A 124,883-nucleotide genomic window follows, 5' to 3' on the forward strand; every position below is an offset into this window, starting at 1 on the left:
AACCCTTGAGCCCTGTTCCAGCACCTTAGTACTCCCTGTGCCTCTAGCCCATGAGCCTTGTTCCAGTACCTTAGTACTCCCTAAGTGCCTCTAGCCCATGAGCCTTTCTTCCAGAACCTTAGTACTCCCTGAGTGCCTCTAACCCTTGAGCCCTGTTCCAGTACCTTAGTACTCCCTGAGTGCCTCTAGCCCTTGAGCCCTGTTCCAGTACCTTAGTACTCCCTAAGTGCCTCTAGCCCATGAGCCTTGTTCCAGTACCTTAGTACTCCCTAAGTGCCTCTAGCCCATGAGCCTTTCTTCCAGAACCTTAGTACTCCCTGAGTGCCTCTAACCCTTGAGCCCTGTTCCAGTACCTTAGTACTCCCTGAGTGCCTCTAGCCCTTGAGCCCTGTTCCAGTACCTTAGTACTCCCTAAGTGCCTCTAGCCCATGAGCCTTGTTCCAGTACCTTAGTACTCCCTAAGTGCCTCTAGCCCATGAGCCTTTATTCCAGAACCTTAGTACTCCCTAAGTGCCTCTAGCCCATGAGCCTTTCTTCCAGAACCTTAGTACTCCCTAAGTGCCTCTAACCCTTGAGTCTTGTTCCAGTACCTTAGTACTCCCTGAGTGCCTCTAACCCTTGAGCCTTTCTTCCAGAACCTTAGTACTGCCTAAGTGCCTCTAACCCTTGAGCCTTGTTCCAGTACCTTAGTACTCCCTAAGTTCCTCTAACCCTTGAGCCCTGTTCCAGTACCTTAGTACTCCCTAAGTTCCTCTAACCCTTGAGCCCTGTTCCAGTACCTTAGTACTCCCTAAGTGCCTCTAAGCCTTGCGCCTTGTTCCAGTACCTTAGTACTCCCTGAGTGCCTCTAACCCTTGTTCCAGTACCTTAGTACTCCCTAAATTCCTCTAACCCTTGAGCCTTGTTCCAGTACCTTAGTACTCCCTGAGTGCCTCTAACCCTTGTTCCAGTACCTTAGTACTCCCTGAGTGCCTCTAACCCTTGAGCCTTGTTCCAGTACCTTAGTACTCCCTGAGTGCCTCTAGCCCTTGTTCCAGTACCTTAGTACTCCCTAAATTCCTCTAACCCTTGAGCCTTCTTCCAGAACCTTAGTACTCCCTGAGTGCCTCTAACCCTTGAACCTTGTTCCAGTACCTTAGTACTCCCTGAGTGCCTCTAACCCTTGAGCCTTGTACCAGTACCTTAGTACTCCCTGAGTGCCTCTAACCCTTGAGCCTTGTTCCAGTACCTTAGTACTCCCTAAATTCCTCTAACCCTTGAGCCCTGTTCCAGAACCTTAGTACTCCCTGAGTGCCTCTAACCCTTGAGCCCTGTTCCAGTACCTTAGTACTCCCTGAGTGCCTCTAACCCTTGAACCTTGTTCCAGTACCTTAGTACTCCCTGAGTGCCTCTAACCCTTGAGCCTTTTTTCCAGAACCTTAGTACTCCCTGAGTGCCTCTAACCCTTGAGCCTTGTTCCAGAACCTTAGTACTCCCTGAGTGCCTCTAACCCTTGAGCCCTGTTCCAGAACCTTAGTACTCCCTGAGTGCCTCTAACTCTTGAGCCCTGTTCCAGTACCTTAGTACTCCCTGAGTGCCTCTAACCCTTGAACCTTGTTCCAGTACCTTAGTACTCCCTGAGTGCCTCTAACCCTTGAGCCTTGTTCCAGTACCTTAGTACTCCCTGAGTGCCTCTAACCCTTGAACCTTGTTCCAGTACCTTAGTACTCCCTGAGTGCCTCTAACCCTTGAACCTTGTTCCAGTACCTTAGTACTCCTTGAGTGCCTCTAACCCTTGAGCCTTTTTTTCCAGAACTTCCTCTCTACTGAGCAATGTTTTCCCGATAGAGCTGTGGATACCTAGGGGGCATGCTATGTATCACATCCTCTCCCATCCATTAAGGGGAGCAGCTGGCTTTTTTTTCAGGTCAGGCCCATCCAGTTCTGGAAAGCCACGCTGCATGCAAGGATTATATTTTGTAGTTCTGTTTTTCCTAATTTGTTTAAATTATTTTTTTTTATTTATAATCTGACTTTCGGGACACATCAAAGCAGATTATGTTCAGCTACTGTAGGCATTTCCCTGTCCCCAGAGGGCTTACAATCTAACCCCTAGATTTGTCAAAAAGTGTTACTAATGTATTGATAACAAAAAGGGGCGTGTTTATGGAAATTTTCAGTTACCGCATGGTGTGGTAAGTTACCGGTTCACATCAGTATTATCGCACAGCGAATGAAAATCAAGCTAGGGTGAGATAACATAGTACAAAATTTCATCTTTCTGAGACTTTCCTCACTCCAAATGACATCAAATCTTCACCAAGGTGTACTGTGCTGTTCGTATGTCTCACTCTACATGAGAAAACTGGCCCCTAAACCCTAAACTACCACTAACACCTCACCTATTAGATGGCCCTCCTATAGAGATATAAATAGGTGCACACAGTGAGGCCCTCCCCAGAGGCTCTCTCTCTCTCTACTCCACTCCCTCTCCCTCCCCAAGCCCAGAAATGGCCAAAAATACAATTCCAAAAATTTATCGCGAATTGCGTTATGGCCATTTTGGGCATATCGCACAGCCTAATGCCAGGAAAAAAGGGCGTAGTTATTTCCAGCTTTAAAACTGTGCGATAGCATGCGTTATTGCCCTAATTTAACTATATCCTGCCCAAAACTCCTTCCTGATCCCGCCCCACTCCACCCGCACCATGCTTTACCTTACTTTTTGCATGCGATATGGCATTAACGCACACATTAACACGTTATCGCGTGCATTAACGCCATAATGCATTTTGATGAACGATGGGGTAAGTTAATAAAAGCAGGACTGCCGTCCATGCATGTAATAGGATGCAGGCAGGACTAAATCTGCAGGATCTGAGCAACAGAGGCAACTGGCCTCTCTACCGAGGGAGCACATGCTCACGTTCTTACTTCTTACCCTGCAGGGCTTGGGTATTTCAAACTATAGTAATCGGAGTGCATGCCTGCATTTGCAAAGATTGTGGAAATGGTAAAACAAGAAACTGACACCAAAACAGAATTACGGATCAAGTTTATTTAAATAGAACTTGACAAAAAAAAAAAAATCTGTACAACAGAGAACAATAGATATTCACAGAAGGACATTATGGGGCGGATTTTCAGAGCCCTGCTCGCGTAAATCCGCCCAAAACCGGGCGGATTTACGCGAGCAGGGCCCTGTGCGCCGGGAAGCCTATTTTACATAGGCCTCCCGGCGCGCGCAGAGCCCCGGGACTCGCGTAAGTCCCGGGGTTCTCCGAGGGGGGCGTGTCGGGGGCGGGCCCGGTCGTCGCGGCGTTTCGGGGGCGTGTCGGCAGCGTTTTGGGGGCGGGTACGGGGGCGTGGCTACGGCCCGGGGCGGTCCGGGGGCGTGGCCGCGCCCTCCGTACCCGCCCCCAGGTCGCGGCCCAGCGCGCAGGAGGCCCGCTGGCGCGCGGGGATTTACGCCTCCCTCCGGGAGGCGTAAATCCCCCGACAAAGGTAAGGGGGGGGTTTAGACAGGGCCAGGCGGGTGGGTTAGGTAGGGGAAGGGAGGGGAAGGTGAGGGGAGGGCAAAGGAAAGTTCCCTCCGAGGCCGCTCCGATTTCGGAGCGGCCTTGGAGGGAACGGGGGTAGGCTGCGCGGCTCGGCGCGCGCCGGCTATACAAAATCCATAGCCTTGCGCGCGCCGATCCAGGTTTTTAGCAGATACGCGCGGCTCCGCCCATATCTACTAAAATCCAGCGTACTTTTGTTTGCGCCTGGATGTGTTTATGCTTTGTAATAAGCCTTGGTAGTTTTGGTGGCTATATGGGGGCCTGGGTGTTGGTTTAAGCATGGATCTTGCAAGAACACAACAGGAAGAGGCCAGCAATGTAATAGAACTTAAGCACGTCTGGGGCAGATACAGAGGGCAGATTTAGGAACAGGGTTGTGAGGGTGAGCACAAGACTTGGAGAGGGGAGAGCTAGCATTACTTTTAGTATGGGAGACTGTATGCTCACCTACCCTAAGTGGTAGAGAATCACAGAAAAAATGGTTAAAAAAAAAAACAAAACAAAACAAAAGCAGAGAAGACGACAACTGGACAGAATGGGTGGCCAATTGGGTCTTATTCCTCTACCATCTGCTAAGTTAGTATGTTAAGCAGAGAACAAGAAGATCTGGCCCCTGCTCCGTTCTACTTTCATCGCCCTTTATTAACGAGTATTTTTCTGACAGCTTTCCTCAAAACTTTGACGACAAACTAAACAGAGCACTGAAAAAAGAAAATCAAAGTAGAGACAGGACTGCTGAGCAAATTCTACTTCTTCCAGAACATCTAACTTAGTACGAAGATTAAACCCAGAGGGTGCAGGACATTTATTTATTTATTTAGCATATTTTATATACCGAGGTATAGCAGAGTTGCCTTCACTCCGGTTTACAGTTACAACAACCTGATACATTTAAAATAATTTAACAGCAAAACTGTAAACACTGGTATAGAACGATAGCATATAACTGATCAAAGGTTCCCGAGAACCTTTCCCCACTCCATCACGTGGGCCCGATACACGGACAAATTATGAATGAACCATAACTGGAGGTGGGCAGGAGAGCGGGTGGGATTTTCCTTTCAGGCGACGCCCGTCTCCAAAGAGGTCGTCTATAATTCGGTTACTGATCTGGAGGGGGAAAGCCCTGCAGATACACGGGAACAACCCTGACAAGGATCACACACAAAAGGGTTCTGCCTGTGGGGAGGACAAATGTTTGAAGTCCTTCACCCGTGGAAAAGCGGCTGCCTGAGAATTTCCTTCACTCGGTCTGTCTAGAAATATGTGCGGGGGGAGGGGGGGGGGGCCATGAGGCAAGAGCTTCTAGCCAGAGCGAGGGAAGGCACTGCAAGGGGTGCGTTTATTTTATTTTTTATTTATTTAAAGTTTTTATATACAGACATTCATCAATGATATCACATCGGTTCACAGTGTAACACAAACAGACGCCTGGGGTGGCGCTTTACATCGAACAAATATAACGTCGAACAAATATAACATGTTTAGGGCAGGGTTGGAAAACGAGTGCGTGTGGATTGGAGAATGCAACTAAGCTGTGTTGTTTTCCAGCAAAATCTGCCACAGACAAAGCAGGAGCCAGGTTTGCACACCCTTTGTGCCATGCATCGTCTCACTTCCGAAATTAGGCGCTCGGCACTCAGGCGGGCTCTTGGAAAGCTTGGCCCCTTTTTGCATCTGTGGGAAAAAACTGCGTGGTACATCTGGCCCAAAATATACAGTCAGAAACTGCTGCAAACGTTCTGCACATAAGGAGGGGGCCCCCTCTATAGTGTGTGCTTCCTTCTAGTTCAGTTAGTGGGGCATCTGGAGAGGTGCCAGACTGCAAGCCACATGCTCTGCCAATGCTGATCGGTGCAAGTCCACGACGTAGCAAACTCCTAACGGCCGACGTCCTCACTCTACCTCCTGCAGTGGCATTCGACTGTCCTTCCCTTCTTCCTGAAGCACTGGCTGCTGCCCGCTCAGTGTCTCTTGGACAGGCGCCTGGTGAGCATCCATTTCAGGGTCTTCTTGTTCTGTCTCCACAGGTATCTGTAAAATCGCTTGGCCTTGCCCTGCTTCTTCCTCATGAAGGTTCACCTTCTGCTGCGGAGAGAGAGAGAGAAAAAAAAAAAAAAAAAAGAGTTCACAGTCGATGCTGAGAAGAAAAGTACAGAGGGTCACCCGAAGCACCATCCCCAGCAACCCCCATCACGTCAAACACCGATCCAGAATGCATCGCCCTTGATTCTTGGGCACGCGTTAGCGGCTACTAGGAAGCGGGCTCTGGGTTTTGACCTAGAAAAGGTCACACGTCATCAAATCAGTCAGCCCCCTGCCGTTTTTGCTGCTGGCTTCCCTCGTGCACCCTTTTGTTACCATTAGCTGGAGATCGCTTCACTGCCTCATATAAACTTGCCGTCCTCTCCTTCCCAAGAAAGCAGGGAAAACTGTATGAAGACAAATGGCATCAAAGATCAGCGAGACTGATTTTAGCCCTCTTTCCAAAAAGGAAGAAGGCTTATGAGGGGTGTGGGTCTGTGTCCTTAAATAACTTTCAGGATATCAGGGGGTGCAACGGGATCCCGACAGGAGTACCTTTTTTTGGATGCACCTATGTACACGGGTGGATGCACGCACCTAGATCCACACGTGCGTTCTCTTAATCAGCTCAGGTTCCCTGTTTATGGAACCATAAAACAATACCCTTAATTTCTTTTGTTTTTCGTTCTGAACAGAAGATCACTTGGCTTGCTATGATCTGAAACCAAGGGATATGTTTCAAAATCGGAGGACTATCAATAATTAAATTGTAGAGCAGAAGTCTTCTCTGAGCAGGGAAGATTAGTGCAAAGAAATGCAAAAGCATTTCCTCTAGGAACACAAGCCTTAAGCATCGCACCTTTTAATTAAACTGGAAGGATGTCGCAAAGTTACTACAAATACTTGGAGCTAAGATGCTATCACGCAAAGAGAAATAAAAAACATATTCAAGGTATGTATCCCTGTGATCAGAGAGAGACAGGCCAATCTAGCTGAAGCAGGCTCCTGGTCTACGGGGTAGTCCAATGATTTGACTGGCCAAATATCTTCAAAGGCTGTCTAGTTCTGAGTATAAGACTGTGCAAAATTAAAATGGCCCTTCAACCTTAGCCAACAAAAGTAGGTCAAGCTGAAATGCTCCCCGAGGCTGTACAGTGCTATACACCCTCAGCAGGAAACAATTACCTTTTTAATAGTTATATTTATTGATTTTACCTTATCGAGCCCTGTGCAACCATGCCAAAATAGTTATGACCGCAATTACAGTAAATGGTTTGGGACTGGAGTTCACGGCACATCTCCGTTAGCAAAATAACGCACGCTTGGACATTTGGGACAAGAACAGGAAAACAGCTCAGAGGAGCACTTAACCTTAGCACATTATAAGCCAGGCAATACCAGCAGGATTTTCCCCATTTTGTCTAGGGGAAAAAAGTACTTAGGCCCTAGCATCAGAAGCATCGGTCAAATAAAAAATACTTCAAGCACAGCAACTACTCTGTCATACTTTTTTTTTTTTTTTTTTCTGAATTCATAAATATTGAACAAACGCTAATGTGGTATTACTTTCCATTTTTCTCCCCCTACACTGGTGTGGAAAGATCTTGCTGCTTTTTTTTGGCATACTGCTTCCCGCTGACCAACCCAAGCGAGCCTGTTTTATATGCCACAAGCACTTCCTTCCTCATCAAGTCAAAGTTTGGACGACCTTCAGCCAAAATCCCTGCAGCACCTGGATATTCCCAGATTACAAGAACAAATGATCCCTTCAACTGTTGTGCATTTACCACACACCGGCGCCTGTGTTCAGCCCATCTTTCATGGTCTTTTTTTCCAGACAATAACTTTTTAATGAAAAGCTATTTCCTCTGTAAGGCAGACCTTTGTTCTGGGTGTTGGCACCCAGCTGTTCTCTAACCCCCCCCTACTCACCAAACCTTTCAGAGAGCGGCTGTGGGGGGCCACTTCTACCTGACCAGCTCAACGGGGCCTGAACAATTGCCAGAGAGGGAATAAGAGTTCCCCTGGGGTGCACCAAGCCCCGAATCACAGAAAAGAACCATTAAAAAGCTATTTTCTCCTTATAACAGCACAGAGAGCTACACTTCAGCTGCATTCACCTCAGGGAGCTCTACAATTTAGTCCACTTTTCTCTGCCTAACGAGCTGAGGGGCTTCTTTACAATAAATGCACATTTGGCTCTCCATAGCAAAGTCTGAGACCCATGAAGAGTTGCATGGATGTGCAGTGAAGAAAAAAAAAAGAGGGTGGATGGGAGACAGGCAGCCTGCCGAGAATCTACAGCACATTAGTAAAACTGGGGGAAGGAGAGAGTTCAGAGCCTGCAGAAGAGTTAGATTAAATATTTGAGACAAAAGGAGGAGCCATCGTTTGTTTGTTTTTTTAATTTTAAAAATTGCTATTATATGCTTGTGTGAACTGATGTATCTTCACAACGCCGCTGGTAAATGATCCCACAGCAAACAGTGGAAGATATTCAGAGACTGCATGCATGCAGCACTCCTCAAACTATCATTCTCGGGGCCGGTTAAATCATTCAATATAGGGCTGCAACACTAGGGGACGTTCAAGAATAAAAGCAGGTGAATATTCAGGAAGCTGGCAAGCAGAGAGGTTTTCGGGACGAGGCTATCCAGATAACTTTAGCTGAATATTCAGGGGCGCTCATCCCGGTAAAAGTGCCGTGGTCTATGCAGTACTTGGGCTAAACTTACCAGACAGACAAAGTTATCCGGATAACTTCGCTGCTCACCAGACTTTTGAACATTGAAAAAGAAAAAAAAAGTATTGGGTCCCCTCCCTCCCACCCAAAGGATTAAAAAAAAAATCAGGGGGCCCAGCAGCACCTGTGCTCCTCCTTCCTGTCCCCATTAAAAAAAAAAAAAAAAAAAAAAAAGGTAGCAGGAAGCCGCCTGCTCATCCCAGCAGATATTTTATAAAAGGGTAGCCCAAATTCTGTCTCTCTCCCTACCTTAATAACCAGTGTTGCCACAAATTCCTAACCCCCCCCCCCCCCCCCCCCCCATCAAAACACACACCAGAAACCCTGCAAGAGGTTTCCTGGTCTGGACACTACTAAGTGCTGGTAAAGTTTGGGGAGGTGCAGATCAGGGTCTGCCTTGGTTATCTGGATATCTCTATCCGGCACTGATATTCTGAATATCCGTGCTGAGTGGATAAACTTTAGCCGTGCCCTGGGAATGCCTTCAGAATCACCTTTTTTTTTTATCCAGCTAACTTTTGTGCGGGTGATTAACTGCCCAGACAAATTGTAGCCAGGTAGCTGGGGAAAATATTCAAATATCAGCTTCTATCTGGTTAACTCCAAAACTACAGCTGGACAAACCTTCTGAAAAACCGATTTCAGTTTCTACAGAATTACTATTAGAATATATTATACAGCACGGGAGGCAGGAATCCTGTGGTAATAATAATGTTGCTGGTTACCTCAGTATAGGGCAAAATGAGGCAAGCCACCGTGGCACTTTATGTGAGGGATGGTATAAATTCAAACAGGATAAAGATCCTGCAGGAATTTAAATGCCCTTTGGTATCTGTATGGATAGAACTTCCATGTGCGACGGGGAAGTCTACAGTGCTGGGGGGGATACCACCATCCACCTAGCCAGAATGAACAGATGCACAGTGAAATGTTAACAGGTATTAGGGAACCTAACAAATTTGACAGCACAGTAATAATGGGAGATTTCAATTACCCCCAATATTGACTTGGTAAATGTCACATCAGGACATGCTAGGGAGGTAAAGTTTCTAGATGAAACAAACAACTAACTCATGGAGCAGCTGGTCCAGGAGCAGACAAGAGGGAGGAGCAATTTTGGACCTAATTCTTAGTGGAATGCAGGATTTGGTGCAAGAGGCTATGGTAGTGGGGCCACCTGGTAACAGTGCTCTTAACGCATTCAATTCTGACTTAATAAGTAAAGGGAGGACATTAAGAAAAACTACAGCGCTAGCATTTAACTTTCAAAAGGGAGACAGATAAAATAAGGAAAATAGAAAAAAAAAACGAAAACATGCAGCAGCAAAGTTACATCAGGTGCCGACATTGGTTAAAAGAACATTGTTGGAAGACCAGACCAGATGTATTCCACATAAAAGAGGCGGAAGGAAGGCCAAATAACTGTCAGCGTGGTTAAAAGGTGAGATGAAAGACTATTATAGCCAAAAGAACTGCTTTCAAAAAATGGAAATAGAATCCAAATGAAGAAAATAGGAAAAAGCATAAGCACTGGCAAATTAGATGCAAAAGGATGATAAATCAAGCAAAAAGAGAATTTGAAAAGATGCTTGCCATAGAAGAAAAAACTCATAATACAAACTTTTTCAAATACTTTTTCAATACACAACCTGTGGCAGAGTCAGTGACTGTTAGATGATCAAAGGTTAAAAGGTGCATTGAAGGAAAATAACACCTTAGCAGAAAAACTAAATGAATTATTTGCCTCACTGTTTACAGAGGAGGATGTTGGGGAGATGCTTGTGCTGGAAACAGTATTTAATGGTGATGATTCGGAGGACCTGAAACAGTGAACCTGGAAGATGTAACAGGGCAAACTGACTACCTAAAGAGTACCAAATCATCTGGACCAGATGGTATACACCCCAGAGTTCTGAAAGAACTAAAAAATGCAATTGCAGACCTATTACCAGCAATTTGTAATCTATCATTAAAATTGTCTATTGTACCTGAAGATTGGAGGCCAATGTAACCCAAATCTTTAAAAAGAGCTCCAGGGGTGATCCATGAAACTATAAACTGGTGAACCTGATATCAGTGCTGAGAAAAATCAGAGAAACTATTCTAAAGAACAAAATTACAGAACATATAGACAGACATGGTTTAATGGGAGACAGCCAACATGGATTTATCTAATGTAAGGCTTGCCTCATCAATCTGCTACATTTTGTTTGGAAGGGGTTAAACATGTGAATAAATGGTGAGCCAGGGGGTATAGTGTATTTGGATTTTCAGAAGGTGTTTGATAACGCTGTGCAGGATCGCTGTGCTGCGCGATCCCTATGTACGCTTCCAGCATTATTACCCAAGTAACTCTGGAAGCATATGTTGGGATCGTGTAGCACAGCAATCCCGGCAGACAAGAGGGGCGAGTTTCAAGGAAACCGGGTGGGTGGAGGCCCGAGCCGGAAGTACTCATCTTTTGGAAATTTTCTGTTAGGGATGTGGATCCCTGTGCAGGGTTGGATTTGACACATCCTAAATGGGCAAACCTGTGCAGCCTACACCAACCACTGGCTGAAATGCCCAAGTGGGACTAACAGGATCTTCACCTATACCAACTGTTGTTGTCGCAGGTTGATCCCTTGGTTCGGACAGCCAGCAGGACATAGGAGGGTCCGGGCCAGGCAAAAAGAGAGTGTCCAGGTCCAAGTGAAGGTCGAGGCAAGTGGCAGACAGGGAAGTACCAGAGAGCAGGCCTAGGTCGGGGCTGGCAGCAGTCAAGCGAGGGTCAGGGTCAGGTCCAAGGCAGAGGTCAAATCCAGGAGGCAGTCAGGGTAGACCAGGAATAAGTTGAGGACAAACCAGGAAGACAATCCAGAGGAGAAGAAGAAGCAAGGGAAGGACGAAGACAAGAACAAGACACACCACAGAGATAAGGACCAGGACACTGGACGACCAGGGGAGCAGAAGAACAGAAACACAAGCAAGGAGCACACAGGCAGGAGTACAAGGAAGAGCAACACACACTGAGGAGCAGATCACTCAGGAGACCTGAGGCGTGTGACATCACCTAGGGTAGCCACCGTGCTTTCCAACCTATACGCATATATATTGTATGTCCAAGCACGTGCGTGAGCCTTAAGCATCCGTCCATCATGTCCTTGTTGTGAGTGCATCTGGGCGTGTAATGGTGGCGTCCTGCCTAGAGAAGTCTGAGAAGGCAGTTAGGGGGTCTAACATTTACATTGGGTTTTTTTTTTTTAAGATTGGGGCACATTTTTGTGGTGAGTGGGGTTGAGACTAAATGACCTACTGAATACAGACCCCAAAAAGACAAGGGGACACTCCATGAAGTTACTAAGTAGCATATTTAAAACAAATCAAAGAATATACTTTTTCACTCAATGAACAATTAAGATCTGGAATTCATTGCCAGAGGACATGGTAAAGGCAGTTAATATGGCTGGCTTTAAAATAGGTTTGGACATGTTCCGGAGATAAACTCCATAAACTTATTTATTCAATTATATTTATTAATAGTCTCTATGAACCTATTGATGTGATTTGCAAAATACTATTACAGTATACAAATACAAACATCATGATCCCCATACATTCGCTTAAACTTCATACAACAAAAGCCTAGCCACAAATGACAAATAAAATACCCCCAACTCTCCTCACCCAATAAAAAAGTAAGGCATTCCCTAACCTTAGTCCAAAGGTTAGAGAATGGCCCTCCAAATCTTCCCAGTAAATATAAACTTTCCTATCTCATCTAAAGCCTTTGCTGACACAACCACATTATAACTGACATACAATGCAAAACAGCCAGGCTTTCACCAGCTTATGAAACTTCAAATCTTTTTGCAGTCAACATTCCCTTTGAAGATTGTTCCACAACTAAGAAGTAATGGCTGAAAATGCTCTAGATCTAAATTTTTGCAAATGTATATTCCTAACAACTTGCAAAGCATGCAAGCTCCTGTAGGGATAATTCAGACCAATATTTTCTGCATATATTTTAAAGTAGCAGCTCATTCTCTCTGAACTTAAAGAAAATGGAAGACAGCAAAGCATTCTCCTATATGTGCTGAAACTGAGAAATGCAGGCACTGAAGAACGCACGCAAAGGTTGTAAAACCCATCCTGGCATAGGTGCCAATTAATCTACTATTAGCTCTGCTGAAACTAAGGGCTTTGATACTGTTTGGAGGACACTTATCTCTAATGGCATTTTGAAACTATGCAGCTCTCTATGCTAAAATGAACTCTTTTGTAAAAAAGAAAAAAAAAAAGTGAAAAGTGTGAAACTCCTAATCAGAGAGTTGTGCTTGGGCCTCATCCATATGCATAGATGGTGCATGCATTATGCAAATTCACTGCTCTAAAAAATAAGTGAAATAAAGAAGGCCCGCCAAGATTTTTGCCTTTAAGAAGTCCATCAAGGATTCGACCAACAAAGGGCTCCTACCAAGACCAACGAATGACACTCTTGGGACCAGATACCGAAGCCTGCCTGCAGCTTTGCAGATACTTTGCAAACAAATGCTGACCACAGATGCCTGCACCCGGATGAACTTTCCTGACCTGTACACAGAGGTACACAAATGCAGAGGTCTTCACTCAGACAGATCTGAAGTTACCTTTACTTTAGGATAGATAGTTGCGATTGCTTTGAAATCTGTGCAAACTTGTGGACAATAAGTTGTGGTGCCATTGTGGAAATTGCAAAAAGGCCTTTAACTTACTAAATAACCTAAAAGCTCCTAACTCTAAGACGATTAAAACCTCGTCTAAGTCATCATGACTTTAGAACAGTACTGCAATCATTAATATTCTCCAGCACGGACTATTGTAATTCTTTCTTACAAGGCCTTCCATTATCTACAATTCGCCCATTACAGGTTTTACAAAATGCCGCAGCTAGGATTTTAACAGGCACTAAAAAATATGACCATATAACAGCCATATTAATATCTTTACACTGGCTAGCAATAAAATATCACATAGAATTTAAATCTTTATGCATCCTACATAAAATCATTTATGGGGAGCAAACTGATTGGCTTAATGCTGCTTTAGACTTCACATAACGAAACCTGAGATCCGCAAACAAAGGCCTATTATCTATGCCCACATTACATTCAGCACATTTACGCAAGTTAGAGACAGAGCCATATCTCTTGCAGGTCCAAAAATCTGGAATTCCTTACCATCAGAATTAAGGTTTCAACAGAACCTAAAGGCATTTTTAAAATAGACCTAAAACCTGGCTATTCACCAAAGCCTACCAAGACCAAGATCAATCTAAGATTTAGTAATCCTTTCCTACTCTTGCTTTATGCCCTCCAGTTAGTTATATTTAGAATATTATCCTGTAATGATGTTAATTTATTTTATTCTTTTTAAGTACATTGTATTTTTATTCTATTTTGCTTACATATTTTACTTAAAACTACCGTAGAAGAAAATCAAGCTTATCATATGCCTTAAAACTATGTCATATTTTATTATCAATCTTTTTAAACTTTTATACTACTAATTTATTCATGTTGTGATGTTTTCCCCAAACGATGGTATATAAAACCAATAAATAAATAAATAAAATAAAAGATCATTGTATCAATCTATTTTTCAGTTGATAAAACGCTCAATAAAATCTCTAACATCAGGCAAATTGAATGAGTCCTTGTTCTGATTAAAATGAATTCTGATTGAACCCAGTCTGAGTAATTAATAAATTCATAAACATTGTGCATTGTACAGTCGGAGATTCCAATAAGAATTACTCTATATTTGTGGTGCTACATTACCTACACTCTGACTTGGCTTTAACAGCATTTGCAAATATTTAGGATCCAATTCATTCAGTGCCTAGTAGTCAAGGACAAAATTTTGAATCTAATCTGAAACTCAATCGACAACTAATGCAATCTAACAAACACAGGGGTCGCATGCTCTCTGTGCTTTAAACCCTCCAAGATCCTTGCTGCCGTGTTTTGAATCAACTGCAATCTAAGGGTTCCTTGATGTAGCCCTGTCAGTACAGTATTACAGTAATCTAAACGAGCAATCACTAGTGCATGGGTAATAATTGTCAAATTCTGTAACAACATTAAATTATCTCAACTGCTGAATCATCCGCAACGATGAAAATGATACTGGTACTGGCCAATGAAATATGCTCCCGGAATGAAAAGTCTTGTTCCAGCAACACCTCTAAATTCTGCACTACAGGAGTAAAAGGTAACTTTTGGCCATCCACAAAAAGTTGATCATCATCCAGAACCTATCCATAGTGCTGTCAATTTTGAAAGGTTCAATTTTAGGTTATGATTCAAGAGCTAATTCGTTACTGCTCAAAACCCCACATTTAATCTTTCAAAATCAGCGATTTTATTCTGTGCAACTGGACAGAATATTTAAATGTTATCTGTAAAAAAAAAAAAGAAAAAAAAAAAAAAGAAAAATTCAAATTCAATGAATATAACATAAAGAAGCAATACAGCTACTAAAAGGTGGAGAGAACAGAACCCTGTGGTACCCTATGTTCTACAGAGCAGACCGAAGACCTCTCTTGATCAAACCCACTTGATAAGAACAATCCTTCAAGAATGAAACAAACCATTGGTAAACGTTTCCCAATACCCTTCAGTTTGAAGGTGATCTAATAAAAGGGGATGATTTGCTGTGCTGAACGCAGCAATGAGGTCTAAAAAGACTATCACCACATTCTCACCCTTATCTAGTGCTCTATAAACATCATCTAGTACAGAAACCAATAAAGTCTCTGTACTCTTAAAAACTTACGGAAACCAGATTTGTAGTTCATCTAAGATCATTTTCCCATCAAGAAAACTCAGTTATGATGTGACCACTTTCTCGGTAACTCTTCCCATAAACAAAAAAAAAAGTTAGAGTCTGAGCGAAAATTATCTTTAACTTTTAACATCTAGAGCTGAATAATTCAAAAGAGGTTTCACCGAGAGGTAAAAATTCCTTCAATCAGGAAGCATTCACAAGCCATTCCAATAATGCCCCGTTTGCATGCTTAAGAGTCTAAGGCACGACTAGTGATTCTCTTCGATTTCAAAACCTCTACCAATGGCTGGGTGATGATTTAAGTAAAAACACTATCTTGCTACCTCTCTATTCCACTTCTACCCAATTGATAATCATGGTTACCCAACTTTAAGGCCAAAAAATTTATTTTTATTTATTAATTAAAATATTTGTATTTAGCAAATATCAAATATATTTTGCTAAGCGGATTACAAAGTAGAAATTTAAAACAAACTTTTTACAAACTATAAAACTACGAGAGAAGGAGCTATACTCGACTTAGTGCTCACTAATGGAGATAATGTCTCAGACGTCCAGGTGGGTGCCCACCTCAGCACCAGTGATCATCAAACGGTATGGTTTAATATCATAAAAAGGACACGGAAAAAAAGCACAAAAACCCAAGTTTTGATGCTCAAAAACACAGACTTTGATGAAATGGGGAAGTACCTGGAGGAAGAACTAAAAGACTGGGAAAACGAGAGAGATGTGGATCAACAGTGGACCAATCTAAAAGGAGCAATTACCAAGGCAACTAATCTATATGTTAGAAAAGTAAAGAAAAGCAAAAGAAAAATGAAACCTATCTGGTTCTCAAAGGAGGTGGCTGACAAAATAAAGGCTAAAAGAACAGCGTTCAAGAAATATAAAAGATCCCAAAAGGAGGAGCACAAAGAAGAATATCTGGTAGAACTGAGGGAGACGAAGAAATTAATCAAGATGGCAAAAAGTCAAACGGAAGAGAGGATTGCCAAAGAGGTAAAGAGTGGTAACAAAACATTTTTCAGATACATCAGTGAAAAGAGAAAAGTTCAAAGTGGTATAGTGAAATTGAAAGGTGGAAAGGATCAATGTGTGGAGAGAGACGAAGAAATGGCAGAAATATTAAATGAATACTTCAGTTCTGTGTTCACTAAAGAGGACCCTGGAGAAGGACCGTCACTAGTTAACAAGAAACTGGAGGGGAATGGAGTAGATGTAACTCCATTTACAGCAGAAAATGTATGGGAAGAGCTGGTGAAACTGAAAGTGGACAAAGCCATGGGGCCTGATGAAGTTCATCCCAGAATACTGAGGGAGCTCAGAGATGTGCTGGCGGGTCCGCTGTGTGACCTGTTCAATAGATCCCTAGATACGGGAGTGGTGCCGAATGATTGGAGGAGAGCGGTGGTGGTCCCGCTTCACAAGAGTGGGAACAGAGAAGAGGCTGGTAACTACAGACCGGTTAGCCTCACTTCGGTGGTGGGAAAAGTAATGGAGTCACTGTTGAAAGAGAGTATAGTGAACTATCTACAGTCGGGAGAATTGCTGGACCAGAGGCAGCATGGATTCACCATTGGAAGATCCTGTCAGACAAATCTGATTGACTTTTTTGACTGGGTAACTAAGGAATTTGATCAAGGAAGAGCACTCGATGTCATCTACTTGGACTTCAGCAAAGCTTTTGACACTGTCCCGCACAGGAGACTGGTGAATAAAATGAGAAGCTTAGGAGTGAGTGCCGAGGTGGTGGCCTGGATTACAAACTGGTTGACGGACAGAAGACAATGTGTGATGGTAAATGGAACTCTCTCTGAAGAGAGAGCGGTTTTAAGCGGTGTACCGCAGGGATCGGTGTTGGGACCGGTCCTTTTCAATATCTTTGTGAGCGACATTGCGGAAGGGATAGAAGGTAAGGTATGTCTTTTTGCGGATGACACTAAGATCTGCAACAGAGTGGACACACCGGAAGGAGTGGAGAGAATGAGACGGGATTTAAGGAAGATGGAAGAGTGGTCGAAGATATGGCAGCTGAGATTCAATGCCAAGAAGTGCAGAGTCATGCATATGGGGAGTGGAAATCTACACGCATATCCAGCATAGCTCCCTGCTTCAACGGCAGGGGAGAAGAAAAACAACCAATAAGGGCTGAATAACATATTCTGGGTAAAACAAATAAGCATGGGTGTAGCTTGCTTATTGTGGCGGTTACTACCCCTACTACCCCTAACTAATCAAGCTAGATATTTCACTTGGATGCAGCTCCATCACTGCTCTCTACATTAATGGTGGGGGTCGAAGGGAAATAGAACCAACGAGCTAAGAGAAACAGATAAGTATGAGAAAAAATGTGTGAAGCTTGCTGGGCATTCTGGATGGGCCGTTTGGTCTTCTTCTGCCGTCATTTCTATGTTTCTATGTTACATAAAACAAAACGATATAGTAATTCATTCTCTTAGGCAGGAGCACTTTAAAACGGTTAAGAACAGTTATAGGCAGACTGGAACAGATGGGTTTTAAGCTGTTTCCGAATTATTTTCATATCATCAATAAAACGTAGATGTTCCATAAAACTGGCGCTATAACAAAGAAGGGCTGGGAACGTGTACCTTGCAAATGTGCACGTTTTAATGGAGGAACTTTTAAAAGCAATTTGTTCTGTGATCGTAAGGTACGAGGAGGATTATAGACTTCTAATAAAGCAGCCAAGTAAGTAGGATCAACACTTTATATATTAAGACTAAAATTTTTAATTCTAAATCGCTGCTGCACTGGTAACCAGTGCTGGGTTTGCAATAAAGGAGGAATATGATCCCTGCAATGACCCCCCCCCTCCCAGTAGAAGACGAGCAGAGTAATTTTGTAAGGCTTATAAGGCCTTTAAAGAAACAAAAAGGTAAGCCAAAATACAGGAAATTACAGTAATCAATTACCATTACGAGGAAGGCTTGAACAATAACAATCATCCCATTCATCTTCATCCCAACCAACCACTCCTAAACCCTCTCTTCCATTTATTCAACAGAATAACAGGGCCAGTCAACCCTTCCACCCTATTCAATTCTTGCAAATTAGCATCTGTACCTCCCATAGCCTCAGACAGAGGAATGAGGATTAAATTAACCAGGTAGACTAGAGCTGCGCTTCTCAACCAGTGTGTCGCCAAGCACCGGCAGCAGGTGTGTCGCATGCTCCTGGTCTCTCCCGATGCTCTTCCTTCCCTGCTGCCATTGCGGCGGGGCTAACAGCATGTTCAAGCCCAATGGGAATGGTAGCGTTGTGAGAGGAAACTGTGGCACACGCTGTTGGCCTTTTCTTCTTCCCTCGCCTGCCCCAGAACAGGAAGTGATACACAGTGCAGTGCGCGGGAAGGAGAAAGCCGTGCTGCGTGGAAAAGTAGCGGCAGCAGTAGCAGCCCCCGAGCAGTAGCGTAGCCCGGAGCAATCGAAGCAGCCAGCAATCGGCAAAGGAGACACCAGTATAAACTTTCCGCGGCCAATGGGATTCTGCTTTCTTGGCCTGCAGGGGCTGGAGGAGGCTGCTGCAGCTACCATTTGTGCTCGGGGGAGGGAGTGGGAGGAGGAAGTGAATGAAAGAGAGAGAGAGAAGACAGCCAGCCTGTAAGTGAGAGAATGTGTGTGTGATTGAGGGCATGTGTGTAATTGAGAGTATGTGTGTAAGTGTGTGAGAGAGAGCATGTGTGTGATTGAGAGAAACTGGTCAGAGAGATGTGTGTATATTTGAGAGACCATAAAAGTGACTGGTCAGGGAGGTGACTGGTGTGTGTGTGTTTGTGTGTGAGTGTGAGAGAGAGAAAAATCATGGAAGTGAGAAAGAATGGGAGTAAAAAGTCTGGTGTTGTTGGGGTGTGTGTGAAAGAAAGCATGGGACTGAGAAGCCTGTATATGTGAGAGAGCGCATGGGAGTGGGAAGCCTGTGTGTATGTGCATGCATGAGAGACAGACTGGTTGGTAAGGTGATGGTATGTGTGAGAGAGAGAGAGAGAGACTGGGGTGTGTGTATGTGAAAGAAAGTGATTAAGGGAATGAGCAGCCTGTGTATGTGGAGAGAGCGAGCATGGGAATGAGAGAGAGACTAGTGCATGTGTGTGTAAGCGAGAGAAAGTGATTATGGGAATGAAAAGCCTGTGTATGTGGAGAGAGTGAGCATGGGCGTGAGAACCCTGGGTGTGTGTGAGATACAGTATGGGAGTTAGAAGCTCCTATATGTAAGATAGAACACGGAAGTGGGAAGCCTGTGTGTGTGTGTGTGTGTGTGTGTGTGTGTGTGTGTGTGTGTGTGTGTGTGTGTGTGGCATGAGAGAAACTGTTCAAGAAGATGACTGGTGTGTGTGTGTCAAAGACTGGTTGGGAGATGATTGGTGTGCGAGAGACAGAAACTGGTCATGGGGGTGTGACTGGTATGGTGTGTGTATGTGTGTGTGAGAGACAGAGAGACTGGTCATGGGCCCTAAGGAAGAGGACCATGAGTATAGAGCTTAGCCACTACTGCTTCTGGTATGTGCTACGGCCTGCATGGAAGAGGACAGGAGTAGGAGAGCTGCTGGAGGGGGTAAGTAAAGGTGGCTTTTTAAGTTTATCTTTCTTGATTGACTGCCATTTTAATTATTTAATATTATGTGATGTGTCTGCTTTTTTAAAATATTTTATTGGTGTTTGGAGAATTAATAGTTTTTATGAGTTTTTAATTGTTGGATGTTATTCTGTTCATAGCTGTTTTGAAACAGTTATTCTGCTTATTAGTATAGTTTTACAATTATTTCTGTGTGGGGATCTATAGCAGCTTGCTAGTTCTGTTTTCCTAAATAGGAGGTGTATTGGTGTTTAGGGCCTGATTTAATATTTGTAGTGTTGCCTTTTCATAGATAGGGTTGTTACTGATTGAGTGCATTCCATAATACAGGTGTAACTGTGTGTGGATTAGTTTATGTACATAACTGCAGATCCTGGGAATATGTTAGGTCGGTTCTGTGTGTTACTGAGGTGAGATATTTTACTAGCATGTAAGAGTTTTATCAGTCTTATTTGTTGTGTTTTCTCAAGAGGACACGCATTGGTGGTAAACTGCTGTCTTTTCATAAGTAGGGCTATTGAGCCTGGTAGTAGAAGGAGTTTGAGTTGCTGTTACTGAGATGACACCAGAACCAGAATATCTTTTTTGTAGGGTGAGGTGTATGGGGAATGTCATAATTCTGCTTTACATCCATTTTTGTGGGTCAGGGGGGTTCCCGTGGATGCAAACTGTACTTTTACAACTAGCCCCGTGACGATCATGGGTCAGTGTGTCATGCATGTGAGAACCATCTGTCAGGTGTTACCCGACAGAAAAAAGGTTGAGAACCACTGGACTAAAGGAAAGCCACTGCTTATCCCCGAGTGCAAGCAACATGGAATCTATTAGTTGGGATCCTGCCAGGGTCCTGTGAATTGGACTGGCCGCTGCTGAATAGAGGATGCTAGGCTTGATGGACCCTTGGTCTGTCCCCAGTATGTGATAGGAATTCATGGACCACAGTTGCCAAGAGCGACACCTTCAGGTACCTACCCGTTCCTGCATCTTCTTCAAACACTTTAGGTAACCTGCAATAACAAAGAATGGCAGTATGAGGCCAGATGTTAAGGAAACATGAACCGGAAAAAAAAAAAAAAAAAAGGACAGACTGTAACTGTCAATCTAGAGATATAAAAACACACACAAATATCATAGGCACACTACGAAAATAATTATATATGCAAAAGTCTTATAGCTGCACCTGAAAAATTGTGGCACTGTTCATAAATACTACCCAGAACAGAGTGGAAATGCAAGCATCCACGAATACTTCAAACAGAAATCCTGCCTGGAGTTTACAGAACGCCCCAGACAGACATATGCTAAACTAGAAAACAAATAAATAAAAAAAACAGAGAGAGGCATAGGAAAGAATCAGTACAAAAACAACAGAGAAGTATTACATAAATTCAAATATACACAGTGAGTGACCGCCCATACAGATTATTGTAACTTCCTGCTTTTAGGACTACCTCAATCTACAATTCGACCTCTGCAAATATTGCAAAATTCCGCTGCCAGAGTTTTGACAGGCAAAAAATAAGAGTGACCATATTACAGGAACACTTGCTGAACTCCACTGGCTTCCAATTGAACAAAGAATACAATATAAAGCACTTTGTATAATCCATGAACTAATCCACGAAGATAAAGCCGACTGGCTTAACACGGCACTGCGTGTGCACATACCACAAAGAAACCTGAGATCTGCAAATAAAGCTCTACTAACTGTCCCCTCTGTCAAATCAGCACATCTCACGCAAGTAAGGGAAAGAGCACTGTCACTGGCTGGTCCTGTACTCTGGAATACCATGCCACTTGAAATAAGACTACAGACAAATCTGAAATTATTCAAAACTAATCTGAAAACCTGGCTTTTTAAACAAGCATTTTATACAGATAAAGAAAAGGAAAAAAAATAGTTGAGCGATAAGGATGCACCAAGCTAGAAGTTTTTAGTAACCTACATAAGCGCATTAATGTTAAAATCAAACTGCCTAATTTGTTCCTAACAATCAGGTTTAACTTACACACCTAGTTTATTATTTTAAATTGTTACCGTACTATGATGGCACACGAGTAATTTGTAATCTATACCACCCATATTTCTCTTTATCGTGCCTTTCTGTAAACCATTGTGATGGTATTTAACTTAACGACGGTATAGAAAAATGTTTAAATAAATAAATAAAATATACATACTACAAACTCAATACATACGCTCATCCGATATTAATGACTGCATTTCACTTGTTAGAAACGCAGAAACTTGGGAATGGAAAGAGACCATGGGGCCTGTCTAATCTGCCCATCCATACCAACTAATTCAGTTTTATAATGCCTACCATTCCCTCAGAGACCCCCTGAGTTTATCCCATTCTTTCTTGAATTCAGATACCATTCTTGTCTCTACTACCTCCACGAGGAGGCTCTTCCATACATCCACTAACCTGTTTGCAAAGAAATATTTCCTAAGATTACTCCTGAGTCTACCCCCTTTCACCCTCATCTCATGACCCCTAGTTCTGGAGTCTCCTTTCCACTGAAAGAGGCTCACCTCCTGAGCATGGAAACCTTGGAGGGATTTAAATGTCTATCATATGTCCCCTGTCTCACCTTTCCTCTTGAGTATACATGGAAACAGAGAAATGAGAGGGCAGAAAAATACTTATATGGCCTATGTAGTCTGCTCAAACAGTCTATCTGTTCATGCCCAGAAATATAAATCTATAGATTTATCTTTATCTTAAAGAGGCTAATATTCAGTAGGCCATTTAGAGGACAAGTTATCCGGCTACAGTTAGCCAGAAACATGTCCAGTATATTCAGCTGGATATACTTAATATACTTGTTTATAGTTATTCGGCTTCATGCAGCCAGATAACTTTAACCCTAGCTAGCCAATGATTGGCTGAATAATCTTCTTCATAGATATCTGAGTAAGTAGCGCATCTTAGGAAAAAAAAAACCCCAAGACTCAGGAAAGATGAGACAGGGGACATATGTACCACAGAATTATAATTAAAATAAAAAATAGGAGAAACCCAACTCCATGGGGTGGCGGGCGGGTTTCGTGAGAACTGACATCCTGCTGTCCTTGGAGAACACCTGTTACAGGTAAGCAACACTGCTTTCTCTAAGGACAAGCAGGATGGTAGTCCTCACACATGGGCGAATACCTAGTAACAGGCTGCTCCCCATCACAAAAGGGGACCAACAGACACCTAACCAGCTGCCAACAGGCACAACAACCACCGTGCTGCTGGTAACAGAGGGGGAGACAGCCTGAACCCAAACAATGGGCTCTAGGCAGGAGAGTTTGGAACCTGTTTGAAGTGTGGAACTCAAGGACAGACTGGCCGAACCTACTGACACGTTGGCCATTCCTATCCAGACAGAAATGAGATGTGAATGTGTGGAGAGAACTCCACGTTGCAGCCTTGCAGATCTCCTCCACGGAAACTGCTCACAAGTGGGCAACCAACGTTGCCATGGCTCTAACATTCAGGCCGATACAGTAAACTGCGCGCGATGCAGTATTTAAATGAGGCCCGGCGGTAGATCCAGGCAAAAGGAGGCGCTAGGGACACGCTCCTTTTTGACAGGAGTGGCGGCTGTCAGCGGGTTTGACAGCCGACGCTCAATTTTGCTGGTGTCGGTTCTCGAGCCCGCTGACAGCCACGGGCTCAGAAACCGGACACTGGCAAAATTGAGCATCCGGTTTTCGGCCCGACAGCCGCGGACCGAATTCAAAATTTATTTTTTTTTTTACCTCTTTGGGACCTCCGACTTAATATCGCCATGATATTAAGTCGGAGGGTGCACAGAAAAGCAGTTTTTACTGCTTTTCTGTGCACTTTCCCGGTGCTGGAAGAAATTAGCGCCGACCTTTGGGTCGGCGCTAATTTCTGAAAGTAAAATGTGTGGCTTGGCTGCACATTTTACTTTCTGTATCCCGCGCGCATACCTAATAGGGCCATCAACGTGCATGTTGAGGGCGCTATTAGGTGCCGCGGGTTAGACGCGCGTTTTCCTCCCCTTACTGAATAAGAGGTAAGGGAAAACGCGTGTCCAAGACCAGGCTAAGAGTGCGCTCCGTCGGAGCGCACTGTACTGTATCGGCCTGAGAATTAGCCTTGACATGACCCCCAAGATGCAAGCCCTCCTGGGCATAATAGAAGGAGATGCAATCTGCTAGCCCACTGGATAGTGTATGTTTGGCAACGGCAACACTCAACCTATTCTTGTCAAAAGAAATAAAAAGTTGGGTGGACAGTCTATGGGCTTCTGTCCACTCCAGATAGAAGGCTAAGGCTCGCTTGCAGATCAAACTGTGCAGTGTTCGTTCACCTTGGTGCGAATGGGGCCTGGGAAAGAATATTGGCAGGATGACTGACTGGTTAAGATGGAAACCCGGCACCACCTTAGGAAGGAACCTAAGATGCATACGCAAGACCACTCTGTCATGAAAACTTAGAATAAGGTGGATAAGTCACCAAGGCCTGGAGCTCGCTGACCCTACGTGCTGAGGTGACCGCCACAAAAAATATGACCTTCCAGGTCAAGTACTTCAAGTCATGGGAGCACAGCAGCTCAAAAGGAGCTTTCATCAGCGACTCATAGTGCCTGAGCTTGAGATAGAGAATTACTGGGATACGTACAAACACATGAACTGATATATAATAAAGACTCACCTTTCTTATACAAAATAAAAGCAGAGAATACGGCAATCATAACTAGGACAATCAGAATGATGGGGATTATCACAGCCTCATGGCTCCTTGGCTCTGTGGGTCCTGTAGAAAAAGAACAAGAAATTACAGGTCGGACTGACACTAGCCCACTACCCCTCCAGGTAACCTTGGGCAAGTCACCTTAGCTGTGTTCTAGTGAAAGTGGTTCCCATCCCAGTCCTGGAGGCACACCAAACCCGGCTGGTTTTTGCATACATCTAGTAGCGCTATGAAAATGATTAATAGCAATAGTAGTAATGAGAAACAATTGAATATACGGGAGGCCCGGTATATGCAAATCTCTCTAGGCTTGGGAATAATTGCCCGATGGAGGCCAGCCACAGGCTCTTCTCCCACTGGTTTTCTGCGTGACCTTGGACTAGCTGCTTCCATTTTCTACCAGCCTAACTTTACCCAACTGTAACTGGGCAATAACAAAAATAATCTTCTTCCTCACCTCTTTGGAAGCTTTCAGGCCATCCACTCTAGAAACGGCGATAAATGTGTTCTTAAAAAGGAAAGCATTTTAAAATTCTTTGGGATCCGGTCTGAGTGCAAGGTGATGATGACCTGAATTTATAAATGCAAATACTACCAGTGTCCATTAGCCAAAATTATGAAATATCCAAACGGAATATCTATCAAAAATAAGGGACATGCATGACAACTACCAATAGCTTAAAAAAAAAAAAAAAAAAAAGTAAAGGGGGCCTCAGTATTGTCATGATACTTTTATTACTCAAAATCAAGATGGATTGTTGTACAGGTAGTCCTGGGGAGGGCAAACTATAAACCAAAGGTGCACGTTCTGGTAAAAGATTAAATGGCTGCACCCTCATAATATGCAAGTCACCAACCACGTTGTACTGTAGTGGCACCCACACTATCCTGTAGGAAAAGAATTCTTTCCTGGAATACTTCCGGTTTCAATCACAGCTATATAAACCCAGTTAACAGAAAAAAAAAAAACCAACAGGGTAGACCACTGTATGTTGAACCATAACATCTGCGAATAATGGTGCCTTTTTAATCACCGGCCCATAAAGATTATTTGAAATCATATGACAGTCCATAGTCAATTCGAGATTTGGTTTTATGTGCACAGAAAGAAAAAAAAAAAAAAGGGCACTTATCTTGGCTTGTCAACTGTTTATCTTATTTGCACATAAAATCCTCTCAGGGTTTTATCTTCACTCTTAGAATGTCTGGATTTAGGGCTAAGGGGCCTATTTCTCTTACTTATCTATAGGACCTCTGTTTTATCTGGGTTCAAGTGTCTTTGATCCAACCAGTGGGCAACTTCATTTAAACAAGCATTAACCCTTCCTATATCCTCCACTTGATTCACACTACCCCAGGTAAGAACCTGTTTATCATCCACGAATAATTGGATTATTTCCATACTGCAGCACTTGGGCTGTATTAAGAGTTTTCAGATCACCTTGCCCAAACATGAGATATTCGATACAGAGACAGAGGAATCTGCCTCCTTTTTACAATACAGGCCGAACTACTGCTTACTTTAGTTGTTGGCAGAATTTAATATACTGTGCATCCAGCTACCGAGCTAAATTTGAATTCTTTGGTAAATACTGCAATTTCCGGTTTTCCCCATATCTGAACAATACCAGATTCAGCCTTTGTAAAGGCGCAACCAATCCTTATTAGCGACACGTTGTATCCGGGGGCCCCTTAATCCCCCTGCATGCTCAGGAAATGGTCCGGCTCCTCTTTAGGAATGTTCTAGGATGTGCTCACACAAAAAACTAAAAAAACTTTCCAAGGCAGAAGTTTCCATAACTCAATCGCCCCAACAGTCTGACATTTCTTCCCTAAAATGATATCAAACAGCCCCAATATTTTTTTTTTTTTTTTTTTTAGTGCTAGGTTGTAATTTCTTCAGAGCTCTCAGCACCAAAAATACTAACACATCCGCTGTACGCATATAATGGGATAAACTACGGGTAGCAGGAGGCATTTCCCCGACCCTCATTCAGAGGGAAGACATTCTGCAAGGACCACTCCCCTAGGAATTTCCTTAAACTCATAGCAGGGGCAGAACACAAGTCAACTTACCACACAGCACATCAGAGTGCGCTGTACCGTCCTTCTTCACCACCAGCCCCTGGGCCTCACAGCTGCAAGGGAAGAAAGGTTCTGCTTTTAGAAAGATCGCATGATGATAGAAAAGAAAAGGAATAAGAACTGTGCAGAGTGATGAAAGTGTCAACTACTAGGGACTGCCAACGGAGGGCAGCATTTGCAGAGATACAAGTCACTCTTTAAAGTTATATCTAGTCTATAAAATATCTATCTACACATTGCACATACATACACACACATGCACATTTGTTTGAAAAGAAATAGGAAATGAAACATTTTCTATTTTGTTTTATAATGTTTTCAAAACAAAAAGAAAGGAAAAAAACCAATGAGATTTCATTGGTTTTTCTTTAGTTTCGTTTAGGGAAGAAAAAGGAAAATGGCTCAGGGCAACCCCCAAAAATTGCTGGGATCAGGAACCTCCTTGGGCCCCACTTACCCCATCCATAGGGGGGTCCTGTCGATGCAGCCAACCCAAGGCCTAGGCCTAGACCAATGCCTGGGATGTTGTCTAGGCCTAGGCTTATGACTGGCATTAGGGCCGGCCTAGATGCCTCGGCCTAGACCCAGGCACAGGCCCGATGGCAGGGCCCAGCCCAGAGCCTAGGTCCTGTCTCTGAGGCCTCAGCCTAAGCTCAAGACTGATGCCAGGGCCCAGCCCAAAAGCTGGGTCCCATAGAGGACTCAGCCCACCCCGGAGACTGGTCCTATCATTAAGACCAAGGCATAAGCCTGATGCCAGAGGCCAGCTCCTGTCACAAAGGCCTCAGCCCAGGCCTGAGTCTGAGTCCTATCACCTTATCCTCAGCCCAAGCCCAGGCCAAAGCCTGACACCCCATTGCCAGAGCCTTAGCCTAGGCCTGGAGGTAGGGGGACCAGGCCTCCAGACATCCTTTCCTACCAATGTCCTCTTGAAATGAAGTCCTTGGTTTCGAGGATGCACCAGTCTGACATCACATCAGCACCTACCTCCTGAGCAGAGGCACCATTTTGATGTACGGCCATATATTTTAATAGCCTTACATCAAAATGGCATCCTCTACTCAGGAGGAAAGCACCAGAAAGACATCACTCTGGTGCTACCTCCAAGCGGAAGGTGTCAATTCAAGATGTTGTCAGACGGAAGAGAGTATCTGAAGGCGTGGTCCCCATCCTCTGCTCCAGGCCCTGGCATCGTGCCTGAGCCTGGACTGAGGTGTCAGCAACGGGACACGGCCTGAGATGGGCAGAGACCTCGGCAATGGGATCTAGCATCCAAGCTGGTCTTTGCCTCAGTGATAGGACCCAGATTCCGGGCCAGGCCCCAGCATCTGACCTGGGCCTAGGCTGAAGCTTTGGTTTGGGCCCTGGCACCATTCTTAGGCTTCGAGCTGGCTGCATCGATGGGATAAGAGCGGGCCAGAGAGTTTTCTGATGCTAGCAATATTTGGGAGGTGGGTGCAGGGGGTCCTGGGGAGGCACCATTTAATTTTTTTTGTTTTGTTTTTGGGGTTGTTGTTTTTTTTTTTTTTTTTTTAAATGTTCATTTCATTTCTGTAAACTACAGAAACAAAATAAATATTAAACGAAACACCCTGGGGAAAGCCCCCGCCCAATATAAAAAAAAATGAAATTTTTTTCCTGCATATGCCTAAGATATGGATAACTACACATACACATTTAGCCTGTCTTTCCAAAGAATGCTCAAGACAGTTTACTGCCTTATTAGAATTAAAGCACAAGAAATTCCTGATTTAAAAAGCTTACAACTTAAGGAATTTAAAAAAAAAGTGTATTTTTGGTTTCACGTGCACATTTACCTGCACAACACAGGTGGTCTAGGGATATTCCAGGGTGGGGCCAAAAGGTATGCACGTAAGTTGCTATTTTATGAGATTTATGTGAATACATTAGGAAATTTATTCACACAATTTTAACATCTGCTAATTGTCTAGTGCAACTGATATCAGATTCATCTGTTGTCTACTATTGGTTAGGTGGAAAATCTGGGTGAACAGGGTGGAGTGCAGGGTGAAGAACTGGGAGGGTCTCGATGACCTGGAGAAGGACTGGGTGAACTGGTGGAGGTATCGGCAAGCTGGTGCTTTCAATTACGCACGCATGTTGCAAAATATACTGACTTCCACATATAAATCTTATCGACCGATGGTTACGCCACAACAGGTTAGTTTTGAATTTAACTAGGACTGAGCTTCTCTATTAATAAGATTTCCAGTTCCTGATGCACCTGCTACTTTTGCCTATGAGGGACATACATAAACACCAGCCAAGCAAGGGTGCAATCTAAAGGTGGTCTTAGCTCATCAACTTTCTTTTTGTACTCATATTAAAGCAATTGTGACCTCCTCTTATGCTAAACTTAGGATGTTGCGCCATTTGAAACCGTTGTTGTCTTCTGAGAATTTCTGGATTGCACTTCAGATGCCAGTTTTCCATCACTAGACTCTTGCAGCTCTTTATATGTAGGCTTACTGGCCAATGCCCTGAGAGCACTCCAAATAATACAAAATGCGCTGGCATGACTGTTAACTGGGACAGATATCTCCAGTTCTCCTAACCCTTCACTGGAGAATTGACTTTACAATGGTTACTCTCGTTCATAGATTGTTGAACCACTAGACCACTCCTCCTCCAATCCAGGAATGGATGAATTTCCCAGCAAGCTAGCCTAACATTTTTTCTCTTTTAAAATGATAGCAATACCTAGAGAAATATTGGAAAAATTACTTACCTGACAATTTTGTTTTCCTTAGTGTAGACAGATGGACTCAGGACCAGTGGGTTATGCTCCCCTGCCAACAGATGGAGACGGAGCAAGCTGATGTTACAGTATATATACTAATACTCCTGCAGTGATTCCAGCCTGCCAGTCTTCTCTTCAAAGCAATTGTGGACAGGCTAGCAAAAAACTTGATTAAAAACAGTTAACCATAACTGTTCTCAACCATCAATAAACAGTGAACTCAAGTAAGAACATAGATACCCCAATCTAGGGACTAGATGAGCACTTTCCAGTAAACCCTGGGAACCCGTAGCCCCACAGGAGGATTATTGACACAATCATTTGGCAGCCGAGGGCAGGAAGCAGAGTCCATCTGTCTACACTAAGGAAAATGAAATTATCAGGTAAGACATTTCTCCATTTCCTAGCGTGTAGCCAGATGGACTCAGGACCAGTGGGATGTACCAGAGTTATTCCCTTCACTGCATGTATAAACGCTGCATCCTCCCGGGCCTGCACATCCAGACAATAAAACCTGGAAAAAGTATGTGAGGAGGATCACAGCTTGGCAGACATCGACGGGAGACAATAATCTAACTTCTGCCCATGACACCGCCTGAGCCCTAAGCAGAGTAGGCAACGACTTATCAGCATTCACATACGCAGCTGTGACCCCCCCTCCTTAATCCACCGAGCTATAGTAGCCCACAAAGCTAGTTCACCCTGCTTCCTTCCGCCATGAAGGACAAACAGGCGATCTGTCTTTCGGAAAGGTTCAGAAACTTCCAGATACCGCACAACATGTCTCTTGACATCCAAGGACGCAAGAGTCAATACTCCTTCGCATCCCTGCTCTTATCTCTTATCCATTGTTACTGAAGTGGTTTACAGGCCTCCGACTCAAATGGAAGAACTAGACAAAGATCTGGTCGAAGACATCCAAAAGTTGAAAAAGAAGGGAGAAGTGTTGATCGTTGGAGATTTTAATCTGCCGGACGTAGACTGGAGAATCCCTTCTGTGGAATCTACAGAGCGTAGGATTAAATGGTCAATTTTCTCAGTGGAAAAGGGTAAACAGTGGAGTGCCTCAGGGATCTGTACTTGGACAAGTGCTTTTCAATATATTTATGAATGATCTGGAAAGGAATACGATGAGTGAGGTTATCAAATTTGCAGATGATACAAAATTATTCAGAGTAGTTAAATCACAAGCGGATTGTGATAATTGCAGGAGGACCTTGCAAGACTGGAAGATTGGGCATCCAAATGGCAGATGAAATTTAATGTGGACAAGTGCAAGGTGTTGCATATAGGGAAAAATAACCTTTGCTGTAGTTATACGATATTAGGTTCCATATTAGGAGCTACCACCCAGGAAAAGATCTAGGCATCATAGTGGATAATACTTTAAAATTGTCGGCTCAGTGTGCTGCAAAAAAGTCAAACAGAATGTTAGGAATTAACAGTCAAAAAAGTAAACAGAATGTTAGGAATTAAGAAGGGAATACTTAATAAAACAGAAAAATGTCATAATGCCTTTGTATCACTCCATGGTGAAATCTCACCTTGAATACTGTGTACAATTCTGGTTGCCTCATCTCATAAAAGATATAGTTGCGATGGAGAAGGTACAGAGAAAGGCGACCAAAATGATAAAGGGAATAGAGCAGCTCCCCTATGAGGAAAGACTGAAGAGGTTAGGGCTGTTCAGCTTGGAGAAGAGACGGCTGAGGGGGGATATGATAGAGGTCTTTAAAGAGAAGATGTGAATCGGTTATTTGCACTTTCGGATAATAGAAGGACTAGGAGACACTCCATGAAGTTAGCAAGTAGCACATTTAAGACTAATTGGAGAACATGTTTTTTCACTCAACACACAATTAAGCTCTGGAATTTGTTGCCATAGGATGTGGTTAGTGCAGTTTGGGCCAGATTTTAAAACTTATGTGCGCACAAATCTGCGCCCGATTTTATAACATGCACATGGGCCTCTGAAACAGGCAAGAGCTGCAACCTGTACCTTCAAGGAATTAGGGGCCAATCCTTTATTCAACCCATCCTGCAAAAAGTCCAGAATGAGAGGGATCTTAACGTAACGAGGAAAAATACCGCGTTCCTCGCACCAGGCCTCACACACTTTCCAAACCCGCACATAAGGATTCGCACTCACAAAGCGGGGAGTAGCTGGCTTGTTACGGCAGTTACTACCCCAAACCAAATAAGCCTGATACTTCACTTTCAATGCATATCCTGCTTCAACCGCAGGGGAGAAGAAAAACTGATACTTCACGCATATCCAGCATAGCTCCCTGCTTCAACGGCAGGGGAGAAGAAAAACAACCAATAAGGGCTGAATAACACAGTCTGGGTAAAACAAATAAACATGGGTGTAGCTTGCTTATTGCGGCGGCTACTACCCCTAACGAATCAAGCTAGATATTTCACTTGGTTGCAGCTCCATCACTGCTCTCTACATTAAAGGTGGGGGTGGAAGAGAAATAGAACCAAAGAGCTAAGAGAAACAGATAAGTATGAGAAAAAAATGTGAAGCTTGCTGGGCAGACTGGATGGGCCGTTTGGTCTTCTTCTGCCGTCATTTCTATGTTTCTATGTTTCTATAAGTTAAGGAAGTGGAGAACTTTCGAATGCGGAGTAAGGTGGCAACCACCACAGAAGAATATCCACCACTTTGACAGGCGAGCCTTCTCAAGGGCTAGACCATAAGACAGAACCGATTCAGATCCTCATGGAGACCCAGTCCCTGCTGCAACAGTTACATGTGCGATGGAAGACGAAGAGGGGATTCCACCAGGAGCATTCGCATATCTGCATACCATGGATGCCTGGGCCAGTCCAGTGCCACCAGGAGTACCAGCCCCCTGTGGCCTTCGATCTTGTAAATGATCCTGCCCAACAAGGGCCATGGAGGAAAAGCATAAAGCAACCTGTCTTCCGGCCAGAACCATACAAGAGCATCTAAGCCCTGGGACCACAGATCTCTCCTGCAACTGAAGAATCGAGGAACCTTCACACTGCAAGAAGTCGCCAGCAGGTCTAGGAACGGAAGGCCCCAGGAAGCCACTATCAGCTGAAATGCCTCGGTGGACAATACCCATTCTCCTGGGTCCAGACTCTCCCTGCTGAGAAAGTCTGCTCTTACGTTGTTTTCTCCTGCAATGTGAGAGGCCAAGATCATCTGTAGATGTCCTTCTGCCCAGTCCATCTCCTGCGACACTTGCTGGCTCTTGGTTCCTCCCTGGCGACTGATGTAGGCCACCATTGTCATGTTGTCTGACATCATGCAAACTGCTTGACCCAGCAGCCTGTGGTTGAACTGCAAGCAGGCCAACCGGATCACCTGAGCTCCCAGGCGATTAAATGTTCCAAAAGGGACATTTCGGCACTCTAACGTCTCTAAGCCAACAGCTCCTGACAGCGAGCTCCCCAGCCCTGGAGAGTCACATTTGTCGTGAGCACAAACCAATGTGGGGAAGACAAGGAAAATCTCTTGCAATGATGAGCCTCCTGCAACCACCAATGGAGGCAAGAACAGATTTCCATTGGCAAGAAGAGCCAAACTGAATAGTCCTGAGACTGTGGGTTCCAACAGACAGCAGTGAGCACTTTAGAGGACACATATGCTCCCTCGCCCATGGCACCACTTCCAGGGTTGCTGCCATCAAGCCAAGTACCTACAGACAGCACCACACTGATGGGCGTATAGTGTTCCTCAACTGATGCACTTGTGACATCAATTTCCGGCAGGAAAACATTGCCTTGCCTCATGTCGAACTGGATCCCCAGATACTCCGACAATTGGGATGGCTGAAGATTGCTCTTGGCAAGGATCACCACCCAATCCAGTTCCTGCAACAAGGAGATTACCTTGTTGATCACCAGGCAGCTCTCTTTCTGAGACTGGCTCGAATCAGCAAAATATGGATGCACCAGGATCCCATCTCTTCGCAATGCTGCCGCTACTACCACCATGACCTTGGAAAATGTTCTGGGGGGGGGGGAGGCATTGGCTAGACCAAAGCGCAGCACCTAAAACTGATAATGGCGCCCCAACACCGCAAAATACAGAAAACACTGGTGTTCCAAATGGAAGGGAATTTGAAGGTATGCCTCAGACAGATTTAGAAATATCAGAAAGTCCCCCGACTGCACGGCCATTATCACAGAGAACATAAGAAGAACATAAGAAACTGCCATACTAGGTCAGACCAAGCGTCCAACAAGCCCAGCATCCTGATTCCAACAGTGGCCAATCCAGGCTACAAGTACCTGAAAACTAAGTATATCCCACGCTACTGATGTTAGTAATAGCAGTGGCTATTTTCTAAGTCAACTTGATTAATAGCAGGTAATGGACTTCTCCAAAAACTTCTCCAAACCTTTTTTAGACCCAGCTGCACTAACTGCTCTAATCACATCCCCTGGCAACAAATTCCAGAGTTTAATTGTGTGTTGAGTGAAAAAGAATTTTCTCCAATTAGTTTTAAATGTGCTACATGCTAACTTCATGGAGTTTCCCCTAGTCCTTCTATTAACCGAAAGAGTAAATAACGGATTCACATTTATCTATTCTAGAACTCTCGTGATTTTAAAGACCTCTATCATATCTCCCCCCCAGCAGTCTCCTCTCCAAGCTGAACAGCCCTAACCTCTTCAGCCTATCCTCATAGGGAAGCTGTTCCATCCCCTTTATCATTTTGGTCGCCCTTCTCTGTACCTTCTCCATCGCAACTATATCTTCCTTGAGATGCGGCGACCAGAATTGTATACACTATTCAAGGTGTGGTCTCACCATGGAACGATACAGAGGCATTATGACATCCTCCGTTTTATTCACCATTCCCTTCCTAATGATTCCTAGCATTGTTTGCTTTTTTTGACTGCCGCAGCACACTGAGCCAATAATTTCAAAGTATTATCCACTATGACACCTAGATCTCTTTCCTGGGCGGTAGCTCCGAATATGGAACCTAACATCATATAACTACAGCATGGGTTAGTTTTCCCTATATGCATCACCTTGCACTTATCCACATTAAATTTCATCTGCCATTTGGATGCCCAATTTTCCAGACTCACAAGGTTCTCCTGCAATTTATCACAATCCGCTTGTGATTTAACTACTCTGAATAATTTTGTATCATCTGCAAATTTGATTACCTCACTCATCACATTCCTTTCCAGATCATTTATAAATAAATATATTGAAAAGCACTGGTCCTTGTTCAGATCCTTGAGGCACTCCACAGTATACACTTTTCCATTGAGAAAATTGTCCACTTAATCTTACTCTCTGTTTCCTGTCTTTTAACCAGTTTGTAATCCTCAAAAGGACATCGCCACCAATCCCATGACTTTTTACTCATGAGGAGCTTTGTCAAATGCCCTCTGACTACATCCACCGGTTCACCTATATCTACATGTTTATTAATCCCTTCAAAAAAGTGAAGCAGATTTGTGAGGCAAGACTTGCCTTGGGTAAAGCCATGCTGACTTTGTTCCATTAAACCATGTCTTTCTATATGTTCTGTGATTTTGATCTTTAGAACACTTTCCACTATTTTTCTTGGCACTGAAGACCGGGTAACTGGTCTGTAGTTTACCGGATCACCCTGGAGCCCTTTTTAAATATTGGGGTTACATTCGCCACCCTCCAGTCTTCAGGTACAATGCATGATTTTAATGACAGGTAACAAATTTTAACAGGTCTGAAATGTCATTTTTTAGTTCCTTCAGAACCCTGGGGTGTATACCATCCGGTCCAGGTGATTTACTACTCTTCAGTTTATCAATCAGGCCTACCACATCTTCTAGGTTCACCATAATGTGGTTTAGTCCATCTGAATCATTACTCACCATGCAAAATGAGACCTTCAAATGGCAGTTGACACTTCTTGGACACAACAAAATAGATGGAATATCGGCCCATACTTTCCTGAGACAGAGGCACAGGAACCACTGCCTTCAACCTGAGGAGCCTTAGAAGCGTAGACTCCACTGCCTGCTTCTACTGCAGGGTGTGGCAAGAAGACACCATGACTACATCCTGAGAAATACTGTGAAATCCAATGCATTTCTCTTGTATCACTTCCAGGACCCACTGATCCGATGTGATCTCAACCCACCTCTGATAAAAGAGAGAGAGACGTCCCCCTATCTCTTGTTTCTGAAGGTGGGTCAGCAAACCTTCATTGAGAAACTCAGGAAGATCCACCACCTGATCCCGCTCCTCTCCTGGGCTGTCTGGAGAGGAAAGGACTGAGACTACCAAAAGGAAGAGTCCTCTGAAAGGTCGACCCTCTGTAGGGACGAAACCGCCGGAAGCCCCGGAAACGGCCCCTCATAACAGAGGGGAGCTGCAATTGGAGACTTGCCCCACTTACTGGCCAGCTTTTCCAACTCACTCCCATACAAGAGTGACCCTTTAAAAGGCATTTTCATAAGATTAGCTTTGGAAGCTGCGTCAGCTGGCCAATTTCACAACCATAGTTGACGCCTGGCCACTACCACCAAAGCCACTCCTCTGGCCAAGGTAGGGACTAAATCACAGCCCACATCTGCCAAAAAGTTGGCAGTGGGTTTCATAACTGCTCTGGAATTCACCCCAGAATCATCAACTTCTTGTGAGAGATGAAGGTAAGAATGGGACACAAGAGTGCAAGAGGAAGCAATCTGTAAAGTCATCGCTACCGCTTCAAAGGCCTGTTTAAGGATTGACTCAATCCAAGTATCATGTATATCCTTCAAGGCCACTCCTCTCTCCACAGGGATAGTTGTCCACTTAGAGACGGCACAGACCAGCGCATCCACTTCGGGAAGACGCAAATGCTCTCTCACAACTGGATCTAGGGGGTATAGACCTTCCAATGTGCGACCACCTCCGGGGCATCCCAATCCAAATCAATCAGTTCCTGGATGGCATCCAAAACTGGGAAAAAACAAGAGGCTTTACACCAAAGGAAACCAAAATGGGATTCTTCTTGAGCTCTGACACGGAATCTGCACCAGGAACACCCAGCTTCTCCAAGGTCTGGGAAATCAGAGCCAGCAGTTCATCTCTGTGAAAGAACCGTAACATGGTCTTATATGATTCCCATCCCGCAGGAATTTCACCATCCTCCAGAGAATCAAGACCAGCCTCATCATCCGTGCTATCCAGGTTCCTGTTGGGAATATCCACAATGAACCGAGATGCGCCCACCGGCTGAGGGTCCGACCTGACCGGATTGGGTAAAGCAGAGAACTGCACCTGAAGAAAGGATTGTAAACCCTGAAAAAACTCCACCCAAGAAAATTCATGTGGATCCAGGCCAAACACAGAAGGAACTGGAGCGGGGCCCACTGAACTGCCATCTCCTGCAGAGGAGCCAGTCAAGGGGGTACCAAGGTCTGGCGTACCTCCGGACAAAGCAGTCACCAAACCTTCATCAGGATGGGAGGACCCTAGGCTTAGCAAAAATCAGAGGAGGACAACTCTTCCTGAGCGTCCAAAAGCACCGACATAGGTTAGAAGCCTCGTCAACCTGAGAAACCCTAATGTAACAAGCAATACAGAGAGAAAGGCGCTTAGGCTTCTTGCTCACTGGCGCCATCGCAGCAGTGAATGTGCGTCCAAATGGCTTGCTAAAAATTTATGCGCACAAAAATTAGGCACCCTTCAATTCACATGCACATGTTGTATGCAGGCTCTTGCAATTTTAAAAGTTGTGCGCGCAAAAAGGCGCACCCAAACTGCACACAAAGTGCGTGTGAAAAGCCTACGCACTGTGCACACCGATGTCCTGCAGAGGGCAGAAACATGCACAGAAGCGCACGAAAAGCGCCATCGCAGCCTACCACGTGGCGCACAGGCAAAAAGCCTAAGTGTGAGGCCTAGCCCACCGGAGTCTGCTCAACCTGCCAGGCTGCCCAGTTCCTCTAACCCCACTGGGAGCAGAAACGACGTTGGAACGGCGCACCAAGCACAGAAACCGGAGGAAGACCTAAAACCCCTCTGTCTCGGAAGGTAAAAACTTCTTCAGTCTTTTTTTCTTTGTTTTAAAAACTTACCGAGGCTCAGCACTTACCGGCTGACTACAGAGTCTGTCTCTGGCTGCAGGAGGGTGGGGGTGCAACTGCCGTCACCACCACGCTTTGCCTCCTGCACCCGCTGCCTTTCAACTGTACAAGCAGCTAAGTCCACGCCGGGAACTGGCTACCGGGCCAAGGCACACCTCTGAGAGACCACGGAAATCACCTGAAGAATTCTCAACTGGGGGAGGGACCTTTAGGTATCAACACAGGAGAGTGGGACTTTGTTCCTCAATTTAAAATTCTCCTTCCAAAATTTAGAGCAATCCCCATAGGAAGATGCACGTCCACCATCTGCTGGAGACGGAGAATACTGGCAGGCTGGGGTCACTGCAGGAGTATATAATCTGTGACGTCAGCTTGCTCAGTCTCCATCTGCTGGCAGGGGAGCATAACCCACTGGTCCTGAGTCCATCTGTCTGCATGCTAGGAAAACAGAAATTATACAGCAGCCATCAACATCCAAACTCCCTTCTCCTCTCCTCTAATGCAGACCTGTGATTTTGCTACTGTGACATCCCTCACTATAGACCCAAAACCTACTACATCCATCCAGATTGTTTTGTTAATCCTGGTTTCCCCTCCCATCTCTCTCCTCCTTTTCTTCCTCCAAACAAAACATCTAGGCTTTCAACATCTCAGTATTTCTTTTGACTTGTAAAAAAAAAAAAAAAAAAGAGGAATCCCACACATACCTGGTGAAGGAGTTGCAGGACTCTGTAGAGGATGAGATGTTGGAGAAAGTGCTGGGAGGGCAGGGCGCGCACATGGTGTCAGAATAAGGTGTAGCTGGACAAAAGAAGCAATATTTAGAGATAAAAACGGCAGAAACGTTAACAGAGTCCTACATTAGGCTGGCCACGCTCCTCAGCAGGGGATCTGCCACTTGGGAAAACATTGGCTCTTCTGCATTTCTCCTATGACCGCTTTGCTATGCCCGTCTAGGTCTCAACCCCTGCCACCCCATCCCCTCTTCTCAGGTACAGTGCCGTGGATAGAGATGGCACTTCATTAACAATTATTCTCAGTCTGCCCTTGGAGGATGGCCCACACAAGCCTTTCTTAGTTTTGCTCAGCCAGATCTGTAATCTTTGGGTAAAGCGGTAAAGAAATTTTACTAAACCGCAGATAAGTAAGGAGGGAAGAAAGGACAAAGGGGAAGACTCAGAGACAGAAAGTGAGGGAAAGAAAGGGAGAGAAGCAGAGAAAGCAGAAATGAAAAAAAAAAAAAAAAAAAAAGGAAGAGCTGTAGTCAGATTGCCATCGAGTATGATGTAATTATTTGTCCAGCCAAATTCCAAATAAAGAATCAAGGGGTTACAGGTCAAGCACTTCATGAATAAAATAACCAGGTTCCATGTCTTCCTATCCTCCCCCCTAGTCTCATTTTTCCTCCACATCCTGTCTTTCGATCTGGGATGGTCACGGAGGAGTCTCACCTTTCTGCATGACTCCATGGCCCAGGCCACACGGCGTGTTTTCCACGCAGGTCCCGCACTCTCTAGTGGAACAGTGTCTTCCAGTCACGCACTCGCACACAGCGTCGGTCGTGGTCGTGCCCTTGATCTTCTCAAATAAGAAAGCATCTAGGCACAGAGAGAGAGAGAGAGAGAGAGCACACAGTTATGCACAAGACTTACTCGCTGCTATAAACAGACCACAGCCAGCGGCTCTTGGAGTTTCATCGCCAGATGTTAAAAGCCCGGCTTGAAGGCTTAGATGATAGAGCTTGGTAACCAGTGGACCTGGGCTCCATTTTTGGGGGTGTAAAGTTCCAGGACGTTAATTAGAAGATATTGTAAACTGTTGTAAAGGTCCGTCTAAGTCAACAGTATATAAAACTTAACATAAACATAAACATATGGGTATGGTCCTCAATTAGCAGCAGCGAGCAGAATCCTCTGCTGCCTCTAGTCTGGAAAAACACCAGATATTTTAGAGGAAAGCAAAGCCCATACTGTTATCGCAGTAACTGTGCAGATGACAGCCCTTTTCCTGGTTCCACGCCGACTGAAACTCTCCATCTCCGCATGCTCTGCATTGCGTGTTCGTTGTTTCGGTGCATTCGGATTCCATCTTCTGCCCTGAGAAGCGCCAGAATAGGAACCAGTTAAATCGGGCCCGGCACAGTTCCATAACCCAATCAAGCATGCGCCGCAGAAAACACAGATCCCTATCAGCATAAATCAAGGGAGCTGTGGGGGAAGAGGTGCATGGGTGAGCTGCCCAAGATTCGCCCACGGGTCTGAATGCAGCTTTACAGCTGCTGGCGGGTGTGGGGAGCCACCGTAAGGGGATGATGCGAGACGGCTGTGGCCGTGCCAATGTCGCCACAAGGACTGGTGGCATCATTGCAGGAATTGCCTGTGGAGAATAATGCAGATGTGCAGACCGTGCTGTATCAAATGGAACAGGAGTGTGGGAAGCATGGAATATTTATTTATTTACTTGTATCCCGCACGCTCAGCGAAAGCTGACCAGAACGGTGCATAAAACAAGAAAATAGACAAAACGTCACCTTAGGGACCACAAGTGTGCTGACTGTACACGAGTCCCTATGGGGAACAGTGGGCTCAAGCTGTCAGGAGCTCCTAGAGGGGAGCAGCATTTATTTATTTATTTATAAACCTTTCTATAACCGATATTAGTGGGGACATCATATCGGTTTACAGTAGAACTATAGTGTGGAAATTCGGGGAGGGAAGGCAAGGAACAAAGAAATAGCAAGGAAGTGAGAGAGAACAGGCGCTTGGAGGCTGCTCGGGATAACAATGAGAGCCCGAAAATAGCAACGTAACAAGTAATAAATAAATACAACCACTATGGACAGCAGGATATACAAACAGCAGGACTTGGGGGGGGCGGGAGGGGGCAATATGCAGATCAGTACCTGGCGCGCATTTCCTGCAGCACCTCCCAGCGTTCTCAAATTCATACTCATCGCAGATTAAAGTGGAGACGGGATAAAACTGAAAGCAAAGTTTATAAACAAATTGATCAAGACATCTAAAAACATTTTCCCTCTCTCAATTAAATGCATACACATCTCACATCTCTACGGTGTAGATTCTCCTCTATTAAGTTTCCGGTTGGCTCTTGAGAGAGGCAGGTAGGGGATATGGGCAGTGGTGGATTTAACCTTCCGAATGCATCCCCTCCAGCCACAAATTGCAGGGGGGGGGGGGTCTCCCCTCTATGTTGTGTTGGCCATTAGGCCTAAAATAAGAAGGAGCACCAGTGACGGGGCGGACTTCTGGAGGTGGGGCCGGCTGCCTATTGGCAAGTTCACCTCTGGGTACAGACTGGTGCGGAGAGGAACCTGGGGGGGGGGGGGATGAACTGAAGAAGGGAGGAGGGAGCACGAGAGGGACAGGGAGCAAGCTGAAGGAAGGGGCCAAGAGGGTGTGATAGTAGGGGGATGAACTGGTATGTAGGGTGGGGTTGGGAAGGGGAAAGAGGACTATTGCCCTGTGATTAGGGCTTCTGTTTTTCGGTTTTAATATGGCAATCCGTGACACCCAAGAAGAGCGGCAGGCAGCACTAAAATCAGCAACTGAAAGAATATTTGTAACAACCACTGCTGTCTTGCCTCAAGTATTAGCAGCTGCAAGAAGCTGGCACTGTCTGCAGCACGGGGCTCCTCTCGGGCTCGTGGATTACTATAGGAAAATCACTGAAAACCAGAAACTAATTCTAGTGCGCTGTTACAGTACCCCTGGGAGAATTTTGCAGCTCTGATTAAGAACATTTTTTTTCCGTATTGCAGTTTAAATTGATTTATCACTCAAAGACCACAATTATATAGTATTATTTTGACAAATAAAGTATGCAGAATTTTTTAACAAGAAGTTAAACTCTGTAAAACCAAGCCTACAGCAACTTACAGGTGGAGGGAGGCAGCCGGAGGGTTAAATCCACTTCTACCCACACCCCTACCTACCTATCCCAAGAGCCAGCCTCCACTAGTCTCTTCCCCAAAACCCAGTCTGTCCACTCCCAGCCTCTCCCCAACTCCACCAGTTTGTCAATCCCCCACTCGCTTTGTTCTGATACTCATGCCAGCCCCACCCCCAGATTAGTCTGATACTCATGCCAGCCCCACCCCCAGATTAGTCTGATACTCATGCCAGCGCCACCCCCAGATTAGTCTGATACTCATGCCAGCGCCACCCCCAGATTAGTCTGATACTCATGCCAGCCCCACCAGCAGATTAGTCTGATACTCATGCCAGCGCCACCCCCAGATTAGTCTGATACTCATGCCAGCGCCACCCCCAGATTAGTCTGATACTCATGCCAGCCCCACCCCCAGATTAGTCTGATACTCATGCCAGCGCCACCCCCAGATTAGTCTGATACTCATGCCAGCGCCACCCCCAGATTAGTCTGATACTCATGCCAGCCCCACCCCCAGATTAGTCTGATACTCATGCCAGCGCCACCCCCAGATTAGTCTGATACTCATGCCAGCCCCACCCCCAGATTAGTCTGATACTCATGCCAGCCCCACCCCCAGATTAGTCTGATACTCATGCCAGCGCCACCCCCAGATTAGTCTGATACTCATGCCAGCGCCACCCCCAGATTAGTCTGATACTCATGCCAGCCCCACCCCCAGATTAGTCTGATACTCATGCCAGCCCCACCAGCAGATTAGTCTGATACTCATGCCAGCGCCACCCCCAGATTAGTCTGATACTCATGCCAGCCCCACCCCCAGATTAGTCTGATACTCATGCCAGCCCCACCCCCAGATTAGTCTGATACTCATGCCAGCCCCACCCCCAGATTAGTCTGATACTCATGCCAGCCCCACCCCCAGATTAGTCTGATACTCATGCCAGCCCCACCAGCAGATTAGTCTGATACTCATGCCAGCGCCACCCCCAGATTAGTCTGATACTCATGCCAGCGCCACCCCCAGATTAGTCTGATACTCATGCCAGCCCCACCCGCAGATTAGTCTGATACTCATGCCAGCGCCACCCCCAGATTAGTCTGATACTCATGCCAGCCCCACCCCCAGATTAGTCTGATACTCATGCCAGCCCCACCCCCAGATTAGTCTGATACTCATGCCAGCGCCACCCCCAGATTAGTCTGATACTCATGCCAGCGCCACCCCCAGATTAGTCTGATACTCATGCCAGCCCCACCCCCAGATTAGTCTGATACTCATGCCAGCGCCACCCCCAGATTAGTCTGATACTCATGCCAGCGCCACCCCCAGATTAGTCTGATACTCATGCCAGCCCCACCCCCAGATTAGTCTGATACTCATGCCAGCCCCACCCCCAGATTAGTCTGATACTCATGCCAGCCCCACCAGCAGATTAGTCTGATACTCATGCCAGCCCCACCCCCAGATTAGCCGTTGCCTTCTGGCATCATGCAGTGCCCGGTATGTTTTAGCTGCATTGTTCTTGTAAGACCGGGAGACTAAGGGGCTTTGGACACACTCAACTAACATCCGATGCAATAAGGGGACCAGTGCATCCAAACTACGCGCCCAAACAACTGCATAGCTGATAGCACTAATCACATGTAAATTCTATGTAGCTATTACCCCCAATGCAGTAAATCTCCGGGCACCCAAGGCACATTGTTTAACACAGGAAGTTTAACTCCAGCTGGCATTAAGTCATACCACAAGCCAAGGGCTCTTGAGAAAAATAAAAAATACTGTTCTCCGAGGAGGAACCACAGGCAACTGTAGATCTACTGCTTGTGTTGATTAAGAGTTTAAAAATAATGTAATGGCAACTGAGGTGGGATAAAATGGACTCTCCTATTGAGCGCTCACTGCAGTTGTGGGCGCCCAGCCACGTCTCCTGGGAGCCCGATGCATTTGAGCACTAGGGACACAGAGTTTCTCCCTGGTGCATCCTTTTTAACGCAACAGCTCATTTTAATATAGCATCGGGCGCACAGGAGAGGTGGTTGTGCACAGTTAGGAAAACGGGCGCTATTTTACCGCGCATCTTATTGCATCCGACTGTGAGAGAACACTGCGGGAGTTCGGGCACCGCATAGCTCAAATTTAGCTGCTGTTCTGGCAGCCAGCGTCAAAACAAGCGGGTAGATTTTCAAAGGGATACGCCCATACCCCCCGAAAGCCTACCCCAAACCCCCCCTGCGCGCGCCGAGCCTATTTTGCATAGGCTCGGTGGCGCGCGCAAGCCCTGGGATGCGCGTAAGTCCCAGGGCTTGCACCGGGGGGCGTGTCGGGGATGTGCCCGGAGTGACGCGGCATTTTGGGGGCGTGTCGCGCGTGACGCGACATTTAGGGGACGGCACCGCGGGCGTGGTTTTGGCCCGGGGGCGTGGCCGCGGCCTCCGGACCAGCCCCCGGGACCAGAACATGGAGCAGGGCAGCCGGCCAGCGTGCGCAAAGTTACGCCTGCTTCCAGCAGGGGTAACTTTGCAGACAAAGGTAGGGGGGGTTTAGATAGGGCCGGGGGAGTGGGTTAGGTAGGGGAAGGGAAGGGAAGGTGCGGGGGGGTGGAAGGAAAGTTCCCTCCGAGGCCGCTCCAATTTCGGAGAGGCCTCGGAGGGAACGAGGCAGGCTGCGCGGCTCGGCGCGCGCAGGCTGCCGATTTTGGACAGCCTTGCGCGCGCCGACCCCGGATTTTAATGGATACGCGTGTATCTATTAAAATCGCGTGAACAAAAGTACACGCTCGCGCTAATTTATAAAATCCAGCCCATGGTGAGTAAAGGGACTGACAGACCGGTGGGGGACAGGAAGAGTGGTGTGTGTCCTGGAGACCCCAGTGGCTCCATTTGCATAGCTCTTTCTTCTATCATCCCACCTCATCTGCCTGAATTCTGCAGGGAGAATTAAAATGTCTGCACAAGAAAGAGGGGTATTCTGTGCTGTATTCCCCCCCAAGAGTAACTGGGAAGGCTGTGCCCATGCTGCAAGGTCAGTGAAGCACCTCTCTCTGCGATTATCCGAACATTTTACCTTGTCCAAAAACATGGCTGCTCGCTCTATCTTCCTTCTCAATTCAGATTTAGGAAACTTTATTGAGATTCTGACAATGTGTACACATTACCAACGTAATACATAGGGGGGGATCTTTTTCAAAGCTGTTCACGTGGGTAAAAGGGCAGGATGAGGTCGAGGGAGGGAAATGATTGCAGGCACAGCCTGAATTTTCAAAGGGACCCTTCACCGGGAATTTCTCTTTGAGAATATGTTTGCAGGTCCACAGGTGTGGTGCTGTGCGCTTGTATGCCCCACGGCTGGTTTCAAAATTGCCTCCAAAGAGGGCAAGTCTCAGAAGTTTTTATACTGAAGGAGGAGAGAAAAGAGGCAAGGGGGGGGGGGCAGATGCTGGAGGGAAAAGGAAGAGAGAGGCAAGGGTGGGGGTGGGGAGGGTACAGTGCCAGCCTGAGCACCAGTGATCAGACGGTAATGGTTTAATATTGCAAATAAGAGACAGAGAAGAAAAACGAAGAGCCGAGTTGAATTTGAAAAATAAAGAGACTGACAAAACGGAGATGAAGCTGGAGGAAGAACTGGAAGGCTGGGAGAAAATGGGCGCGGTGGAAGAGTGGGCCAAGTTAAAAGGAGCTATTACAGAGGCAGCAAAGCTGTGTGTTAGAAAGGCATCAAGAGGAAGAAACAGCTGAAAAAATAAAAGGCAAAAAGAACAGCGTTCAAGAAGACGTATAAAGGATCCTAAAAAGAGGGAAGAAAACCTGGCACACCTGAGGGAGATGAAGAAAGAGATCAGGAAAGCAAAAGGTCAAACAGAAAAAAAGGATTGGCAAAGAGGTAAAGCTAGGTGACAAAACTTTTTTCAGATATATCAGAGAAAGAAGGAAGGCCCAAAGTGGTAGAGTGAAACTGAAAGGTGACAAGGAGCAATGTGTGGAGATAGAAGAAGAAACGGCAGAAATATTAAACAAATACTTTAGTTCAGTGTTCACTAAAGATGACCCTGGAGAAGGACTACTGCTGGTTATCAAGACCATAGATGGAGATGGGGTAGATGAAACTCCTTTTACAGAAAAGAATGTATAGGAAGAGCTAGGAAAAGTGGAAGTGGATAAGGTACATCCCAAGATACTGAGAGAGCTCAGAGATGTGCTGGTGGGTCCACTGAAGGACCTGTTCAATAGATCCCTGGAAGTAGGAGAAGAGCTGTGGTGGCCCTGCTTCACAAGAGTAGTATCAGAGAGGAGGCTGGAAACTACAGGCCAGTTAGCCTCACCTCAGTGGTGGGAAAATTAATGGAGACTCTGCTGAAGGAAAGGATCGTGAACTAATCTACAAGCTGGTGAGATGCTGGACCCAAGGCAGAATGCATTCACCAGGGGAAGGTCCTGTCAGATAAATCTGATTGATTTTTTTGATTGGGTGAATAGAGAATTGGATCAAGGAAGACCACACGATATGATTTACTTGGATTTCAGCAACGCTTTTTATATGGTGCTGCATAGCCTTGTGAATAAAATGAGAAGTTTAGGAGTGGGCGCCAAGATGGTGGAGTGGATTACAAATTGGTTGACTGACAGGAGACAGAGATTGATTTTGGGACCGGTTCTGTTCAATACCTTTGTAAGCAATATTGCAGAAGGGATAGAAGGTAAAGTTTGTCTATTTGTGGATGATACTAAGATCTGCAACAGAGTGGACACGCCAGAAGGATTGGAGAGAATGAAAAGTAATTTTGAAAAGCTTGAAGAGTGGTCAAAGATTTGGCAGCTGGGATTCAATGCCAAGAAGTGCAGAGTCATGCATCTGGGGTGCGGCAATCCAAAAGAGATGTATGTGATGGGCGGTGAAAGACTAATGCACATGGATTGGGAGAGGGACCTTGGTGTGATAATGTCTGATGAGCTGAAGATGGCAATGCAATGTGACAAGACGATAGCTAAAGCCAGAAGAATGCTGGGCTGCATAGAGAGAGGAATAAGCAGTAGGAAAAAAAAAGAGGTGATAATGCCCTTGTACAGGTCCTTGGTGGGATCTCACCTGGAGTACCTTGTTCAGTTCTGGAGCCCTTATCTCAAAAAGGATAAAGGCAGGATAGAGGTGGTCCAAAGAAGAGCGACCAAAATGGTATGGGGTCAGAATCAGAAGAATTATGAGAAAAGGCTGAAGGATCTAAATATGTATACCCTGGAAGAGAGTAGATGCATAGGAGACATGATACAGACTTTCAGATAACCTGAAAGGCTTTAATGATGCACAAACTACGAACCTATTCCATTGGAAAAAAATCAGTAGAACCAGGTGTCATGAAATGAAAATCCAGGAGGAACAACTCAGAACAAACGTCAGGAAATATATCTTCATGAAGAGGGTGGTGGATGCCTGGAATGCCCTTCCGGGGGAGGTAGTAAAGACAAAGGGGCATGGGATAAACACTGTGGATCCCTAAAGGCTAGAGGATGGGAATGAAGAAAGGGGTGCATGGGGGTAACTTGCTGGTGCGGTGGTTACTATCAATCAATAAACCTTGATGCTTTTGATGTGTCTGCAATATTGCTCTCCGCTTCAATGGCAGGGGAAAATGGAAGCTGCATTCAGACAACAATCAACAAGGGCCCAGACTTTTACAGTCTGAGGAACTGATAAGCATGGGGGTAACCTTAACAGCAATTACTACCCTTAACAGAAGGCAAGGGATTACTACCTTTAGCCAATAAGCCTTAATGCTTTTGATGCAATGGGACCACATGATTTGGTGACTCTTTAAGGGTAATTCATTAAAGAAAATGGATATAAAATATTGTACCATACCCTTATTCAGTTACATAAAATGAAACGGCGACAATGATAGGTGCTGGAGGGGCTGTGGTGAGGTAGGAACCTTGATTCACGTGTGCTGGACCTGTCCTCAGTAACAGTGTACTGGAAAAAGGTCAAATTGTGGATATAAGACATCACTAAAAGTCTCCCTTCCATTTGACCCAGCCATAATTTTACTAGGGTTTCCTGTTCCAGATTCCACCTCTTCTCACTCTGGGGATATCCCATTAATGATTCACCTGCGAAACAATGCTCAGAAAATGGAAGCCTGCAATCTTCCGACTTACACACTCTGGATACAAAGTGTTCAGAAGGGTTTTTTCAATGGAGATTCGCACTTTTTATCTCCAGGATAAATATCACAATGTACCATGAATTTGGGGCCCTTTTCTAAATTTTGCAGGGAACCTGCGTGCAGGTCTTCCCATGTTAAACGCTGTATCTGGTCCCACTATTTGGGTTACCTGTCCATATACCTATACATTTTATTACTGAACTGATCGGTCCATATCATCTTTGCACACAATGTTTTAGTTACCTGGATGGATCTTTTTTTTTTTTTTTTTTTTTTTTTTTTTAATTACCTGTGTGCAATTCCCTACTTGCTTGTTACTCAACATTTTATTAATGTACTCTCTGTATAAGTTTCTGTTTTATGCACCTTTGTCATTTTGACTTTGTTCTTCTTGCTGTATTTTGTGAAAATTTTAATTAAAAAAAAAATTAAGTGTCGGGCCTAATTCCTCCAGGAGTAAGACTTCTACCAGAGTGAACTGTCAAGGGAAATTTAATTGTAAATCTACTACAACGATAAAGGAGCTCGTTCTGGAGCAAGTGGGGGGGTTCTGTGCTCTGTTTTGAGAGGATTTTGGTGCAGGAAGAAATCATCAGGCTGATTCAAAAAGTGGAGTCGCTAGGTATAAGAATCGCTGGGAGTCAGAGGAAGCCCCGTCTTGCTGATGAACTGCTGGGTTAATTTTATTAAGGGGAAGTTACACTATCGTAGCCCTCCCCAAGCGTTCTCTCTTTTCCAAGGCGATGAGCTTAATCTGGCAAAACAGTTTTCATAAACCACCTTCCCTCATCTTTCTAATACCTTTTAACAAGTGAAAGCTATAATCAGTGGCAGATTGTATGGAAGGGGGGTAAGATAGATACATTACCCCAAATTATTTAATTTTGGCGGATCGAAAATGAAACAGAATCTTGGGTTTTCCCCAAAGCAGTCACATGAGAGCGCCACTTCTTGGCATCACGGTTCGTATAAATAAACCTGTTGCTTTGAAGCAGCTTCCAGTGCAGTACACAGGGCTAGCTCAGTGCTTGGCCACGTGCGTCACTTTTCTCACACCCACAGGAACCTCCTGCCAAAGTTGAAGTGAGTAAACCACAAAGTGAGAGTATGCGAGATGCTCACCACATATCCTGTAAGGGTTCCATTGAAGTGGTGCCGTGTGTGCGTGTTAGTGATTCCCTACCTGTAACCCTTAAGATAAGCCACAGCATCTCCTAAGTGCTGTCCTCAGAGGAGGCAGAAATATAGCAGAGGTGATTTTATGTTGTTCTGGCCGGGACACCAACCCAGAAGCTTTTCATAAGTTTCCGCAGCTCAAGGTACTAAGGTACAAGCATTTTGATGGTATTGAGATGCTGTTTTTATGTATTGATATGTTGTGTCTGCATTTTATGTTTGCTCTTATGTAACCCGCTCTGAACGTTGGAGGACATGAGCAATAGTTAAATAATTTTTCAAATCTCGGGGGGGGGGGGGGGGGGAAGATGCTGGCACTTCTTTGCTAATAATCTCACAAGATCAGCAGCCAGCCGGTGCCAGGACCTGGCCTGCAAGTTTCAAAAATGCTCACTGTGCAGGGATGGGTTGGGCTGGCTGCCTGCCTGCCGGAGCTCATCCTGCCCACCGAATGCATCAGGGCCACTGTCCACCCATCCTGTGCAATGGGCAGCTGGCAGAGCTCAACCCATTAGCTGCCGCCCATCTCACACCTGTGGGAAAGTGGGGCGGGAAGAGGAAGGGACGGAGGGGGGGTGGCAGAGCGAAAGTGGGTACAGGCACACATTTCTCCCCCCCCCCCCCCCTATCCAGTATGTTTTTCCTTAGGTAGCCTGTGTCTCTTGAGAGGGGGGGTTTCACTTACAAAATAACCACTGGATCAGGGGAAAAACCAAAGGGGCCAAGCACCTGTTTTTGGGAAGGAAAGGCAGGATCGCGCCCATAATCACACAGAAAGGATTTAAGTCTGGGTTCCCGAACTCTGCACCTTACCCACAAGGCGCTACTGCGATCTAGAGCGGATTCTGCTTCTCTTCCTCAACCTCTGGCAACATGCCCAGAGTCTGCTGGAAAAAGCGCCAAGTTACAGATCGCGTTCTTCTCCGTTCACCCAAAAACTGAGGATCGGGAGAGAGCAAATTCCAAGAGGTTAAGCTCCCTCGGAGGGATCTCCTAAGAGAGGCAGCCTGTACAGTAAGAAGTTCAGGTTTTTGCTGTCCTCTAGCCACAGCCGGTACTGCCGCCCCCTCTCCTTCCCCTCAAGGTCAGACGTGGCCTGGTGGGGGAGGGGGAGGTCCATGGCAATGTGCTCAAGATGCCCAGCTGTTGAAGTTTCTAAAAGTTTCTCCCTCTCCCTTCTTCCAGTCCTAAAGCATTGCTTAGCCTAATAAAGCTAAATGTTATTGGCTTCCTCTCAACCATCTGAATTTTAGGTGGGTTCACACAGTACTACCTTTCTGATCACCACACCCAAACCAAGTCTGGTTTCCTAACGTTAAACCACAGAGTAAAAAACTCCAGGCGCAAATGCCGGTATTGCTGTAATGTTCAGCCAACTGCTGCAACCACTAGCAGAGACATCAAAATAAGGTAAAAATAACGCATTTTATAACTGTGTGTCTTGCAGCTGCTACCTGGTGGATGGCTGTGGGAGCAGGTGGGGGGTGTATATGTGTGTGTTTGTAAAGGGGGAGGGGTGCAGGGGGGAGGGGGTGTGTATGTGTGTGTTTGAATAGGGGGAGGGGGTGCAGGGGGTGGAGGTGTGTATGTGTGTGTTTGTATAGGGGGAGGGGGTGCAGGGGGTGGAGGTGTGTATGTGTGTGTTTGTATAGGGGGAGGGGGTGCGGGGGGTGGAGGTGTGTATGTGTGTGTATGTATAGGGGGAGGGAGTGCAGGGGGTGGAGGTGTGTATGTGTGTGTTTGTATAGGGGGAGGGGAGGTGTGTATGTGTGTTTGTATAGGGGGAGGGGGTGCAGGGGGGTGGAGGTGTGTATGTGTGTGTTTGTATAGGGGGAGGGGGTGCGGGGGGTGGAGGTGTGTATGTGTGTGTATGTATAGGGGGAGGGAGTGCAGGGGGGTGGAGGTGTGTATGTGTGTGTTTGTATAGGGGGAGGGAGTGCGGGGGGGTGGAGGTGTGTATGTGTGTGTATGTATAGGGGAGGGAGTGCAGGGGGTGGAGGTGTGTATGTGTGTGTTTGTATAGGGGGAGGGGGTGCGGGGGGGTGGAGGTGTGTATGTGTGTTTGTATAGGGGGAGGGGGTGCAGGGGGGTGGAGGTGTGTATGTGTGTGTTTGTATAGGGGGAGGGGGTGCGGGGGGTGGAGGTGTGTATGTGTGTGTATGTATAGGGGGAGGGAGTGCAGGGGGGTGGAGGTGTGTATGTGTGTGTTTGTATAGGGGGAGGGAGTGCGGGGGGGTGGAGGTGTGTATGTGTGTGTATGTATAGGGGAGGGAGTGCAGGGGGTGGAGGTGTGTATGTGTGTGTTTGTATAGGGGGAGGGGGTGCGGAGGGGGTGGAGGTGTTTATGTGTGTGCATGTGTAGGGGAGGGGGTGCGGGGGGGTGGAGATGTTTATGTGTGTGTATGTATAGGGGGAGGGAGTGCGGGGGGTGGAGGTGTGTATGTGTGTGTATGTATAGGGGGAGGGAGTGCAGGGGGTGGAGGTGTGTATGTGTGTGTTTGTATAGGGGGAGGGGGTGCGGGGGGGGTGGAGGTGTGTATGTGTGTTGTATAGGGGAGGGGGTGCAGGGGGGTGGAGGTGTGTATGTGTGTGTTTGTATAGGGGGAGGGGGTGCGGGGGGTGGAGGTGTGTATGTGTGTGTATGTATAGGGGGAGGGAGTGCAGGGGGGTGGAGGTGTGTATGTGTGTGTTTGTATAGGGGGAGGGAGTGCGGGGGGGGTGGAGGTGTGTATGTGTGTGTATGTATAGGGGAGGGAGTGCAGGGGGTGGAGGTGTGTATGTGTGTGTTTGTATAGGGGGAGGGGGTGCGGGGGGGTGGAGGTGTGTATGTGTGTTTGTATAGGGGGAGGGGGTGCAGGGGGGTGGAGGTGTGTATGTGTGTGTTTGTATAGGGGGAGGGGGTGCGGGGGGGTGGAGGTGTGTATGTGTGTGTATGTATAGGGGGAGGGAGTGCAGGGGGGTGGAGGTGTGTATGTGTGTGTTTGTATAGGGGAGGGAGTGCGGGGGGGGTGGAGGTGTGTATGTGTGTGTATGTATAGGGGGGAGGGAGTGCAGGGGGGTGGAGGTGTGTATGTGTGTGTATGTATAGGGGAGGGAGTGCAGGGGGTGGAGGTGTGTATGTGTGTGTTTGTATAGGGGGAGGGGGTGCGGAGGGGGTGGAGGTGTTTATGTGTGTGCATGTGTAGGGGGAGGGGGTGCGGGGGGGTGGAGATGTTTATGTGTGTGTATGTATAGGGGGAGGGAGTGCGGGGGGTGGAGGTGTGTATGTGTGTGTATGTATAGGGGGATGGGGTGTGGGGGGTGGAGGGGTGTATGTGTGTGTTTGTATAGGGGGGAGGGGCAGAGGTGTGTATTTGTTCCCTGCTTTCCCTCATGCACCCCTCCACTCCCCTCCCCCCATGCTCACTCTCTATCCTACCTGCTTGCACTGCAGCAGGCCATGCAGTCAGCGGGTAAAGACTTTGGCAGGGGCAGCTGCAGCAGTGAGGCGGCGCAAGCTCCAGCCACCAGGTCCTAGACTCCCCGCTGCCATCTGATCTTCGGCAGGTGGGGCCTGGGCTCCCTGTCGGCCATTTTGCTGCCAGTCCTCCACAGGGCCAGAGCTTATATAGTTTGGCTTTGCCCACCCGCTACCACACGCTGTCTGTGACGTCAGAATCACAGGCCAACGGACAGACAAAACTGAAGCTGTAAGCGCTTTAGAAATGATTTATAAAATGTTGCTAAAAACAGTCCCCCGGGAGAGGGAATCGTGACCAAGCACAACACCCGGTAGCTGGATTCAGGGCCTAGAATTGCAGGGCTCCAGAAAAACTGCTGCATGACCCCTGGCCCAGGACCATTGCTGCAATGACCGGACCAGGTACATTGGGGGGGATGGGGGAGGGGGCAGCGGCATGGGCCAATATAAAAAAGGGGAGAAAAAGATCCCAAAGTGGTTGCAAATGAAGGCTCTTTGCACCAGGATATCAGCATTGGTTCCAATTGGGCTGGAGACCCAAAAGAGCAGGAGTCAAAAAAAAAAAAACCACCCAACAACAAAACCACACTATAAAAACTCCCAGCTCTCTGTTCCTTGGGATCCTGCATGACACACTAGCATTGTCCCCTACAGCAGCCCTACGGGAAGAGAGCCACAAGTTTAACACAGGGTAATGTAACTAACCAGAATGCGGTGGCAGTGGCAGGTCACCGAAATTTAAACCGCTATGGAACATCTGCCCTCAGGGAGGTTCAATTCTGAACCGAAAGGTTGGCTTTTATGCTAATTACGTTCTCCAATTCAGTTATGTTTCGATTAAGTCCAGTGCGCTGTCACCTTTTGGAAGTTCACATTTATCATGTGGATGGGGATCTCCACGTTGTTCCACGTCACTATTTTTTTTTATTTAAAATATTTAGGTTCCGCATATTTGTGCTTAATAGAGTAATGAATTATTCTTGCTGAGTCCCCCTGTACAACTTTATAGCACAATAGTGTGTTGTTGTCTTTAAGGCCTGTAGTGTCTTACTCCCACAAGGCTCCCTATATCAGTGTAACATTTTACCCCTCTAGGTCCCCTAGAGTACTGCATTCTCCCTGGGGTACAGTAATCCCCACAGAGCCCCCATACACCATGGAACCAATTATGGGTCTCGTCAAGACCAGTGGTATGTGTATAACCCTACCGGGATTACCAGAGAACGTGGGCCAGTGGTTAGGCCTAAGCAGTCTGGGCTGGTGGAATGTACCATCCTGCCACAACACCCCCAGCTGGAGGCTGCTGCAATGGTCGCAGGTGGCCGAATGTGGCATTTGGAGTGTCAGGGAGAAGGCCTGATTGTTGTAGTTCCCCCTGTCCTTGTCAGTATTGGCTCAGCCTCCTCTGCTGAGAAAAATAGGAAGAAAAAGAAATCAGTTGGCCAGCCTGTACTTAGCAGCTGGTGAAACGGATCACTGCGATTTTGTGTGCTTTTGAGTATAAGCGACTTTTGTTGCTAGGTTTTTCATCCACCCCTTCCTGCCTGAGAGAAAGGGCTGGGGAAGGAAAAAAAAAATGATTTTTCCCTGTTTGCAATATATATTTATTTTTTGGATCCTTCAGGCTGAAAGATCCCCGCTCCCTCTAAAAGGGCTGTGGAAAAAAAGGACTGGATAGCAAGTGAAATCCAGAGCTGGGAAGAGAGAGGAGGAAACTGGAGTTTCATCCAGGAGCACAGGAGAGTTTGGGAGAATTCAAGAGCATGAAGTGGAGCCCGGGAATTGTGCAAGCGAGATCCGTCATGGATAGGAGAACCCTTTCCAGTCTCAACCCAAGCCCTGACATTCCTTCCAAGGGAAGACAAGGGCCCTGGGAAAAGATCAAGGGACCACAGACACCGATCCTTTGGACTCAATTTATTGCTGTGATTGCGGATGTTTCAAGGAGCAAAATGTCCAGGGTGCCGACTAACTTCCATTGAACACTCTGTTTTTATTTTTTTGGAAACCTGCATGTGTGCCCTGCCCTTTTCTTGGATCCGAGAAATTAAGGAGAAGAGACACCAGGTGTCTGTGTGCCTGCGCATGGACTAAGCCCTGGTACAGAGTGCTCTCCCCCCCCGCCGCCTTCATAGCTGAAGAGCAGCTCCATATGTTACTCCTGTGGGCCCCCTACAATAGCAGCCTTAGTAAGCTTGAACCCCTCCCATCTTGGAAGTTAAGCAGGGTTGGGCCTATCTAGTACCTGGAAAGAAAGGCCAGGTGCTGTGAGCTGCAGAAGGCAATGGCAAAACCTCTGCAACATCCTGCCAAGTGGTTGGTGGGCTTTTCTGTGTAATCGGATAACATACATACCGCCGCCACCCCCCCTATGTGTAGCATAGAGCAAGCTAGTTTGCATCTCGTTATTCATCTTTGTTAACAAAATGCTGCACTGTCCCCAAGGCTTCTTTCTAAAACTGTAGAGTTTTGCTCTACAAGTTGTCGGCAGCAAAGTACCGTCACTCCTTATAAATCCCCTGCATAGAATCGTGTTATCCATTGAGACTGAGGTATTAACGTTTACCTCGGAGCTCTCTGTAGCAGATTACAGAAGTGGTAGAAAGAATTGCTGCTCCTTGCTTGACTGCCAAACATTCCAGCTTAAAATTGAGAGATTCGAGTACTGCCTAATTACATTAAAAAAATTAATTTTCAAATCCTAATAAAGTGCACAAGGAGTGGGATGTTGGCCTCACAACAAGGTGTGGCTTACTGCTGAAGTGCCAGGCTCCTGGTGCCTCTGCTACCTGCTCCCACTGCCCTTGGGGTATCTGGCAATTCCAGTATTGAAGGTTCTGATTGAGAAGGACTCCAAGGAGGAGGCGAAAACTCCTTGGTCAAAAAAAACAAAACAAAAAACCAACTCTCTCTCTTCTCAAATTGTGTCAGAGAAAGTTATAAGGTAAGGGAGGAATTTTGGTATCAAAGTCATGACATGAAAACCCAAGGGGGAAAACTCAGAACCAACATAAGGAAATATTTTTTTCATGGAGAGGGTGGTGGATGCCTGAAATGCCCTTCCGGAAGAGGTGGTGACGTGAGGACGAAAGCCATGAACAAATTAAAAGGGGCATGGGATAGACACTGGAGGATGATAATGAAGGAAAAGGTGTATGGGGATAACCTGCCCAGAGCACGGGGCATTCCTAACCTTAACCAATTAGCCTTCTTGATTTTGACAGAACTATAACATAGCTGTCCACTTTGAGAGCGGGGCAGGGAAAAAAAGGTATTGGATTCTGAAGACAGCCAATACTGAGCCCTGGGGTACAGATACACTGGCATTGGGGATAAAGCTTCTACAGCCAAGTCCAAAAGCAAAGAATGCTCAAACAGCATTGTCTACATTATCAGGAAGGCTGCTCACCATGTAAAGATGTTACAGTAATTTTGTTATAGGTTTAACAGTTGCTTGGTTTTGCTTGTAAGTCTTACTATCCATAACATAAGGCATGGGGGTAACCTGCACAGAGCGGACACTTACGAGTAACCTGCAAGGAGTGGTAGTTGCTGCCATGGGAAACTTGCTGGGCAGTCTGGATGGCCCATTTAATCTTTTTCTGCGACAATACTATGTTAAAGAAACATTCTCACCAGTAACAGGGCTACATAAGAAGTAGAGTAAAATCACCCAGAATACTTAAGGCAACAGAGTTCCTTAAGGGGGTAAATTTATAACAAGTTGCATAAACTCGGGGGCTGTTATATGCCTAAATTACACCAATTTTCTAAATGAATTTACATGTATAAATTTGCATTCAAAATTATCCTGGCAAAACTATGTGCACACAATGATACTTGCTATTGGGTGCATGTAATATTGCTGAGAGACTTTATAAGCAAACTTTTGAAAATCAAAAAAGTATGCACTAAAGTCCCAACCAGCGCTCCCTCTAATTTTTTTGTGGGCTGTGCGCGCAAACGTTTCTCATGCGCTGGATTTTGCCAATAATTAATCCTTTGCGATAAGAAATTTGTCGTGTTGCTAAAACATTTTTTGCTACTGGATGCAGGCTTACTGTGGAAGCACTTGTTGAATACGCCCTATTTTTGTGGTTAAATAAATTTGGCGCTATTGGAACCACCAATTCACAGTGGGGCCTGAGCTCCTTATTACAGGGTTTGGGTGAGAGTATTCTGGATTGTCATTTGTATGACCACACAGTTCATGGGGGGGGGGGGGGGGGGGGGGAAGAGAGTAAGTTTATCCACAAAGAGGAAAAGTTTCCCTGTCCAGTAAAGATCACTCTCTGAGCCCGGTCCACTACATCTGGCTGGCCATTTAAAAAAAAAACAAACCGCAGTGACCAGTGAAATGTTTGTACTCCCAGCAACTGGTTACATGTTATGTAACCTAGATTGGGATTACATTAGATTACTCATGCAAAAAGTATTTTATGTCACCATCACATACCAGCACAGAATAATTTAATCTTGCTGAAATCCCTCCCCTACCCAAAATGACAAAAAAATAAAAAGGGAGAATCAGATGTATAAAAACCTTTTCTGCAAACTGTTGTGCTTTTGTCAATTTGACTGTATGCAGAGTTTAGGATAAAGGCGCAATACAAATAAATACTCCTCAGACACATACAGTGTTGAATGTGCTCCACTACGGTTCTGAGAAAGCCAATATCAAGTCACTGCCTTTCAGACTGAAAGTGAAACTAGCCAAGCCTTTGATTAATAATAACAGTGTCAGAGGTCAGCCGTAGGATAGTGTCCGAGGCACCGGACACTATCCTACCGCTCTGCCGTGCGCCTCGCTCAGGGCCCCTCCCGCTCCCCACCTGCCCAGCCCCCCGCTGGGTCCTCCTCCTCCTCCCGTCGGACTGTAAGGGGAGAATGGAGCCCAGATGCTGGGGATTTCCAAACCATAAAATCCCCTCTTCGGTTTCTGAAGAAAAAAATAACAAAACTATAAAGCCACGTAGGCAGTAAACCCTTTTAAGGGTTCTTAGCACATGCAGCAATTAAGAGCTGTTAGATTTATTAGAGATAAGAACTGTAAATGGTAACCCGGTCTAGATTAATCATACGTTTGTAACGTACAAATACCACGTTTCCTTACTTTGCTTCTTATGGCAGTGGTAACAATGTCCAAAAGGATTGCTGGTATTTACTTGCATTATTTCAAATGGAAGAATTTTTTTTTAATGGCCTATATATAGATATAATATTTGTTTACAGTGGCTGCAAAAGCAATACTCGCTATTGGGGCAATACAGAACAATAGAGCAAGACATCCCCTAAGAAGTGATCGGCTCACACACACACTCCATGGCAATATTTCACATTTCTCTCTGAAATAAGTGAAAGTATAGAAAAGGAAGCGATCGAAAGGTCCGCTTCCTGCAACACGAACAAAAGACTGGCGAGCTGGCGCGATCCCCCCACCCTAAAAAAAAAAAAAAGAGAGGCAGCAAGCGAGGCCCACTCACGCCCCCTCCCCAAATGAAAACTCCGCCGGCTTTGTTGTTTCTTCATTCTTCTACCACCCTTCTGCCCCCCCCCCGAGCAGGGCGCGCGCGGAGCGGGCTAATAACAACCTAACAGAAGCCACTCACCCAATTCTAGGACAAAGGGAGTTTAAATGAACAACAAAAGAGCTAGCGCAAATAGCCACATACCTGGAAGCTGCAAGAGAGAAACAGCCAAAAGAGCTTTGTTTTCATTGTTAAAAAAAAAAAAAAAAAAACCCACACCAGATTTATGTGAGGAGCACAAAGAAACTGTCAAGTTAGCGAGAGCAGGATTGAACCAAACCAGCCGCTCTCGGGGAGCTGCGAGTACAAAGGGTAGCGATATCGGAGGGGCAGTCTCCGCGGGAGGGGAGGGGAGGGCCGCCCTCGGCCTCTGAACCAATCCCATCCCAGGAAGTCATCAGACTGACACCCATTCGCGAAGAAGGAGAAGCAAGAAAAAGGCGGTGCTGCGGCTGGGACATCCCCCCCGGGAGGGATCCGCTGACGTCGGGAAAGCTGAGCCTTGGAACGAGCAGTGCCCAGCCAAATGGGAGGGCTGGGCTACTCCGGACGGTGCCCTATTGATACCGGGAGGGCGATGCCCAGCCAACACCAAAAGGACTAAGCTATACCCCACAGTGACCCACTAACACAGGGAGGGGGTTGAGCTATACCTGCCAGTGTCCTACTTACACCCAGGAAAGCGGAGATGTACCAGCTACCAGTGACCAACAAACCAACACAGGGTGGGCTGAGCAGTGGTGCCCAGCTAATACCAGGAGGGCTAAGCTATATCAGCCAGTGCCCTGGCACTGAGAGGGCTGAGCTATACCAGCCAGTGCCCTACTTACACCAGGATAGCTGAGCTATACCAGTCAGTGCCATACAAATCCCAGGAAGTTTGTGCTATAGCAGCCCGTGCCCTACTTACACCAGGAGAGCTGAGCCATACCATCCAGTGCCCTATTACACCAGAATAGCTGAGCTATACCAGCCAGTGCCCTATTACACCAGAATAGCTGAGCTATACCAGTTGGTGCCATACAAATCCCAGGAAGATTGTGCTATACCAGCCAGTGGCCTAGTTACACCAGGAGAGCTGAGCCATACCAGCCAGTGAACTATTACACCAGAAGGGCTGAGCTATACCAGCCAGTGCCCCATTACACCAGAAGGACTGAGCTATACCAGTCAGTGCCATACATATCTCAGGAAGGTTGTGCTATACCAGCCAGTGCTCTGCTTACACCAGGAGGGCTGAGCTATACCAGCCAGTGAATTATTACATCAGAAGGACTAAGCCAGGGGCGGCTCAAGGCAATCTGCTGCCTGAGGCAAGGGGTGAGATCCCCCCCCCCCACCCCCTCCCTTTTCCACACAGCCATACATGCATACATATATACACACTCATTCACTTCTCTCCCTCTTCCATACACACACGCACTCTCATTGTCTCTTCTCACTAGCCACAGGAGCCTCCTCTTTCCCCAGGCCCGCGGGCCATGCATTCCAGTAGTATTGGCCTGCTCTGCCCCTGTTTTATTTTCAGCGCACGGCCTGATACTGTTGCTCTTCCTCTTCCTGCGCTTTCAGTTTCCTGCGGAGGGCGACGCTCCTGCTTGTCTTTCTTGTCGCACAGCACTGGGCTTCACATTTTCTTCCAGGGGCATGGGTGCTGATGCTCCTCCTTCTTCGAGCATGCGCTGTTCTAGGTCCTTTCTCTTCTGCAGCAGCTCACCCGGAGTTTTTAAGTGTTGGCCTGGAGACCCAGCAATTCATTCAGAATTCTGGAGTCTCTGGGCCAGATCCGGAGAGTTCCCAGGTATGAGTGTGAGGCAGCTGCAGTAGGGCAGGCAGTGTGAGGAAGACGCCTCAGTGGCGTTCTGAGAGGGGCATTTTTTGCGCCTCAAAATTCTGCCGCCTGAAGCGGCCGCCTCATTATAGAACTGCCCCTGGTCTGAGCTATACCAGTCGGTGTTGTTACGATGCTGCTTGCGGCTAGGCCACAAGCAGCCTCTCACCTCTCAGTGGCCACCGCTGCCAATGTAGTTCCTCTGCGGCCTGGAGGCCGCCGCCATCTCTGCCTCTTCTCACGGCCAGGAGGCCACTGCCATCGTTGCCGCTGCCGCTTGCCCTCTTCGCGGCCTGGGGCCAGCTCTGCTCCTTCTTTGCAGCTAGGCTGCCGCTTCCTTCTTCCACGGCCTGGAGGACACTACCAGCACCGTCTCTTCCGCGGCCAGGAGACCACCCTCGATGCTCCTCTTCGCAGCCTGGAGGCTGCCGCCAACTCCGCTACCTTCCCCGCAGTCTGGGCGCCGCCTCCTCTGGCTCTTTGTGGCTAGGCTGCTGCTAATGTTCCTCTTCTGCGGCCTGAAGGCCGCCCCCAACTCCACGGGTTCTTTGTGGCCTGGAGGCCGCCTCCGATTACTCTTCCGTGGCCAGGAGGCCACTCCAGAGCTCCTCTTCATGTGGCAGGGAGAAGCCATCAATCTTTTTCTTCGCAGCAGGGAGCCGCTCACGTCAGGGCCTGCTTCTTCCTGTGTGGCAGGACGCCACTCTCCAAGGTCCTGCCTTCCTTCTAGGTGCATGGCCGCGTCTCCCTGCTCCAGTTAAAGGGCCAGCAGTAGACTGTCCTCCTGGGCTCCTCCTGCTGACGTCCTCTAGGCGTTTCCTCTTCAGCCCTATAAAGAGGGCCTTCCTTCATTCCATCGTTGCCTTCGCAAGGAGTTGGTCATGGAGTCAGACTACTCCTGGATCGTCAGTTCCAGCTGTTCATTCCAGGAGTCCTCCGTGATCCTTCCTCGCTTCGTCAAGGCATTCTGTTCTTCGTTGGTATTCCTTGTCTTCGTCCATGGTTCCTGAACCTTCGTCTTCATCTTTGTTCCATGTTCTGGTCTCTCATCGGATCCCGTCTCCGTGTTTCCAGATGTCCAGCTCTCCTTGTCTCAAGATGTCCAGACGTCTCTGTCCTTTGATGTCTTCGTCCATCATGTTCCAGATGTCCCTGTGATCCTCCTCTCTAAAGGTTCCTGCTGTCCAGATGCCAGAGATGTCCAGATGCCTTGATGTCCTGATATCCCGAGGTACCGGTGTCCTCTTGTATCTGATGCGTTACTTTCCAGTCCTGATGTTCCAAGTCCCAAGTCCTGATCTTGATGTCCCAGTTCCAAGTCTCGATCCTGATGTCCTTTGTCCAGTCCCGATCCTGAAGTACCATCAGTTCCTAGCTCCAGGTCCAGCTTCATCTCGCCCTGGACCTGGACTCCAGCTGACCTTTCCTGGGAGTAAATCCGTATCGATCCAGTGTCCGTGTCTGGTGGCTGGAGCCCTCTTCCGGTTGGATCTGTCTTTGAGAACTGCCCAGATTCCTCCTTCGTCCTGAGCCTCAGTCCTGCACATGTTCCGCTCTCTGCGTTGTCCATGACCAGCCCACATCAGCTGTGTAGGGCGCCCTGAGGGGCAGTGCCTGTCTAAGGCTCCGAGCATCCTGAGTCCTTGTCCTCGTTCCTTCCAAGTTCCAAGTGGTCTCATCCAGGTTCCAAGAATCCTTGTCTCTTCTCATCCGAGTTCCAAGTTCTCATCTGAGTAACCGGAATCCTCTCCTCAGTCTATGTCTGATTTCCTTCCACGTTTGAGCATCTTGCATCTGAGTTCCAAGCGTCCTTGTCTTGTCTGAGTTCCAAGTTCCAAGCGTCCTTGTCTCGTCTGAGTTCCAAGTAACCTCGCCTTGTTCAAGTCTTCGAGCATAGTCCAAGTCCGAGGTCCCGTCTTGTTCCTAGTTCCAGTACCATCATCTGTCCTCAACCTCTGTCCATCCTGCCACATCTGCTGCTCCCTAGTGGCAGGTCCAAAAGGGCCATCAAGTGGCCGGAAGGCTACCCCAGAGACCAGCATTGCATTGTTGGGTCTCTACCAATGCGTGCAGGTTCGGCAGAGGTTAGGACTCGGTGGTCAGCGTGTTTCTCCCATGCTTGGACATGTCTTGCCTGCCACAGCGCTTCCACGGACCTCCTCTCTGCAGTTGCGTAGTGGTCCAAGGGCACACATCTCCCTGGAATCGGAATTGCACCCTAGCGCTCCCTCAACAGGTGCCATACAAATCCCAGGAGGGTTGTGCTATACTAGCCAGTGCCCTAATAATACCAGTAGAATGGAACTATATCGGTTGGTGTTATAGTAATTCCAGGAGGGCAGTGATATACCAACCAGTGTCCAATGAACCAGCACTGGGAAGAATGAGCTACATCAGGTGATGCCCAGAAAATACCAAGAGGGCTGAGCAGTACTTAAATAACACTGGGAATTCCGAGCTGTACCAGACAATGCCCTATTTACAAACAGGCCTATACAGTACCGACGCAGTAAAAAATGTGTGGATGTGTCCCGCGCCCGCTCCTTTAACACGCGTGCAACTCATTTTTTATACGTGCGATTCTGTATTATAATAAGATGCTAATCAAAGCAGCGCCAAAAGCGCGCTCAGAGCTCGGAAAATGTACAGAACACTACTGATTTTACTGTATAAGACGTCTATACAGTATCCCGGGTGCACTGGACAATGCGTTGTACTTCAATACATGTCATATTTCTATCGAACAGGAGTTTTCAATTCAAAATGTTATGATTTCAAAAGGTTTTCATCGATCTTGCCAAATATCCCATTGTTTCCCCATCGTGACATCATCGCCGCGTCATAATCCTACCTTGGATGTGTATATAAATCGCAGCTCAGAGTAAGACTGTCCCTTTTGTATTTGGGTCGGGTCAGGATCATACAGACTGGCTTAAATTGTTCCTTTGGATTTTAATCGGAAGATCGGCACCCCTTTACTCTGAACAGGTAAGAGACACACTAAAGGACACTGTTGGGTTTGTGGCATATTTGTGGACTCTTGGTCGAAGTGGCAATGACTCCTCCCATAGGGAGGGGCCCCGTGAGGAACCACAACGATGGGCTAGACTCTTAGTAAGCAGACACTGAGGAAAGAAAGCTTTATTATACTGCTGTTGATAAGGTTGAATCTTGCCCAAGGAACGGACAGCACTGTAGTCCAGCGATATCACAGTAAGCTCAGACAGTCCCTGTAGTAGATGGTCTCACCCAGATGTAGCAAAGGTCCAGTAGTGTTCCACAGTGCGGGACAGGCCGTGAACCTGAAGGATGGAATAGGAAGAGCTGGAGCATAGTGATACTCACAGAGAGGCAGTGCTGATAAACTTCCTTCGGTAGTAGAATGAAGAGAAGGAGCCATGGTCGCCAGTAAAATCAGTAGTGTTCTGTACAAGATACAAGAGGACACCGGTACCTCGGAGACACCGAGGGTTTTGGCAACAGCAGCGGAGGCAGCCATCCTTCCAAGGGAGGAGGAAAAGGGTAGAAGAGAGGTGAGGCAGAGCGGTCGCAGCCGTCTGCGACCAATGGACGCAACAGACGCTTCTTTCCAAGAGGCCCCATACGGACGCCTGGAGTCATGGACGTTCGTCCGGACAGAGATGGGAACGTCCATGCTCGGAGGCCTCGCTAGGGGCTTGCTAGCTATATTTCCAAGCGCCATGGACATTCATCCGAAAACAGGCGGGAACATCCATGGTCGGAGGGGGACATGGAGTCCATCCGGGGCCTATGGTGGAGGGCCACAGCCTGGAGCGCCCGGAAAGGTAGCTAGCGGGGTTTCCATCCAGGGACGTTCCGGCCTGTTTTCGGACGAATGTCTATGGCGCTTGGAAATATAGCTAGCAGGTCCCTAGCAGGGCCTCCAAGCATGGACGGTCCCATCTCTTTCCGGATGAATGTCCATGGCTCCGGAAAACTAGCGGGACCTCCGAACATGGACGTTCCCGCCTCTTTTCAAACGACCGTCTATGGTGCCTGGAAATGTAGCTTGCGGGGCCCTAGCGGGACCTCCGAGCATGGACGTTCCCGTCTCTTTTCGTCCAAAAACAGGCCAGAACATCCCTGGATGGAAACCCCGCTAGCTACCTTTCCGGGCGCTCCAGGCTGTGGCCCTCCACCATAGGCCCCGGATGGACTCCATGTCCCTTTTTCTTTCTTGTTCATTCTTTTTTCATTTATTCTGCTTTTGGCTCTTTTCTTGATGCTGTCCATGTGCTCCTCGTGTTTCTCCATTCATTAATCCCATTTCTTCGGGTTTTTTTTTTCCATTCAGACATTATCATGCCAGGAAAACATACCATTGCACAGGTATAGAGTCCAGAGATCTGCAACAGCAGGCAGGCACAAGTTGTAGCCAGCCGTCCAAGAAGCGAACATGTGATGCTCGCTTTACGGATGCAGAAAAGGAGGTACTGTGCCGTGCTGTCTGTAAGAACTACAAAGTTCTCTTCCAATCCAAGGTTTCTTGCTCCATGAAGAAACGGATTTGGGAGAAGATCGCACTGGATGTCAGCTCCCTGTCTGTTATGCCCAGGGAGGTAAAACAGGTTCAGCACTGGTGGTGCGACACTAGAAAATAGGTGAAAGAAAAGGCTACCAAAATTGACACGGCAGCAAAGAGGACCGGTAGAGGGCCACCATGTCATATAGTCATGACACCACTGGAGGAGCTGGTTCTCAGTACTGTGCAGCCAGAGGTCGTGGTCGGTGTGCCCGCACTGTTCAGCGCTGACACTGGAGCAAGTGAAGGTATGCATTAGGAGATACCTTGTTTGCATTGTATGTTTACTTTTGGGCTCTTGGGAGGCAAACTGTTGACAACTAGAACTTCAACCTCTCTTTCTCCATCTTTCTCCATAGATAGAGTCAATGAGGATGATGTTATTAGTGAAGAAGATAACCAATCCATTCCCATGCCTGAATTTGTATTCCCTATGTTCAATGCTGACTCCCCCAGCCAACACGTACAGGGTGGTTAGACACATGAACTTGTCACACTCAACCTGTTTGAAGTGCCTTCTGCGAGCCAAGAACATGAGACATCTGAGGCATCATTACCCCTTCAGACATCTGAAGTATCAGCACCATCTCCGCTAGAGGCTGCTGCGGCACCGGAACAGGCAAAAGTGTCATGCGACCTGGAACAGGCATTATTTGGCATGGAAAAGCTAAGCGAGCACTTTATGACTGGACTAACATCGCAACAGGATGAACACAACGACTTGATCCAGGAATTGAGGCAGATCCAAGAGAACATCAATGGGGCACTAGCTTCTCAATCAATGTTGATGAAGGAATTGATCAGTGCCATCAGAGATGTCACCTCCACTTGTCGTTCCCTTAACCACCCATATTTATTAAATAAATGTTTGTTTTATCTATTAAAGGAACGAATTATGTTTCATTTTTATGAGTACTTAAGTTAATTTGTCACCCATAAAGCATGATTTCCGTCTTCCTCGCTTCTCCAAACCTGTCATGCCTCTCCCCTTGTGTCATCATCCTTTGCAATTCCCTCACCCCCTCATAACCACCACTACTACTTATAGCTTCTTTTTTTTTTTTCAATTATATGTTTATTGATTTTCATATATTAGACATGAAATAAAACATAATTATTAAACTATATCATAGAATCATTTTCTTTACAGATCAAAAACTTTCCATTAATATTTATAGTCTAAATTATGATGTAATCAAACAGAAATCTTTCAATCATTATCTTAAACCAGAGGCATATTGAAAATAAAATTGGGAGATATAAAGAAACATTATCTAGAGTTTAACATTGTATTCCTGCATTAAGTCTATGCTTCACCATTGGGTTGTGGGGGAATTACTTCTAATCTCTTTTGTTCTACAAATGTTTTTAGATGTTCAGGGACAAAGAAAATGTATACATCTAATTGTTTCCTGATCACGCATTTACATGGATATCACTGTTGTGGTCTCGGTCGCCACGCTGGCACCCGAGGCCTTACCTTCTTCCCGGGTCTCGGGGAGCTGCCGCGTTCCGCGGCCTCAGGACCCCGGTCGCTGCGTTCCTCAGCCGTTCCGGTCCTCCGCGGGCCTGCAGGGTCTTCGGGCGCCATGCACCGGCTCCCACGCTGCCGCTGGCGTGCCCTCGCGGCCAGCCCCGCCCCCAGGCGCGCGCGCGCGCGACTGATCTCTGCTTTTAAAGCAACCAGCGCGGGAAAACCCGGCTCCTCCCTCCTCTGACGTCAGACGCTGCAGGGCTATTTAAGCTCTGCAGTCTCTTCCTTTCTTTGCCTTGCAACGAGGTTCTCTACTTCCTGTAGTTCTAAGTTGCACTCCTGCTTTGCCTGCTACCTGCCTTGACCTCTGATTGCCTGACTCCGCTTGCCTGCTACCTGCCTTGACCTCTGATTGCCTGACTCCGCTTGCCTGCTACCTGCCTTGACCTCTGATTGCCTGACTCCGCTTGCCTGCTACCTGCCTTGACCTCTGACTGCCTGACTCCGCTTGCCTGCTACCTGCCTTGACCTCTGATTGCCTGACTCCGCTTGCCTGCTACCTGCCTTGACCTCTGATTGCCTGACTCCGCTTGCCTGCTACCTGCCTTGACCTCTGATTGCCTGACTCCGCTTGCCTGCTACCAGCCTTGACCTCTGATTGCCTGACTCCGCTTGCCTGCTACCTGCCTTGACCTCTGACTGCCTGACTCCGCTTGCCTACTACCTGCCTTGACTCCGGTTCGTATTTGACCTGCTTGTCTTCAGCCTGCCTTGACCTCAGTCCGTGTTCCCGTCCTCTGCTTGCTCGTTGTCTGCCCAGACTCCAGTCCGGATTCCACTCCTGGGTTTCTTTGTTCTCACCTAAGTCCCAGCGGTCCGGGTCCCTACGGGCTTCTCCTGGGGGGACCTCGGGCTTCCAGGGCGAAGCCTCCTAAGTCCTAGCAACCCGGGCTCCCACAGCTCCTCTGGAGGAGTCTCGGGTTTCCAGGTGAAGATTCTTTTGCCCAGTGGGAGTTCTGCCTACCAACTGTTCCTTCGGGCCGGTCGGCTCAAGGATCCACATCCGGATTTTCTCCAGCACAACAGTTTGCAAGGCCATGGATCCGGCAGACCTCGCCGGGCTTCAGGCCATCCCGGGGTTGGCCCAGCGGTTGGTGCAGCAACAGCAAGTCCTGGATTCTCTGGCTGCTACTGTAGAGAGGCTGGCGTCTCGCATGGATACCGATCCACCTGCGCCCGTTCCAGTACCGGCACCGGCTCCTGCACCACTGGAACCCTCCAGACCCCTACGCAACTTCCAGCGCCCTCTCGCTATGCCGGGGATCCCAAGGCATGTCGAGGGTTTTTAAATCAATGTTATGTGCGTTTTGCACTCCTGCCTAACCAGTTTCCTACTGATGGCACCAAGGTGGCGTACATTTTTGCCCTTCTGGACGGTCGGGCCCTGAATTGGGCTTCCCCCATGTGGGAGAATAATGATCCTGCATTGGGGGACTTGAATCGCTTTGTGGAGGAGTTCAAAGCGGCCTTTGATGAGCCAGCCCGACAGGCTTCCGCTACTTCTGAGTTACTTCAGCTCCGGCAAGGCTCACGGACTTTAGCAGACTACGCATTGGATTTTCGCACCCTCGCCCACGAGGTAGGCTGGCAGGATGGGGCTCTCCGGGGCGTGTTCCTGGAGGGCTTAGCCGGTCGTATTAAGGACGAGCTAGCGGCTCGGGACCTGCCGGAGACCCTGAGTTCCCTCATTGACTTAGCGGGTCGAATTGATCGACGTTTGCAGCAGAGGGCGAAAGAGGGGCGTCCTTTCCGGAGTTCGACGTCCGTGACTCCCAGGCCCTCAAATTCGAGTTCGAGTTCGGGGTCGCGTGGAACTACCTCTTCATCTGCAACTGCCTCCGACGAGCCCATGCAAGTGGGTCGTTCGTCGCTATCACCCGAAGAAAGGCAGCGACGCCGGGACTTGAGACTTTGTCTGTACTGTGGGGGAAAGGGCCACTATCTTGCCCAGTGTAAGGAACGGGCGGAAAACTCCCGCGCCTAGGTGTAAAGGAGGAGTGCCCCCTAGGCTGCCTTAATCCCGCTCCTCAATGTACCATGCCGGTAACTTTGGAATATCCAGGTGGTTCCTTCCTCACGCAAGCCCTAGTTGACTCCGGGGCTGGGGGCAACTTCATTACCAAGGAATTGGTGCAACAGTTGAATCTCCCTACGCGACCTAGGACTCCTGCCTTGCGGATAACCTCTATTCAGGGTACTCCTTTATCAGGCTGCATCTCCACCAAGACCGTTCCGTTCATTTTGCAGACAGGCTTGTTACACACAGAGGAGATCTCCTTGCTAGTGTTGGAAAGAGCAGTACATCCGGTGGTTCTCGGGTTACCCTGGCTTCAAAAACACTCTCCTGTGATTCGCTGGAAAGATTTTCAGATTACCCAGTGAAGTTCAGAGTGTTTCCAATCCTGCCTCCAAGCGAAAAAATTCCAACGGATTCCGCTGGCCCACACCATACTGGTATTACCGGCTCCGTATGCTGATTTTCAGGATGTTTTTTCCAAGGAAAAAGCGGAATTGTTGCCGCAACACCGACCTTTTGACTGTGCAATAGAGATGCTTCCAGGTACTACTCCCCCCCGGGGACGAGTTTATCCTTTGTCTCAGCCAGAGACTCGGGCCATGTCCGCATATATCACCGAGAATCTGGCTAAGGGCTTCATACGCCCTTCCAAGTCTCCCGCCGGAGCAGGGTTCTTTTTTGTTGCCAAAAAAGATGGAGGCCTGCGGCCTTGCATTGATTACCGTGGTCTCAATGCTATCACCAAGAAGAACCGGTACCCGCTTCCCCTCATTCCGGAGTTGTTGGACAGACTCCAAGGAGCCCAAGTCTTCACGAAATTGGACCTCCGCGGCGCATATAATCTGGTTCGAATCCGTCCCGGGGACGAATGGAAGACGGCGTTCAACACCCGGGACGGCCATTATGAATATCTAGTAATGCCGTTTGGACTGTGCAACGCTCCCGCTGTTTTCCAGCACTTGATGAATGAGATTCTGCGTGACTTATTGCATTCCTGCGTAATCGTTTATTTGGACGACGTTCTCATACACTCCCCGGATCTTGCCTCCCATCGGCAACATGTGAGACAAGTACTCCAGATTCTACGAGACCACCATTTGTACGCTAAGTTCGAAAAATGTCTCTTTGAACAAGAGTCGTTACCCTTCCTCGGGTTTATTGTGTCTTCTACAGGTTTCCGGATGGACCCCAGCAAGGTATCCGCCATCAAGAAGTGGCCCCGACCTGAGGGGTTGAAAGCATTACAACGCTTTTTGGGGTTTGCCAATTTCTATAGACACTTTATTCCTCAGTACTCCCGCTTGGTGGCACCTTTAACCGCGCTAACTCGGAAAGGGGCAAACACTCGCCTTTGGCCTGAGGGAGCTTGTGAGGCTTTCGAACTGTTAAAGGAGGCGTTCCTCCAGGATACCTGTTTACGCCACCCAGATCCAACGCGGCCATTCTTTGTCGAAGTCGATGCCTCCAACATTGCTGTGGGAGCGGTCCTCTCACAAGTCTCTAACTCCGGTCATCTCCTACCCTGCTCCTATTTCTCTAGGAAGTTCTCCTCTGCCGAGTGCAATTATGGTATTGGGGACAAGGAGCTGCTGGCGGTCAAGCTTGCGCTGGAAGAATGGAGACAGTGGTTGGAGGGCTCCCTCCATCCGGTTATAATTTATACAGACCACAAGAACCTGGAGTTCCTTAACCAGGCCCAACGTCTTAATCCTCGACAAGCACGATGGTCCCTTTTCTTTAACCGCTTTAATTTCATTCTGAAATACCGACCCGCATTAAAGAATGTACGGGCTGACGCACTCTCCCGTTATGAACTTCAGGAGGAGAAGGAAGACCTCCCTCAACACATTATAGATCCTGCAAAAATCCAGTTAGCTAGCACCACGGTTTCCACCCTAGGACGAGTGGTGGTTTCCCACAAGGATCGCAGAAGGGTGTTAGCTTGGGCCCATGACTCGCTTTCAGGAGGTCACGCCGGCAGAGAGAGGACGCTCGACTTGCTTAGCCGCTATTATTGGTGGCCTCGACTGCGACAAGATGTCCGAGTATATGTTGACTCATGCCCAGTATGTGCCCGGCAAAAACCGCCTTGTGGTCGGCCCTGGGGCCTCCTGCAGCCACTGCCTATTCCCGTGGAACCATGGTCCCACATAGCCACGGACTTTGTAGTGGACCTACCTCCCTCGGAACGCAATACGGTGATTTGGGTAACGGTAGACCGTTTCTCTAAGATGATTCGCCTGGTACCCTTGCCTAAGCTGCCCTCTGCACCTGAACTCGCACTCCTGTTTACTACACACGTTTTCCGGGCTCACGGTCTACCACAGAGTATCGTTTCGGATCGTGGGTCGCAGTTTACGGCTCGTTTTTGGCGTGCCCTTTGCAAAAAATTTGGGGTCCAATTAAATTTATCCACGGCCTTTCACCCCCAGACTAATGGTCAGACGGAGCGCACGAACCGCACTCTCAAAGCCTTCCTCCGCAGTTTTATCTCCGAAAAAGGGAATAACTGGACTTCTCTCCTGCCTTGGGCCGAGTTCGCCTACAACAACCATACTCATGCTGCTACTGGACAAACCCCTTTCCAGATTGTGTATGGACGTCACCCAAGACCTCCTTTGCCGCTTCCGATTTCCATTCCATCACCTGCTGCCTTAAACACGGCGCAGCAAGTACATCATCTCTGGAGGAGGATTCAACTCAAACTGACCACCGCAGCAAAGAGGTCCCAGCAGTTTACTAATCGTCATCGACGGCCAGCGCCAGTTTTCCTGCCAGGTACCAAGGTGTGGTTAAGCACTCGGAACCTCCAACTACCTAACCGTTCTCGTAAGTTGGCCCCTCGATACTGTGGGCCTTTTCAGATTGCAGAGCGTATTGGGACCGTTTCCTACAGACTTCGCCTTCCGTCTTCACTTCGCATCCACAACGTGTTCCACGTCTCTTTGCTGAAACCGGTGGTACTGTCCCGGTACCATCATCCCTCCACGGATGCGCTATCCTCCCCTACATCTACAGAGCCTACGTATCAGGTACGAGAAGTCTTGGACGTTCGCTTCCACGCCCGTCGCTGGGAATACCTACTGGCTTGGGAGGGGTGTGGCTCCGAGGAGGACTCTTGGGAGCCAGCTCGGAACATCTTGGACAAATCCTTGCTCACTCAATTTCATCTGGCCCATCCCGGGAAACCTGGCCCTCGGCGGAGGGGGCGTAAGAGGGGGGGTACTGTTGTGGTCTCGGTCGCCACGCTGGCGCCCGAGGCCTTACCTTCTTCCCGGGTCTCGGGGAGCTGCCGCGTTCCGCGGCCTCAGGACCCCGGTCGCTGCGTTCCTCAGCCGTTCCGGTCCTCCGCGGGCCTGCAGGGTCTTCGGGCGCCATGCACCGGTTCCCACGCTGCTGCTGGCGTGCCCTCGCGGCCAGCCCTGCCCCCAGGCGCGCGCGCGCGACTGATCTCTGCTTTTAAAGCAACCAGCGCGGGAAAACCCGGCTCCTCCCTCCTCTGACGTCAGACGCTGCAGGGCTATTTAAGCTCTGCAGTCTCTTCCTTTCTTTACCTTGCAACGAGGTTCTCTACTTCCTGTAGTTCTAAGTTGCACTCCTGCTTTGCCTGCTACCTGCCTTGACCTCTGATTGCCTGACTCCGCTTGCCTGCTACCTGCCTTGACCTCGGATTGCCTGACTCCGCTTGCCTACTACCTGCCTTGACTCCGGTTCGTATTTGACCTGCTTGTCTTCAGCCTGCCTTGACCTCGGACCGTGATCCCGACTTCAGCTTGCTCGTTGTCTGCCCAGACTCCAGTCCGGATTCCACTCCTGGGTTTCTTCGTTCTCACCTAAGTCCCAGCGGTCCGGGTCCCTACGGGCTTCTCCTGGGGGGACCTCGGGCTTCCAGGGCGAAGCCTCCTAAGTCCTAGCAACCCGGGCTCCCACAGCTCCTCTGGAGGAGTCTCGGGTTTCCAGGTGAAGATCCTTTTGCCCAGTGGGAGTTCTGCCTACCGACTGTTCCTTCGGGCCGGTCGGCTCAAGGATCCACATCCGGATTTTCTCCAGCACAACATATCGCAGGGTAAAAGTGAAACCCATCTCTATCAGTTCTTGTCTATATAGCAAAAATTCCCTTCTTCTTGCCTGTGTAGTGATTGATAAGTCAGGGAAGATCTTAACCAAACTTTCGTGAAACATGATAGGGTACTTGGCAAAGTATTGTTTCATAACATTATTAAGATCATTTAAATTAAGAAAAGTTACCACTAATGTACCTCTATCTATTATCAAATTGTTGGTACTTTCTAAAAAATTTGTGAGGTTGCCTTGAAAAGGCATTTCCTCAGCTCTTAAGTTTGGGTCTTTTTTAGGAAGAAAATAGCAATGGGTAATAACAGGTATATCATTTTCTAGCAAACTCACTGCTTCTAACAGAAATCTTTTCAGCGTTTCCATCAATGTCTGCCCAACCACCCGGGGGAAATTGAGCAAACGGAGATTTAGGCGCTTGCTATTATTTTCGAAGATTTCTATTCTTCGAGATAGTGAATCTCTATCCTTTACTACCAAGCTTTGAAATTCTGAATTCTTTTTCTCCCTGTCTTCTAATAATGATATCCTTTCCTCTGATTTTTTCACAACATCTCGGATTTCCTTAATATCCTGCTGTCCTTTCCCTGCCATTGTATCCACTTTCCTGTCTAACCCTTTTATATCTGAAGACATTTTATTCATAATGTCCCATAACAAGTCCAATGTTACCACAGTAGGGCGTTCGGGGGTCACTATGGAGTCACCAGCTGAGGCTCGATCTTGTGTCTCATTTCCAGCCCCTCCTGTGATGTTCTCAGTGTGGGACTGTGGCTCAACTATATTGAGCTCCTCAGGTGAATCCATTTTGGGGCCCTCTGTTGCCCTACACAAAGGTGATCTGTCCAGATTCGGACTCAGTGATGCCTCCTCCATAGACTCTGATACTCCTCCCAAAGTACCTGAGCCAGCGGTATCCTTGGCCACTGGAGTTGATGCAGGTATTGACAAAAACCGAACAATTTCCTGTTGGATCGGTGAAGGGGGAGGTAGAGAAGGAAACACCCTTACTCTCCCCTTCCGTTTTGGCGGCATCATATATCTGAAATTACTTATATCAGGATGTTCGTTCTTTGCAACAATGTTAATAGTTACTTGCCTCTGTGGCAGCAGACACTCTGGCAGGACTTCACCTCCAAGCCTCCCAACGCCGAACTAAGCCGCACAAAGCCGTGCGCCCCTTGAGTGTGCGCGGCTTTGGTGGCACGCCGGCAACGGTGGCGTGCCTATTAGGGACGCTGTTCTTGTAGCGTCTCTCGGCCCCTCCCGCTGACGTCGGGGTAGCTGCCAGGAACCAGAAACCAGGAAATAGAAAAATAAGGCTCTCCGGGTGCTTTCTCCCACCACAATCGCTGCAGCTCAGGTACCTCTACGACGCCGCTCTTGTAGCGTCTCTCGGCCCCTCCCGCTGACGTCGGGGTAGCTGCCAGGAACCAGAAACCAGGAAATAGAAAAATAAGGCTCTCCGGGTGCTTTCTCCCACCACAATCGCTGCAGCTCAGGTACCTCTACGACGCCGCTCTTGTAGCGTCTCTCGGCCCCTCCCACTGACGTCGGGGTAGCTGCCAGGAACCAGAAACCAGGAAATAGAAAAATAAGGCTCTCCGGGTGCTTTCTCCCACCACAATCGCTGCACTACTTATAGCTTCTGAAACAAATATTATTGTTTGAATAAATAACTATATATAAAAAGAGAAAATGGAAAAAAAATACAGGACAGACAATTTCAAAAAATATATTTTTTTAACTATATACAACAGAACAGAACAAAAAAACATATTTACAACAGGGGAAGGAAAGGGAAGGAGCCATGCCATGGGGGCAGAGGAGGAGCATCGTCATTGACGACGGGGAGACGGTGGCTGTCCTAGAGGAGCCCTCCTCTAGGACAGCCACCGCCCTCCATGACATCCAGGCCACAGGTCAACCGCACCTGGAGAGCCAGCACAGCATCCAGGCGTGCCTCCATGGGAGAGGGCCTGGCCTGCTCCCGTGGCCCTTCCCCAGATGCTGCGCTGGCCTCAAACCGGCGACCAGCTCCTGATGCCTCTGGTGCGACCTGGACATCATCGTCAATGATTATGACCTCCTCGGCCTCCATGGCTGGTGGGGCTGAAGGAATGGGGGCTGGGGGTGCCACCGGTCATACATCTGAAATGAGAAAAAAAGACGTAATTACTAGGGTGCAAAAAAACAGAACATGGGACCGGCGGGCCTGACAGCGTAAAATGACAATATCCCATATGTTATATAGGCCAATACTATTAAAGGCTCACCTTGTGGATGTGGTGATAGAGGTGGTGGTGAGGGAGATGAGGGTGCTGGTGAGGAAGAGGGTGGCGGTTTCTGTTCCTCCTCTAAGGAAGAAGAGCTTGTGTCTGAAAAGAGAAAAACGAAAGTGTTACTGATGCGCATGGAAAGATCCAGAATGGTAGGATGGAGACATTTGTTATTGACATTATTAAACAAGACCTCTTGCATCATCGTAAGCCTAATATTTCAAATTTTTAATGTTAAACCAACAGCACATACCTTCCTGCGGTGTTTGGTGGGCGCACAGGGCCTGAAGGAAATCCTGCTCCTCCCTCCTCAGCCTTCTGAGATGGCTGTGAAGTATTAGGTGGGGCTCAGCTACTACCAAGAGTACTGAGCTATACCAGTGATATATTAACATTGGGAGGACTTAGGTTTCTATAGCAGCCAATGCTGTACTAACATCAGGACAGCTGAGATATACCAGCCAGTGTCCTATTAATCTCAAGTCTTCACTGGCTACCGGTCGAACAAAGGATCAAATACAAGACTTTAACTATACTACACAACAAAATCTACAAAGCAGATAACACCGCCCTCGATCACATGATTCAACTGCACAAAACACCTCGCACGACAAGAACCACCAGCAAACTGCAACTAGTCATACCCTCCCTTCCCTCTGCTAAACTGTCCAACACCAGGAATAGAGCCTTCTCTATTGCAGGACCAAAAACATGGAACTCTTTACCGGACGACCTAAGCACAATCAGTGACTCCAACTCGTTCAAAAAAGAACTCAAAACCCAGTCGATACTCAGAAAATTGAGGTCGCCCATTATTATTGTGTTGCCCATTTTACTAGCCAGTCTAATGTCTGTTAGCATTTTGCCGTCTGTTTTCTCATCCTGGCCAGGCATGCAGTAAAATATACCCACTCTTATGCTCTTCCCTTTTATCCTTGGAATTTCTATCCAGTCCATAAGGTGAATCAAGAGTGTCTTGTTTCCTGAGGAACTTTTATCCTGCTTGACTCTGTGCCATCCCTAATACACACTGCCACCCTTTCATCAATTTTATCTGCCCTGTCATGTCGATATAATTTGTACCCTGGTATCACAGTGTCCCATTGGTTTTTCTCCTTCCCCCAAGTCTCCGAGATGCCTATTATGTCTGTATCTTCCTTTAGCACCATACAGTCAGACTTTTGGGATTTGCATACAGACATTCTAAAGTAGTTTTATTTGTATTTCTATTTTAAAATGTACACACAACCAGCTTTATTATCAGATGATACAGGCAGTTTGGAGAGTCATTTTCATCTGCATACCCTGTATTTAAATTCATTTGTTTAGACCCTAGGAAGTCTGAGTATTATTGTCCAATGCCCAATATTCCCTTTCTAGGAAAAGTGATTGGAAAGCTGGTATGCCATCAAGTGAATAAAATCTTGGAAGATACCCAGGTTCCGTGCCAGTCTGTGTCTAGAAGGGGGCATGAGATAGACTCGGCAAGACCCATATTTAAAGAGGTTTCTCCGGCTGAGTTAGGACTAGGCTGGACAAACACCAAGGTTTTAAATTTCCTGCTGGTCTGACTGCCCCCAGGTTATCTAGCTAAAATTTATCAGGATAAGTTAGGGATTTTCCAGGGCGAATCAGACTTGTCTGGATATGTTAGCCAGATAATGCTGATATTTAGCGTTATCCAGCCAAATTATCCAAGTATGTATATTCAGGATATAGCCAGTTAAATACATATATTAAAAAAAATCCCATAAATAGCTGGAAGCCAGGGTGACACTCCCCCCCCCCCCCCCCCCCCAGCCTTCTAAATAAATACAATGTTTAACTAATACCCATTCCCTCCAACTCCCTTCCAATGGTAGAAAAAAAAAGGTAGTAATCCATTACTCAATTACTCAGTACCTTGTTAATTATGCCTTGGGTCTAATTTTAGGAAAACATGGAATTCTGAATTCTTATAAATAAATAAATAGCAGTCCAAGATATCCCCTTCCCTAGATATTTAAATTAAAACCAAGCTCTGGGCTCCCTCCTCCTGATAATCTGACCACTCTCCCCACCACCCTCTGAACCTCCCCTCCCCACCCACTGGAACTCCCCCCAAATCTCCAAGACCAGCCAGAGCAGTAGGGTCATACCACTCCAACTGCATCCAGCTTTGCTCTGACAGTAACTTCTGCTTGATGGCCAAATATATATGAATCCCCAATATTACTAGAATTAACAGACGATATCTGGAGGAATGCAGATGGGGGCAGCAATATTCTTCCTGTGTTGCTGGACCTGTCCGCAGCCTTTGACACACTGACTCATGACCTCCTTCTTCAACAATTGATATCTATTGGACTAGTATTACAATGGTTTGAGTCCATCATTACCAAACGGACTTATATGATAGCATGACTAGATCATTGTTCTGCCTTCAAGCACTAGCAAATTGTTTGGAAATCCATAGGCCTCATTGGCTTGCTATCCATTTTAGGGTTAAGTTTAAAGTAACTTTCCTTGTGTCAAGACTCTTTATGGATTAGTGCCCAGTACTTTTAAATTCTTTTTTAAAAATCTATCAACCTATACGCCTTTTGAGATCATCTTCTCAACTATTACTGCCTGTGCCTTCTCTACAACAGATGAGACTAGCCGAGTCAAGAGAAATGCTCATTTTATATTGCAGGTCCAATATGTTGGAATGAACTGCCTCTTGAAATCAAATCTGAACCATCTTTACTGGTCTTTAGAAAAAAGTTTAAAAGTTTTCTTTTCATAACAGCTTTTGAGAGTATGTGAAATTATGGTCTATGGCCCTGAAATAATTGCTGATGTTATATAAACAGGAACGAGCTCATTTTATTTTATTGGCAGAATTTAGCAGATTAATGTATTTTATTTTTTGTTTTATTAGGCTTGTTTGATTTTAATTGTTTTATTGTGTTTATACAGTTATTTATTATTATGTACTGCATTTATCTATGTAATCCGCCTAGTGCTGTGGATTGGCGGAATATAATTTTTGTAAAAACTAAATACATTAATTATATCCAGCAAAATCAGAGTTACTCTGGCCCAGTAGTAGAAACTGAGTGCTTACATGTTTCCCAGAAATCTTAGGTATGGAGCTGAAACTTAAGACAGTGGTTCACAGTCTGGTGTACAGTTGAACTCCCAGCTGAAAATGGATTTGCCATTAGATCTCCACTTGTTTGCTTATTTATATAATTTACTACATTTCTTATCGGCCAAGCCAACAATAAACTTATAGTGGATTACAATGGTAAACATATCATCAAGAATGCTGAAGAAGCTGGAATAAGAAACAAGCTGCACGCAGGAAGAAGCATGCTCCTGGAGGAAGCATTTTTACTGCAGTGTGTCTTTGCCAGACAGGACAGCAGTGGCACTTTTGGTGCGAGTGCTAGATGGGCTGTGGAGGAGACTGACACTGATACAATTTTCACATCAAAAGCACAATAGCTGTATGTCAGGAGGAGATTTCACAGTCTGAGGATGGCAGACAGCAGAAAGAGATGCCATGGACTGCATAGGAGAATAAGGGATCCTGCAGCTGTGGGTGAGACCTGGTTGGGCTCTGGAGGAGAGATTGGCACTTATATAATTTTTACATCAGAAGAACAATGGCTAGATGGCTATATAAGATTAGGCAACTGCACTCATATTTATCACTATCAAATGTGTTATTTGTGATTCTTGCATAAGATTATAAATGCACAGAGCCACTGCCAGTACTCTGCCACATCTGGAAATAGATGGAGAATTTTGGTTTCCTATACTTTTCAGCAATATTAAATTCCTTAGAAATAATGTAAACAGAATGAAAACCCAGAACTGTTACTCATTTCCAATCAGGCAGGTGTGCAAAGTTATGTGACAGAGTTTATTTATTTTTTTATGTTTTTTATTTGTTTTTGTATTATGAATGTTATATTGTAAGTTGCTTTGAAATGCCTTTTGAAAGTGTGACACACAAATTTTAATACAGTGAAACTGAAGTGGAATAGATTATTGTATTTCCTTATACCTTGGCTATGCAAGTATCTGCAATTGCTCCAAAAAACTGCTACTTGGATTCTAGTTGGAGCTAAAACCCATGATCACATTACACCAGTTCTTCTGAAGATCTTAGGTTACCCATCTACTGGAGGATTTGATTCAAAGTGTTATTGATTGTGTTTAAATGCTATCATCTGTCTTCCATTTATTTGCTGGAACTAATAACGCATTATGTGCCAACAAGAGCTCTCCATAGCCTTACTTGCCACTCCATCAATTGCTTCAGCAAAATTAGCAATCACAAGGAATATAGCTTTTAGCGAACAGGAACCATATTTATGGAATCAGTTTCTGTCTGATATTCAGTGTGAATCTTGTTAGCTGCCTTTCCATAAAATGCTAAAAACTTGTTTTGTTATTCAACTTATTCCTAAATAGCAAAGAGGTACTGAGACTTGACTCATTTCCACTGTGATAAAGTATGATCTTAGAATTATTATTTGGTTTAGTGAAAAAGTAGTTGATTATTTTATTATTTTGGGAAATGAGGTTTAGGGTAGGATGGGACTGTTATGCTTTTGATATATTACTGCTTATTGTCTGATCATTTATTTTATTATATGTATTGTATATTTTATTGGTGTATGCAGTTTTGTTTTGTTAGCCGATTTGCAATTTATAATGGTAATGCAGAATGTCAAGTCAAATAAAATAAATAGGGTTTTTGGTTCAGAGTCAAGTAATTTTATTTGGGTTTCTCATGAAGGCTGAACTGCATCACTACCTCCAAAAAGCAGAAGTGTAAAGTTTCATGTTCTTCTTTGCTCCTTTCTGACGTAAGGGTTGTACTAAGAACATAAGACTAGGTCAGGGGAATAGGAGAAGTGATACATGGGTCTGGGGAGTAAGAGCCCAGGTGGGTAGCAGGGCTGAAAAAGTTACTGTCTATGATGTCAATTCACTCAACCAATTTCAACAAAGTAAAAGCGCAGAATTTGTGCATCTATATTAGTCCTGGAGCAAGCTACCTTAAGTTGTGACACATTGTATTGGATCAGCAAAAGAACTTTCAAGAGCACATAGGGCCACTCTTCAGATATTTATTTACAAGTATTTATATGCCGCCAATGCCAGAGTTCTAAGTGGCTAACAATACAAACAGACACAGTGCTCTCTCACGTGTATCTGTCAGTCTAGCATGGCGAATCGAAGGGATGTCTAGTAGACATCTCTGGTCAAATTGCAAAGCACGTGTTGGATTGAGCAATTGCAAAATAGCATTAGCCCAGGGGGGGAAGGATCTAGAGTGAGGATTATTGCCACTTTGCAGGGTATCCACCATTGAGTTGGCAGCCAATGGCACTAGATAGAGCATGGGAGAGATGTGTTCCTTCGTAGACCGTCCAAGTCTCACCAAGATTTTATTGAACCTGCAAATAATTAAAAAAAAAAAAAATCCCTAAAAGTGAACTAACAAGAGAGCAATTTGATGGCACCAGCAGGTAAAAATGTGGGACCATGTGATTGACAACAGCGTGCAAACTATTGTCCTCCTGCAACATTGTTTGCCCTTCTCTGTTATCTCAGACATTGCTGTTTCTGGAGGATCTGACAACCTGTAAGTAACATTGAGGAGGAACAGAATGTAGCCTCAGGGAAAGAGTGGGTAAAACTCTGGTGACAACAGAAGGGAATGTTAGGGTGAAAGAATGGGAGGGTGGAGGGTGCTTTTGTGACCCTATTCTAGTTTCTTGTTTAGGGGTGCAGAGGTAATGCCCTTGAGTAAGCCTTGCTGGTACAGAAATAGCACTTAAGGACTTAGTCTTGAAGGAGACTTCTGTTCGGGCCTTCAGCCAGCAAGGAGAACTACAATCAGTCAGGAGAATGAACTGGGGGGGGGGGGGGGATTACAAGGAGAGAATAAGGTGAAAGAGCAATTAAAGGAAGGCCAGATTTACATTAGAAAAGAAATATCTTACAGAAATGATAAGATGGGGTTGAGGACAACACAGATGTTGCCAAGAGATATTTTCTACAAATATATTAATGAAGTTTTACTTATACCTTTGGAGAATTCTCCTCCAGTTAATAAGATTTTCTTTCTGTTGGAGAGAAGGCAACAAGCTGCACAGGGTCTTGAGATTAATAAGAACCAAGTGTCTACTGATAGCTTAAGAGTTGACAGCTATCCTGGAGGAGCTGCAGCAGGAACACTCCCAGTCTCTTTTGTTTTCGACCAGGATTTGAATATGATAATGTGCTTGTACTTTTGTAATGCACAGACTCTATTCATGGGGCAAAGGACAATCCAAGAACATAAGAAACTTGTTTTCTTGTATATGCCCAGAGGGGGCGTCTTTCTTGTTAAGATATCCTTGCAAATGTTTGGTGCCTTATTGCAATGTTAAATACATTTTCTTTGCCCTGGACCAGTTAAGGCTTTTTTTTTTTTTTTTAGATAAGTGAAAGATTACGGATTAGTCTAAAGACATCTTTTGTAAAGCAGATTGGCAATATTAATGTTTTGATTGGTTTATACCATTTTGACTTTTCCTCTTACTATTTTTTCCCTTTTTTCTCTCATAATTTTTTTACTCTTCCCCCACAGATTTTGAGGTTCAAAGATGTTGATAACCTAGGTAATAATATATGTATACATCGTGGTTTTGTTTTTCCTTTTTATTTTCTTATTTGATTATCTTTCTATGTTTGCATTGGTGTTTTCTTTCAAGATTAACTTGTATGGTAAAATGAACATATATTTAAAAAATAAAGCTGAGAATAAGCACAAAGAATTGATTCTCTGACAATTTTTTTATAATCTTAGATTTAAAAAAAAAAAAAAAAAAGATGATAATTAAAATGAGTGCGTAATTACCATCTCATTTACAGGAGAGCAGCACATGATGATCCCAGGATTTCTGGATTGACTCCGACTGCCAGATTACATCTGAACTCTTGCATTCCGGTTTACCTTTAGTGGCTGATCGCAGGCTGCATCTTCTGGAAGCTGAAGTACTTCGCCCACCCTTGAAAAATAAGTCCTTTCCCAAACTGGCAGATTCAGAAGGAGTAGTGCAGCTACTCATCTCTTCACAATCTAACGAGACTGGGAAATCGACGCCTAAAGCAGCTCTTACGCACATGGAGTGCCAGTTTTAGAACGATCTAGGTGGCTAACTAAGGATTGTTGTATTTTTGTGATTTTTTTTTTTTTACCCGCTTTCAGCTTCTGAGAGAAAAGGATGTTTAAATACACGACTGATTGATAAATCAGAGGATGTGAAATTTGTCCTACACTGATCGGCTAAATTCCAGACGGTTATATTTAGCCACTCAAATACTGACATTTTGGGAGGGCTGGGGGGACACGGGTACACTATTACATTTCCATATATATGTATATATTTCTCACTCTCCAGAAATAGCAGGGACAGAATTCATGCCCATTGTTTCTCCAATGAAAATTAGCTACGAGTTCCACGGAGTCCAAAGGGCCGGCGGTCCTTGCACCAACACAGGCAAGAGAAAACCGATCTCGGGAGTTGTTTGTTCATCAAAGTGCCATTTAATTAGGGGGGAAAGCCTTGTACAAAAATGTTGACAGCACTTCTGTGTCTCTGCACCACTGCGCTTCTCCCCTGTGTGGGCTTGGAATCTGATTTACAGAAAATGGAAAGTGAAACAGATTCTGAAAATGCTCCCGAAATGCAGAATTAAAATCCTTATGGGAAGTTTGGGGCTTTTTCTTTTAAAAGAGATTGTGCCCTTTCGTTATCTCATCGTTATGTGCCAGCGTCCAGTTTCCCATTTGCCTTTTTGGGGTTTTTTTTTCCAGAGTCATCATCTCTGTATGCATCTGCTTACCGCTCTCTTTCTGTTTCATATCTTTTTCCCTTCTTTCCCCTTCTTCATTGCTCTGTGACTTTTTTTTTTTTTTTTGCCTTCCTTCCTCGTTCTTTGCTTTCTTTCTTTCCTGGTATGGGCGTGATTTCAGCAGACCTAGGTGGGGCAATTGACACTTCTCACCAGAAGATTTCGCGCGTGCTCGTTCCTGCCTCATGTTTACTTCCTGTTTTTATTACATTGCTACGCCTTGTCTTTTACGCTTGTTTGCTTTGATAAAGAAAATAGAATCGCCAGGATTATACAGGGATAGAATTTACAAACCCTATAGACGTCAATAATGTCAAACGCCTACGGATGGGGATACTGCTCAACTCTGGCTCCGGCTGTGCCTGATCAAAAGCAGTTACCATCTGAAAGTCAGCTGGTGGCCCCGTAAGAAATGAGTCAGTGGCCCCAGTCCGCTTCCAGGTGAAAGATCTCCTCATTACTTAGAGAGAGAAAAAAAAAAACAGAACTGAGCCCTAATTTGCATGACTGATGACAATCTCAGCAGAGGTCAAACATTGCACAGGCAGGGAGAGTGAATTACCTCTCACCCCCAGGCAGAGCTGGTGGTTTCCATTAGGCAAACTAAACGGTCACCTAGAATACCATAATTAGGGGGCAGCAAAATCCCCACCAGAGTGAGGCACAGAGGGGTGCGGTACCAGAGCCAATTCCATAAAAGAGGGCAGCGCTGTCCTGGAACTGCTGCCACCTATAGGAGGGATGGCTGTGCTGGAGCTGTCCACAATAGGCAACTTGGGGAGGGGGGAAAGTTCACCTAGTGCCAAATACTCTTGCACCAGTCATGCCCCCAGGAGTCCTTCCAAAACATGTTTGAGGCACATTGGCAGGGCAAGGTGAGGAACCTTGCACTGCCTCTGCTCATGTTCTGCAAACAGAGTACTGGGAGATCATTTGGGCTGGCAAGGCTGGGGGGAGGGAGGGGACTGAGAAGGACAGACAATGAGGAGCTGGCCCATAGGAGCGAGTGACTGGATCAGCGCTAGACCGGGGCCAATAGAGAGGCCTGCAGCAAGGAAAGTAGGTTGGAAAAGAATGAGAGAGAATGCTGGTGCATGAGCTTAAAGGGGCAGTGCATCATATGTTTGGTAGCAGAGGAAGGCCTCCAATTTTTGGGGCCATTGTGTTTTCAGGGTGTCCCCAAAGGGCCCATACAGAAGAGGAGAAGAAACTGAAGATGGATGTTTGTCATATAAAGGAACTGGGCAAGATCTGCAGGGAATGGGCATACTGGACTATTTACCCGGGAACCTCTGATTTTCAGGTGCTCTGAGATTGAGAATGTGATTGAGCATGTGTTAGAGAGTGACAGTGTGTGTAGGAGTATATGAGCAACAGCATGTGCAAGGATAAGTGTGTGCATGTACATGAGAGAGGAGAAAGCTTGTGCTCTACATTACAATTCATCACATTGATCCATGTCATGTAAAAGCAAAATGAAGTTTTCTCTTTTCACCTCTCCTCCCGAGAACCCACTCATTCATAACATAAGCATCCTACAAGCACACGGAGGATAAAATCAAATCATTCCTGAACCAAGAATACACTAGGGATGTGAATCGTGTCCTCGATCGTCTTAACGATCGATTTCGGCTGGGAGGGGGAGGGAATCGTATTGTTGCCGTTTGGGGGGGTAAAATATCGTGAAAAATCGTGAAAAATCGAAAAATCGAAAAATCGCAAAACCGGCACATTAAAACCCCCTAAAACCCACCCCCGACCCTTTAAATTAAATCCCCCACCCTCCCGAACCCCCCCCAAATGACTTAAATAACCTGCGGGTCCAGCGGCGGTCCGGAACGGGCTCCTGCTCCTGAATCTTGTTGTCTTCAGCCGGCGCCATTTTCCAAAATGGCGCCGAAAAATGGCGGCGGCCATAGACGAACACGATTGGACGGCAGGAGGTCCTTCCGGACCCCCGCTGGACTTTTGGCAAGTCTCGTGGGGGTCAGGAGGCCCCCACAAGCTGGCCAAAAGTTCCTGGAGGTCCAGCGGGGGTCAGGGAGCGATTTCCCGCCGCGAATCGTTTTCGTACGGAAAATGGCGCCGGCCATACGCGAATGGCCGGCGCCATTTTCCGTACGGAAAATGGCGCCGGCAGGAGATCGACTGCAGGAGGTCGTTCAGCGAGGGTTCCGGCGCCTCGCTGAACAACCCTCCTGCAGTCGATCTCCTGCCGGCGCCATTTTCCGTACGAAAACGATTCGCGGCGGGAAATCGCTCCCTGACCCCCGCTGGACCTCCAGGAACTTTTGGCCAGCTTGTGGGGGGCCTCCTGACCCCCACGAGACTTGCCAAAAGTCCAGCGGGGGTCCGGAAGGACCTCCTGCCGTCCAATCGTGTTCGTCTATGGCCGCCGCCATTTTTCGGCGCCATTTTGGAAAATGGCGCCGGCTGAAGACAACAAGATTCAGGAGCAGGAGCCCGTTCCGGACCGCCGCTGGACCCGCAGGTTATTTAAGTCATTTGGGGGGGTTCGGGAGGGTGGGGGATTTAATTTAAAGGGTCGGGGGTGGGTTTTAGGGGGTTTTAGTGTGCCGGCTCACGATTCTAACGATTTATAACGATAAATCGTTAGAATCTCTATTGTATTGTGTTCCATAACGGTTTAAGACGATATTAAAATTATCGGACGATAATTTTAATCGTCCTAAAACGATTCACATCCCTAGAATACACAGTCATGTTTGATTGGTCAACCAAATTTGAAAGGCTTTCCATATCCTTCCAAATTTAACAGTAACGTTGTCCCTAATAGTAGTCAACTTTCCCAAATAGTAAATCATCTTAAATCTCTGGCCAACAAGAACTAATGATGGCAGATGTTGTTTCTTCCATCAGGCAGTGACTACACAATGAGCTGCTGAAATAATTTTTATGCTTTTTATTAGTATGCTTTTACTGTTATGATTATTGTGGGGTTTTTTTTATTTTATTGTTTGATGTTAGTATTATCATGAATGGTGATGCTTCTCTTTTTGTATTGTGTTACTGCACACAGAGTCTGACATGTTGCAATTTCCAGTTTGTTTTCATCTGCACATTTTTTATCTCTTTAATTTGTATTTGGTAAGGGTCTGTCTGTGTTCTGCACATGTGACTGGAATAAGCTATTCTGCTAGCGCAGTGGTTCTCAACCTTTTTTCTATTGGGACACATCTGATAGATAGTTTGCACATGCATGACACACTGAACACATGACAGTCACAAGGCTAACCCCAACCCCACCCCTCAGTAATGGGTATAAAGCAGAACTAGAACATTCCCCATACAACTCACCATACCAAAAAAAGATATTCTGGTGTTATCTCAATAACAGCAACACAAACTCCCTCTACTACCAGGCGCAATAGCCCTACTTATAAAAAGACAGCAGTTCACCACATTTAAATACATGTCCTACTGAGAAAACACAACATATGAAATGAGGTATTTTACATGCCTACATTAAATACCTCACCTCAGTCATACACACAAGATCAACCGTCACCAATACAGAAACACCACAAATTACAAATATGGAGACAAAAACTGGAATGGAAACCTCAAAAAAGCCACTCTGCATGCAGTACAAAACTGGAGAAATGGAAACAGAAATATAGCACCTAACATAGTCCCAGGATCTGCAATAATGCACACAAACTAATCCGCACAAAGTTACACCTGCATTGTGGCATGCACTCAGATGGAACAACCCTACCTATAAAAAGGCAATACTACAAATATTAAACCAGGCCCTATACACCAATACACATCCAATTAGGAAAAACCAAGCTGTTATAGATTCCCACACAGAAATAATTGTAAAACTGTATGAATAAATGTTTCAAAACAGCTGATGAACAGAATAATATTTAACAATTAAAAACTCTTAAAAATTATTAAAAATTCTTCAAACACCAATAAAATATTTCAAAACAGCAGACACATCACATAATATCCAATAATTAAAATGACAGTCAATCAAGAAAAATGAACTTAAAAAGCCACCTTTACTTACCCTCTCCAGCAGTTCTCCTATTCCTTTCCCTTGCAGGCCACACCAGAAGCAGCAGGAGTTGCTGAAGCTGTCCTCACGGTCCTCTTCCTTAGGGACCACAACCACTCTCCTCTCTCTCACACACACACACACACACCAGTCACACCCTCAGGACCAGTTTCTGTCTCTCACACAACAATCATCTCCCCAACCAGTCTCTCTCTCTTTCACACACACACCAGTCATTTCTCTAATCAGTTTTTCTCACACATACACACGTCACCTCTCTGACCAGTCTCTCTCAATCACACAAGGCTCTCTCTCTCTTACTTACACACAGGCTTTCAATCACACACATGCTCTCTCTATTTCACTTACACACAAGCACTCAATCACACACATGCCCCCTCTCTCTCACAGACACAGCCAGCCAAAAACATGCTCCATCTCTCTCACACACACACACACATTGACACACAGAAGCACCCTCCCTGTCTCACATACACACACACACCAACTCCCAGCTGAACAGCTTGTCTTCGGCCCCCGCCGGCCTGGTCTCGGACAGCAGTGGCCAGTGGCTCCGATCTTCGACCACATCAGCCTGGTCTCTAGCAGCAGCCAGCAGTGCCAGTCTTCATTTCTTCAGCCCCACTGGCCTGTTCTCCGGCAGTGGCGACCAGCGACTCCGATCTTTGGCTCTGCTGGATAGCACGCAACACACCTGCCAGTGCGTTGTGACACACCGGTTAAGAATTGGTGTGCTAGCGTATAGTTTCTGTGTAGGGATCTATAGCAGCCTGGCTTGTGCTGTTTTCCTATTAGCAGGTATATTATTGTTTTAGGGTCTGGTGTAATGCTTGCAGTGTTGCCTTTTCATAATGCAGTAGAAATGACAGCAGAATAAGACCCAAGTGGTCCGTTCAGTCTGCCCAGCATAGTCACGGTTGTTGCTGTTTGCATGCTGACAATTACTATTGTTTTGGTTCTATATTGTAATTACAATTCTGTTTTCTCAAGTCCACACCCAATGTGCATTACAGTAGGTCTGATATCATATGGCAGGGCTTCCCAATCTTTTAGCCATTTTAGCACTTGAAAATTCACATGACTCCAGGGGATGACCAAAACAAATCAGGGGTGCGTTCCCCCTCTAACCGTCACTCCAATCTCAGCATCCCCACAGTCCAGCTGATCCTCTCCAAACCTCCACCATCTCTTGTTGATACTTCCTCTGAATCTCCACCCCCTCCAGAGGACCTCATCTCTTAACTTCCTCCCCTCCAGTGGGCCCCACCCTCTCTCAACCCCTGCCCCTCCAGCACATCCCCTCTTACTTCCCTAGCCCACCCCATCTCTCAACCCCTCCAGCCCTTTTTGCATACCCGAGCTGATTGTCTCTCACCCCCAAACCCTTTTTATAACCCCCAAATAATCCTCTCATTTCCTCCTCTCATCCCATCCCCTATTTCCACCTCCCTCTCATGCCCTCTCAGCCTCCCTCCAACCCTTCTCTCATACCCCCCAGTTTCTCTCTTTCATCCCCCAGTCAATCTTCTTTTATTCCCCTGATCTCCCCCTTGTTATGAATCCGGATAGGATTGCGGGCCCTTGGCCCGAGGCTGAGTTGGCGCAACCTGAGAGGCAGAACCCCCGCAGGTCTCCACATTGGGAGGCGAGGCCGGAGAGACGCAGGGGCCAGCTGGAGCTTCGCCACTACCAGCCCACGTTCCCCGCAGGTTGAGCCCTTGGCTGCCGGGGCCGGCTGGACTTAGGTGGGCCCCTGTGATGACAAGTGATGAGAAGGTAAGTGTCAGGAAGTGAAGCGGAGCCCGGACTGGAGCAGAAGGAGAAGAACAGAGAATACCACCGTCCAGTTCCAAACGGAGGCAGTGGAGAGAAGGTAGGAGAATCCGATCCATGGTCAGGGCTGGCGGAGAAAGATAAGACCAGAGCCGGTCTGCGGTTAAGAAGCCAGAAAATCCGTCTTATGGGAGGAAGAGGAACAGGCAGGGTTTGGAGCTGAAACGCTGGAACAGGAGCGAGTAGCAGGATCAGGAACAAGGCAAGCTGGATCAGGAACAAGGCAAGCTGGATCAGGAACAAGGCACGCTGGAAGGAGGAGACCTGTAGCCAAGTCGCCTGAAGAATGTCAGTTGCTGGTATATATACCTCTTGGGACCTGATGTCACTCGGGAGGGCCGGTGGCAATTTCCTGCCGCGGGCCCTTTAAAAGTTCCCAGGTGGTGTGCGTGCACGCCTAAGGAGGAAGCCAGGAGCAGACAGCGCCGGCGGCGTCCCGCGAGCGGGGAGGCCCGGGATGGCCCCGGTGGCGTGGGAGGCCCGCCGCCCGCGTCAGCAAGGGCCGGGAGGCGCGGGCTGCGCCAGGAGAGCATAAGAGCCCCAAAGAGCCGGCAAGACTGGCCGGGACGGGACGGTAAGCCTAACACCCCTCCACAAGCAATCCTTCTTCAGGTGGTCCAGCTTTCAAATCCCTCCTGCATCTGATCCCTCCCTTCAAACATTCCTCTGGCCAGGGTTAGTAGCAACATTAGGGGTGTGCATTCATTTCCTAAGTATTTGTAATCCGCAACGTATAGGGCCATATTTGTTGTATTCATGGGGAAGCGAAACGTATCGCGATTCCCCACAAATACAACGAATCTTCGCCAAATTATTCGGCCATCTAAAGGAGCCAATTTAAACAAACCCCCCTGACCTCCCTGACCCCCCCAAAATTCCCTGGTGGTCCAGCGGGGGGTCCGGGAGCCATCTCCTGCACTCACACCCTCGGCTGCCGGTATTCAAAATGGCGCTGATAGCCTTTGGCCTACTATGTCACAGGGGCTACCGGTGCCATTGGTCAGCCCCTGTCACATGGTAGGAACAATGGATGGCCGGCGCAATGGATGGTAGGAGCAATGGATGACCGATGGTCGGCCCCTGTGACATAGTGAGGGCAAAGGCTATTGGTGCCATTTTGAATACTGGCAGCCGACAGCCCGAGTGCAGGAGATTGCTCCCGGACCCCTGGTGGTCCAGTGGGGGTCTGGGAGCGATCTCCTGCACTTGGGCCGTCGGCTGCCAGTAATCAAAATGGCGCCGATAGCCTTTGCCCTCACTATGTCACAGGGACTACCGGTGCCATTGGTCAGCCCCTGTCACATGGTAGGAGCACAAGATGGCTCCTACCATGTGACAGGTAATAGACTTCTCCTCCAAGAACTTAACCAAATCTTTTTTAAACACAGCTATACTAACTGCACTAACCACATCCTCTGGCAACAAATTCCAGAGTTTAATTGTGCGTTGAGTGAAAAAGAACTTTCTCCGATTAGTTTTAAATGTGCCACATGCTAACTTCATGGAGTGCCCCCTAATCCTTCTGTTATCCGAAAGAGAAATAACCGATTCACATTAACCCATTCTAGACCTCTCATGATTTTAAACACCTCTATCATATCTCCCCTCAGTCATCTCTTCTCCAAGCTGAAAAGTCCTAACCTCTTTAGTCTTTTCTCATAGGGGAGCTGTTCCATCCCCTTCATCATTTTGGTTGCCCTTCTCTGTACCTTCTCCATCTCAACTATATCTTTTTTGAGATGCGGCGACCAGAATTGTCCTTCCTGTGTCTGTAGTTTACCTCCACTTTTCCACAACCCTCCCACCACTCTACTGAATTCCCATTGACTGCAGGCCACACAGTCTGCTGCTTTTATGATTCCCTAGGCTCTGCTCTGCCTACCAACTCCAGGGGAGGGGGCGATCATAAGTGACCAATATTGTTCCCTAGGTTTATAAAAAGAGAGAATTAAGTCCTGGCCAAGACTGGGGAGAGTCACTAACCCAAAGTCACACATTTGCAGATGGAATCCTGCTTTTCCTTGTGGAGCCAGGGCTTGTGCAAGGGTATTAGGTGTCATAGGTGAACCTTACAGCCTTGCACACACTCCTGGCCCCACCCTTCCCATAAATATTAAAACATGTTCATTTATAGTAACAGAGTTTAAATGAAAGAACATTCAGTGTTCTAAGGTAAAAATATCACTTACAACCAGGGCCGGCGGAAGCACTAGGCAAACTAGGCGGTTGCCTAGGGCGCCAGCTTCCCGGGGGCGGCACTGCCCCGGTAAAATTAAGAGAGCCGTAGCCTGCCCCGGTAAAAATAAAAGAGCTGCATTAAGCTGCCGCCCCCCCGATAAAAATAAAAGAGCCGCTGCCGGCAGCCCGCCCCTGCCCCGCGGTGCAAAAAAAAAAAAAAAAAGCTGTTGCATCCGCGGCTGCCCTTTTCTTCTTCCCGCCCCCCCCCTGACCCGGAACAGGAAGTGATGCGCGGGAAGCAGTAGCGTAGCCACGGGTGGGCCTGGGTGGGCAGGTGCCCACCCAACTTAGACCCAGGCCCACCCAACTGGCACCGGAACTGCAAGGCTGTCGCGGGATCCCATCCCCGCGACAGCGAACAAGAGAACCCACGCCTCGCTCGCCATCACGGCACACGTGGGGAAGCGCTGCTGCGGCCGTATGGCCAACCGGTCTTCCTGTTCGGGGGGGGGGGGGAGCGGAAGCGCCGCGCACAGCTTCCGCTTCCTCCCCCCAATGCAGGAAGATCAGCTGCCTCTCCTGCTGCCACCCGTTCTCCTGCTATCTTCGGGTCAAACGGCCCGCCGAACTTCCTGTTTGGGGGAGCGGAAGCGCTGCGCACAGCTTCCGCTTTCTCCCCCAAAGCAGGAAGATCAGCTGCCTCTCCTGCTGCCACCGGCCTCCTGCTATCTTCGGGCGTCGGGCCGATCTTCCTGCTTGGGGGGGGAGGGAGAAAGCGGACGTTGTGCGCTGCACTTCCGCTCCCCCCCCCCGACAGGAAGTTCGGCGGGCAGTACGGCCCGACGCCCGAAGATAGCAGGAGGCCGGTGGCAGCAGGAGAGGCAGCTGATCTTCCTGCTCTGGGGGAGAAAGCGGAAGCTGTGCACGTGCTTGAATGTGTATGTGTGGATGAGAATGGGAGTGTGTGTGGGTGAAAACTGGAGCCTGGGTGTGTATGTGGGTGAGAATGGAAGCTTGAATATGTGGGTGAATGGGAGCTCGAATGTGTGTATGTGTGGTTGAGAATGGGAGCCTGGGTTTGTGGGTGGGTGAGAATGGGAGCTTGAATGTGTGTATATATGGGTGAGAATGAGAGCCTGGGTTTGTGTGGGTGGGTGAGAATGGAAGCTTGAATATGTGGATAAGAATGGGTGCTTGAATGTGTGTATGTGTGGGTGAGAATAGGACCTTAAATGTGTATATGTATGGATGAGAATGGGAGCTTGAATATGTGTGGGTGAGACTGGGAGCATGGGTTTGTGGGTGAGAATGGGAGTCTGGGTTTATGTGTGTGGGTGAGAATGGGTGCCTGGATGTGGGTCTGTGTGTGCATAAGAATATAAGCCTGGGGAGGGGTGAGAAAGTGAGAACTTGAATGTGAGCTTGTGGGGGGGGGAGAGCATATGAGAGTGACAGCTTGAGTGTGTGAGAGGGAGTCTGTGAGAGAAAGCGTGTATGTGTGTGTGTGTGTGTGTGGAAGGGAAGAAGACAGTAATAGAAGAAAGACACTGAAAAGGAATTAGGAAATGAGCTATAAGGGAAAAAAATGGGAAAAAGAGACCAGGACCAACTGATTAGAAAAATACAAAGATCAGACAACAAAGGTAAAAATATATATCTATATTTTGAGATGTTAGCAATTTAAATATAAGCAACACAACCGCTCTCTCAAAATTTATGGACAGGTAGGAGCCGTGTATAAAATCGTAATAATAAGAAGGCTAAAGTACCACAAATCACCGTGAATTATGTTTGTATCATTAAGTAAACCTCATACTTAGGCGTAGATGTGAATGCTATGCTGCGTAATTTGGCATTATTTATCAGTAAAAAAACAACTAGTAGACCTGCATGCCTACAGCCCACCCATGTTAACCTTGTGCCCACCCAAAAAATCAATTCTGGCTACGCCACTGGCGGGAAGGAGAAAGAGCCGTGCCGCATGAAAAAAATAGCGGTGACAGCAGCATCAGCCCCTGAGCAATTGAAGCAGCCGGTAATCGGGAAAGGAGTCAGCAGCACGAGCCTCCTGCGGCCGATGGGATTCTTCCTTCTTGGCCTGTGGGGGCTGGAGGAGGCTGCGGCAGCTACCATTTGTTCTCGGGGGGGGGGGGGGGGGGAAGTGAGTGAGAGAAAGAGAGAGAAGCAGCCAGCTAGCCTGTGTGTGATTGAGAGCCTGTGTGTGATTGAGAGCCTGTGTGTAAGTGAGAGAATGTATTTGATCGAGAGCATGTGTGTGTGATTGAGAGAAACTGGTCAGAGAGCTGATGTATGTGTATATGTGAGAGACAATGAAAGTGACTGCTCAGAGAGATGACTGATGTGTGAGAGTGTGAGACAGTCAGGGATGTGACTGATGTGTGTGTGTGTGTGTGTGTGAAAGAGAGAAAAAGCATGGAAGTGAGAACTCTGGGTATGTGTGTGAGAAAGAGAAAGTGATTATGGGAATGAGAAGCCTGTGCATGTGGAGAGAACAAGCATGGGAGTGAGAGGCTGGTGAGTGTGTGTGAGAAAGAGAAAGTGATTATGAGAGTGAGAAGCCCATATATGTAAGTGGAACACGGGAGTGGGAAGCCTGTGTGTGTATGGCATGAGAGAAACTGTTCAGGAAGGTGACTGGTGTGTTTATCAAAGACTGTTTGGGAGGTGATTGGTGTGTGAGAGACAGAAACTGGTCATGGGGGCATGACTGATATGGTGTGTGTGTGAGAGACATGGGCCCTAAGGAAGAGGACCATGAGTATAGAGCTTAGCCACTACTACTGCTTCTGGTGTGTACTACAGCCTGCATGGAAGAGGAGTAAGAGAGCTGCTGGAGGGGGTAAGTAAAGATGGCTTTTTAAGTTTATTTTTCTTGATTGACTGCCATTTTAATTATTTAATATTATGTGATGTGTCTGCTTTTTTTGTTTGAGCAACAAGTATAGCTTTGGTTTATGTTTATTTTATTTATTTTTATTTATTTATTTATAAAATAGTTTTTATACCGTCGATAAGACAAATCATCTCAATGGTTTACATGGCATAAAAATGTCAAATAAGTGTTCTGTTATAAATACAGACTTCGTTATTTTCATTAATGCACAATGTAAGTTTATTGTGTGTGGAGGCGGGGGGGGGGGGTGGCATAGCTGACGTTTCGCCTAGGGCACCTAATACCCTTGAACCGGCCCTGCTTACAACATGTGTATTACTTACATGCACTGCTATGGTACCAGTCCAGAAAACTTTGCAAAAAAGACTCCTACAGCCATAGGGGCGGATTTTCATACTCCGCAAATAGGCCTACTTTTGTTTGCGCTCCAGGCGCAAACAAAAGTACGCTGGATTTTAGCAGATACGCGCGGAGCAGCGCGTATCTGCTAAAAACCTGGATCGGCACGCGCAAGGCTATCGATTTTGTATAGCCGGCGTGCGCCAAGCCGCGCAGCCTACCCCCATTCCCTCCAAGGCCGCTCCGAAATCGGAGTGGCCTCGGAGGGAACTTCCTTTTGCCCTCCCCTCACCTTCCCCTCCCTTCCCCTACCTAACCCACCCACCCGGCCCTGTCTAAGCCCCCCCCTTACCTTTGTCGGGGGATTTACGCCTCCCGGAGGGAGGCGTAAATCCCCGCGCGTCAGCGGGCCTCCTGCGCGCCGGGACGCGATCTGGGGGCGGGTCCGGAGGGCGTGGCCACGCCCCTGGGCCGCCCCGGGCCGTAGCCACGCCCCCGGGCCCGCCCCCGGAACGCTCCCGACATGCCCCGAAAACGCCGCGCGGTTCGGGCCCGCCCCCCGACACGCCCCCTCCGAAAACCCCGGGACTTACGCGAGTCCCGGGGCTCTGCGCGCGCCGGTAGGCCTATGTAAAATAGGCTTACCGGCGAGCAGGGCTCTGAAAATCCGCCCCATATGGTATTAGGACTATTGTGAAGCATGTCGGCCTTGAATCAGAAAGCTTTAAGTAAACTGAATTACAATGCAGTAAATCTCCCATATGAAAACAGCACTAACTGCTAGCACTCAAACAGAAACAACTCTTTATCTATTAAAAGGCAACACTGCAAATATTACACGGGCCCTAAAACACCAATCCACCTGTGTAACCCTTAGCAGGGTTACACAAACTTATATCATCAGGGGCTGCTCCGGCTAACCATTCACTCCCAAGCTCTTTAACCATGGAGGGATGCTTTTTATGGGGGGCAAGGCTGTCGCTTATGGCCCAGACAATGAAGAGAGGTCACCAGTGTGTGTGTTGTACTTTAAGTGCCTCCCACCAGGTGAGAGACTGCAAGACCTCAGACAGGACCAGGACTGGGTGTTAAAACCAAGTTTACTGATTCTTAAAAGTCAAATTTAAAATCCATTGTTCAAAATGATGAGTGTACGTCTGACTGTAGTTGCAGGTTTCTTTCTGTGCAGGTCGGTGTCCTTATTACAAACCTCTTGGTTTTAAATGCGCAAACTCTCCCAGCGGCTGTGCTGTGGGAATCTTACTGGAAGGGTCCCCTTTGCTTTGCAAAAATCCTACCTTTAGAAATCTTCTCTCCCGTGAACACCAAAGCCTGTTCTGTTTCCTTTGGGGGAAATCCGGATGGGATCTCCTTCTCTTGCTCGTCCTTGCATTCAGTTATTCATTCTCCTTATCTGTTTCTTTAGGTGATTTCTCTGGTGGAAAAATCCGGGGACCAAGCTATTCACAGCACCGAAATCCCAGTGGGGAAGGCGGATCCAAAAACCTCCCCACTACTCTTTAGTTCCAAAAATACTTTAACTCCTAATCTGGAGAGCTTTTCTGCCCTCACTGACTCTCAGCAGGATCCATCACTGGTGCTCGCCTACCTAGTGAGTAGAGTAGGCTACAGGTTTTTCCTCTGAAGTCTATCTCCCTGTAAATTATAAGAAGGACCCTCTGGCAGGTCTGCGGCCGCGGGACACAACACAAAGATTTGTTTTTCTGACAATTCTTTAAGTTTAAAGGATTACATTTTTGTGGCCAGAAGATCCAGATATTTCCAGAGGTTTCGAGAGAAATCCAATTAAGAAGGAAAAAATTTCTTTTGTTGAGATCTAGAGTACTGGATGTTGGGGCAACTTTTTACTTGAAACTTCCCTGCAAATGTGTTGTATCTTTGCAGGGTAGTAAATTTGTTTTCTTGCACCCTTTAGATCTTGAAAGGTTTCTTAACGATAAAAAGAGCTCAGTGTGAAGGAAAACGAATGGGAGTTCCGACACAGTAAATTCTTCCTTTATTCTCTTTTGCCTTTATTCCCCCCACCCGTAAATGTGGACTTTAGTATTAAAGTTTATACTTAAATTTCTTTGTAATGATGTTGCCTAGGATATACTATTCCTGTCTTATCATTGTGAAATGTAATGATTTGAAAAGTAATTAAGTGTGAATTACAAAAAAACAAAGGATTTTAAAATTCACACTCTCCATACCTGGGATCTTTTGATTTCCAGTCACCCTAGGATGCACAAACTTTCTCCTCTCTTTCTTATATATATATGAATACACACACACAAACTCATACACACATACACTCCCTCTCAGACAAACCTGCAGGCGTCTCCAGGTCTTCTTTGCTTAGAATCTACCGGCAGCCCCAGGCCTTCATCTTCATTTCAGCTGCTGGCAGGTTGAAATCCACCTGCACCCCCCCCCCCCCCCCACACACTTTTTCTCTCTCATATACACACACAAAGCCCATCAAGCTCCCATTTACATGCACACACTCCAGGCAGGCTCCCATTCACCCACACAGACACAAACACCCCCATCTCAGGCAGCCTCCCATTCACACACACACACACACCCATCCCAGGCAGCCTGCCATTCACACCCACCCATCCCAGGCAGCCTCCCATACAAATACACACCCACCCATTCCAGGCAGCCTCCCATTCACACCCACCCATCCCAGGCAGCCTCCCATACAAATACACACACACACACATCCCAGGCAGCCTCCCATACAAATACACACACACACACACACAACACACCCATCCCAGGCAGCCTCCCCTTCACACCCACCCATCCCAGGCAGCCTCCTATTCACACACACCCACCCACCCATCACAGGCAGCCTCCCATTCACACACACCCACCCATCACAGGCAGCCTCCCATTCACACACATCCATCTATCACAGGCAGCCACCCATTCACAAACACCCACCCATCACAGGCAGCTTCCCATTCACACACACATATACAGACCAGGTAATCAGGGTCCATGGGTCATTCCTCCTCCTCTGCTGCTGCCAGCCTTTTCCTTTGTGGAAAAAAGCCATTCTACAGCTCCTCTTCCTGTGCTAGCACCACAGTAATTCAACACTTGCAGTGCTAGCACTTCCTGTATTCTCATCTTGCGAGAATACAGGAAGTTCTAGCACCATGAGTGTTCAGTAGAAAGAATATGTCAAGCAGACAACAGCTAATGAACATCCAATAATTAAAAGGACTCAAATTTTTTCTAATATTTCCCAAACACCAAATATTTCAACCAGCAGACACATGAAATAACATCCCAAAATTTAAAATAATAGCATAAAAAATCTCCAGTTCTCCGTACCTGGGATCTTTTGATTTTCAGTTACCCACAGATTGTTGTGGATTGGGGGACAGGAGCCTCACAATCTTTAACCTCTCTCACACTCATGCTTTCACACACAATGGCTCTCTCTCACTCACATACATGCTGTCATATATACAGGCTCTCTTATTCTCACAGACACATGCAGGCTCTCTCGCTCTCTCATACATATGCATTCTCTCACATATACAGGCTCTCTCACTCTCATACACAATCAGGTTCTCACACATCCATGCAGGTTCTGTTGTTCTCCAACACACACAGCCTCTGACACATGCAGACTGTCTTGTCCACACATGCAGGCTGTCTCGTACATACATGCAGGCTCACACACACATACACCTTTCAGGCCTCCCCCTTTTTTCTGAGCCTTCTCTTTGCCAGTTTTGAATCAAGGTGCTGCTTCTCACTCCCCAAAAGGAAATGGAAGGAGACCACGATGCCTCTACAACATTAGGGGGTGGGGGAGGGCCGCGCGACCTTGCAGGCCTCTCTTCAGGTCGAGGCAGGCTGGGCTCTGCTGCAGCCTGCAGATCTCTCTTCAGGCCTCAGCAGGATGGGCTCTGTCGTGGCCTGCAGGTCCTCTTCAAACCACGGCGGGATGAGCTCTGCTGCAGCCCCACAGGTCTCACTTCCGGCAGAGCTTGATCAGCTCTGCTGAGACCTTGTAGACCTCTCTTTGGGCTGCAGCAGCCCATCTCCTTTTCTTTAGCAGGAAGCTTTAAAAAAAAAAAAAAAAAAAAAAGGAAGCCCGATCCCCCAATAGGCCAATCTGCCCCTGGCCCTCCCTTCCCCTCAAGGCTACACATCTCCAACCATCCCCCAACATGGAATATCCAAGACCATTCCTCCAATCAAAACCAAAGCCAAATTGTCACAACAGTAAGAGACCTAGGCCTCACACTAGACACTGAGCTCAATCTAAAAACCTTCATAAATACAATAATAAAAGAGGGCTATTTCAAACTACAAGTCCTCAAAAAAATCAAACCTCTACTACTCACCCAAGACTATCGGTCAACACTCCAGGCCCTCATCCTGTCTAAACTCGACTATTGTAACTCCATCCTCCTAGGACTCCCAGCTTCCACCCTCAAGCCACTCCAGCTATTACAAAATGCGACAGCCAGATCCCTAACAGCAAGCGCTCCACACACATAACCCACATACTGAAAGAACTCCATTGGCTCACCATCATACACAGAATCCAGTATAAAACTGTTGCATTCGTGCCTATTTTCGCCCTCGCTCCACCCTCTCTACCTGTGTGGTGACTCCCTCTGGGCCTGATGGATGGCTTGCTGCTGCGGCGTCTCCATGCCGCTTCTTCATGCCGCTTCTCCCCGGCGTCTCCAGGCCGGCTAGATGCTGCAGATCCGCCATGTTCCTGATGACGTAGGGCGCGCGGTCCAAAGTATGTACCAGCAAGGGCGCGAACCTCAGGGGCGTCCCCCTGTATTGACGTCATCCGCTTCCAACATAAAAGGTCTTTACTTTTGCTAACAGTTTGAGTTAGCAAGGACTCGCTTCGGCTGTCCAAGCTACTCTGCAACCAAAGGATTGATTGCGGGGATTCCATTGGACCTGCTTCTCTCTACACAACTCTGCCTCCTCGGACTTACCAGGGGTACCCGCTCCTCGGGGGCCCCGCTCTCTTTTCTCTATTTCAGATTACAGATAGGAACCGGTATTCGCTCCTCGAGAGCCCATGTTCCTAAACTCTCTGAAGATTCTCTATTGCTTGGAAGCGACTGCAGATACGGACATTGTGAGTTACTATTTCAGATTACAGATAGGAACCGGTACTCGCTCCTCGAGGGCCCATGTTCCTGAACACTCTGAAGATTATCCACTGCCTAGAAGCTATCGCAGGTACAGACATTTGGGAGTTACTATTTCAGATGGCATATAGGAATCGGCACTCGCTCCTCAAGGGCCCATGTTCCTGAACACTCTGAAGATTCTCTACTGCCTGGAAGCTATAACAGATATAGACATTTGTGAGTTTCTATTTAAGATTACAGATAGGAACCGATACTCGCTCCTTGAGGGCCCATGTTCCTAAACACTCTGAAGAATCTCCACTGTCTAGAAACTATTACAGATACAGATTATTGTGAGTTATCACCACTCTCTCAGAGCTTTCCCTGGAACCAGGTACTCGCTCCTCGAGGGCCTACCCTTTCCAGCTACTGAGCTTTCTCAAGACCTTATGTGAGTTATCATCTAAGTACTGGCTATATATATATATATAACAGCATACCCTGTCTATTCACTATCTACAGTCTCTTTACAGCTCAGCAATCCTGGGATCACAGTTCCAGCATCTGAGGGACTTCAGCCCTGCCGGGCATATCAGCTCACTACTGCCACCTCTGGTGGTTCTACTACCTGTCTAATAAAAGAACTATCTGTGTCTGTCTCCATACTCAAGCCTAGCCGGTGGTTCCTCTCAGGATATCCTCCTGGGGGCGCTGTCATCTGCCATCGGCCTAAGGATTCACCAATTTACCTTCCTGTCCAGCTGAGCACCCTCTCTAGTACTCCGCTGGTACAGATTGCCAACTCAGCAGTCTATATCATAACAGATTGCCAACTCCTTAGCAGATCCGTAACAGATTGCTGGCTCCTCCCATCTACACGAGCCAGTTCACAACAGATTGCTAACTCCTCCCCCCATGGGGGAGTAGATTCTATCAGATTGCTACTCCCATCAGCATAGCAGATCCCAACAAAAACCCTTACCCTCATGCACAAATCCATCTATAATGAAAAGAATACCCTTCATCCATACACCTCTCAAAGAAACCTACGTTCTAAAAGCACTGGACTACTCTCAGTCCCTTCCATCAAACAGGCTCACCTCACTTCAACACGAGAATGCACAATTTCAATAGCAGGCCCCGCTCTGTGGAACAAACTACCAACAAAGCTCCGAACTGAACCCTCTCCACAGAACTTCAAGACAGCTCTATAAACCTGGCTCTTCCGAAAAGCCTATCCCAACAACAATTTACCCACACTACTTAGATCCATCCCTACTCCCTCCAAGAGATCTCACAACCCACCAAGAGACCTCATAACTTCTCAAACAAACAACATACTTCAACACTAACATTCAGCTAAGTTAAAGACAATGTTAAGAAATTTATTAACGTTTTTAATCAGTTTATAATGTTACCAAATCAATACATAGTTGTTATTTATAACGTTGCAATGTAAAGATAATATGACCGCCGTCACATTATCACAAAAGTTATCATGTAAACCGATGTGATACCCATGTTTAATGTCAGTATATAAAAATAAATAAATAAATAAATGGCTAGACCAAAGGCTGACGTAATCTGCAAGCGACACAGCAGTATTAATAATAAAAGTCAGTGCAAGCTCTCAGGCCCTGCAGCAGCCCCAATCCCTCCTCACTCAGGGCTTCCTGTTACCATAGAAACTCTTGTGAGAGCAGGGCTGCTGCAGGGGCTATGAGTGCCTGCTGGATCATAGGCCGCATGATGATTTCCACTACTAATGCTGGTGCATGAAAAGCATTGCCATTGGAGACACTTTGACCCCAGCTGAAGGTTTTGTAACCCCATTTGGGGTTCCAACCCACAGTTTGAGAAGCCCTGCCTCATGGGTTCTAAGTATCTTTTTTGCAGGGTTTTCTGGTTGTCACTAAAGCACTGCATGTAAATATACATGTTGTAAGTGAGATATTTACCTCAGAAAACTGTACTTTGAACGTCCTTTTTCATGTAAAAATCTATTAGGAATGCATTATTTTTAATTGTGTGTGGAGAGAGTAGGGCAAGGTACAAGGCTTTAGGATGACTAATATCTATGCACCAGCCCCGAGTACTTCAGTTTGTGGTGCATCTTTTATGTGAACTTAATTCAGTAGGAAAAAAAAAAAAAATCAAATATTAGTTACAACCCTGGGAGGTAGTGACTGTTAAGGCTATGTTGCTACTAAATTCAGGAGTTTACAAAAAAAATCTCTAAAAAGGGGCTGCCTATATCAACGTTTTCAGGCAGATAGGTTTGTGTGGCTGCTTCTGCCAGCGAATCGATATCTGTCTCACTGACTATAATCTCTCCACCCCCTCGCTATCTGGGTTTGGATACACATTCCTCTTCCCGTCCACGGTGACGTCACACGCATCAGCAAGAAGCGCAGGGGAAGAAGGCGGGGCAAGCACCAGTTGCCGAGGCCATCGAGAAACACGGACAGTCCCTGCCTCAGAGAAATTCAGGGCTTTCCACCCCCCCCAAAATACCTTTGCAGGAATTTTATGTGTGCAAATCACCGGTAAAAGCATCAAAATAAGTCTTCTGCTTCTCACACAGCGGGAATTACATCTTTTTTGTTTGTTGGTTGGTGTTTGTTTTATTTTAATTTATTTAAAATGAGAAACAAAAAAAAATGAGAAAACAGAAAAATTAAACAAACAAAAAGAAAAAAGGCTAGGCACACTCCTCCACCAGCCATGAGGTAGATGTGAGATTGTCTTCAGTTCTATGCTACAGAATCTGTACTTGTCTGTGAGTTTTTTGTTTTGTTTTGTTTTCCTATGCTTGCTGGAAACTGCCAGTCCAGGTCTTAACTTGTGTTTCTAAGCATTCTGAAGGCTGGAGTCCTACTTTTGTTAAATAAAATTATGGTAGCTAATAATTTACCTAGAGAGATGAAACAATAAGTCAGTCCACATTTGTACTGATGATTTTATGTTTATTTGTGTTGTATGTTTTACATGGAACGTGAACGGATTGTTGTATTCCACCCAGAAAAGAGGATAGGCTAGTCAGAAATCTTTTTTAAGAAAATACATTTCAGATACATGTGGAAGGAGAACATACTAAAGTGAGTAATCATTTCTTTCCTTAAAAATATGGCAAACAGCATTTAGTGCATTTTTTGTTATAATTACTAAGTGCAGAACATAATGTCAAAAATAGAGCAGTGCCACTTGCTATTAGGCATGTACATTATACACACATATATAGATACATATTTTTAAATCTATAAACATATAATTTTATATTTTCAAAAACACTTTTTCTAGGCTTTCATTCATAGCTAATTTGTGTTTTTCCTTATTTAATATATTTTTTGGTCTGTAGTAGTTTCCCCCACCTCCTTTGGTCTTCCATTTCAATCAGAATCAGCCTTTAATGGTGTTATGAACCTTCATTCATAAGTACCTTTCTTTCATGTTTATATCACCCTTTCTACTCAGCTCCACACACGATGTTTTTGCCATTCGCAGAACTGGAGTCGCAAATAATGTTTTCATGAAAGTGTCCAGCCAGGGAGTATTGCGGTCCACGATATTCCCAGACAGCCTGTTTCAGTATCCTGCGGGTGGAGAGAGAGAGAGAGACAGACAGACAGACTTCCTTCCTATAGTGCCTATGCCCTAGACAGGTATTTGTATCCCTATGGGAGGGCTACCTAGTTACTCGAGGTGGGGATTAGGTATGAGCGTAGGGGGTTGTGGGCCACTTTCACATTCAACATGAGACCTACGGAAAGAACAGTGGTCTCTAGTGAAGATTTGCTGGCCGTCGGAGTGAGGAAACTCACTCCAAGAAGAGATTTGGGCAACGTTCTCTCCACCTAGCTTGTTGTTGCCCAGGTAGAGTGTCCATCAAGCTAGGTGGAGAGAACGTTGTCCAAATCTCATCTTGGAGTGAGCTTCCTCACTCCGAAGGCCTTCAAATCTTCACAAGAGACCACTGTTCTGTTCGTACGTCTCATGTGGAATGTGAAAGTGGCCCCAACCCCCTACATTGTTACCTAATCCCCACCTCGAGTTACTAGGTGGGCCTCTCATAGGGATACAAATACCTGTCTAGGGCATAGACATTATAGCAAGTCTGTCTGTCTCTCTCTCTCTCTCTCTCTCCCTACCATATTTTTAAATTCCTCTCCCACTGCCTTCCGCACAGACCACAAATCTCTACAAAACAGGTTGGCCAAGGGCCTGATGTACTAGAGTTTGTTTGTTTTTTTTCCATTTTGTATCTATGGGAAAAATGCTTAAAACATGGGCCACCCGTTGTCATGCTTTCTACAGGACAGTCCTGATTTTGAGAAATTGCCCTGCTAAGCAAGAACAGGATACACAATTGTCCTATTTTTCTGGGTTGGGGGGAGGGCAACTGCAAAGTAGGACCAGATGCTCACAAATTGGCTCTCATAAACACTCTTACATGTTCACACTTACTTTTACTGCTCATTCTCTCACATATCCATTTACACCTTTACTTCTGCCATTCTCCCACCACCACACACTCACTCACGTCTCTCCCTCCTCCATACACCCATGCTCACTTGCACTCAGCTCTCTCCTACTCTCATATACTCTCAGATCTCTTCTTCCTACACAAATACACACTCACTCACTCACTCGCACAGACATGCTCATTCATTCTCTCTCCCCTTTCAAAACACACTAGCAACAGCAGACTCTAACTTGGGCTCCTGGAGCAGCAGCAGCCTCTTCCTTCTCCTCCTATGCTGTAGAAGTGGACATTGCCTGTTTCTTACTCCTCATTTGATGCATGGGCATTGAAATCACAATGTCGATTGGCCAAGGCAAACAGGATGGGGCAGGCAAGTGGCTGGATACAGGAAACAGGCTGTGCAGGAGCAGGTGGTGTCACGAGGAAGCGAAGTTAAGAGTTATAAAGGTCCGGAGATGGTAGAAATCACTTTCGAGTTCCTCCTTTTCAGCTGCGCAAGACCAATGATGTTCCTTTCTTCTTTCCGGGTCCAAGCAGATTGGTTTTGCTGCAGCACCTGGAGATTTCCGGTATTGGCCCGGAGACCCGGTAATTCTTTTAGAATTCCGGAGTCTCCAGGCCAGATCTGGAGAGTTCCCAAGTATGATGATATTGTTTCTGTATCAAGTCTCTGGTGAGACTTCATTTGGAGCACTGTGTACAATTCTGGAGACTACACCTTTAAAAGGTTATAAACCAGAGTTAGTCAGATGGGCAATTACTAAAATGGTCAGTATGGATTTGAGGGAGTATACCGGAAAGTCCCTCAAACTACCTTAAGGGACTGGCCACAGAGATCTAGTCTGGTCTTCCTTAAAGATCAACCCTGCAATGGATTCTGGGCCCAGGAAGGATCCCTTCAGACTAACAAATTGGCAGGACCCAAAGGGATTAGAGAGGCCTGGGGGAGCAGGCAGGAACTAGGATTATGATAAAACCTGCTATGTGTGATACCCAGTATTTGTGAGATACCTGAACTTCAAGGTGAGCTGCCTAATTTGCTTTACACTGAGCTTTGTTTTCACTGCACTTAAGGAGTAGCTAGAGTCTACCTCCTTTGTCCTCTGGCTGTTTCTAAACCGCTACCACTCAACTTATCCTATATGATGGCAGTAGTGAGATCTCTTGCACAGACATGGAGGAAGCACATACAAGACCCCACAGCAGAACACCCCCCCCCCCCCCCCCACTATTATTCAACTTATCCTATATGATGGCAGTAGTGGGATCTCTTGCCTAAGGAGAAAACACAGCCAATAACCCACAGCCACAACAGAAAAAAAAAACAAACCCCTCCAGAATTTTTTTTCATTTTTTCCTGGGACCTTCCAGTTCCACGCACCAAGCTTTTACATAACAGGCCAAGGGGGCTAACCCCACCTATTTAGTCAGGGGTCAAGCAGTGAGTAAAAGTCGAACAGGCCAGCAGGATTTTTTTGTTTTTTTTCCCCCACTCCTTTCCCCGGAGAGTGACAGAGTTGGAGGCAGCTCTGAAAGCAGGGGAAATGGAGCAGTTAATCCAGGTCCTTGCTACAGGGCAGCAACAATTACAAAATGCCTGTAAAACGCAAATTGGTCAGCAGCAGGTGTTATAAGAGCAGCAAATGGTGCTAACGCAGATAGATAGAGTATAACTGGAGAAGGTCAACAGTTTGCTGTCCACAATTTTGTGCTATTCACAAGTAGCATTTAATAAAGAGTAGCAAATAAGAGCAGGCTTAAAGCAACAAAAAATTAGGGTAATCGCTGTCAATAAGCCTACCAACAGTGATTTTGGCAGGGAGTTCTGCAGGCTGGAGAAAATCCAAGGAACCAATTCCACAGGCGTACAGATATTGACTGGAAGTGGTTGCAACCAGAAGGAAAAACTGGTGTGGAGGTATCGAAGGCAGTTCTGCTGAAACAGTTCCTGGACAGCCTGAATGGTCCATTTGGCAATGGGTTGGCCAACATCCAAGCTGTATGGTTGAAAAAATGGAAGTGGCGGAGGCCTATTATTAGGTCCAGATCATTCCCAGGTCACCACGATTCTGGAAAAAGCCCCTCAATCTGGCGAGAGGACAGCAGAGTCTTAAGACTCAGAAGTTTCAACCATCAGTGGCGCAGGCCTGGCCAGACTCACCTCATCTGCAAACCCTAGTCAGTCATGCTTCAGTTGTGGAGAAAGAGGCCATTTTGCCAGAGATCGTCCCTGAAAGGGAGATGAGCCAATGAACATTTACATTGTGACCCCACATTTTTATAATTTTGTGGATGTCTCCAGCCAGGGAGTTTCTACTTTTGTGATTTTGGTGGAGCTAGATGATGTTCCCAAGCACTAATGGACTCTAGGAGTGTGAAAACACTTGTTTGAAGATTATACTTTCAGGGATCTTTTCTATGGTTGGTTCCTGGAGAAATGTGCATGAAAGTTGGTGAAGTGAATCCAGACTGACTACAATCGAGTAGTAACCCTGGTATGCATCCATAGAAACCACTGACAGTATCCCACGAGTCGTGTAAACTTGAAAACCTCAGCCAGTTAAGACAAAATTTGAGGTAGGAGTTATTTCTTGACTACCTTACCCCTTTATCATAGAACAGGACTGTCCAAACTTCAAGAGTCTCTGGAACCTGCTTACAACAGGTATGTCCATCTACAACCATGAAGAGTTGGACTTTCCAGAACTCTTTCCCTTGAAGGACCCTGATCTCTTTCATAAAGACTCTAAGACTAAATCCCGGAGGCAACGCTGACAGGACAAATACATCCATGTAGCTACTTTAGAGGCAGCCAGGGAGAAGGGTTTGGAGTCAGCAGAAGAAAAAACACCCACCCAAAATGTCTTACTTGGCCCCTTTGAGCGGGAAAATGAGGATGACCCGGGGAGCTTTAGGCAGGCCAAGAAGGAGGATGAGTCCTTTAAGTGGTCCCAGGAGCACTAGAAAGGTAGTCCCTGGAGCACAGCATACAGACCCTTTTCCTCCCTGTTTTGTAATGAAAGGGGATTTACTTTATTGAGTAACAAAGGGAAATGCCACAAGAGAAGTGATAGAACTCCTAGTTCCCAAACCCTATCATCAGAAGGTCATGCAATTAGCACACAGCCACCTTCTAGGGGGTCACTTGGGGGAGGAAAAGACCCAGAAAAAAATGTTGGCATAGTTCTATTGGCCAGACGTATATGAACAGGTCCAGTTGCATTGCCGGTCCCACTCTACCTGCCAACTCACAAAGCCTGCCAGCGAACTGGTGGCACCCCTCATACCATTGCCCATATTAGAGACCCCTTTTAGAAAGGGTGGGCATGGATTTTGTGGGGCTACTAAACAGATTGACTTGAGGAAATAAAGTACATTCTCATCATACTGGACTATGCCACAAGATATCTAGATGCAGTGCCACTACGAAATATGAAGACCCAGACGGTGGCAACTGCCCAAATGGAAATTTTCTCATGACTTGGGCTGCCCAAGGAGATCCTGATGGATCAGGGGTACCCTTTCATTTCCAAGTTAATGAAACAACTCTGCACCTTGCTCAAGATAAAAACTCTGCATTTGCATGCATCATAGTGTATATTTATTCATTCCCAGACCAATTAAATACTTGATGCTAGAAATCAGACATAGTGGTAAAAGAGAAAATGACAAAAACAAAACAAGCCAAGCTGCTATTGGGGTGTGTGGGGTTTTTTTTTAATGAATTTTGTTTATACTAAAGAAAACAAAATAAACATTAAAGAAGAAATAAACATAAAAACCCCACCCCAAAAACGCATTAAAAAAAAAAAAAAAGGCCTCCCTACCACCCATTCCTCCCACCTAGAAAAATGCCAGGTGTAGGACCATCCCTAGCTCCCACTTACCTAGTTTGGAAAAGATCCGAAGAAGAGCCCTAGGCCCAGGCTGAAACCTCGGCTTTGTGTAGGCCTAGGCTGCAGTAGGTCGCCATGACCTCAGCCTAAGCCCTATGCAAAGCCTAGGCTTCGAGGCCTGATCCCAATGCCTGGGCCTTGACTAAGACCAAGACCCAGGCACAGGCCCGACGCCGGGACCTGGTCCAGAGGCTGGTTCTTGATGCCAGGGCCTTGGCCCAGACCCAGGTCTGAAGCCGGGGCCTGGCCCAGAGACTGGATCCTGACACTTGGGTATCAGCCAAGATCTGGACCCAGGCCCAACACTGAGGCCCGGTCTAGAGGCACGGTCCTGATACTGGGGCCTTAGCCCAGGCCTTGAACATGATGACCTCTTCTTTCTTCGATCTTGTTTACATTAATGGCATCCGCTGGGGATGTGTCTTGAATTAATTAACTTTGTTTCCCTCCTCAGCAGAGGCCGCCATTTTGTTGAACAGCAGTTTAAATTGAACTGTCATACACCAAAATGGCAACCTCCACTGAAAAGGGAGATGCTGGAGTTAATTAACTCTAGCATTTCCCCAGTGGATGCTTTTATTGTAAAGAAGAATGAAGAAAGAAAAGGACATTGTGTTTGAGGCCTGGACAGGCTTCCTCTTTCATACAAAAACACACACATGCACGCTGGCAGTCTCTCTCTTTCCCACAAACCCAAGGCTGGCTTCTTCTTACACACACACACACACATAGGCAAGCTGTTCCATGGCAGCTGCCGGTGCCATGGCCTCTCTTCTTCGGCCATTGGCGGGTTAGGCTCTGCCAGTGGCCATGCGGCTTCTCCTCTTCAGCCTTTGGCGGGTTGGGCTCTGCCTATGGTGCTGGATGTGGCCTTCTCTCTCCTTTGGCCTCAGTCTTTCCTCTTCTTCAGCCAGTGGCAGGTTGGGCTCTGCTGGTGGCGCAGTGGCTTCCTCATCCATTGGGGGGGGGGGGGGGGGTGGTTGTGCTCCACCAGTGATCCTGCACCTTCTCTTGCTGCTGTACCACCCCATGCAAATATATGGCACCCGGCTGCACCGGGCCTGTATTTCATGCATATTCATTATGGCAATCCTAAAAATTTGACTGAATAGATGTGCCTCCAGGACAGAGGTGGGAAACATTGTTCCAAGGAGTATTGAAATTCCTATAATCATCTGCAAAGAGCAAGAGGAAATGTGAGTTTCTATACTGCTACAAGAATATCCTAAGTTCAGCAGGAAACACAAAGTCCCAAAAGTAGCAGGGGGGTTACTTTGTCACATTGTTTGTGCCATTTTGCATCTGCAACGATATAAACCACACAAATATTTGAGTTTTTTCTTGGATACCCTCCTTTAAAAAAAAAATTCTATTGGGTTTGGGTTCCTCTCACACCCCCCACCTCCCCTAATCTGCATACAACAAATGGTTCCAGGCCTCTGACCAGCACCACTGGTACCCCCCATCCCTCTCTAACTCTCCAGAACCCCCATAAAGCTCCCCATGCTGAGCCAGCAGCAGGATTCCCTATTACATTTTATTTCTTTTATTTATTTAAAAAAAAAAAATGTGTGCCCGCTCTATCCAACTGACATGAAAACATGGAAAATCTCAAACACTTGCTCAGCCATCCAGCATTGCTCTGGCAGTGCTATACCAGGAAAAGATAGCCAGCGTAGCATGGTTTTATCGTCAGAGGGAAGTCCAATTGATTTGGGAAGGAGGGTGAAAATAGGCTGATAAAGGGACAAATAGAGTGAGTCGGGAAATGAAGGTCACAAACATGGACAGAAAGGAGAGAAAGCATCCCCTGATTTTTTTTTTCCCAGGTTGGCATCTGACTGGATTGTATTTAGATTGTTTATGAAAGCTTGATACATTGTTTTAAAATCTGCAGAACGCTTTGTCTGTGGAAACTTGAAATTCAAAGAACTTTTGCAGAATGACAATGCAACATTACGCTAGCTATGTTAGCTACTTCTAATTTAGCAGGCATAGCAGTGTAGCATTGTCAGAGCATCGCTGGACACTTGGGGGCTGATGCAATAAACTGCGCCCAGCCCAGGCCTTGAACATGATGACCTCTTCTTTCTTCGAACTTGTTTACATTAACAGTGTCCGCTAGGGGATGTGTCTTGAGTTAATTAACTCTGTTTCCCTCCTCAGCGGAGGTTAACGAATGTCTGGACGCACGTTTTCGATGCGCATCCGTAATCAGATCAGCGCCTCCAAAACACGTGTCGCTAATACCGTAGCGCCCATCACATGTAAATGTAGATAAGGCGATTAGCTATTATCCCGCGATGCAAAAAATCCCCGTGCGCCCAAGGAGCACTTTTTAATCCATAAAATTTTACGCCTGCCCCGGAGCAGGCATAAAGTCTTACCATGCGTCAAGGGCTCAACTTAAAAACAAAAAAAACCTCAAGGCATGACGTCACTACGTTTGGCATCACGGCGTGTGACGGCGTTCGCTAATGCACTGCCTTGAGCGCCCAAATTGCATTCATTCACCTTCACCGGCGCTCAAGGCAGTGCATTAGCGAACGCCGACGTCACACGCCGTGATGCCAAACGTAGTGACGTCACGCCTTGAGCGGCCAAATTGCACGCACAGGCTGAATGCACGCAGGAGAAGTGGCCGAGCTCAGTAAAGGATTCTCCCTGGAGTGATCGTGTCAGAGGGCCCGTGCAGGCATCCATCTTCGCCGGTGGGGCCGCTTTTGCCGCCGGCTGCTCCCGGGAGGCAGGGGAGCCGCGGTGCGTCTCCGGAGGAGGGCTGCAAGAAAAGTAAGTTACACTTCACGTCGTTTCGTTTTTCTCCTTTTTCGCTTTTCGTTGCTTCAGGAGGAGGGTAGAGAGGACTGGCAATCCAGAGCGTAGGAGAACCGTCCACTTCCTGGTACCTGTCATTTGAAATGACAGGAACCAGCGTACCCAGGTTACTGTATAGGCGCTGTATAGCGCTCTATACAGTAAAATGGATTGCGCAGGCCTAACGCTTCACGGACACTTCTTGGACGCGGCTTGCATTTGCATGCCATTTTAATACAGTATCGAGCGGTAGGTGAGCCGGACTGTGCGTGCGGCAAACGCAGGTGCACCCGGCACTAACGCAGCTCTTCCTACCGCTCCTTACTGTATCGGCCCGACTATGAGCATCATCGCTGCAGCCAAGTCTGAGGAGAGCCTGGCCCATGACAAAATAGCTTCAAATCAAATTCTGTTTTCCCACAACGTGGAGCCAGGGCAGCCAAGACTGATGCCAGAGTATTAGGCATCCTAGGCAAAGCTTACAATCTTGCAACTCCCAGCCCCACTGTACATACATGTCCCCACAATTAAAAATTCTGCATTTGTAATAACATTTTACATGAAAAGGACAAAATATAGTCTTTTTTTTTTTCTCAATTTTCAAAATTACGATCAAGAATACCTTGATACAGATGTTGTTATGCTCAGGCTTGTGAACCCTTGGGCCGTCGGGAGGATGGTATACCTTAGGAGGAAGATCTGTAGGTTCTCCCGTCGGGTGGCGAGGCAGGAACAGAAGACGTGACCAGCTGACCCTCGGCACTGGAGACTGATGTGACTGTGGAGGCAGACGAAGGGTCATGACGTCTAGGAAAGGAACTGTGTTTTTGCCACTAGAAGCCCGCGGTCCCCCCAGGAGGAGCCCATAGGGACCCGGACCGCTGGAACTTAGGTGGACCTTTGAGAGATCAAGGAGTTGAGCGTTCGGTGCAAGGGCTAACTGGAGCTTCACTCCTGGAAGCCCGCGGTCCCCCCGGGAGGAGCCCGTAGGGACCCGGGCTGCTTGGACTTAGGTGGGCCCTTGGAGACGATGGTCAAGAAGAAGTCCAAGGTCAAGTGCCAGAGGGTCGTCGCTTACCAGTCCGAGGTCACACACCAAGGGATCGTCGCTTGCCAGTCCGAAGTCACACACCAGGAATCACCGCTAGCCAATCCGAAGTCAGGAACCAGGAACACCAAGACGAGACAGGAACCAGGAATAAAGATCCAAAGCGCAAGAAGACTCACCGAAGCAAGCAGACTTAAACAGCGCTACAAGAGACGTTGCCAAGTCAAGGAATGAGCAGAGGAAGCCTCCTTTTATACTTCCTCTGCTCTGGATCATAGGGAACAGCTGAGTGTAGTTAAAGGGATCAGGTCCCTTTAAATCTGATAAGGAGTCACGGCCTTGCGCCTAAAGATGGCGGCGGCCATCTTGGATTTCCTCCGCGGAGAGAACGCTGCTGACTGCTGCGAGGGAGGAGCAGGGACGGCTCCCCACCCGGCAACCAACACTGGGGCCGTGCTGGATTGATGGGCATAGGATCATGGGCTTCCCCTGGAGCTCCCACGGCAGGTCGCCGTCGCGGGCACGGTAGGGGACCGCGGTTGTGGCCTTCCACGGCCGCGGAACACAACAGATGTATGGCCATCCATTCATAAACATAAACGCATATTGATAAATTTAAGAAAAAACATTTCATAAACCATATATATTCTATGGGGTAGATTTTCAGACGAGCGCGAACAGCCTACTTTTGTTTGCGCTCCAGGCGCAAACAAAAGTACGCTGGATTTTAGTAGATACGCGCGTAGTCGCGCGTATCGGCTAAAATCCTGGATCGGCGCGCGCAAGGCTATCGATTTCGTATAGCCTGTGCGCGCCGAGCCGCGCAGCCTACCCCCGTTCCCTCCTAGGCCGCTCCGAAATCGGAGCGGCCTAGAAGGGAACTTTCCTTTGCCCTCCCCTCACCTTCCCCTCCCTTCCCCTACCTAACCCCCCCGCCCGGCCCTGTCTAAACCCCCATCCTACCTTTGTCGGGGGATTTACGCCTCCCGGAGGGAGGCGTAAATCCCCGCGCGCCAGCGGGCCTCCTGCGCGCTGGGCCACGACCTGGGGGCGGGTACGGAGGGCGCGGCCACGCCCCCGGGCCGTAGCCACGCCCCCGGAACGCTCCCGACACGCCCCGAAAACGCCGCGCGCTCCGGCCCCGCCCCCCGACACGCCCACTCCGAAAACCCCGGGACTTACGCGAGTCCCGGGGTTTTGCGCGCGCCGGTGAGCCTATGTAAAATAGGCTCACCGGCGCGCAGGGCCCTGCTCGCGTAAATCCGCCCGGTTTTGGGCGGATTTACGCGAGCAGGGCTCTGAAAATCCGCCCCTAAGTCCTTAATAAAGGGGGGGAATTAGAACAAGAAACATTCAAAAGGCATATTATCGATTGGAAAATACATTAGGAAATAACAGACGATCTCACTAGGTTTGCCTAATTACATCTCTTAGAGCATCTTTTGTTATATTATTGAGGAGTTGTGGCTCCCAGGATTTGTTCACTTTGTTTGTCTGCTATAAATTTTATCAAGTGTGAAGGCTGGAAAAAACAATACTTAATGCTTTGGTATACAATACAACATTTGCAAGGAAATTTTAGTTTATATACAGCACCCATTTGTAACAATTTAGGCCTTAAGTTGAGAAATTTTTTCCTCCTCCTCTGAGTTTCTTTAGTATCGTCTGGAAACATTCTTACCGCCAACTGACAAAATTTCTCTTTAATATTTCTAAACCCACTCTTTATCCGAATTTAATAAAAAGGAAATTACTATAGTGGCTGGCTGGGCCTCTTCTAAACTTGAGGATTCCAAAATTTCAGTAACATTCATTTAATGGAGTAATAGATTGAAATTCTTGTTCCTTCTTAGATGTAATTTTCCAAGAAGGAATATAGTATATTTCAGTAAGCGGAGGGAGTGCTTGCTGTGGAATTTTAAGGAATTCTAAAGCAAATTTATTCCACATCTCTTTAGCTAATATAGCTGGCAACTTCGGAAAGTTTGCAACCTTAAATTTCTGCTTCTCAATTGGTTTTCCAGATTTTCTAGACAGATATTGATTTTCTTTCATAATTAGCTCATTTTGATTACTTACAGGCCGATACAGTAAAGCGCGGCCACGGTTACCCCGTTTCTAACCCGCTCTGTACTCACAATTTGGACGCGTATGTCTAACCCACGATTCAGTATCCGGTTTTACGCGCCCTTACCGCTTCTTGAGATCGACGCGTATCCCTTTCCGCCCGCTGCATGTATATGATATGTTAATGATCGGATTAGCTATTCCCTCCCATACAGTAACGTGCGCCCAGATTATCGCCTTTTTAACCAGCTATTTTGCCACGTTTTTAACCTGCAAATTTACTGCCTACCCTGACCCTGGCGTTAGTGTGGTGAACTTAGCCGCCCAGTCCCAAACCAACCCAATCCACAGAAAAAAATGCTTCTTGCACAAGGGGAAAAAATTATTACAAAAAATAAAGCAAGGCGCAGGGCGAAAATCATTTTCCGCCTCCTTCGGACAGGCAAGAGAGAGAGACGAAATTTCACGGGCAAACTTTCCCTCAGCCTCCGCTCACCTGCCCTTGCCGCGGCCACGCAAGCCCCCAGCAGCAGCAGCAGAAGGGCGTCCATGGGTGCCGGTCTCCCGTGCGGGCGCGCTGACAGCTCCGGAGCAGCCCCAGTCCTCTCTCCCCTCCTCCTAAGGTGCGCACCGCGGCTCCCCTGCCTCCCGGGGGCAGCCGGCAGCGAAAGCGGCTTCAGCAGCCCGGGGCGGATCGGGCGCCCCCCATGCGAGGCGGCTTCCAGCAGTGCATGCACCTGTACGCCCAATTTGGGCGCTCAAGGCAGCAGGTGCATGAACGCACGCCGTGACCTGAGCGCCCGGCTGGACGTTCGAGGTCACGGCGCGCGTTCATGCGCCTGCTGCCTTGAGCGCCCAAATTGGGCGTACAGGCGCGCGTTCATGCGCCTGCTGCCTTGAGCGCCCAAATTGGGCGTACAGGCGCGCGTTCATGCGCCTGCTGCCTTGAGCGCCCAAATTGGGCGTACAGGCGCGCGTTCATGCGCCTGCTGCCTTGAGCGCCCAAATTGGGCGTACAGGCGCGCGTTCATGCGCCTGCTGCCTTGAGCGCCCAAATTGGGCGTACAGGCGCGCGTTCATGCGCCTGCTGCCTTGAGCGCCCAAATTGGGCGTACAGGCGCGCGTTCATGCGCCTGCTGCCTTGAGCGCCCAAATTGGGCGTACAGGCGCGCGTTCATGCGCCTGCTGCCTTGAGCGCCCAAATTGGGCGTACAGGCGCGCGTTCATGCGCCTGGGTACCACTGAGAGAACCACTGACATCTGCACCCGCAGAGCGTCGGACCTGCCCCTCTGTCAGCCCGCCTGGCTACGCTAAAGCGAGCGTCTCAAGAAGGAGAAACAAAACGTCTCCCCCCTTCCCTCACCGCGTGCATTTCTCTGCCTTTTTATTGTCGTTATCCTTATTCGTAGTTTCCTGCTACCAGAAGAAGCAGCCAGCGCTTTCCCGCTCTACCCCCACAGCTGCTGTGAGGCACTCGCGTCACCTCGCGCTCCACCGACATCCTGCTCGGCGCATTCAGGACTTAAAACTTGCACGAGATTCAGGTGATTTTAGGCCCGAACTGCATTTGCAGACAAATTAGAAATATCGCATAAAAAAACACCTCACCTGAAACTTTTTAAGTAAATCTAGTTAAACCTGCCCCCCCCCCCCCCCCCACCAAGGCACATAGCCTAACAATTCAGGGAGTGGGAAGCCAGGCGGGCGGATGTGGTACTCATACAAAGGCGTGGTAGATGAACACCCAGCCGCGGGGTCTCTCCAGCATGTTGTACAGGTAGTTCTTATTTACTTAACCCTGTTCTGAAGACGTAAACTTTTCATGAAGACTGTAATCTGTAAGCATCTGTATTTATTATAAGAATTTGTATTTACTATTTATTTTATTATTATTATTTAGCTATTAACATTGTTCTGTTACCACTTGGTACTATTTCTCTCCTTTACCTCAACTCTAAGTTCCTACTAAGTTAGCCATGTTATTTATACCCAATCGTTGGATGTAATTGTATATTTATTTAATTGTTCAATCTGTTTGATGTAATTTTCTGATCCTTGTTCTGTGTAAACCGAAGTGGTATGCACTAGTGCATGAACTCCGGTATATAAAAGCCTTTAAATAAATAAATAAATAGTACAATTGGGCGTACAGGCGCATGAACGCATGCCTGTACGCCCAATTTGGGCGCTCAAGGCAGCAGGCGCATGAACGCGCGCCATGACCTGAGCGCCCGGCTGGACGTCCGAGGCCACGGCGGGTGTTCATGCGCCTGCTGCCTTGAGCGCCCAAATTGGGCGTACAGGCGTGCGTTCATGCACTTTCGCCGGCGGGGGCTGCTGGGAGCCTCCTCGCATAGGGAGCGCCTGATCCGCCCCAGGCTGCTGAAGCCGCTCTCGCCGCCGGCTGCCCCCGGGAGGCAGGGGAGCCGCGGTGCGTGCCTCGGGAGGAGAGGAGAGAGGACTGGGGCTGCTCCGGAGCTGTCAGTGCGCCCGCACGGGAGACCGGCACCCATGGACGCCCTTCTGCTGCTGGGGTCTTGTGTGGCCACGGCCAGGGCAGGTGAGCGGGGGCTGGGGGAAAGTTTGCCCGTGAAATTTCGTCTCTTTCTTGCCCTTCCAAAGGAGGAGGAAAATCGGAGTTGCGTGCACAGGTGCTTTGTTGCGCTCCCTGCCGCCGATCACTGGCTGCTGGGGCTTGCTGCCGCCAGCGCTCAAGGCAGCGGGGTCTGTAGGAGAACCATCCACTTTCCTGGTGGAATGACATTTCGAATGACAGGTACTGGCGCACCCAGGATACTGTATAGGCGCTGTATACCGCTCTATACAGTAAAATGGATTGCGCACGCCTACTGCTTCATGGACGCGCTTTGGACCCAGCTTGCATTTGCATCTTATTTGAATACTGTATCGAGCGGTATGTGATCCAAACTGTGCGCGCGGCAAACGAGGTTGCGCCCGGCACTGCCGCACTCTTTCTTACGCGTCCTTACTGTATCGGCCTGTTAGCTTTTTCAATTCCCCAGAATTATTCTCAATAGCCTGATCTCTCATTTTATCATCAAGAATTAACCTGTTGACTTTAGATTCCAATTTTTCTATGTTTTTTTACTATGGGTTTCAATTGCGAGGAAACATTCTTATTTAAAACTAAAGTTTCCCATATAACCTCTAAAGAAAATACAGGCGCTCTCACAATTGGTAATAACCCTGAATCATCCCAACCTGAACTAACTTCCTGGGTCAACAACGTGCCCTCTATAACCTTCCCCTCTGGCAAACCAGCCATGCTGGTCACTTCCGCATGTGGAACCAAAGTTGTTCCTAGTCCACCATCCTGATCGCCACTTTTTTCAAGAGGCGACTGGGTGTCCTTAATGGTTCAGTTCTTATTGTTGTGGGGTTCTCGAGGGGGGGGGGCTCTATAATCTGGGGACAATGAGATCTCCAAGTCACGAAGAGCTGACATGCCTTCTTGCACCCCTCCAAGTGATGTTTCACCCGGCATTGTGACTCCTCTTCTGATGTGGGCATCCATCGGGCCCAACACCGGACTCACTAATGGACTTTCAATTGTAAGCCTCTCTCTAGTCCTACGTTTATGGGCAAAGTGAGGCATAACTTTTAACAGGAAATTCCAAAAAAGAAACACAGAAAGTACTTAGCTGAGTAGATCGTCTTGCCTCTAATTCCCCCTGGTGGAGATAAGAAGAGTAGAAAGAGCTTCTTATTTGAAATATCCTGGGTGTTAAACCAAAACCACGCATCCCTTTGGCGCACGCGGCTTTGGCTGCGCGCTGCAGGGAGGCGATTTTTATGCCTCTACAGACATCGCATGCTGGTGACATCTCTCAGGGGACGTATCCTCAGCCCACCTCGTCGGCGTTCCTGGATCTCTCCAGGCCCGACTGGCCTCCGGTCTCCTCCACAGACATGCTCTCAGGTCAGTCACTCTCTCCCTTTACTGGTATCCTAGTAGAGTCTTCTGAAGTAAAATATCACATGTATACTATATTTTCATGCATTGCTGTGGTGCCAAGCAGAAAACCCTGCAAAAAGTTAAGTCACTTGGAACTCATATGGTATTAGGCCTATTTTAACACACAGTGAGTATGGGCTTGGCCCTTAGAAAACCATGAGTAAACTAAACTGCAGTTAGAAGATAGTAAACTTCCTGTACAAAAACAGCACTAACTGCCAGAACTCAAACAGTAACAACCCTACTTATGAAAAGGCAACACTGCAAGCCCTAAAACATCAATACACTTCCTATTAACAAAACAGAACAAAACAAGCTGCTATAGATCCCTACACAGCGACACCATAACAGAATACTTCACCTTAGTCTGAGAAAGGCAGAACACAGACAGACCATCACCAAATACAGAATGAAAAGAGATAGAGTATAAACAGAAATGTGCAGACAAAAGCTGAACTGGAAAGAGCAACAAGCTAGACACAGTATACACAAAACAGAAATATTACTGTTTCTAGAAAATATCAAACATAATAGTAAAACCATACTTTAAAAAAGAACAAATATTTAAAAACAACTGATGAATAAAATATCCAATAAATAAAAACTGACATTTTTTAAGAAATTTAATGTTTTGAATTTTTTTTTGTATTTGGGAGACCCAATAATTAAAATTAATAAGGATAAAAACATAAAAATCCCATTCTTTCTATACCTGGGAAGGTTTGATTTCCAGTCTTCCTAAGATTGTAGTGGATTAGCAGGAGAAAGGAGATGTACAAACTTTTGCCTTCCTCGCACACATACATAAACAAGCTTCCTCTCTCTCTCTTATAAACACAAAAGCGGTATCCTACTTTCTCTTTCACACACACAAACACACAGACTAGCAGGCTCTCTCTCTCAGACACACATGCACGCACACAGGTTCCTTCTCTCTCTCTCTCTCTCTCACACACACACACACACAAAAGCAGGATCCTTCACACATACACAAACCACCTCATTTTTTTATTTAACCACCGCTGGCCTCACTCAGTTTATTCTTTGGTCCCTGCTGGCCTGGGCTCTGACAGCAACCCGCAGCCACTCATTTTCTTCTTTGGACACTGCAGGCCTTGGCTCTGGCAGTAGCCTGAAGCCTCTCTTCTCCAGTTTGAGCCTCACTGGCCAGGTTCCAGCAGTGGCTCTTCTGGCCCATTCACCAGACCGTGGGGATACAATAGAGGTCATGCTACTACTATAGCATGTGACCAATTCGACTGGCCCACCAGGGGATGCCTGATCCCCCAATCGGACAATCCACGCCTGGCAGGGACTGTATCCCATATATCTCTGTCCGGTACTTTGCATATCAAACCATGCCACAGGAAAGATAAACAGCACAAAAACAACATGTCAGACATACACTGAATGCAAAATTGAAATTTTCTGCCAAACTCAAGTTCTGCTGATAAGGATACCATGCAGGCCCTGACTTCCTTGGAGGCTCCTGGAGTCCTGCAGCAGGACTCAAGGAAGGAAATTAACAGTTAATATTAAATTTCAGCTTCCTTATCATCCTGCTATACCCTTCAGACTAGTGGGACACACCCAAGCCCATTCCAACACAAGTGGAAAGAAGGCAGGGCCACACTGAAAATGCCTGTCCCAAGGAAGTATCTCCCTTGGCTTGCACATCTAATCCACAGTATCTATGAGAGAATATAAAGACCAAATGGCTGCCTTACAGATGTCCTCCGGTGAAGTGTAAGGCACACTCTATGCTTATGGCCAGGGACACAAGAACACTTAGACTCAGTAGAAAGTATAAGTTCTTTTTATTAATCAGTATAAGTGTTCTCGGGAGATGCTGGGTACTGGATGCCCTTTGTCTGACAAACTGACCAGCATCTCCTCGTATACAGGAAGTGATCCTTCCTTTATAGATAACATACAATATTGTGGAAGCTTCTAGACTTGTGTGACTGCCCAAAGAATCATTTACATAAGTTGTGATGTCAAATGCATGATTAGATCATCCCTAACTACCCCTGATTAGTTTCCCCCAGGACTTGTAGTCCATTTACCATGGCTTTCTTTGTTCTGTTAAACTCTTACTGGTCAAGACAATCAACACGTCTGTAGCTATGTTGATTACAAACTCCTGCGAATAGTGCCTGAAGCTTCCCTGTGGTTTGTCCTTTGTGACCCTAAAAATAGGCATCACATGTCTGGTGCCAGCTTGCCTGCCTCTACAGATATCCAGGGACATTCTGTAAGTCATGCTCAGAAAGTCACTCAGAGTCCATTCAGCCTAGGCAGGCTAAAGAAAAGCAGAGGCTTCTGGGGATTTCCTTCTCCATGTTGGTTTTCTGTTCAGGCATACTTCTCATTTCCCTCTTGTGCCACTTACAAATGGCAAAGTGGCACACCCAAGTACCAGAGGTGAAGACAGAACCCTGAAAAGTGATTATGGCAAATGGGCTAAATGAGTAAGCTGACAACTAACCTTGTGTGTGTATTGTTATCCCTCTAGATCCCCCATAAAGTAAATGAGACTCATAGGCAGACACGCACTCTCTAATTGACAAATAATAGCAGCATAACTAAATTTCACTAGGTAGCCATTAGCTCTATAGTGGAGCTGCAAGAATTACTACATTATAAAGAAAAGAAACCTTATGATAATAAGACTGCATATGTTACCTTTCAGAGTCAGGTAATTATATAATAATGTTGCAGTAAAGATAAGAACAACAAAGAGAAACCAGTATGAAAGTATTATTTTTTCTCATAATACTTGTTATACTGGGCATGTTTCTGCATGGAGTACTGTCTCATAATGAGCAGCAGAGACAGGAGTGGAAAGATATAAAACAGAAGAAGAAGAACAACAAGAAGTGCGAATATATGATAAAAGAGAAAAAGAGCATTGGAAACAACAACCAAAAATCATAATTGCAAAAATAGCAAAGAGGAATATAAGCAATGTACGCAACCAAGAAAGTGAAGGAAACCAGGAAAATAAAGAGGAAAACCAAGAGTCAGCAGAAGAATTCACACCACCTTGTGCATACGTTATGTGAGATAGGTTACGGAGATTCTGAAGAACATAAGACATCTAATGTCATAGGTAACAGTGGGAATATAGGTACAGCATGCAGTGCCAATAATAACACAGACACCTCCCTTTGAGGCAAGGATTGAATCTAAAGCCAAAGGATTCTGCTGAGCCATGACAGCAGTTGCTCGTAGTTCAGAGTTGAGAGTATTAAGTCTTTCAGTAATTAAGTTAATAAATTGCATAAATTGATAACGAATAGTTTGAATCCATTTGGCATTTGTAGCAGCTTGAACACCAGGAGTCAGCCAAGAAGCAAAAAGATTTCAGTTCGGCTGAACAATTTAAATTCATCAGGTACATCAGTTGGAGTAGATAAATAGGCAGAACGACGGGTACGAGTAGAAAAAACAGAAGGAGAAAATATAGAAAGAGGATACTGGAGCGGCTAAGGTCACCATAGCGCAAGTCCTACACCATCTGGATGGAAGAAATGAATAGACAGAAATGCCACACTGCCAGAAAACACCCATAAGAGGCTGTGAACCATACTTTCGGTACATCCCATAATAAGTAGCGTTACAGGAAGAAATGCTCAAAAAGGTTTATAGGGAAAAATAGAAGGGGCTCACTAAATTCAGTATATTGGGTACAGAAAAATACTTGTGCAGCAGCAATAGAGCAGAATTTACCTCAAGGGAATTTGTAATTTATACCAAGACATATCACACTGTCAAGTGGCCAGCAGTGGGACAGGGTGATTGGTTAGTATGATCAGATTAGCTTTCATAGATAAAAGTAAAAAAGAACATATCAAATAATCATCTCACTGACTCAGCAAGTAAATGCATATACTCATAAGGTATAGGACTGCATAGTGCTACAAAACGCTGGAACTGTAAGGCTACTAAAGACTGCCTCAATTCAGACTGTGGTATTAACTTAAAATCTAAATAGTGTCATTTTTAAATGTGTACATAACTAAAATATTGAGTAGGTGTATCATAAACATTTTTTTTTTGCTGACAATCAGTTATCACATATGAAATAAAGGTCCATATGATGAAAATTGCACCATGACATCTGTACAAAGGATGGGATGATTTCTGAACTCAATGACATTTGACGTATGCAGTTTTTTCAGCTGGGTGGATTTCTGACATCCAAGCATAGCCTCTTAAATCATTATTAGATGTATATGTTACTAAAGCCTAATATAAGAGCAAAACAAATTCAAATTAATCAATGAGACAAATTCTGTCATGGTCTTAGCTCCCTACATCTAGTAATCCCCAATAATATTCAGAAGGCACCATAACTCTGCTCAAGAGGAAACCTGAGCCCTCAAAGAATGAGCACCAAGCACCTTTGGAAGCTGCTGTCTCTGCAAAGGTGGAGGGAGTCATCTGCTTGATTTACATGGACAATGAGGATTCTAAAGTTGCCTCTCCCCATGAGGTACACTGAATAAAGGCCTATTGTTTAGCTGAAAGGGGTTAGCCATCTTTTAAATACCTGGGGAAGATTCAAAGAACCTTTAATAAGGTCACTGGAAGATATACTGCCTGTTTAATTGAAGGGAAAGATGACCTTGAATAAGGATGGCACTGGTTAAAAGTAACCAACTCTGTGGAAAGACTAGAAGGGATCACTGCCAAATAAGGACTGTAACTCTGGGCATAGGCCACTAGAGATCCACTTTTAAGGAATATCCTTCAAAAAAAAATGCTTGACTAAGCATCTTGAAAGGAGGAAACAAGAGTCCTAAGAACTAGATCCAGATTCTATTGGGACACCAGAGTCTCAAGTGGAGGACAAATACACTTAACACCGAACCCCCCCATGAAAATGATAATCTGTATCATGAAATAGCTGCAACTGGGAACTCCAGGAAATTAAGAGGCCGCCCTTATCAAAATCCCTTTTTCAGGAAGTTCAGCCTGGATGGGATGTCCACCTGCTCAGAGAAATGACCTGAGATTTAAAAAAATAAAAAAAAAAAAAAAGCCACCCATCTAACAAAACTCCAGCAGGGTCATTGCTGTATGAATATCCCTCTCTGAGCTAACATATTCCTCAAGGGTTAGGCTGATACAGCAAAAAACAAAACTAGTTTCTGGCATGCCAGGCCTAGAGCAATCGCTGAATTTTTGTTTTGTTTTTTTTCTCAGGCAGCTGAATAATCTATCAGCCTTGGAAACTTGTGATGTGTCATCAGATTCAATTATGGGGGAGCCCCATAATCTCTCCTGTTCCAGAAAGCTTAGTTTAAGCTTAGTTTGAGCTGACTTCCTCAACAGGAATAAGGGCTGATCTATTCCTGTTGAGGAAGTCAGTTTAAACGTGCACTACCCTTGCAATGTGAACGGCTAAAAACCGCAGTAAGTTCTGCTTCGCCCACCAGAACAACTTGTTTTCTTTTTGGGCTATCATTGTTCTCCAAGCATATCCTTGCCCATTCACATAAGCAACCATTAAGGGCAGGAACTGCAACCAGGCTGGCCTGATAGCCTTGGTTTGCATTCTGTTTATACACCACATACTTCTTCTTTGGACCAGATGCCTTGAGCCATGCAAGGGATGACAGAATGAACCCCAGTGCACCAGGCTTACAAATGATATGCCCACAACCAATCTGGGAGGATCTAAATCCATTCTTGTTGATAGATCATGTTACTTGCCACCCAAATCAGCCCATCCCTGACTGAGTAGAAGAGGGAGACGCACCCCATAGTGTTTTTACTGTAAGAATTAGCAAAACAACAGAGAACTGAAGCCACACGTGAGCACTGTTCCCTCTAAGATGCAAGCGTGCGCAGCCGTTCACAATTTTTCTCCCGGCCACACATATCTTCTTACCCCCCCCCCCCCCCCCATGGAGGAAGACCAGTGGGGATGTGGTGGAGCCCATCCCACTGTGGCCTGAAGTGAGGAGCCCAGTGAGGCCATGGTGGAGCCCATCCCAAAATGGCACAAAGAAAAGAAGAGGTCCCAAAACTCTGGGTGCTCCTTCTTCTTCCTGGCTTGCGCAGCCCAGAAGAAAAAAAGTTTTTGGAGCCACGCAGGCAGAAAGGAGGAGGTGTGTCAGCCCACATGCAGAAAAGGAGTAGTGTCTGTGGTAGGGCTGCCGCGGACCCCCCTTTTACAGCCCAAGAAGAGGAGACCCGGAGAAAGAGAGGAAGGCTGAGGCGAGAGAGAGGAAGGCTGAGGCAAGAGAGAGAGAGAGAGAGAGGAAAGACTGTGTGTTTGTGAGAAACGTGAGAGTGGGAGCATGTGTGTGTGTGTGTGTGTGAGAAAGACAGCGTATGAGAATGAGAGCCAGAATGTGTGTTTGACAGAGGAAGGGAAGAAGACAGGTCGAGAGAGAAGAAACAGAAAAAAGAAAAAAGAAAGAGACATTGTAAAAGGAATTGGTAAAATACCGAGAAAGGGAACATGGGAAAAAAAATGGGGACTAACCAATTAGAAAAATAAGATCAGACAAAAAAATTATTTTGAATTTTTAGTGATTGGTATATGATATCTTTGGGAATATGCATTAAAATCATCCATTGTACCTGAAGACTGGAAGATGGCCAATGTAACCCCGATATTTAAAAAGGGCTCCAGGGTTGACCTGGCAGTCACCGTGGACAGGAGGATAGAGATTGCAGTATTGCTTGCCCTATCTTCGCATCAGTGGCTGTTTGCTGGTCAAGGCAGTAATGAGATGTGAAGGTATGCAGTGATGACCATGTAGCTGCCTTGCAAATGTCTATGGGTTGCACATTCTTCAGGTGTGCTAAGGAGGTTGCTACTGCTCTAACTTGGTGAGCTTTAGGAGTAGATTGTAAATGTAAATTCTGTTTGTCGTAGCAGAATTTGATGCACTGCGCTATCCAACTGGAGATGGTGCGTTTAGCCACTGGTAGTCCAGGTGCCTTTGGGTCAAAGGAGGCAAAGAGTTGAGAAACACGGGAGTCCGAGTTTGTTCTTTCTTTGTAGTGTGTTAAAGCTCTTTTACAATCCAGTGTGTGTAGTAGTTTTTCCCTATCGTTCGAATGAGGTTTAGGGAAAAAAATTGGTAATTCCATAGTCTGATTGAGATGGAATGGTGTAACTACTTTTGGTAGAAAGGACGGGTGAGTTCGTAGAACTACCTTCTGGTGATGAAATTGCAAGTATTGAGGATAATAGACCAAAGCTTGTAACTCACTCACTCTTCGTGCTGATGTTAATGCAACCAGGAATACCACTTTCCATGTGAGGTATTTAATGTGTGCTGAGTCCATAGGTTCAAATGGGGAAAGCATGAGCTGTTCCAGAACTATGTTGAGGTTCCATGGAACTGGAGGTTTGGATACCAGAGGACGAATGTGTGTTAAACCCTTAATGAAATGAGTCAGTAATGGGTGATTGGATATAGGAATGCCATTGATTGGTCTATGATAGGCGCCTATGGCACTGAGGTGAACTCTGATGGATGATGTTGCTAGACCAGTGACATATAGTTTATGAAGATAATCAATGAGCAATTCCGGGGAGCAGTCCAATGGTGGTACACTGTTGGAAGTGCACCAGGCAGAGATCAGCTCCGCGTGCGGAAAAAACAGACTGAGGAGATTCCGTTACTTTCCTGCGCGGGAACACACGCGCAGCCGCAGAGAGCGAAGCTCTGTTCTCTGCTTTGACAAGCTCCGCCTCCCGGGCCTGATTGACAGATCCCATGACAGCATGGCTAATTCAGCCCTGCTATCGACGGGAAAAACACGTATTCATAAAAAATAACACTATATATTACTTTGTTTTATGGGACCATCATATAAACCCCAACTGTTGGTATCTTTTAGAGCATTAATTGTGCTCACAGGGGTGCAGTGTTAATCATAGGTCCAATTTTTTTAGGATTTTTTTTAAAGCATTTCAAAAAGAATTTTTTAAAAAGTGCACTACTTCCTAGTCATGGAAATGAATTCATGCCCAACACGGTACCATAGACATTATAGCAACTAACTCTCTCTCTCTCTCTCTCTCTCATATATTGGAAAATGAGGCCTGAAGTTCTTCTTCATCACACAGACTGATTTTGAAAGTTTTTGACAGACTTTTAATTCCCCAGCAAAGAATATAAAAAACAAACAATATATTTTTTCAATTAAGAAATATAATTTTTACAGTGATGGTGAATGATTAGAAGACCGGTTGGGTTTTGGGTTAAAATCACAACGTCTGGCTTGATGACACCGTCACTTAGGCTATAATTTCAATTTAATTCAGTTGCCCTTGCTTTTTACAGTTTACTGATTGGGTTACTGTACCGACTCTTCTTGTTTATATGATGGTCCCATAAAACAAAATTGTAGTGTTATTTTTGACGAATACGTGTTTTCTCTGCAGTTTATTGGTTCGTATCATC

General features: G+C 46.6%; 1 protein-coding gene across 4 annotated transcripts; it reads right to left on the bottom strand.

Moving 5' to 3' along the window:
- Window positions 1–3,623: 3,623 nt before the first annotated feature.
- CD40 (CD40 molecule) lies at window positions 3,624–81,783 on the bottom strand. 4 transcript variants are annotated; one of them, XM_029612037.1, is made up of 10 exons: window positions 81,711–81,783; window positions 73,833–73,934; window positions 40,223–40,301; window positions 39,291–39,416; window positions 38,772–38,918; window positions 38,028–38,121; window positions 26,496–26,557; window positions 24,381–24,482; window positions 20,680–20,714; window positions 3,624–5,627 (listed from the first exon to the last, which is right to left on the bottom strand). In XM_029612037.1, exons 4-10 carry the CDS (start codon window positions 39,406–39,408, stop codon window positions 5,436–5,438), a joined length of 750 nt encoding a protein of 249 aa, XP_029467897.1. In that variant the 5' UTR covers window positions 39,409–39,416; window positions 40,223–40,301; window positions 73,833–73,934; window positions 81,711–81,783; the 3' UTR covers window positions 3,624–5,435. The 4 variants fall into 4 exon arrangements, with proteins under 4 accessions (XP_029467897.1, XP_029467896.1, XP_029467895.1 ...); XM_029612036.1 differs by having other exon boundaries at window positions 80,722–81,782; XM_029612035.1 differs by lacking the exons at window positions 73,833–73,934; window positions 81,711–81,783 and adding an exon at window positions 57,702–57,866 and having other exon boundaries at window positions 3,624–5,624.
- Window positions 81,784–124,883: the final 43,100 nt, after the last annotated feature.

The sequence above is a fragment of the Rhinatrema bivittatum genome, chromosome 8, assembly GCF_901001135.1.
Source record: "Rhinatrema bivittatum chromosome 8, aRhiBiv1.1, whole genome shotgun sequence".
Taxonomy (NCBI): domain Eukaryota; kingdom Metazoa; phylum Chordata; class Amphibia; order Gymnophiona; family Rhinatrematidae; genus Rhinatrema; species Rhinatrema bivittatum.

What these genes read in the sequence shown, in the direction of transcription:
- CD40 (XM_029612034.1), bottom strand. Translation starts at nt 57,746, where the DNA reads ATGAAAACAAAGCTCTTTTGGCTGTTTCTCTCTTGCAGCTTCCAG. An exon ending in CCATGGAGTCATGCAGAAAG is followed by an intron (nt 38,122 to 38,771) that starts GTGAGACTCCTC and finishes TCTTTTGTCCAG; the next exon opens with CTACACCTTATTCTGACACC. An exon ending in TCCTGCAACTCCTTCACCAG is followed by an intron (nt 26,558 to 38,027) that starts GTATGTGTGGGA and finishes CTTCCCTTGCAG; the next exon opens with CTGTGAGGCCCAGGGGCTGG.